At 40.8% G+C, this 144,179-nt stretch overlaps 2 protein-coding genes across 7 annotated transcripts; one reads left to right on the plus strand and one right to left on the minus strand.

Annotated features, from left to right (window-relative positions):
- Window positions 1-33,819: 33,819 nt before the first annotated feature.
- UBE2V1 (ubiquitin conjugating enzyme E2 V1) lies at window positions 33,820-97,724 on the minus strand. Of its 6 annotated transcripts, XM_070941739.1 has the most exons (8): window positions 97,340-97,724; window positions 89,231-89,350; window positions 77,190-77,281; window positions 74,834-74,978; window positions 73,720-73,932; window positions 42,286-42,434; window positions 38,974-39,099; window positions 33,820-35,898 (listed from the first exon to the last, which is right to left on the minus strand). In XM_070941739.1, exons 1-8 carry the CDS (start codon window positions 97,701-97,703, stop codon window positions 35,752-35,754), a joined length of 1,356 nt encoding a protein of 451 aa, XP_070797840.1. In that variant the 5' UTR covers window positions 97,704-97,724; the 3' UTR covers window positions 33,820-35,751. The 6 variants fall into 6 exon arrangements, with proteins under 6 accessions (XP_070797840.1, XP_070797838.1, XP_070797839.1 ...); XM_070941733.1 differs by lacking the exons at window positions 33,820-35,898; window positions 38,974-39,099; window positions 42,286-42,434 and adding an exon at window positions 69,666-72,979; XM_070941737.1 differs by lacking the exons at window positions 73,720-73,932; window positions 74,834-74,978; window positions 77,190-77,281; window positions 89,231-89,350; window positions 97,340-97,724 and adding exons at window positions 53,990-54,065; window positions 62,142-62,196.
- A 42,383-nt stretch (window positions 97,725-140,107) lies between these two features.
- Window positions 140,108-142,571, plus strand: CEBPB (CCAAT enhancer binding protein beta). Its single transcript, XM_070941740.1, has one exon. The coding sequence runs from the start codon at window positions 140,615-140,617 to the stop codon at window positions 141,713-141,715; it is 1,101 nt and encodes a 366-aa protein (XP_070797841.1). The 5' UTR covers window positions 140,108-140,614; the 3' UTR covers window positions 141,716-142,571.
- Window positions 142,572-144,179: the final 1,608 nt, after the last annotated feature.

The raw sequence follows: 144,179 nt of genomic DNA on the forward strand, positions 1-144,179 counted from the left end.
TTTCTATTACTTTCAATTATTTTTTTTAAAAAAAAGGTTTCTCACCACCACACCACCCTCCATGGAAGTCTTAGCCATCTATCAGCTGAAAAGTATACTTTTACTTTGCCCAAAGAGATAAAAACAGTCATCCAAACCTTTGCTTGAGATGGATTTTGCGGTTAAAGTACACACATCATAGAATAAAAATGTGAATGAGGAGATGGGTCAAATGCTTTTCTTTTGTGCTCCAGTTGATCAGTGTGGGTCACGATGCTCTCAGGATTTTGAAGGCCAGCAGCTGGTTGGCTTCAGACTGCTTTTGAAAGCTGGGAGCAGTGGAGAAGTGCTTTGAGTCTGATAAGATGGTAAATTGACTTGAGATATCATGAATATAATCCTGACCAGACAATTTAGCCAAAGCAGAACTGACTGACAGTAGGCTAGTATCTATCATAGATATCTGAGCCAGTTGTAATAATATCAGCAAATGTCTCAAATGCCTCTTAAGAAGTGCAAAGACAATTGCCCAACTAGAAAGTATTATTTGGTCAATCTTGTTGATCTAAACAGAATTGGGTCTGTATATCACCTGCTTATGAAGCCATTAGGCAATCCCAGAAGAATAAGCTACACCAAAGTTTCTCTACCTCAGCAAGTTTGAGATGTATGGACTTCATTTCCCAGAATTCTCCCGCCAACTATGCTGCCTGCAAAATTTGTCAAGTTAAAGTCCACACATCTTAAAGTTGCTGAGGTTAAGAAAACTAAGCAAGACATTCCAGAAAAAGAAATGGCAATCCACTATTGGAAAAGGCAATGGCATCCCACATTTGCATTGTTACCAAGAAAACATCATGGATGCGTATGTGATGTTATTAGACGTCAAGTTCAACTCAAACGAGAATTTATCTATAGTGGAAGAAGATGATTCCAACCATCTTAAGATATTTCATCTTGAATAAGTCCTATGGAGATCACCGCACTGTTATGACTCAGCTGTGCAATAGGGATTTGGTTCCACCTCCAAGCCATCAGTTTGCATCTAGTCTCACCTTGGTTTTGGTTAATGAATCTTGGGGTGCTATGAAAAGGCAAAGATACTGAAAGCTGGAAGTTTACCCATTGCTGGATTAATGAGATTTCCCAGGATGTGTTTTAGCTTCTCTGATAAGAGTTCCAGAATGTGTGATGGAGGCTGTAAGTCAGGAATGTCAAACTCACGGCCTGGATGCATCACGCGCTGGCCATGCCCACCCCTGGTTTAGGGAAGGGGGAAAAAGTCACGATACGTCATGTGACGACAACGTGATGCTGCACGTTTGACACTCCTGCTCTGGTAATGCTGAAACCATGTGTTTGATCATTCAAAGCTGTAATTTGAAGGAATCTTTTCCAGATGGAAGAAGTGTTAAGAAAAGGTGGGAGGCTCCATGGAATTTCCCAAAATAAATTAAGAAGATGCAGAACTAAAGCTTTGGAACTCTGGGTAAGCAGCAGACAAGCAGGTGAATCTTTAGATTTTCTCTTGAAATGGAGACTAACATTGATAAAGGGACAATTTGTCCAAGTAATTCCAGGCATATTGAAATAAGGTAACCATTGTTACTTTTTGAAAGCTTTATTGTGTTTTGAGGAAGGCCAGATCAAGAGATAGACATCACTGGGATACCAGGAATGCGACATTGCCTCTTTTTAAAGAAAAACAGTAACAGTAACAGAGTTGGAAGGGATCTTGGAGGTCATCTAGTCCAACCCCCTGCTCAGGCAGGAGACCTGTACTAGGGATTCGAACTGCCAACTTTTCTGATCAACAAGCTCAGTGTCTTAGCCACTGAGCCACCTAGTCAGGCTAAAATTAACTAAAGATTAAGCAAGGCCTGATCTGAGTTTTTTTCTCACATTTTCTTTTTTTTTTTAATTTTTATTTATTTCTTTATAACAAAATATTTATTCGCACTATTTCCCCAGGGCTGAGCAACCATTTCACCTTAGCCATCTCTTCCACAAGGCCAGAGCGAAATTCCTCTACAGTGTGAGAAATTGGCTTGGATTCCTACATCAGACCAGTCATCAGAGGCAACGTTCAGGGATTACAGAAATACAGATAGTCCTTGACTTACAATAGTTCAAAGTTACAATGGCCCTCAAAAAAGTGACTTACAATTGTTTTTTCACACTTAAGACCACTGCAGCATCCCCAAGGTCAAATAATCTACATTCAGATGCTTGATAGCTGGTTCATATTTACGACGGTTTCAGGGACCTGGGGTTATGTGATCTTTTTTTACAACCTTCTGACAAGCAAAGTCAGAAGGTTGTAAAAGAGGATCACATAACCCCCAGATCACTGCAACCATTGTAAAGCAAAGTCAACGGGAAAGCCAGATTCACTTAACAACTGGGTTACTAACTTAACAATTGCCATGCTTCACTTAACAAATGTTACAAGAAAGGTCATAAAAGGGGGCAAAACTCACTTAACAAATGTCTCACTTAGCAACAGAAATTTTGGGCTCAATTGTGTTCGTAAATTGAGTTATACTACTTTAAACAATCTAGAAGTTATGATTAAGCCATATTTTAATTATATTGAATCATTCAATCTTTACAAACGTACATGTCAAGCTTAATCAGAGTGGCAGGTTTTGTATACTATTTAGTGTAATGCATTTCAGAGCATTGCAATGGTGAAATCCAATTATTTTTACTACCAGTTCTGTGGGTGTGGCAGGGGAAGGATACTGCAAAATCCCTATTCCCTCCCCACTCCTGGGGGAAGGATATTGCAAAAACTCCATTCCCACCCCACTCTGGGGCCAGCTAGGACATGGTATTTGCCCGTTCTCCAAACTACTCAAAATTTCTGCTACCAGTTCTCCAGAACCTGTCAGAACCTGCTGGATTTCACCCCTGGAGCAGTGGTATCATACATGCTATCTATGGAACACTGCTAAAACCGAGGAGCACACAATTTATATAAAGCAGGGAAAATCAAGTCCAGATTTTCCAATCAGTGTTGCGAAATGTACTGTAGGGTTACGAAATCTGGCTAGCTCAGGTTTTCTGCTAAAATTAGAGAAATGGACTAGAGTATGTAGAAAACATCCCTGGAGGGAGGGAGGAAGGAAGGAAGGAAGAAATTTTTCAAAGTGCAGACATGCAGGGATGATGTCTTGAATATGTACTAACTTGCTGGCAACACATTTGGATTAAAATATATCAAAAATAGTAGCAAGCAGAGTTGCAAGGGGCTATTGATTACCCCAAACATGTAGTTTTTCATGTATCTCTTCCAACTTCTGCAAATACAGAATGTATTACCGTTGTTCATTTTTGAAGCACTGCTGAGCATCATCTGCCTTTTGGGAAAATGTATCAAGAAATGTGAATAATATTTATGAAATATTTAAAATGAAAATAATATTTATTGTTTTTCTAATATTATAAATATTATTTATTATTTTCCACCTACTAGTAAATCTTGTCTAGTACATCCAGAAATTCAATTTCTTCTGAGGTATTAATTTATCTGGGATTCCCTGGGATTCATGATAATTTTCTTTTGTTCTGTAGGAAGTTAGCACCCATCCCTCTCCTAGGAAAATGAGATATTTTAGGAAATATTAAAAGGGCAGAATATTTCCCCTAAAAGGGAGGCAGAAACTCATCCCCCTCCCACTTTTGTCAATGAGCCATTAAGGCCTGGGCCAGTCTATTCAACATAACAAAGATCTACCTCCTTTAGGCAGAGCCATAGTAGGAATTGCCCAACGCCCTTTCATTACATCATCACCCAGCAAGATTCAACCAAACTTAACACACAGGCAACCTAAAAAGCTAGCTATGACCTCTGAGAGCAACCAATCAGGATATTCTTCCTGTGCCCCAGGAAGTTCAAAGCCAGAGAGGGTATAAATAAAACCCAAGGACTCTAAACATCTCTTTCCTGTTTTGCCCAGGACCTCAAAACCATGTGATTCTGTCCTCCATTAAAAAACATCTTTCCAATCAGCCACCATGTTTCCAGTGTCTTTCTCCCCACTTGGAACGCAACCCAGATGAACATTTCTTCCAACAATTTGATACAGGAAGAATTCATTATTATTTTTCTTTTCAGCTGGAGCACCTTCTTGTCTTCCTCATAAAGGTGACTGAAATATGCTTGGTGGAAGGAAGGACCAGCTATTGAAGTTGATGTGGAGGATACACGACGATCTTTCTAGTGGCCTCAGAGGGAAACCTCAGCAGCTGGAAGAAAACAAATCCTTGCTATCCCTCTAAATTCCGTCCTGGAGGAGAGGGAAGGGTTACTTTTTCTCAGTTTTCACAGTCAAAATAAAATCTGCATCTCACTTTGAATCAGGGAGGAAACCAACTCAGTAAGAGAACTGATAAAACTGATAAGCTTGGGAAAAGGAATTAAAGGCCTGTATTTTTTCCCCGTTTTTACTTTTTTAAAAATAACTTTAAAAGAAGTGGTTTAACTTTCCTCTTCAGAATCAGATTGCCAGTAGCTCTAGCTCGCCTGGTGTGTTGCTCTGCCGTTAGCTTTGTAGAAATTGCTTGATGTTTTTCCCATGTATAAATGCAATCATCTGCCAATCCCTGCAGATTATAGTATAGGCAGTCCTCAATTTACAACCACAATTGGGATCAAAATCCCGTTTCCCCAGTGACTTTGCTTGCCAGAAAATATGGCCGAGAAGGTTGGAAACGGTGATCATGTTACCCCGTGACATCACAACCAGTGGTGAAATCTAAAATTTGTTACTACTGGTTCTGTGGGCGTGACTTGGTGGTGGTGGGATAATGTGACTGGGTGGGTGTGGCCAATTTTTTTTTTTTACTTTTAAAACCATTTTTTCTGCAACCTCTTTGGCGAAGAGGTTGTAAAAAAATGCTTTCAAAAGGCTCTGACGATCCCAGCTGAGTTGCCTGATCAGCAGAGGCTTTTTTTCTTTTAAATGCCTCTGACAATCCAAGCTGAGTTGCCTGATCGTCAGAGGCATTTAAAAGAAAAAAAGGGTTTTTTCTTCTAAAAGCCTTTGACGATCCCAGCTGAGCCGCACGATCATCAGAGGCTTTTTTTTTTTTAACTTTTAAAAGCATTTTTTAGGCCGAAGAGGTTGTAGAAAAAATGCTTTTAAAAGTAAAAAAAAAGCCTCTGATGATTGTGTGGCTTAGCTGGGCATTGGGGGGGGGCAGGGATTTTTGCTACCGGTTCTCCGAACCACCTGCCTCCATCGCTACCGGATCAGGCGATCTAGTCCAAACCGGGAGCATTTCACCCCTGATCAGAACCAACATAAGTACAGTTGCCAAGTGGGCCTGGTGGCTCAGCAGACTGAAAGCACTGTGATTAACACCAGCTGTCTGCAATTACTATAAGTTCGAATCTCACCAGGTTCAAGGTTGACTCAGCCTTCCATCCTTTCTAAGGTAGGTAAATTGAGGACCCAGTTTGTGGGGGCAATAAGCTGACTTTGTATAAATATACAAAAAGTATGAAGGCTATTGCTTAACGCATTGTAAGCTGCCCTGAGTCTCCAGAGAAGGGCGGCATATAAATCAAATTTAAAAAAAAAAAAAGTTCCTGTATTTTGATCACATGACCATAAGGATGCTGCAACTGTTGTAAGTGCAAGAACTAGTTCTAAGGCACTTTTTTTAGTGCTATCGTAAGTTTCAACAGTCACTAAGCAAATGATTGATTGTAAGTTAAGGACTATCTGTAATGTTTAAAAATTTGAAATTTGCAAAGCTGGATTTTAAAACATGTCAGCTTGAAGCATTGATATGAAGAAAGGAGACCCTATATTTTGAATTTCAACCATTCTATAATCTGCAGTCTGATGAGATCACACAAACCTAAATCCTGAGTGATGGAAATTCTTATGATCAGTACAAGACGGATAGAGAAAATAAATTCAGCATATACAGCATAATATGCATAAGGTATCCACTGATGTACTATGGAAATATTTTAGGAAATATTGAAAGGGGCAGAATATTATGTTTCCCTGGATGAGGAATGGAGAAACATGTTTTAAAGACAAAGCAGCTTCCTGCCTCCCCCCCCCCACTTTGTCAATGGGCCAGAGGCAGAAACCCAATCCCCCCCCCCCTTTGTCAATGGACCATCATTTGCAACACAATAGGACAGGGGTGGGCAAATGTGGCCCTTTTACAACCTGTGGACTTCAACTCCCAGGAGTGGGGAGGGAATGGGGATTTTGCAGTATCCTTCCCCTGCCACGCCCACCAACCCACCAAGCCACACGACGCCCACCAAACGACGCCCACAGAACCGGTAGTAAAAAACTTTGGATTTCACCACTGCTTCAAAGATTATTCCAACCTTGCTGTCAAATCATATTTTTAACGAGACAAAGAAAAAAACTGTGGAGTAATTTATTAACTGTATTTAATAAGACTGAATTTAAATTAAATCAAAGTTAGGTTATGTTCTATCCTGGCCCGTCTCTCTGGAGATACATCTTCTTTCAAGGTGTTACTAAAAAGCAAAAGGCAAAACTGAGGTCCACACAGACGCCTGTTTTGTCTAAACAGGAGGAAGGTGCCTGAGGAGACAAATACCTGCACTCAACATTGACCCATTTTAAAAACAAACAAACGTGTGTTCAAACCCAGTACAGGTAGTCCTTGATTTACAACAGTTCATTCAGTGACAATTTGAAGTTACAACGGCACTGAAATAAGTAACTTATAACCATTTTTCACACTTACAACCATTGCAGCATCTTCATGGGCACGTGCAGTGGTGAGTTGCTCCCGGTTCGCACCGGTTCGCAAGAACCGGTAGTAAAAATTTGTAGTAGTTCGGAGAACCGGTAATAATATTGGCTGGCCATGCCCCCGAACTGGTCCCCAGCCCGGTTGCCGCTCGCTTACCTCACCTCATCAGAGGCTTTTTTTTTTTTAACTTTTAAAAGCATTTTTTCTACAGAGAACCAGTTGTTGTTAAATTACTTGAATCCCACCACTGAGGACAGGTGTTTGTTTTTTTTTAAATCAATCAAGAATGTGGTCAAAAGATGATAGATTCACATATTCCGCAGGACGTTAAACTATGATTTACAATCCACAATGGCTTTATTTACACTATTTTCGAAAACACAGCCAAACCGCATTAGCTCACCGCTTTGTGAGAATCCAGTGTAAGTGAGTTTGGAGGCGGGAAAGTGACAAGGCTTTTGAGTTGATTCATCATCATCAAATCTGCAAGTTGAGCAGCATCATGAAGCTGTGGGAACTGAAAGGACACCATAGTTGAAACCTTTGGTAAAGAACATGGATATGTTTATATTTCCTGCAACCTACTGCTTCTTTGGGAGGATTTCTTTCCAGTGAAATCATGACTGAAATGTCATCCTTGCAGAGCATAAATTCAGCTCGATAATTCAGTGGCGGTTTTCCAGGTCTGGGATCACAATGCAATCTCTTAAAAAAAAAAAGGGACATGACTCCTTTTTTACCGAGTCTGGAATTCCCCCAGAATATGATTGAACTGTTGAACCTTCAGACAGGTCCAGACATTGGTCAATGCGGTAACCAAAAAAATCTTCTTCTATTTGCAATATGTACATTCCATTCAATCTCAGTTCTGCTGACTAACATGCTGATGCGTGCACTTTTCCCCCTATGTTAATAAACATAGAGCAGCTTCCTTCATTTGGTACCAACCAGCTCCTGGGCCCTGCGTCAGCTGTTTGTAGAACGGAGCCTGATTTCAGATTCTTGATTTGAAGGCTGGGCAAATACAACAGTTGGGAACTTGCATGTACTATGTTAGTGGAAAACTTTATCCTTTCTTAGGGTGCAGGTAATACAGGTAGTGTTTGATTTATGATCACAATTGAGTCCAACATTCCTGTTCCTAAGCAAGACAGTTTTTAAATGAATTTTGCCCCATTTTATGACCTTACTTGCCACATTTGTTAAGTGAATCACAGTATTGTGGTCCGCCGGCGGCCTGTGGAGCTGGAAGCACAGTCGGACAGTGAGGAGGTTGGGGAGGAACATGGGCCAGTCCTGGAGTCATGGGGAAGGCTTGGATGAGGGCTCTGCATTGGAAGCAGAGAGGAGGCCAGGGCCATCTGGGAGCTATGTGCAGACTCCGGAGCCTCCAGAGTCGGACATCAGCGAGGCAGAGGAACAGGGGGAGCCAGTTCCCAGTGCGCGCTTGCGCAGAACTGCCAGAAGGCAAGAACAGTTAAGAGAAAAGGGACAACTTGGGAGTAGGGCTTGGAGATGATTGGCCCCTCCCATAAGACATAAAGGAGGAGCAAAGGCATGTGAGCCTTTGCAGGAAGCAACTTTGTTCATGCTGGTTGGTTTAAATTCTGAAGCTCCGTTTTGACTCTGTGCTCCATGTGGCCTTGCAAAGCTAATTGCCAATTAGGTCTTTCGCAGCATGTCAAGGGAGATAAAGGTGGGTGCTTATCAGCCTTCTCCCGAAGGACTGTGGCAGACTTCTGTCGGACTCTTTACAAACTATTTGTGACTCATTACGGGCTGTGAATGAACAGAATTTACAGCCGTTGAAATAAAAAGAGGGTTTTGGGGACTAATTGTGTGCTTTTTACTCTCTCAGGAAGCCTAGGTCAGAACACATTGCAGTTGTTACCTTAGTAACACGGTTGTTAGGTGAATTTGGCTTCCTTGTTGAGTTTGCTTGTCAGAAGGTCACAAAAGGGGATCACATGACCCCAGGACTATCATAAATATGAGTCAGTTGCCAAGCGTCTGAATTTTGATCACATGACCATAGGGACACTGCAATGGTTGTAAGTGTGGAAAACAGCCATAAGTTACTTTTTCGATGCCATTGTAAACTTCGAACGGTCACTAAATGAAGTGTTGTAAGTTGAGGACTACCTGTGTTGTGCCCTAAGGATAAATTTGTAAGGCATCTTCAAGGATACTCTATCTATGGGTATGGATCAGGGGTGAAATGCTCCCGGTTCGGACCGGATCGCCCGATCCGGTAGCAATGGCGGATGGTGGTTCGGAAAACCAGTAGCAAAAATCCCTGCCCCCCCCATGCCCAGCTGAGCCGCGTGATTATCAGAGGCTTTTTTTCTTTTAAATGCCTCTGACGATCCAAGCTGAGTTGCCTGATTGTCAGAGGCATTTAAAAGAAAAAAAGCCTCTGCCGATCAGGCGACTCAGCTGGGATCATCAGACCTTTTTGAAAGCATTTTTTTACAACCTCTTCGCCGAAGAGGTTGTAGAAAAAATGGTTTTAAAAGTAAAAAAAAAAAATTGGCCCCACACCCACCCAGTCACATTACCCCCCCACCAAGCCACGCCCACAGAACCGGTAGTAACAAATTTTAGATTTCACCACTGGTATGGATGTGTTACAGAATGGTGCAAAACATCCAGATGTCTTAGTTGTGCTGTGCCTTGACTAGGCTGGCAAATCTGTGTCGCATATGACCTACACCAGTTGCTGCTCTAACTCTGGGCAACCAAAGGGTTGATGGTGACTCTTTCGGATAGTTTGACTTAAAGCTTTTCCCCATTTTTTTCAGCAAATAGGTGACAAAAGGGTTTTTTTTTTCCCTACGCAGAGTTGAAATCTGGCCAGAAAGGAAGGGTGTGTGTGTGCGTTGTGTGTGCTTGTGCAACAGGAACGTAATCGCTAGGAGGATGCAGCGATGCACCCTCACCAAACACACTTATCTCCCCGAGGGTCACACAGGGACTTGGTTGCTGGCACAGTGACCTCAGACTGTCATTCCATCTCAGGGCCGCCCCCCATCTCTCATTCCCCACATTAGCCTGTTAACTCTCAGTTAACTCTCTAGCTCTGCTGACAGACAAGACAGCGATTAAGTGCTTGCTGCAAAAGCTCACTTGAGAGTGTCTACATTTCAAACGGTTTGAAGAGTGGCGTCTATTTAGTTAGCTTTCTGCCTTTCGCACGGTGGGTTTTGGCTTGAGCAGCCTTAACTGATTAGAAGAGAAACAGGCTGCCCAAGACAAAGCAGCCAATATTCATCCTGGCATTCTGAGAGCCTCTCATAAGGTAAAGTAAGGGTAAAGGTTCCCCTCGCACATATGTGCTAGTCGTTCTCGACTCTAGGGGGCAGTGCTCATCTCTGTTTCAAAGCCTTGGTAGTACAGGGGTTTAAGGCACCCTGTTATTAAAAGCTGGTTATTAAGACCAGCTGCCTGCAATTACTGCAGGGTTCGAATCTCGCCAAGGCTCAAGGTTGACTCAGCCTTCCATCCTTTCTAAGGTAAGTGAAATGAGGACCCAGTTTGTGGGGGCAATAAGCTGACTTTGTATAAATATACAAAAGGATGAAGGCTATTGCTGAGCACATTGTAAGCCGCCCTGAGTCTTCGGAGAAGGGCGGCATATAAATCAAATTTAAAAAAAAAAAAAAAGCCGAAGAGCCAGCACTCTCCGAAGACGTCTCCGTGGTCATGTGGCCAGCATGAATAAATGCCAAAGGCCTACTTGCATTTTTTACATGCTTTCGAACTGCTAGGTTGGCCTCTCATACCATTGTTAAATTCAATCAATCAGAATAGAGCTGGAAGGGACCTTGGAGGTCTTCTAGTCCAGCCCCCTGCTCAAGCAGGAGATCCGATACCATTTCAGACAAGTGACTGTCCATTCTCTTCTTAAAAGCCTCCAGTGATGGAGCACCCACAATTTCTGAAGGCAAGCTGTTCCACTGGTTAATTGTCCTCACTGTTAGGAAGTTTCTCCTTAATTCCAGGTTGCTTCTCCCCTTGATTAGTTTCCATCCATTGTTTCTTGTCCTGCATTGTTTCTTGTTCTGCCCTCTAGTACATAGGTTTCTAGTCCGTATGTCTGGAGGAAAAAAAGGTGAATGCGGGACAGAACCTTAAAGTGGCCTCTGACTAAGGAAATGTGTCACTAATTAAAAGAATGGTAACTTGCACAAAATGTCCATGCGCCAGAAGGACATTGAGAAAGCATTGTTATAATTTAAACAGAATGCAATTAAGTTTGCCACAGAAGGGAATGATGACTGTCCCTTATCCTTGCTTTTCGGTTTGCACATATTCATCTTGTGTAATCCATCTCTCTCTCTCTCTTTTTTTTTTAACTTTCTTTTTATCTCACCTCTGGTTGCTCTAATTTTAAACCTCTTGGGGCAGAAACCCAGAGCTTGGGTCAGTGGTGAAATCCAATTTTTTTTATTACATGGGCGTGGCTTGGTGGGCATGGTGTGGCTTGGTGGGCGTGGCTTGGAGGTGTGAAAGGGGAAGGATACTGCAAAATTTCCATTCCCTCCCCACTCCAGGGGAAGGATACTGCAAAATCCCCATTCCCACTCCACTCCAGGGGAAGGATACTGCAAAATTTCCATTCCCTCCCCACTCCAGGGGAAGGATACTGCAAAATCCCCATTCCCAATCCACTCCAGGGGAAGGATATTGCAAAATCCCCATTCCCATCCCACTCTGGGGCCAGCCAGAGGTGGTATTTGCCGGTTCTCCAAACTACTGAAAATTTCCGCCACCGGTTCTCCAGAGACTGTCAGAACCTGCTGGATTTCACGCCTGGCTTGGGTTCTTTCTTCTTTGTTTTCGTTTTGCTTTTGTCATAAAACAGTCCACGAACACTGAGGATAACAAACCCTTACGCTTCAAGGAAAAAGTATGATTCTGGCATTGCAGAACTATACCACCTGTGCAATTAATACAGACAATTAATGCGAGTTTTCAGGCCACAATGCATTGCTAGGATTCGAAGGTGCCACAAAAGGAAAAAGGGGAAAATGGGCTCTTTGTTGGCTCTGCTGCTGCAGGAGAGGACTCCAACTCATGAAAAGTGCACAATTGATGGTTTATGCTGCATCGGAGAAGTTGTGGGAAGCCATTGTGGCTTGGGGATATCTATGGAGCTGCTAAAACGGGACAATGATCCTTTTAAAGAGGCCCACAAGCTGCATGACATTCACAAGATCGAACTGAGCATTTCCTTTGATATCTGAACAGCCCTCACAAAGGAACTGAACATTATTTTCATCAACCACCTCCTCTTTTTCAAAAGAACTACAGCTAATCGTGGGATCTGAATAAAAGGCATGTTGTCCTTTAATTTCCTGGAAGGTCTGTGACCCTTATGCTGGCACAGTAGGCAGTCCAGAGCTTGGCTCCTGCTGACCAGACTTATCACATTGTTTAAAAGTAGTTTGCCAAAAATAAAAGTCGTCTCACAGCATGGAAGCAATCTGTTCATGCTGGTAGATTCACAGGACCAGAGATCAGTTTGGCTGAAGATGCATTACCTTCCATACTCATGGCATCTCCTTCTTCCACCCCATTCCATATCCCTCAAACTGGACTTAAAGGTAATGTCTAAATGCCAGCTTCTCTAGAAGGCATACTGCAAAAGTCAAAGTAAGAAAGATACATATCTCCTATATCTCTCAACAACTAAATTGTCCCCCAACACTATGCTGGAAGCGACTTGTAACAGTAAAGAAATATTCTTTTAACACTTTTTGTGCCAGGGTTCCAAGTAACACCCACAACGAAATAACACTCCGAGGCTTGATGTTCCTCAATGTTCCATTTTATTAGAGATGTCACATTGGCACATCTGGGAAAACCCGAATCTGAAAGTTTCCAAGTTTTCCCCACCCAAAGGAAAGTCCAAGATCCTACCCCTGCACCCACATGTCCATCACATGGTCCAATCAGGGCTCTATCCCAACTGGAAATGCCTCCCAGTTCCAGCCTTCCAGATGCAGGACAAGATGTCCTTGACTCTCTGAGAAAGGAATGTTATTATGACTAGATATATCACCCTTGCTCCACACAATTCCCCCCCTCCCAGTTTCCCACGGTAGTAAATGTAGCAGGCCTGAAGATCCAACGAAAAAGAAGGCTTACAGGCCTGACATTTTGTACAATGTACACCTGAGAAATCGGAAGTATATTATCCAATGTTCTCTTTTGAATAGTATTCAGATTCTGGAATTAACCTGGGCTGATCTTCCTCTAACATCCTCTAAAATAGCTTTCTTTGTCCCGGTGTCCTCTTGTTTTGGACTACATCTCCCATTATGCCCAACCAGCCTGTTCATTAACCTCACTGACTAGAGATAATGGGAATTGCAATATGAAACCTCTGGAAAGAGGTCAGGGAAAGCTCCTCTTTGTTATTTGGAAACATCTTTGCCTTCAGCTGGACTTCTGAGGAAAAATGAACTAATCTAAGCAGCCAGAATTTCTGGATTTCTGCTGAAATTGGTTGCTGAAGCACCCAACTGGGAATTACTGTTATGATCAAAAACTAATTCTGGAAACAAAGCCATGCATTGTGTGTGAAGGACTTCATTTTTGGATCATGACCATTTCGATAGAAGAACGTCCACTCGCATGCAGTTCCCAGGAACAGGGTAAAACATAGGTTCTGTATTGGCTAAATAAAGTCCCGGTGTTTTGTCCAAAGACAGCTGGGGATTTTAGCTTCACAATGAAGTTAGACTTTTGGAGGACTTTGCAGATGTAATTGATTCCTTGGAAATCAGAAATCAGAGATATAATTATGTCATCTTGCATTTGATGTCATGTTACTACAGCTATTAGTCACTTAACAATCACAACTGGGACCAATAACTCCATCGTTAAGTGACATAGTAGTTAAGTGAAATATCATGTGACTCTGTTGGACTTAGTTTTTATTCGTTTTATTTATTTATCCAATTTATATAGCCTCCCAAACCACGAGCAAGTGATTCTGAGCAGCATACAGCAAAACTAAAATATCCATCATTACAAATATTAAAACCTTTCAAAAATAGGTAAGAAAAGTATAATGGACAAAAATGTTAATAGTAATGGTAATAATAGCTAAAATTATTGTCATTACAGATATTAAAAAACTTGTGAAAACAGCTAAAACAAGAATAGATAAAGTAATGTTAATGGTAGTAATGGAGCAAAGCAGTATTCTCCAAACTTGGCAACTTTAAGATTTGTGAACTTCATCTCCCAGAATCCTCAGCCACCCATGCTGGTTGGTGAATTCTGGGAGTTGAAGTCCATAAGTTGCCAAATTTGGAGACCGCTGGAGCAAAGTCAACGGGGAAGCTGGCAGGCTGTTGCAAATGGTGATCAAGTGACCACAGCATGCTATGACCACATAGGGTTCACCTAACATTGGCAACTGGAACTGCCAGAAATCCACATGTCACATGATGTTGTACCAGGGGTGAAATTCAGCAGGTTCTGACAGGCTCTGGAGAACCGGTAGTGGAAATTTTGAGCAGTTCGGAGAACTGGTAGCGGAAATTTTGAGCAGTTCGGAGAACTGGTAGCGGAAATTTTGAGTAGTTCGGCGAACCGGCAAATACCACCTCTGGCTGGCCCCAGAGTGGGGTGGGAATGGAGATTTTGCAATATCCTTCCCCCAGGAGTGGGGAGGGAATGGAGATTTTGCAGTATCCTTCCCCTGGAGTGGGGTGGGAATGGAGATTTTGCAGTATCCTTCACCTGTCACATCCACCAAGCAACACCATGCCCACCAAGCCACGCCCACAGAACCGGTAGTAAAAACAATTGGATTTCACCACTGTGTTGTACCATATGACTGCGTACCTTACTGATGGAATTCCCAGTCCCATTTAGCATCAGTAAGTGAAGACTACCTGAAATGGTAAAATAATAATGTATATTAGGCTACAGCTAGAAGAGAGAAAACATAAAAGGCAAGAGAATTAGAAGCAATACGCTAAATACAGGTAAAGGCTCCTAGGTCATTTCCACGAAGAAATCTCTAGAGCAGGGGTGTCAAATTCGCCACGTCATCTTGATGTCATGTGACAAATCATGACCTTCTTTGCCTTTGCAGAGATGGAGTTGGCGTGGCCTGTGCGTGACACATACGGTCCGTGGACCACTAGTTTGACACCCCTGCAAGTCTAGAGTCATCCAACTATTACTACGGTATACCATGGTAACATGGATAAGCTTGATAGTTAGGTGATGCCAGAATGACATTATCATAGGGAAAGGACATTTTAGTTTTGCTTTTATATTCCATGACACATATTCAAGAATCGTCAGATGTTCCTCAGTCAGATCAGCAATGATATGCATACTTTATAGAAACACTTTTTTCCCCTTACTACCACTCTTGCATTCTATAGTGGTCTTAGTGAATATAACCATACATTCAATAAGCGTGTGCAGTTCCCACCTCCAACTGAATGTGTCCTAAAACACTATTCAGAAATCTCAATATACACATATTTTTGGCATGCCAAGTCAGAGTAGGACACAGATTTCCGGAGCTGAGGAATTCTGGGAATTGAAATCTGCATACCATATTTTTCGAAGTATAAGACACACTGGAGTATAAGACGCACCTTAGTTTTTGGGGAGGAAAATAAGAAAAAAGCTGATTGGCAGGTGGATCGGCCTCCCGGAATACCCCCTATCAGCTGTTCCCAGAGGTGAATTTTAGAAACAGGTTCCTTGGTTGTGAGTTCTGTGCCTTGCTTTTTGCTTTTTTGCTTTTTTTTCTGCCTCTGAAAGCCTCCAAAACAGAGCTTCAGAAAAAAAGCCTCTGAAGCTCCATTTGGGGGCTTCTTTTCTGAAGCTTCTTTTCTGATGCTTTTTTCAGCCTCTGAAACCTCTGTTTGAGAAGCTGGGCAGGGCTACATTCGGAGTATAAGACGCACCCAGATTTTCACTCTCTTTTTTTGGAGAAAAAGTGTCTTATACTCCGAAAAATATGGTATCTTAATATTGCCAAGATTGAGAAACATTGAACTACAGCCATGTTTCTCAATCCTTAGCAGCTTAAAGATGTGTGGCTCTCAACTCCCAGAATTCTCCAGCCAGTAAAGCTTTGCATTCAATCAAGATCGGTTTTAAGCAAAGCTGGCTGGAGAATTCTGGGAGTTGAAGTCCACACATCTTCAAGTTGCCAGGGTTGAGAAATACTGATCTACAGGATTGGGGAAGTAACAATAACAACAATCATGGAGGTTGCTACTCTACCAATGTTCAGGAATACTTTCTTCCAGGCATCCTTCAAAACATATTTACAGGTAGTCCTCGACTTACAACCACAACTGAGCCCAAATATTCTGCTAAGTAAGATATTTGTTAAATGAATTTTGTCCCATTTTATGACTTTCCTTGCCTTAGTTGTTAAGTGAATCAATGCAATTGGTAAATTAGTAACCCAGTTGTTAAGTGAATCTGGCTTCTCCATTAACTTTGCTTGCCAAGTCGCAAAAGGAGATCACATGATCTTGGGACACAAAAATTATTATTATAAAATATATTATTTCTACAAAAATAATGATATGTGGTGCTGGTGGGATACCTAGTCTTCTCCAGCTACAGATAGTCCTCAATGTACAACCACAATTCAGCCCAAAATTTATGTTGTTAAGTGAAAAACTTGTTAAATGACTCTTGCCCCATTTACAACTTTTCTTACCACATTTGTTAAGTGAATCACTAAAGTTGTTAAATTAGTAACACGGTTGTTAAGTGAATCTCATTTCCCCATTGACTCTGCTTGTCAGAAGGCTGCAAAAGGGAATCACATGATCCCGGGATACTGCAACCGTCATAAAACATGAATCAGTTGTCAAGCATCCAAATATAAATGATTTGACCACAGGGATGCTACAACAGTCGCAAGTGTGAAAAATGGTCATAAGTCACTACCTGTAGTCCTCTCCAACGAATGCATATTCAGACAGTCCAGGGCAAGTGCAGATTTTTTTTTTTTTGCCACTTATCCTCGTTTTATGCCAAAGGAAGAGTCTGAAGAGGCAGCAAGCAAAGTGGGAAGGAATTGCAGAAGAAACTTCTGTCCAAAAGGATCTTTTCCTAACTTTCTGCTCCAGTTGGGTCGCAGGGTGTCTTAAAACAAACAGGGACGCTTCTAGCTGCTGCCAGGACAGCGCCCTTTATCTACCACTTGGGTGAACTTTTGCTCGGTGGGCCGGGAAGATCAAGCGCAGAGGCGGAGTGCCGCAGGAGTCGCGGAAGGCCGGAGAAAGGGCGAGCCTAAGTCGGGCACGGCCTCCGCCAGCAGCTGGCGGTGAGGGAGATGCTGCCGGCTTTTCAGGCAAACTCTACTGACCGCTCTGTTCCTCTTTTCTCCCTTCCTAGCTTGAGAAAACAGTGGAAGAACAAATAGGCCCGCATTTCTCAACCTTGGCAACTTTATGATGTGTGGACTTCAATTCCCAGAATTCCCCAGCCTGCATTTCAAGTGTGTGTGTATGTATGTGTGTGTGTGTGTGTGTTGAGGGGGGGGACATCATCTAGGTGTGTGTTGTGTCAGCCTTGAAGAACCCCATTTCATAGGTTCGCCTGGGGCTCAGAGAGCTTCTCTTACACCTCCACAGATGCTCCTCCTTTGCTGTGATGTCCCTGCTCCCTGGTCTGTAGCCATTCATAGGAAACCCTGAGATGCATCCATTCCCCACTATCCTGTTAGAGCTGAAGAAGTTTCTTGAATGAGAAGTGAAATGTCTTCAAAAAAAAAAACCAAGAAAGTCCAGTTGCCTCCTGAAAAAAGGGCACCTTTGGGCAGTGGTGGGATTCAAATAATTTAACAACCGGTTCTCTGCCCTAATGACCAGCTGGGTAGGCTTGGCTTAGTGGTCATGTGACTGTGTGGGCGTGGCCAATTCAACATCACTCACGTCGATGGATGCTTCGACTTAGCTGTTTACACTGTAGTAAGGGTTAACCAGAGAGGCAGTTTCTGTAAGCAGGGCAATAAAGATTAGGCTAGAAACAACACCAGAATGTTTCCTTCCTGCCTTCCTTACAGGATTAGCCCTGTAAAGTGGAAAAAAACAAAAGATTTCTTCCAACAACCGGTTTTCCTTAGAACTGCTTAAAGGTTAACAACTGGTTCTCCTGAATAGGTGCGAACTGGCTGAATCCCACCACTGCCTTTGGGACAACCTGAGATGCAATGAAACAATTTCAATTCCCCCTCCCCCTTTTTAATAATAAAACAGCAAATCCTTCTAATGCCAGGGAAACCTGATGAAGGACTAGCTCTTGCTCCAGAAACAAATATTATTTGGGTATTATCACTGTGAAAACATGCAAGATAAACAGCAGTTCATAGATTTGGCCTACTGCCAACTTCTCAAGACAAAAATCTCCTTTATGTGCTATCAACTTTTTTGTCTTCCAGCCCCGGATCCAAGGGAAGTCTAAATAAGAAGCAGGTTGGTAGATTGAGAACAGAATATTATTGGCTTGACTAAGTGGAACACTTAAAAGTGACTGCATGAGGAAATGAATAGGAGGGGTATACAGGTAGTCCTTGACTTAACCATAATTGGGACCAGAATTTCCATCGCTAATCACACAACCATGAGAATACTGTGACAGTCGTAAGTGTGAGGATTGTCATAAATCACTTTTTTCAGTGTCATTGTAAATTCAAACAGTCACTAAATGAATGGATTGCAAGTCGAGGACTACCTGCACTGATTTCAGAATGGATTTATCCGAAAGGTATGTCTATCTGTCTGTCTGTCAGTTTTATTTGATGTCTACCTTTAACTATATAGTTTCAGCCACCATCTTGCCTTTTTTGTTCCCTTCCTTGGAAATCTGTGGCAGCTATTTTGTGACATTTGTGCAATGTTCATAGCAGCCATTTGCAACAACACACAGGCAGCTTGCTTCTATAATTAAAAATTCACCAATTAACCCTCCAGATTTGATGGGCTAAGCCTTTATTGGTAATAGTAATAGTTCAGCAGGATTTCTACATTCAGAATAAGTCTTGTCTGCAAAACACCAGCAACGATTGCCAGGATTAAGTCTGTGTTAATTTCATCATTCTCTACAATTGTCCCAATATATTCAGAAAATAAAAACCAGATTTCCTTAACCTGATGGCCTCCAGATGGGTTGTATTTCAGTTTCCTAATTCCTAGCCTCCATGATCAATGACCATTATGGATGTTGAAATCCAACATCTATAGAGAGCACCAGGATGAAGAAGAAGCTGATGAAACAATTTAAGATTTTTTTAAAAGTTCAGTTTTTCAAGAGTTTAAGTCTCAACTTCTGATGTTTCAACCGCTTAACGGAATTAATGAGATGTTTCTATGATTGTATTAGGGCATCCAGAGAATATGTTTTCAGTGCTAATGAACCAAGTATTTATTTTATTAATTAGATTGCTACCCCACCATTCCATCAATGTCAAGGTGGCTTACATAGAGAATTTTCTTCATTTCATCCCCACAACACCGCCCTGTTAGGAAGGATGGGGTATGAGAGAGTGAGTGATCCAAACTCAGTGGGTTTCCATAATTGGGAGTAGTCTTGAATCTTGATTTCCTGGCTTGTAGTTCTCAACTGATGATGACAATTGAGTCCAACATTTATATTGCTAAGTGAGAAATTTGTTAATTGAGTTTTGCCCCACTTTATGACTTGTCTTGTCACATTTGTTAAGTGAATCACTGCAGTTCTTAAATTAGTAACATGGTTATTAAGTGAATCTGGTTTCCCATTGACTTTGCTGGTCAGAAGTTTGCAAAAGGGGATCATGAGACCCCACAACACTGCACCCGTCATAAATGTGAGTCAGTTTCCTGCCTAAGCAGGGGGTTGGACTAGAAGACCTCCAAGGTCCCTTCCAACTCTGTCAAACATCTGAATATAAATCACATGACCAGGGGGATGCTGCGATGGTCACAAGTGTGAAAAAGGGTAATAAGCAGGGGTGAAATGCTCCTGGTTTGGACTGGGTTGCCCAATCCGGTAGCGATGGAGGCGGGTGGTTTGGAGAACTGGTAGCAAAAATCCCTGCCCCCCCCCCAATACCATGCCCAGCTGAGCCGCGCAATCATCAGAGGTTTTTTTTTTTACTTTTAAAAGCATTTTTTCTACAACCTCTTCGGCCGAAAAAATGCTTTTAAAAGTAAAAAAAAAGCCTCTGATGATCGCGCGGCTCAGCTGGGATCGTCAAAGGCTTTTAAAAGCATTTTTTTCTACAACCTCTTCAGAGGTTGTAGAAAAAATGCTTTCAAAAGGCTCTGACGATCCCAGCTGAGTTGCCTGATCTGCAGAGGCTTTTTTTCTTTTAAATGCCTCTGACGATCCAAACTGAGTTGCCTGATTGGCAGAGGCTTTTTTTCTTTTAAAAGCCTCTGATGATCCAAGCTGAGTTGCCTGATCAGCAGAGGCATTTAAAAGAAAAAAAGCCTCTGCTGATCAGGCAACTCAGCTTGGATCATCAGAGCCTTTTGAAGGCATTTTTTTTACAACCTCTTCACTGAAGAGGTTATAGAAAAAATGGTTTTAAAAGTAAAAAAAAAAATGACCACGCCCACCTAGTCACATTAACTCCACCACCACCACCAAGCCACGCCCACAGAACCGGTAGTAACAAATTTTAGATTTCACCACTGGTCATAAGTCATTTTTTAAAGTGCCGTTTTAACTTCAAACTGTCACTGAACGAACTGTTGTAAGTCGAGGACTACCTGTAACAACACCTGAACCATTATAGTATCCTGGTACTAAATGTCCTGCTCACAAAATATTCCCTAATGCTTTTCCAAATGGGACAACAGATACAGCCAGTTTTTTTATGTTATGAAGATTCAGTGGAATTTCAAGCAACACATCAAGAATAGCTTTCCAAGTAAGCTTTCATGTTTGTTTGTTTTCCCATCTTTGCAGGAGAGCAATTTCATGATGTGCAGGGCGGTTTAATCAACATAAGGGAAATGTGAAATCATACAGAAATGCTTGCGGGGTAATATAAAAGAATGAAGCTTAAACATTCCTTTGTATAACTGCCATCAATTAGTGCATTTATTAACCCTAGGAACTACAGGAACTGAATCTTAGCTCTTGTAGCTAGATACGTGCTGATCCTGGTATGAAATGGCTGGAAGTCTTTTCTGTATGGAAAAAAAGGGTTTTCTCTGAAAAAGGAGACAGACATCTTTTCTTCTTCTTTTTCACCACCAGATCTTGAAATAAGTTACTCTTGAGTGGGGACACTAACTCAGATCAATTTCAGGCCTATAGTTGAATGATCCAATGTTATCATGATAATTCTTAATTAAGTCTATTCATTTCCTTTTCTCCTTGTGCCTCCAATGTATTCTTCCTCTCCAAAGAGACTTAAGCTATGGTGGCAAGAATCTCAGCTCCATGTTTTCTTTAAAGTGGCATTCTGAATACAGTGAGAGCATTTAACCATTCATTCATTCATTCATTCATTCATTCACTCACTCACTCACTCACTCACTCACTCACTCACTCATTCATTCAAAGGAGTCTTTCTCATGTAGCTTTGGAACAATCAGGTTACTGGGATGGGAGACACAGTACAACATAATTGGAGGTCATCAAGCTAGAGATGATTATCTGAGAATATTTTATATTGTACACATCTTAGAAACCATCAGCTGTAGTCCATCCTCCTTGCCAACTGCAGAAATCCACTAGTAAAGCATCCCAGAAAGTGGTAATTCAGCCTCTCTGTAAACAACAGTGAGTCCACATTTTCCGAGGCAGTCTGCTCCTTTGTTATGGGTAGACGTTTTTTGATGTCCAACAAAAATCTATTTAAAATGTAAAAATATTGTTTCTTCTTTTGTCTTCTGAACAGTATTACCCCATTTTCAGAAAGTTGAAGACAGCTATCAAGTCCCTCTGCAGTCTTCTTTTCCCAGAACACTTTATAATAATAATAATAACTTTATTTATTGTCATTGTACACGTATACACAATATACCCATACAACGAAATTCACTTAACACTCAAAGACCAGGTCCAGCACACATAAAAATCCCCAAACACACTCCCACCCACCACAATTCCCTACCCCTAAACCACCCAAACATCCACACAACAGACCAAGTAATGCTGTCCAACAGCTCACTGATGGTGGCCCTTTAGTTCATTGTTGAGTGCAATTATAACTCTGGAATAAAAACTATTTAAAAATGTGTGGTCTGAGTTTTAATTGTTTGATGAGTTTAGAAGATAGGCTTAAAATGGGTCTATGATAATTCACCACGGCCAATTTGTCATGGCCAACTCACCACGGCCAGCTCAATGTGGGACAAGAGTTACATTAATACAGGGGTGAAATCTAATTTTTTTTGCTACCAGTTCTGTGGGCGTGGCTTAATTAGTGGGTGGGGCTTAGTGGTAAGGTGACTGGGTGGGCGTGGCCAAGTCAATGTCACTTCTTTGCCCTTTTTTAACCTACAAAACACAACACAACACAACTGGCTCACCCACAATGTAAAAGCAGCTGTGCTAGACTCAAAATGGCCCTGCAACAAGCAGGAACCTCACACAGCCACAAAAAGCCCCAAAAAACAACTTTCACACTTTACACACACAAAATTCCACATACAGCTTTGTGAGATTTTGTGTGTTTGTGTAGTTAGAGTGAAACATTACAGAAACACACTAAATCTCAGAAAGCTTCACAAATATTATTTTATTTTATTTTTATTTTTATATAAAAGCAGCTAAATTTAAAACTTCCTAAACTTTAAATGGCTAGGTCTAAAAAAAGAACAACTAAAAAAAACCCCAATTAACTATTTTTTTTAAAGCTCCCAAAGGAGAAAAAAACTTACCCAATAGAACAGGAGTCTCCAACCTTGGCAACTTTAAGACTTGTGGACTTCAGCTCCCAGAATTCCTCAGCCAGCTTTGCTGGGAGTTGAAGTCCACAAGTCTAGGCAGGAAGGCAGGCAGGCAGAAAGAGCTGCTCACCGATGAGCTTGATTGCAGGCAGGGAGATTCAGTTGCTTGCTGATGCATGGATTGTGATCGTCATGTGATCAGCAGTTAAGGTAAGCAAACTGGAGGCTGGGAGAGGGGGTGGGGGAGAAAAAAAGAAACTTTTTTTCTTTTACATGGCTCTGGCGATCCAAGCTGAGTTGCCTGATTAGCAGGCAACTCAGCTGGGATGTCAGAGCTTGGCTGGTCAGAGCCATTTAAAAGGAAAAAAAGGCTCTGATGATCGCAGAGCTCAGCTGGGCATGGGGGGCGGGGGCAGGGATTTTTGCTACCGGTTCTCCGAACTGTCCGCCGCCATCGCTACCTACTTGCCTGAGCCAGTCCGAACCGAGAGCATTTCACCCCTGCATTAATATCAAAGAAATAGTGGAATAGAATCATTTAAAAAATGATGCAAAAATGAATGAAATGAATGGCAAATGAATGGCAAAAATTAAAATAACTTTTTATTTATTTTAACTAATAAAATAGAATTGTTAAATTGTCCCATGGTGAGTTGTCCCACGGCGAATTGGCCGTGGTAACTTGGCTGCGGCAAGTTGGCCATGGTGAGTTGGATGTTGCAAGTTGTCCTCAGCGAGTTGGATGTGGAAAATTGTCCCATTCCTGCTCAAGATCCAGATGGATCTCGAAAGACTTGAACGCTGGTCCCTATCTAACAAAATGAAATTTGATGTAGAGAAAAGTAAAGTCTTACACTTAGGCAAGAAAAATCAAATATACAGATACACATTAGGTGAAACCTGGCTCAATAGCGGTAACTGTGAGACGGATCTTGGAGTCCTAGTGGACAATCATTTAAAAGTGAGCCAGTAGTGTGTGGCAGCTTTTTGTATGGAGGCTTTTAAGAAAAGACTGGATCGCCATTTGTCTGAAAGGCATAGGGTCTCCTGCTTGAGCAGGGGGTTGGACTAGAAGACCTCCAAGGTCCCTTCCAACTCAGTTATCCTCTCTGCAGTCTTCTTTTCCCAGGCCAAACCCACTCAATTGTTGCAATCATCCAATCATTCTTCAGACCTTCTATTATCTAGGTCTCTCTCCTCTTGACATGCTCGTTTGTCAGTGGCTTTCTTAAAATGAGGTGCCCAGCATTAGGGACAATAGTCTAAATCCAGTTTGATCAGTGCAAGGTCAACTTGACACTGTATTTCTGTTCATGCAGCCTAGAAATGCATTTGCTGCTTTTCTTCTATGGCATTATTCACTATACAGATAAACCCTATCAGCGAAAAAAGAGGTCATGAGATCACAAGTCCTATACAATAACAAATTGATTATTAATTTTCCCCTTTGGCCTCCTAGAAGAAGTTTGTTCACAGAGATACCCGTTTTTGACCCCTGCAGACTTCTGAACAGAATGACAACCTGGCCCTTTTTCTAAAAAAAAAGAAAAAGAGAGAAAGAAAATATTTGTAAGGGCAAATCAGGAACACGCAGAAAGCAAAATGAGTTAATGAAAGCTTAGTGTGCAAATGCTCTCTGTTCTGTATACAAAAGATTTAAGTAAAGCCTTCATTTGCTAGCCTTCCAATTCATAAAGTATGGCTCCATTTCATAATCCCACAACAGACAGGAAGGAATTCTATATTATTTACTTCATTTCAGAAATATCACTAAAGCACATGTTTTTTTTTTTTCCAAATAGTGGTGCTTCCTTCCCCACCTCACCCCTGTTGTCAGCATATAAACAGAGGACATTTGTTCCAATGCAGTTTTTTAAATTATCAGAGTGAGCTGTTGAAAATGGACCTGAAGAATTATTTTGTCTTAAAGCTCCTTGCCCACCCCACCAGTATTTACATTTTAACAGGAAATGTTCACCCATGTAAAAATGTCACAAGGCTATCAAGCTGATGGATTCAATCTGTAGATCAAGCACAGACTTTGTAAACAAGCGTTTAAAAAATCCCATAGCAACATGTAAGACACTAACTTAGGCCTGAAACAGGTATAATAAAAACGGAGTCCACTTAACAGCAAACTGAAGAGCTATCTGAGAAAGGCTGATTTCATATAATCAACATTATCTTTTCATACTCTTGCATCAAAATGTTTAAATCAGTGTTTTGCAAAATTGACAACTTTTAAGATGTGTGGACTTTAACTCCCCTGGCAGAGGAATTCTGGGAAGTGAAGTCCACACATCTGAAAAGTTGTTAAGTTTGAAAAAACACTGGTTTAAAAGAAGCGAAAGACACACTCATACTGTATACGTCATGTGGCATCTTGCTACTGTTCTGTTTGTGGTACATTGCTTTCATTGCTCCTTGCAATCCACCTGGCAGAGAATGAAGCTAGCAGCCAAGTCTAAAGATAGCAGATTTAGCAATAAATGTAGCAGTGTTTCTCAACCTCAGAGAGTTTACAATGTGTGGACTTCAACTCCCAAAATTCCCCAGCCAGAATGACACAAGTGCATGCATGTAGTTGTGTACTCCACCACGATAAAACTTTACACTGAAGGACATGGAGTTAACATGGCATCCCACCCCGCTTTTCCTGTTCTTTTTCAGAGGAGTTAGTAGTACTCCCTATTTCCTTATTAGTCACTTTATCTTAAGTGAAAGGTAGTTCTTGTCTTACCACTACAATGGAGCCCAAAATTTCCATGGCTAAGCAAGTTAGTTGTTAAATGAATTTTGCCTCATTTTACGAACTTTCTTGCTGCACTTGTTAAGTGAATCACTGCAGTGGATAAGTTAGCAACAGTTGTTCAATGAATCTGGCTTCCCCATTGACTTTGCTTGTCAGAAGGGGATCTCATAATCTTGGGGCACAACAACCGTCATAAATACATGCCAGTTGTCAAGCATCAGAATTTTCAACATGTGACCATGGGGCTGCTGCAACGATCTTATGTGTGGAAAATGGCATAAGTCACTTTTTTTCAGTGCCTTTGTAACTTTGAATGGCCATGAAACAAATGGTTGTAAACCAAGGACTATCTGTATACATTTTCACATACAGTGTCTGTCAGGTCTCCTTGATTTTCACCTCAGAAAAGAATCTCTTTTGTGGAAGTCCATAATTAGGGACAAAGAAAAGATGGGGATCCCCAGAGAAGCCTCACTGTGTACAGATGGTCCTCGACTTATGACCACAATTGACCCCAAAATTTCTGTTGTTAAGTGAATGTTGCCTCATTTTACGATCGTCCTTGCCCTGGTTGTTAAGTGAAACACTGTGGTTGTTAAAGATAGTAACATGGTTGTTAAACAAATCTGGCTTCCCCATTGATTTTGCTTGTCAGAAGGTCGCCAAAGGTAGTCACGTGACCCCGGGACACTGCAGCCATCATAAATATGACTCAGTTGCCAAGCATCTGAATTTTGGCCATGTGACCATGGGGATACTGCAAGGTTCATAAGCAGCGATGAAATTCAGCTGGTTCTATCCGGCTTGGGCGAACTGTTAGCGGTGGCGGCGGGAGGCTCCGCCCACCCGCCTGGACATCATGACGTCCTGTTTTTGACCCTGCGCATGCACAGAGGCTCTGCGCATGCGCAGAGTTGGCGCGCGGGCTCACATTTGCGAACCGGTAGCGAAGGTAAGTAAATTTCACCCCTGGTCATAAGTGTGAAAAATGGGCATAAGTCACTTTTCCCAGTGCCTTTGTGATTTCAAACAGTCATTAAATGAACTCTTGTAAGTTAAGGACTACCTGTATCACAATTTGAGCGTACATAAAATTAGCTTTGGCACATACATGAGGACTTTCTTTCTCTCTCCCTCCTATAAGTGCATTTTGTGGTATTTCTCATGGGGGGGTTGTAGGGAAGGAGACGACGATTCTGTGACTCTGCTTTCTGGGAAGCCTGATGGCATCCAGTGAACAAGGAGAGTGCTCTAAGCCTTCTGGCCTGAATTATCTGCTAACACAAATAATCAAATTCCAGCGACCACACGGCTCTGGCGCCACTAAACCAAGGGGGAGGCTTGGCCCCGGCATTACATTAGCAGGTGGCAGCTCCAGCTTGAACCACACAAGATATTCTGGGGCAGTAGAATTCTGGATGGGTCTCTAAGGGAGCCGGCATCCCCACACAGTATCGTGGGAAGTTTTTAATGGCTCGCTTAAGGTTAGGCCTCTACAATGTTTATATTAATACTTGCTCGCTGGATAGCCACTCATTTCGGTCTCAGCTGGAAATCTATCCAGCAGCTGAAAAACATCTGGTCATTAACCCTAGACAACATCTAATCTGGTAGCCCAGGATTGGAGATTTCTGGAGAGGGAGTAAAAATATGAGGGGATTTTTTTTTTTAATTTGAGGGGAATAAGGAGACAAATCTCTGTTAGGAAAAACCAATTGCAGTTGTCAAGTGTTTCGTTTGCTGCCTTTGGAGTAAGGATGGAACACACATGCACACACCCACACCCATACATAGACACACACACACACATACGTACACATGATGTAGAAAGAATAAAGGAACAGGAGTCAGCAGTTTCCCCTCAGCTTTGAAATCTATTGGATTTCAAAGATTACCATTCTTTAATTACCATCTTTCAATCTTATCTACATCACAGAATTGTGGGAAGCTATAAAGGATAAGAGGAAGAATCATATATATCAGGGGTATTCAACCTTGGCAATTTTAGGGCTGGTGGACTTCAACTCCCAGAATTCCCCAGCCAGCATTGAATTATCCCATTCAATTCTGGGAGTTGAAGTCCACCAGCCCTAAAATTGCCAAGGTTGGCCACCCCTGATATATAGAATCCTGAGAAAACTATCCACAGAGAGTCTGGGGTTAACGACAGTAATTGGAACCAGAATTTCCTTCGCTAAGTAACACAATTGTAAAACACAATCCCACATGAATACATAATTGCTTGGTGAAGGCAAACCCAGCACTCCCCATTGCTATTGTTAAGGGTGGATCATTAGTTGTTAAGCAATTCTCAGGTGGCTCAGGTGGCAAGTAGGCCACTATTTTATTTATTATTAAATTTATATACCAACCGTCTCGCTGCCAGTAGGCAGGTAAGTGGCTACCTACACACAAGGTAAGTAAACACACTGCACCACAAATTAGTTCACCATGTTTTAGCCTATCATGTTAATGTGAACCCAACCTTGTGCTTAGTTTATTGCTCAGCCTACTGATGTTACCGCATCCTACAACATATTCTGAATCTCTCCATTCTCTGCCATATTGCTAACTTAGGAGTTAGCAACATGGCATCTACATGGACTACAACTCACTATAAAATAATAGATGGCCAAAACTATCTTGACTATTGATATGTCTGCTGAAACCTCAAGCAAGATTTTGGAAGGATCACATTTCAAAATACTAAGACAAACTCTTGTAAGAGATTTATTTTCCACAAAGTCTCATGAAATGTCAATAATTTATTTTTAATTTGGGAGTAGCACCTCTTGGGGATCCAGTTCATACTGCACGTATCATGTTAGTTTTGCCCCCGGTAGCAGATATTTTTGTTCTAACTTGATATAATCAAGACACCAAATTGAGAATGTAGCATTTACTGGAAAACATTCCCCCTCCCAGTGCCAAGTTCATAATACTAGTTGTCTTATGACCAGTATCTTTAATAATACATTATTGTCTCACAACTATTATAAGTAGATTACAATTATTGTTATAATCCGTTTTAATGCATAAGACCAATTGGCTAAGAATCTTTTTCTTATCGACTGAATAAAATAATGTGTACTATTCAAAATCAAGTGTACTTTGTTTTTGTGACAATTCAATCAAAAGATGAAATCTTCAAGTTTTGTAGAGGAGTATAGTTTATAAATGAGTTACAATTTCTGCATTTCTGTTAGGAGTTCTAAGTGTGACAGGATGGCGAGTGGTGCTCACCTTCTCTATTCTTATCATAACCACTGAAATCCATTCACCGGATATTGCTGGTTTGAAACTCAAGATTCAAATTTCACAGCCGAAGGAAGGCTTTGTGTTTTGTTGGAAAAACAAGAACATTTTTTTTTAAAAAAAATGTGTCTATATTTTAAAGAACAAAACATGTAAGCTCAGAGCGGGAAAAAATTGCATACACACGTAGAAATCTGTTGAGTTAGATTCAAGTGTAAAATCTCCAACCTCATCAGTACCCGCACCTCCCATAGCTTCACGTCTTGGCATGAATGAATGGCATAACTGTGCCAATCTTCCAATTCAGAGATTATGTAGATTAAAGAAAAATAAGAAATAAAAGCAATGATGTAATGTACAGTGTTCAGATGCATTACTTAGGCAGCATCGTTGACCAAGACTGCTGAATTCACAAATTTTCAAAGGAGCCGGAGAAGATCTGCTTTTTCCTCTTCGCAGAGGTAATACCTCCTGCTCAGAAATGTTGCTGGGTTTAGGAGCTTGCTTTTCCAGAGATAGTCTTTAGAAGGTGAGAAATTCACTGCCGGAGATGTGCCAACACCCAGATCTCTCTGAGAATTCAATGCAGACACCATGGCACATTATTCAGTGTCAGGTGTGGCTGCCAGAGACAGATGTATCTACTTTAGTATTTCCAGAGGAAATTCTAGGCCCAGAGATCTCTAGCAGATAATTGCAATTTCATTTCACAAACACGTCAGCAACTTTTTGCTCCTTCAACTTACAACTGGCTTGTAAAAGTGTTCTTGAGACTTGATCAAGTTCTTTGCTGACTGAAGTGGCAGGAATATGTTCTTTTCACCATTTATCATAGGCCATCAATTGGACTCAATGTTGTGTGTGGCCAAATTTGTTGTGATATTTCTTGTATTTGTACATTAGTGCAACGGCCCCCAACTTTTAGGACACCAGGGACCAATTCTGTAGAGAAAGGTTTTTCCATGGATCGGAGGGGGCATGGTTTCATGTGCTGCCTATATCCTGTGGATGGGGCTTCGTTTGTTTGCATGGCCCCGTTTCTGGCATGCCATGGCCCGGTGCCAGTCCACAGAGAGGGGGTTGGGGACTCTTGCATTAGTGCATCCACTAAAATAAAGAAATTGTCAGTAGTATTCAGAAAATCCCAAAGTAATCATCATAGTAACCATGAATACCAAAGTAACATTGTTATGAAAAAGCACCACAACTGCTATCGAGATTCAATTCTTTCTTTGGATCAGGAATGTATGAATGGGCATTGCTGGGAAAGGGCTGCTCTGCAAGATGATCAGACTTTATATAGATCAGCTATAAAAAAAGGTGATCTCCAAAAACATCTTGTCCTTGATTTTTAGTTCTGAATTTTAATTTTCAAACATTTTGAAGTCAAAAAATATTAGCTGGACACAACAGGAGTTACACTCCAACATTTCTAGAGGTTTTCCATTTCAAAAACGTGGATACAAAAAGATATCCAAACCCCAGATGAACCATTTCAGGCAAAAACTAACCACAACTAGGCAGTGATGGGGACAAGAAGGTTGTACAGCTAAGAAAGTGAAAACTAGAGTCAAGCATGCTCCCAAAGCCGCTTTGCAAAACAACACAAATCTCTTACTTGTAAAAGGCAACCAGTGCTGCTTTCTTGCTTCATTTCATCTGCCTTGACCAGCACTTGCAAGAGCTGAGACAGGATTTCAAATCAGGGAGTCAGAAAAATCTTTACTGCCCTACCAACTTTGCCAACACTGATGGAGCCAAGCAAAGCAACATAAAGTGCTGGTTGAGGCAAATTGTAGGGCTTAAAAAAAGACGATCGTGGTGCAAAGCTCTTTGTCAAGGTGAATCCAAAGTGCTTTGTACAGGGCTAGTAAGCGCAACTGTGGCTATTTTGACTAGCATTGCCCAAAGCAGCAATTCTTTGCATGAGATAAAGGCCTTGCAGGTCATCTGGAAGGAGTGGGAAAAACAATACCAGAAGTTGAAAGAAAATTGTTGGGTGGGGATTCAAATCCTTCTGCTTAAAAGTCCCACTGAATTTGCTGAATTGCTTATTACAACAGAGAAAAATGACAATGTACAGCAACAGCTGGTGTTTTGTTTTGTTTTTTGCTGGAAAGTTTGCTAGCACCCCCTACTGGTATGTTACAGAAATTGCAGGTTTCTTTAGTCGTTTCACCCAATCTTTCCATTCCCCACAAATTCATAGAACTGAAGAAATTTCTAGGATGAGAAATGAATGTTTTCAAAGAAAAAACAACCACCAAAGTCCATTTGCCTTTTGGGAAAAAAAAATCACTTTTGGGACAACAGTGACTGGATGATTGATAATCTCCATAGACATCCAATCTTTAGTCTTACACTATGAAATGCTACCACTGTAGTTGAAACCAAGATCAGGAACCTTTGTCAAACAATGTATTTCCTAGTTGTAACTGCTACAATAAATGGGAAATCAAATCAAATTTGCAATCAAATTTCTTCTTGCATGCCAATGATAAAAATATTTTTGGCATATTCCAGTACATTGTTGTTGTTAGTTGCGAAGTCATGTCCGACCCATCGCGACCCCATGGACAATGTTCCTCCGGGCCTTCCTATCCTCTACCATCTTCTAGAGTCCATTTAAGCTCATCCAGTACATTACTAAGGCTATTATACCGCTGCCAATACAGTAACATATTTGGGTTGGGTTGGTAGGCATATCAAAGGAATTTGCATAATCTCCGTTTGGGAAGAGGCTACATTTGTTAGTTTTATGTTAGTTGGGTTATGGGTTAGTTAGTTTTTTTTTTTTTTTTTTTTTTTTTTTAAAAAAAAGTCCTGTGAACAGGCAAAGATGTTTGAAAACACACAGGACACATTTTTGTTCATCTCTTGTATCCAAGGAGGGACAAGACTTCCCAAGAGGGGAAGTCAAGATAGCAGCACAACTGATACAGGTAATCCTCATTCAGTGACCACTTGTTCAGCAACTGTTTGAGGTTATGACAGTGCTGAACAAGAGGGCTTACCATTCCTTGTAGTTCCAGCTGTTGTAGCATCCCCACGGTCACAATTTGGATGCTTTACAACCAGCTTGCAATTATGACGGTGATAGTATTCTGCAGACAAGTGTTCTGCAGTGTTGTGTTATGTGGTTGCCATTTGCAATCTTCACTGCTGATTTTCAACCAGCAAAGCCAATGGGGAGGTCATAAATGACCACAGGACACTACCATTGTGTGGGATTTGCCCAACAACAGCTAGGACTACTGAAACAGTTGTCCTAAGCCAGTGTGATGTCACATTGTACTTTAAGACTTTACTTAGCAACTGAGTTGCTGGTCCCAATTACCATAAGTGAGGACTACCTGTAGAGTCAGAACTTCAACTGCAACTGTCCCCTTGCCTTTTTTTGATGCGCACACATACCTTACACTGCAGATGGCCCCAACTCTTGAAATAGGATTTCCAGGTCTTCACAGATCTCCCCATGGCTCCTTCTGAACAGCATACAATGCAAATTGCAGTATCATGTGCAACCTAGTAACCCTCAAAACAAAATTATATTTTAAAACATTTCTGTGACAATTGCTCTCCATTATTTAGGACACTGGTATATATGTGTGTGTGTGTACTCGTAGATATCTAGGACATTTACAACTTCTGTTGTTTAATGTGTTAAAACTGACAACTAATTAAATGTTGTACATGACAACTAAATAAATCCCTACATGGATTTATTGGCAGAGGCCTATCCCAAGACTTCATATTTGGAATAAAATACCTATAGGAAGGTATACGTGACATTAATCACTGGCAGATTTAATTTCAGATAATCCTCGACTTACGACCACAATCAAGGCCAGAATTTGTTGCCAAGTGAGAATTTTTTTAAGTGAGTTTTGCCCCGTTTTACGTCTCTTCTTGCCACATTTGTGAAGTGAATAATTGCAAATGTTAAATTAATAATAAAGTTGTTAAGTGAATCTCCATTCCCTTCCCAATCCAAGGGAAGTTACTGCAAATTCCCCATTTCCTCCCGATCAGTTGGGACTCGGGAGGCAGAGAATAGATGGGGACGGGGCCAGTCAGAATTTTTACTACAGGTTCTCTGAACTACTCAAAATTTCCGCTACCGGTTCTCCAGAACTGGTCAGAACCTGCTGAAACCCACCTCTGAATCACGTGACCATGGGGATGCTGCAAAGGTTGTGTGAAAAATGGTCATAAGTCACTTTTTTCAGTGCCGTAGTAACTTTCACTAAATGAACTGTTGCAAGTGGAGGACTACCTGTACTGGAGTGAAGTTGTTTTGATTCGATTCAACCATGTGATTACAACTTTCTTGGAACGTTTTTTATCACACTTGTGATGAGCTGGAAAATGTGCCATACAGAATTGTGTTAGAGCCATGTAAAGATTTTTAAGGACTGCTTCAATATTTCAGGTGACCCCCTTTGCCCATCTCTTCTGTAAAGTGCTAGACACCACTTTGGAACCTATTCTTGCAGAACCAGCAACAGAGAGAGGATTCTGAAATATTTTGTACAGAAGCCTCATCCAATTACTGAATGTAATTGTGCCCAAATGAATGTTGTTCCCCAATCTTTCTGGCTTTGGGGGGGGGGGGGTAAGAGTATAGTTCTGCACAAGCAATGGGCTCCCATATCTGCTGCTCATGCAAATGGAGCACGCACATACATGCTTGCTTGTTGCTTCCACAAGCGGGGATGCGTCCATGCGCCCATCACTTCTGTTGCCTGGTTCTGAACAGCTCAAGGCTCGGTAAAGGGCCGCAGCCTGGGGGTTGGGGACCCCTGTTATAAAGTCTCCTGAGATAACTTTACATTTGTAGTTGTACAATCCCCATGTCAAATCAAACTGCAGCCACTTCACATTTGTCTATGATAATCCTAATTCCAACAATTTTACAGAACAATCCCAAATTACACCTAAATAACAGATCACAGTATCAAAGTATTTTCTGAACGCTATAGCAACATTTAATAGCAGCAACAATAAATCAAAATGAATCGGGCGAGTTCCAGTAACATCCATGATAGTTGCCTAAGCATTTTTGGTGTCCTCTAAAGATCAGGGTAATCATTTCAATGGGACAGTCACACTGTGTGTCTTCCCCTCTGCCCCAACTCTGAGAAGATCTCCACTCTAAACATAAATACAATTACAGCACAGTAATATTAATGCACACTTTTTATTATATTAAAATCAGGCAATGGTCTGATACAATAAAAAGGCTGCTCATGGAATACTGTTAATTTTTTTTTAATTACAGAGGATGTTAAATCCTTACAACTAATATGCTCCTTAAAAGAGTTAATGGAAACATCAATTATTCATTGACTTGATACTTCTGCTTTTAAACGGTGACTTTTGCTTTTTGTTTTTATATGAACACTGCGTTTTTAAGTTTCGTTAAGAGGATACATTGGATTGTTTGCATTTAAGCTTTGCATCCACGTTTCAGCAGTCAGTGGTCCAAAACAAGGAGTCTGAAAAAGAAGTGATTTGCCAAGAAGCCTCACCCACCATGCATGGCAGCGCCATCTGATTCTTTAGGAAAGAAAAGCATCTCCCTCTCTGCAGAACACAATCTCCTCTTCACAAAGTGGATTTGTCTTTATGCCGGCAGGCTGCTACGGAGCCTCAAAGTTACGCATGCCGATGAGCAGTTAACATGGCATTCAAGCAGAGGTAGTGACCTTCAGCTCAGAAAGCTGGAGTGTTTGTTTCAAACATCCGTGTAGAGATCTTTCCGGAATATTTAGCCATTCTTAACAGACTTAAGACGCTCCTGGTAAATTACTGCTCTTTCATTGTATCAAAACCCTGTTTAATATGTCAGCCATGGCTAGCTTTCTGGTATGGAAGCTGCCACAGGATAGGAAGGGAAGGCTGTTTGTGAGCAAAACCAGACATTCTTGTTTTCTCAGCTGGTGAAGATTAATTTATAGACCCTACCCATGCCCCACCCCAAAATTGACAAGCATGAAGCAATAATAATAATAATAACAATAATAATAACAATAATAACAATAAAATCAGGCAGTTTGCCAGCCACTTACCTCTTTTGGCCAAATGTAAAGCGTCATGGAAGGGGCAAAAAGAAAGCAGCACCCCAACCATGACAGGAAAGACAGAGGGGAAAGTCTGAAAAGATCCCCCAGATCTGTCATCCCAAGGCCCTCATTCCGGGGGGGGGGGGGAGAGATATACAATCTATGCCTTAGCAAAGGTTTTGGGAGAAAGAAGAACCTGCCCCAAATGGCTGTGTAAGCATTCATTAAAAGCAGAAAAATAAAAACCAACCCTAGAGACATTCAGCGTTTTACTAGAGCTTGCACAAAGGGAGGGATGACCGAAGATACCAAAAACATCCCATTAGTAGTCCATACAACCCAGACACAGCTGGTAATTGAAACCTTATGGCACAATCTTTTGGGAACATTGTCTTGGGCAAGCCCCGTTGGATCAAAAGAGAACTGCGCAAGAATCAAGGATATTCTGGCTCAGACTCTGCTCTTTTCAAAAGGGCTTGGGCAAGATCACGATCTGCGGATTGTGCTCTCCATGTCTACTCTAATAAATAGCCCTGAGCATCAACTCTATTGCAAACACACAAAAAGAAAGGGAGAGAGAGAGAGGATGTGGGAGAGGGAAAGGGAGAGGGAGAAAAAGAGAGAGAGAGAGAAAGAGTGTGTGTGTGTGTGAGAGAGAGAGAGACGGGAGAAAAGATATAAACCCAGGCCAAACACACAGCAATGTGATTGTGTGATGTATGCTTTTTATGCTTTTTCACAGTCGAGTTCAATGTGACACACTGGTCTTTGACAGTAATAAATTTAAATAGACTTTTCTTGATACCAGAAGTTCAACTATGTGGACAGTGGTTACACAGGACAGCATTATTTGTTATAGCACAACTTATTTTCAAATGGAAAAAAAAAATTAGTATCATTTACAGTATCTCAAGATAAACTTTCCTTTGCAATGGGAACTTCCTTTCCAGTACTTGGAGATCTACAAGATGCATCTAGAAAATTTACTACTGTGGAAAATGAAGAGAGCTTAAATTGAATGATGGGGCATGATTTTTCTTTTTGTTTTTCATTAATTACTGTAACATTGTCCTTCAGGTGGTTGAGGAAGTTTCATATTTTCTTTAGACATCATTAGACGCCGGAGCTCTTGCAGAACAACTTTGATACTATAAGAATTCTGCCATTTTGCTAGGACTGATATGGCTCTTGGATCAACCTGGTGGAAAACAATGAACAAACTTAGGTCTCAAACAGCTTCACGTCCCTTATTTCAACAACTAAAACAGTCAGGCCTAGGATTAAAGAGCTACAAAATTTCACAAACGCAAAAGGGCCCTGACTTGTATTACTTGAATACAACTAGATACCCCCAATCTAGTTGATGTATCACACTGTAAAAATGAGACAGTTCTTAAATACAGGTAGCCCTTGACTTAAAACTATTCTTTTAGTGACCATTTGAAGTTACAATGGCACTGAAAAAAGTTACTTATGACTTCTTTTTTTTTATACTTATGGCCATTGCAGCATCCCTATCAGGGGTATCAAACCCGCTCGCATCGCAGGCAGTATCATATCGCAATGTTTCTTGCCTTTGCGGAGCTTTGGCCTGCGCAGGGCCGCCAATTTGACAGGCATGGGTTACATGATCAAGTGTCACACATTTGTCAACTAACTCATATTTATGATGGTTGCAGGATCCTGGGGTCATGTGATTTACCTTTTGTGACTTTCTGACAAACAAAATCAATGGGGGAAGCCAGATTCACTTTACAACCATGTTACTAACTTCAGTGATTCACTTAACAACTGTGGCAAGAAAGGTCATAAAAATGGGGCACAATTCCCTTAACAATTGTCTTAGCGGCAGAAATGTTGGGCTCAACTGTGGTCATATGTCGAGGACTACCTGTAATATGAATGCCTGTGTCATGAATATTCAAGTATTAAGGAAGCTGATACCAGTTCTTTAGATTTCATACATTGGCTACAATGTTTAATACAATCTTTAAAAGCAGTAGACAGTTATTGAATCAATCAACTGAGGCCAATTCAAATTTGTAGAAAATGGGCTTTTAAGGCTTATTTGTTTACTCTGCACACAGTCTGTTGGTTTTGGAGAGCAGAGTTGTATGAAAGTAGGAGGCAAAAAAAATCAAAGATGCCTTTTTCTTCTATCAATAGTTTTTATTAGTTATATTCTGAAACTCATATTCCCTTTAATACCTAGAATATAAATGAAAAGTCTTTCTTTCTATTATTTCATTATTTCTTGAATTGGTATATTCACAACTTCTGGTGATGTATAAGATCAACAAAATAAAGATAAGAATCTTTTTTAAAAATCAGTTGAAAACATGTACATCGTAACAGTATAAATAAAAAGTAAATTTCTATTAAAATTATTACTGGAAATAGAATTTGAGCAATAGCAGTAACCAGCAGCATTTAGCAATAATTCGCACAGCATTTTAGTTACCTACCCTGTTTTCCCCAAAATAAGACATCCCCTGATAATAAGCCCAATCAAGCTTTTAAGTGCATGGCAATAAAGCCAAGTGTTTATTTCAGGGTTCAAAAAAAATTATAAAACAGGGTCTTATTTTTGGGAAAACATGGTATATTTTCATCAAAATAAGGAAATGATACAAGAATAATCTACCTTTACCTGTTTTGTTGGATTTATTACAGATTTTAACTCAGAATATAGGAAGAATTAAAAACTGTCAAGAGTTTAATATAGAAACAGAGCATTATGTAATTAATATGTTTGCAAATGATATGCTTATTTTTCTTAGGCAGCTAAATAGAGGAGTAATTATTATAAAGGATTAACAAATTAAAAAATAACTCAATATTTAATAAATATGACCTCTTCTGCACCAAACTGAAACAAATTTAAGACATGGGATAGGTTTTATTATCACTGGTTAATAAAAGAGTTGTGGTCAAAGTAATTATATATCGTAAAATAATGTTTTTGTTTTAACATTCTCAATCCCATTGCCCATTACTTAGCTTTGTGTATGGAAAGTATTTTTTTTCATTACTTACACATAACCTATATTAAAAAATTATAGTTAGACAAACAATGCAGTATACTGAAAACTTTATACTCCTTGATGATCTCTAAGGCTTCAAATAGATGTTCAATAGGATAGAGAGTATAGGCCCCTGCCAGATCCCTAACTGCCACAAGGGTCAGAAAGCTTCCTAAAACCACTATAGGGAGCCAACTACAGAGATAGGAGAGGAACCCCCCCAAAAAAACAGGACCTCCAATTTCTGATCCAGATGGTCAACTCAGAAGGATTCCATGTTTAATTGCATCCTCCTGCCTTTTCTCTGGAGAAGGTCATCTGTCAGAACTATCAAGCCATCTATGGAATGGAACTAGACTGGAATAGGGCTAGATAATCCAGATCCAGATTCTCTAGAACAGGTGTGTCAAACTCAACTTCATTGAGGGCTGCATCAGGGTTGTATTTGACCTCAGGGGGCTGGAGTGGGCGTGGCCAGCATGACATCACTCATGTCGGGGAAGCCTGTGGTAGCCCGAGTGCTCTGCCAGCAAAAATATGGGCCCCATTTTCGGCCGCAACAGCCTCCTGCAGCCCTCTGCCAGCAAAAATGAAGCTCAGGCAACCCCCTCATAGCATACCGTGGTTTTTCCTTTCTGGCTCAGACTTGACAAAGCCATAGCTAATCTCAAGCGGAGGATTTGGGACCTAGAACTAGCATTTCCTATTTGCCTTATAGCTCAACAATCATACTGTTTTGGTCTGTTCTCAGATAATGGGCAGATTCACCAGCATTTTCTATGAAAACCATATTTGTATCCTATAATGCAGTAATACAAGCCTATAGCTCATGTAATGTTAGCGTGGTGATACTAACTAAATGAAGGGCAATCTTACACCACTAATTGTTAGGTTGCCAAATTTCTAACAACAGCCATGGCTCATAGAAATGAACAGGTTCTCATTCATTATTAATTATCTCAGGCTTTCCAGTACAAGTTCTTTTATTGTTTTATATTTGATATACTGTTGTATTGTTATGTTTTTAAAAACTGATCTCAAGATTTAAAATATTGAATCAATTAAAAAACTATAATGCCTTCATCAATAAATTTGTAAAATATGTAGTTTCTCAAATGTTTACGACAGAAAAATTGCAAAACAGAATAATAAATAACTAGCTGCATGTTTACAGAAATGTGCTGCTTTCCTATTCTGCTTAAAAAGCTGACAGGATGTTACTGTTAGGATAGAAATAGTGAAAAACTTACCACTCCATTAGAACTATTTACTCCATTCATATTAATTTTCGTTACAAATCTTACAAATGGGGGTGCTTCAGGATATTTAGGGCCACATTCTATTTTAAGGCTATATATTCTGTTTTCATAAATAGTCTGTGGGGGAAAAAAGAAATATTTCTGTCAAGTAATCCATAACTGAAGGACCATCGCATATAAGATCAGTTTCAAATTAGCTATTTTCTTTCTTTTCCCCCACCCTCCAAATGAACATAATTTGCATGCACATTTCATAATACAGTAAAAAAAAATGGTAACTACAGATGGACAAGTACATCTAAAAAATACAAAGATGTAGTCTAATTCTTTTTTCTTTTTTTACTAATTATTTATCTGACATGCGCAATTCCATGTGTTTCTCAACAAGTGGTTGTCTTTTTAAATTAACAGGATGTACCTGCTACTGGAGGGAGAGAACCTACAATTTGGCACTTTACTAAATCACTGCTTGGATGTAAATATTCTATTTTGCAACCAGAAGGAATTTCATTTGCATTCATCCTTGGTTACTTGCATGGCCTGTAGTCTTTTCCTCTGAACTAAAAACCACTGTGTTAGAAGTTCTTTCTGTTATTCAATATCTGATTTTGGAGGATATGGAGAACTGATGAAAAACTGTATGTTTTCTGCTTACCTTGGGGTATTGGGGCCATTTTCCAATTATGTTTATGTTTATGTTATATTTATGTTTATTAGATTTCTATACTGCCCTTCTCCCGGAGGACTCAGGGCAGTGTACAGCCATATTAAAACACATATAAATTTACAAAATTTAAAACAATTTAAAATCGAATATATAAAAATTTGGCCCATAGATTAAAACAGACATACACCCATTCTAAAATTCGTATTATGCCAGGCCAGCTTGTTGAAACAAAAGGGTCTTCAAGATGCGGCGAACGGTGCGCAGGTCAGGGATGAGACGAATCTCAAGGGGCAGCTCATTCCAGAGGGCTGGTGCCCCCACAGAGAAGGCTCTCCCCCTGGGTATCGCCAGTCGGCATTGTTTGGCCGACAGCATGCTGAGGAGCCCCTCTTTTTGGGAGCGTATTGGCTGGTGGGAGGCTGTTGCTGACAGAAGGTGGTCTCGTATATACCTCGGTCATTAAATAACTATGTTTATACTAGGCTTCTCCAAGAACTACAAAAGGCAAAATATGTACAAAATATCTTCCATCAGATGCATTCTAAGATCCTCAGTATAAATTATTGACTTGTAAATTCCATTTGTTATCAATATGCTCTTATTTTTTCTCCAAAGAACATTCTGGCTTATAAATGGATATATTACAAGTCTAGCATGACAGTAATTAGGATACAATTTGAATTGTAATTTATTTTGATAAAAAATAATAGATACTTCTCAAAACTAGTAACCACATAAAGATGAACACTAGTTCCAAACACAGAAAAAATTAAGTATACCCATAATAGGTATACATGATGATATTTTAAAAATGTGGCATTGTTTCCAGACTAAACGCATTTAAATCAATTGGCTCAATAATCAATAAAAATCAATATAAGTGTCTAAACAATTATAAAAAAATTGTCATAAGTCATAATCAGCAGCAAAAAAGCATATTAATCTAGATCAGGTGGAAATGTGTTAACTTTCAAAATGTCCTAGGATAAGCATACTTAAGCATCTAAATAAATAATTGAACATATAGAGAAATACTTATATCTACCATTTCATATTATAAACTTTGTTTCAAGATGAGTTCAATTCATAGTGTTTTTATGACATGTCCGTGCATTCCTGAGGAAAATTTAAAATACTTAACATGGTTTTCAGCTTTAGAGAAAAATTAGAAAAGTTAAGCAAACTTCTGAAGAGAAATGACATATTCTCATTTTCTGATTGGCTGCTCTATTTGTGATGTTATCCTAGAATTTCATTTGGTTGCTACTTCCTTGGATGTTCATTGGGTGGTTTTACCTCCTGGGGCTTCCTAATTCAAACTAATGTTATTTTAATGGTTGTTAAATCAAAAACGGAATGTCTTGGAGTCTATGCTTCCTAATTAAATTTCTGATATCCTGATGCTCCAAACAATAAATCAAGACATAAATCTATCCATCCAAATGTCCTGCTCTTGACATTCTACAAATGGCCCTTGAGCTTGTTTGGAAGTTCAAGCAGGGTAGCACATTGTATATTGTATGCCCTGATTTAGGCATAGTGTACTTTTATCTGGGATAGTAATTCTCTTTCATGGAGAAGCAGTTTTGGGAGAGAGACACATGGAGCACTGAGAGAGGAAGAGGACACACCCCTAGTGAGCCAGATCAAACCTGGTGATCAATGGGGCGGCCACCAATCAGATTTCCTCACATCTACGTTTTTGATATAAAAATCACCTTAAGAAACTAAAGCTAAACTGAACAGCTCTTCTATAATTTAATCACAAAATTTGCTTCTATACAGCATAATGCTTTGTTATAATGTAGTTATTTTATAGGTAAGAATATTTAAACAACATCAATGAAAATTATTCCTGACATTATTTATATCTTTTAGGTATTATGCTCTATATTCCTTCATGGTCAGATGGGGGTGCTATAAGCAAATATAAAAATTCAGAGTTTTAAGTTGTCAATTTTAATTATGAGGAATTGTACTATCTTTACTTCTTTACTTCTTCAGATTTCAAAGTAACATGGCATATGATTTACTATCTAACTTTCTTTCGGCCTGTTCATTACTTTTATTTTTGCAGCTTTTCATCTTTCATCTGAAGAGACTGAGAAATCCTACATGAATTCTTTAAAGCAGTTTTGTTCAGAGTTGAGTCCTCAAAACAAGATGAATAGATCCATTTAAAGTAAATTTGCTTCAAAGTTCCATTTATGAAAGACATCCACAATTTATGCAGAGCATATGGCATTCAAAAGTATGTTCATATCCTACTTTCTCATCTATTATTGTAAAGCTGAACTTTTCCCCACTGAGTTTTGCCTTAGTAATTTTTGATTCATTATGTGCAAAAAAGAAATTGTGATTAAATTACCCAGTTAGTCAAATAATCAGTTGAACAACAATTAATTTAATGCTATACTTTAAAAACACAGAAACTGAAATGGAATCTCCATATCATTTAAAAAGGCAAAGAAAAGAAGTTAAGCATGGGATTTACCATTATATAACCCTCTCATACAATGAACTGCTACTATATATTACAAAATCAATCACAAAAAACAATGTATCCTATTACAATACTAGAAATCAGATTTTTAAAAAACAAAGCAATAGTTTTATATCTTTAAACTGATGCTTACCCTTGGGGGCCCAATAATCATGCCTGTCCATCTTGTAAGTGTCATATCTTCATCATCTTCAAGACCCCAGCTAACTGTTCCATCTCCTACTCCTTTCTGGCCTTCTTCTAGCTCTTCCAGCAGTCGAAAATTACGAGGAACTTTTACTCCTGGAAATAAATCAGATTGGACTTTTGAGATTAGAATGGTTGTTGGAAAAATAATATTGAGTATGGACTGACGTGTCTGATTAGTGTGCTAAACATTTAAACAGAATAACAGAGTTGGAAGAGAACTTGAAAGTCTTCTGGTCCAACCCTATGCTCAAACAGGAAACCCTATACATTTCAGACAAATGGTTGTCCAATCTCTTAAAAACTTCCAGTGTTGGAGCATTCACAACTTCTGGAAGCAAGTTGTTCTACTGATTAATTGTTTTCACTGTTAGGACATTTCTCCTTAGTTCTAGGTTGTTTCTCTCCTTAATCAGTTTCCATCCATTGCTTCTTGTCCTGCATTCAGGTGCTTTGGAGAATAGATTGACTCCCTCTTCTTTGTGGCAGCCTCTTAGATATTGGAACACTGCTAGTCCATGTCACTTCTAGTTAATAATTAACAATATAACTCAATATAATACAAATTAAATCCCACTATATCCAAAGGACTTGCTTCTGTGTATATGAGTAGTTAGAAAATAAGGCTGCAGCTAAAAGAAGCTATTAGTTTAAGCACCAAAGCAGATATTAATAAATAATTAGCAGCAATTATGTTTATAATTAGTTTGATAACAATCTGCATCCAAGATTATTCTCAATGGAAGATGCCTATTTGATTTTACATAGAAGTTACAAGACCTTAGAAAAGAATTAAAGAACAATTGGACTAGTGATTTCATCTACAACTCATTTTACGTGGCAAATTAACCATGCCATGGGGCGGAAAACTATTATGTCATTGCAAGATGTTATAAAATAGAACAAGTATCTCTTGCGTTAAAGCTGTAAATAAACACAGAAAAATAAATATGATTGTCATTATACACACACACACACACACACAAACACACACACACACACACACACAGCAAATGACAAAAAAAAAAACAAAAAAACCCAGCTTCTTTCAATAGATTACTCTGCTAGTTTGCTCATTACTATACACTGCTGCACAAAATGGAACAACACTTCACCAACTTCCACAATGTGTTTACCAGATGTGTGGCATAACAAGGGCTGTACTGGCTAGAATTGGGAAAATGTGGCAAGATATTTTAAAAGCACCAAATGGGAAATGCTGTTATGGATATGACATATTGGATATGAATGATCCTTAAAAGTTATCATCAACATTATGTTGGCATGCATATCTAATAAGCCTTTAAGCTGCTTATTTCATAAGTCTAATGGAACAGGAAAAAGAAAATCCCAACAGAGAGAATTCCCCCCCCAATAAGCCTGCTGGACTCTTCCTTAAAACAGAACAAGTAATAACCATTCTATATTATTGCTAAGAAAAGTACATGGATATGGCCATAGGATCCCCAGGAGCTGATCTTGGCTGAAGGAAAAAAAATATATAGATAGGTTGGGAGCTTTAAATGTATTTGACTATTTTTTTTTCTCTAACGCATTCATTCACAGGCATAAACAAAATTAAGCATTTGACAACCATAAAGTCGATATACTATTGCTAAACATAGTTTGTTTCCAATTACACCTGAAGTACCATCTGCTCCCTTTCTAGAAAAACAAGAACTTAATAAACATTATTTTGTTCCTTGGTAACATCAGCATCAACAACTGTAACCTAAGATCAATGAGTTTAAACTCGAGCGAGTCTTTGGGAACTGCAGCTAGTATTTCACATCTACTATACTGAGAAGTCCCTATCTATTTAAATGCAATGCTTTATCCCATTCATTTTATGTACAGAAATACCTGCAGTTAGGACCATTAGGGACAAAGGGTTTGCTGATACAATGCAGACTTGATGTACTGATCGAATAGAGCTGAAGAAGCTTCTTGGATGAGAAGCAAAAGGTCTTCAAAGAAAAACCAGAAAATCCAGTTGCCTCTTGAAAAAGCACCTTTGGGACTACTGATGGAATAATTAGCAAGGAAGAGTCTGCACATATCTCCAGGAGCAGGAAGTTGCAAGAAGCTAAAATTGTCTGAAAGAAATTCTGCTGGGTAACTCATACCCATGAACCTCATGAAGGGTGGGACGGGGACTTTCAACACGCCCTCTTTTGAAGACGAAAGTGCAGATTCAATCCTGGCAAGGCACAGCTTGACATATTCCAATGCTGTGTGGTTTAGGTTTTTAAAGGTAATGACTAGCAATTTGAATTTGACTAGAAAGCCTTAGCACTAGTTGCTTGGGAGCTGTTCACATAGCTTTTAACTCCGACTCTGCTGTTGTTTTTCTCACTTAATGTGGCAGTTGCCAAAGAGCCAGAAACAAATCTCCTATAATCCAGAATTCTGGCTCAGCTGCTGCTTTCCATATTGCAAAACTGGTATCAGTAGTGGCTAAGATGCTTCTTTGTTTCCTCTAGTGACTATCCATGATGTTGACCCCCATCTGCTTAGCTCACCCTCCACCAGCGCACACATTGCTGTCAAAGGGTATTGTTCTTTTTCAGTAATTTTCTGGCAGGGTAGTCAAAGCCAATACCAGCATCATCTGTGGAAAACTTCACACAATCAACCACCTCTCCAATTTCACATTCTCTTCATTTATAAAGCTTCTTTCCCACCTTTGATTCTATTCAATTACCACTCTTTCTAACTCTTCCACCTTCCACTCCAGCAAGTTTCATTTCTCTGCACTTAAATCCAGAAGAAATTACACTTTAAAGTAAAATTTTGCATTAAAATTGACAATTACTGCATTAAAACTGACTAAAATAGATATTTACCTTGAAGCCATCTTTCAAAATACATTTTAATTAACACACACACACGAAAACATTTTGAACTGTCCTAATATCTCTCAAAGATGCTGAGATCTTATTTTGGGCTAAGCTCTTCTAAGCAGGCCTCAGATTCCATTTAACTGTCATTCTTGTCCTCAGTTAAGTGGCTTCTTCTGGTAACTTCTATTTGTTATTTTAATGCACACAGCATTAAATTTTGCTGCTTTTAAAAAAGGATATAATTTTATGATTGTATTGACTTTAAGCCATCCCTGCATGAGCATTACTCATTAATGAATGGTTCCTGAGCGATACGCAAGCATAAAAAAATAGGAGATCAGTAATGCCTAAAGTGAGGATGTAGAACTTATGGCTGTCCAGATGTGGCAAACTACTGGAGCAGGGTGAAACATTGGGGAGGTGAGGGTACTTATGAAGTGACAAAACTATTGAGGTGCCATGACTTTTCAGAGACTTGTCACAGCTATTTTGAGGGTCTTTTTTATGTCTTCTGAATATTTTCGGAAGATACTTGGATACACTGCTATTGAAATAACTCAAGGTGGTGAGCATATCCAACACACCTTCCTCCTATTTTCTACCACCACCACAACACTGTGAATTATATTAATATAGGGGGAAAAATACACATGACTAATGCCAGTTCCTCAAATTGGAACTTAAAGGTTTCATAAGCAAGACAAATCGCTACAATATATTCTTGAAGACTGCCAAGTGTACACCTATTGGTTTCTCTGCTAACAACATCTGAATGGTTTATTATTACCCAGAACTCAAGATCTTCACAATAAAGATATCCAGGAAGCCCAAATATATTAAACTGGCATTGATTTAGCAACAGGAAGATATTTTATACTATTGTTTCATCTGGGTGGAAATCCCTCTCAGTGGAGATTCTACTCTTTGCCTATCTGAATTGCCATAGGAAGACCAGCCTTTTGCATGCAAAATGTACTACTGAGCTGTATAGCCCCTCTAATTTTATTCTAGTTTATCTGGTATGAATGTATGGTCCTTAATGTAGATACAAGCAGCCATTTCAAAATCTCTCTGCAAGTGACTACTTCAGAATTTACCTGAATTCACTTAAATAGTTCACTAGACACAAGAGAAAGATGAAAAAGAATAATGGAGGGATAACAGAGTGAGTGAGAAAACTTACTTGCTAAATTATAGCTCCATAACTTATTCCCAGGAACACTCTCTCTTGAATAATTGCAGCTTTTAAATACCTTGGCATAATTTTTCAAGCTCTGGAGCTTGGGGCGAACAAATTAGAACCATTTCTGCCAGCCAGAGTTAACAACAGTGCAAGCATCCTCCATAGTTAACAACATTGCCAAGGCCATTCTTTTTTCATTCCAAAGAGGGCAGATGTGCATTTGCTACCATCAAGCTATTTAAAGCTAAAACTGTATTCCAAATGCTGTATGATATACAATATGCACCTATGATAATCTGAAACCCTTAGACCCTTAGACCAGGGGTGTCAAACACAAGGCCCGCGGGCCACATCCAGCCCACGATGTGGTCAGATCCAGCCCGTGAGGCCGTCCTGAAAAATGTAAGGGGCCGGCCCACGTTGCTTCGGCCCGTCTACCCAATGCAAAGAGGAAACATTGGGCCAGCGTGGCTTTGGCCCAGTCTACCCAGTGCAAAAAGGAAATGTGCCAGCAGTTTGGGCAGTGGAGCCAAGTTGGCCACACCCACCCAGTCAGCCACGCCCAGTAAGTGGCATCAAGCTGGCCACACCCACCCAGTTGACCACATCCACCCAGTTGGCCAACACCCGCCTGGCCCCCCGAGGTCAACCACAGCCCTGATGCGGCCTTCAAAGAAATTGAGTTTGACACCCCTGCCTTAGACACTCTTCGATTTGTTTTTTTGCACGTGCTCTTCCCCGTCCCGAGCTGTGTCCAAATGTTTTACACTGCATGGAAAGTGATATGATTTCAACGGAGGCAACACATTTGTCAGCCAGGCTAATTTACTCCTGTTTTCCAGTGGGTCACTGGTTTTGTTAACTCTCCTTGATGGTCTCTCATCAAAGTGGAGAAGAAAAATCTCAGCTGACCTGTGTCAAATGGACCTGTCTCCTGCCCCTAGGTTTAGACAATGCTAAAGCCACAATCTGTTGAATCCAATGGATTTGGGTTTGGTGTAGCCGTTAAGGCGCTGGTCTAGAAACCAGGAGATTGTGACTTCTAGTCCTGCATCAGCTATAAAAGCTGCCTGGGTGACCTTGGACCAGTCAATCTACTGAGAGATGGTGTCCTTGTGGTCTGAATGAACCTGAGACTTTATTACATGTATTTTTCTGCTGCTTTCTAAGTTAATTTACATGCAGGCATATCTTTATCTCCTGCTAACAAAAACTGAATCTGTTTGAGGGAGAGGGGAGGTCTGTGGGAAAGCAGATCAGAAGCCTATAGTCTAAGTAGCATGCTAAGTATCTATCTGCAGTGATTTCCATAAAGCCTAAAATGTCCTAATCTTGGAAGTTATGACATTATGATCTTTCTTTTTTGTTTTCATTTTATTCTTTTTTATTTCTATTTATGTTAATTAATAGGTTTTTTTTTCTTCTTAGCCTTTTCCGGTAAGTGCAGGCTGTGCTTTTTTTCAGATCAACCCAGTACTGATCCATTGGTTGTGACAGAAATTGATCGAGCGGCTTGTAAACCCAAACCTGATGTCATGGCCTGAGAGTGAGTGACTGGCCCAAAGTAACCCAGCCAACTTTCATGCCTAAGGCAGGACTAGAACTCACAGTCACCTGGTTTCTAGGCCAGCACCTTAACCAGAACACCAAACTGCCTCTTTTAATTAATCCGTGTTATTGCTATTAAATATGTATTATAATAAGAACATTTTATTGTAACTTGTTTAATTTTTTCCCTTTCTCCAGGTAATTTTTTAGATTTTATATAAGTGTTACACACTGCTTTCTGGTACAGCTGGTCCGCAACTTACGACCACAATTGAGTCCAAAATTTATGTTGCTAAGTGAGAAATTTGTTAACTGAGTTTTGTCCCATTTTACGACTTATTGCCACATTTGTTAAGTGAATCACTGCAGCTGTTAAATAAGTAACATGGTTGTTAAGTGAGTCTGGGTTCCCAGACTCACTTTGCTCGTCAGAAGGTAGTAACATGACCTGGGGACCCTGCAACCGTCATAAATATGAACCAGTTGTCGGCATACAAATATAAATCACATGACCATAGGGATGCTACAATGGTCATAAGTGTGAAAAATGGTCATAAGTCATTTTTTTCAGTGCCGTTGTAACTTTAAATGGTTACTAAACAAACTGTTGTAAGTCAAGGACTACCTGTATTTGGTCATTCCTTTTATATATTTTTTAAATTTGTATTTCACTGACTGTAATTTAGTATATTTGAATGACAGTTCTTGACAAACATATTTCCTACATCTTATCTAATGACTGAATTCATAGATGCAGCTAGTTCAGAGTCATTTCTAAAAGTGATAAAGATCACTTTTAGCCTTGACAATAAGTGTGATGCACGGGTGGGTTCTAAAATTTTTTACTACTGGTTATGTGGGCGTGGCTTGATGGTCATGTGACTCTTTAGGATTTAGCAGAAGTACTGGTCTACCAGGCTTTTAACTGCTTGCAGAACTGTACCAGTCTACTCATTTGTTTTTGAAGGCACTGGTCTACCCATTTGTTTTTGCAGGCACTGGTCTATCCATTTGTTTTTGGAGGCACCGGTCTACCACCACACTGCCTTTTAACACTGATCAGCTGTAGGGCAGCCCTTTGAAGCCCCGCAGCAAGAATTTAAACAGTATTTTTCCTTATAACCCGTCAGCTGGGACTCAGGAGGCAGCAATAGATTGGGGGTGGGGCCAAATAAAAGGTAAGAATAACACGGGGGAGGGGGCGGGGGGGCAGAACCAGTTCGGTGATGTCATATCGTCACCGCTACCGGCTCAGCGGAACCGGGAGGAACCCACCACCGGTGTGATGCCTTGAAGGCCATCTGCAGGGAGACCAGAAGGCTTCCTTGTGCACTTGATTCACCACTATAAAAACATAGATCAGGATTAGATACATTAGAAATCTCATCCAGCAATGCTCTTTTATGTCCTTACTGCTAATAGGCCTGGCCCCAGAAGAGTGTAGTGTGGGGGGGAGGGGGGAGAGGAACCTTTCACACAATGTAATGATAAATTGTTTCTCAAGTACCTTAAAGTCCTATCCAGCGGTGACTGCTACCCTTGTAACAACCGGTTTGGCCGAACTGAAAATGTGAGCACGTGCACATGGCATCGAAAAACCGGCAATTATATAGGACGTGATAGTGCCAGGACCGATGGGCGAGGCCAGCCCTGGTTGGAACTACTGGTTTGCCCGAACTGGTAGCAACCCACCACTGATTCTATCCTAATTACAGAGATAAGGTCTTGGTTCTAGGTGAGTGCAAAACATCTCATTTTGAAGGATTTCTGGCACAAAATATCAGAAAACACCTCATTTTGAGTGCAAAACTGCTGTCTTGAATGTGGATCACTTCCAAACGCTTGAAACAGTTAATTTCATACACAAAAATGGTAGTTTTAAAACCCTTGAAATCCTTGAACCCTTGAAAAGGGTTCTGCAAAATTTCAGATTTAAAATGGTTCAATACAAAGTATTTCTGCATGCCTTTCTTCTTTTCCCAGCTTCATAGTGATATGAATATTAGGGATAAGTTCTAGGAAGGCTTGATACAAAATTTGGGAGATCTCTTCTTTGTGGGACCTGGAACAAAAGCCAACTCTTATCCTTTAAAAGCAACAGAAAGTCATGTCTGCTAAAAACATGACTACACATGAAAAGTGACAAAGCCCAAATTAAGTCAGAAGACATATCCTTGAAAATAACCAGAGAAAATGGCCTGCCTCAACATTAAAAAGAGCTATTATACTGCCCAAGGGCTGAACGATCTTGAAGTTGACTTGCAGAAGATATAATGTGTATATTAATGCTTTACTGGAACAGTTTAATAGGAACAGAGTATAACTTGGCAAGATTGTTATTTCAACAAAAAGGTGAAAATTTACATTTTGGTAGTGTCATGGCTGTTTGAATTATAGGCCTAGCTACAACATAAAAAGCCTACAAAGCAGTTAAGCATTTAATATTTAATTGCTCACTGTCCAAAGTTGGACTAAAACATTATTCTGCTCTACTAACCAATATAAATGTTAAGTTGGCAATAAAATTCAATCCTTTGGGTATTTCTTTGCAAGGTTTGCTGATCTAAATAAACATTTTCAGAATAGTAGTTCTTCACCTATTATCTGTGTATAAGGCGTTTTCCAATGCTAGTCAACACAAATCATATTTATGCCTTGGTTTCCAAGTTGAAGAGGCAAATTTCTCATTCAGTTTAAATCAAGTTAGGCTTTCTTTTAAAGCACTGAATTAGAGCAGAATAAAATCTGGTGGGCACCGAACACTCCCTGTGGTTCTTAATTTTCCTCCATTATTTCTCAGACAAACAGAGCAAAGCTTTTAAAACAAAGCAATGATTCCTAGCCTTTCAAAGCTACAAACAGGTGATTCGAGATCTACAATTTTGGCCACTCTTACTGTCCATTTTTCCTTAGCAAGTATACAAATGGAGGCTAGGATGCCTGAAGATGCTTAACATTTAGCTTAACTTCCTTGTTTGCATGTGCGTGTCATGTGCATGCTCGCTTTGCTTGCACGCGGCGCTTCTGCGCATGCACAGAGCATCCGTGATGACGTCCAGGTGGGTGGGTGGAGCCTCCCGCAGCTGCCGCTACTGATTTGCGCAAACTGGTAGAAACCCACCACTGGTTTACTTCCACTTTTTAAAGGATCATATCAAGAAGTGAAGTTGATGTTGTTACTGATACAATCCATTAAGAGCATACTGCAGTAAAGTGCTGATTAATAGGGCTATGTAGCACTTCAGCTACAAAGGCAAAAAAGTCTTTCGGAATGTGCCAAGGGCATGAAGTTCCCTATACCAGGGGTCCCCAACTTCGCTGGCTGAGGAGCTCTGGGAATTGAAGTTCACAAGTCTGAAAGTTGCCAAGGTTGGAGACCCCTGCCCTATACAATACGTGGTTTTCTCCCCCTGCAATCATGCAGCAGCTGTGGACAGAGCTATGGTGGTCCCTGGAAAAAGCATGGCTGCTTTAAGTAGCTGTGGACAGGTGCAAAAAAAGCATCCCAGTGTGATTATATATAATCAAAACATAATTTAAATGAAAAATTTACTAGAATATTTTTGGAACCTACTGATTTAGCATCTGCCGATTCAGAAAACCACTTAATTTACTTCCATAATCTACATTTTAAAAAAATCTATATAACATTTGTAATATTTTCATATAATACAATTTTACAAACTTATGACAAAACATTTCCTGTCTATTTTATCATCAAATGTTCATTTTTCGACTTCTAATTGCCATTGCCAGATTCAGAGAACTGGAGAACTGGAAGGATTCTAATTTGTATAATTAATTTAGAAGATACACATCAGGTACACATTTCCAAGTATGGACTGAACCAAATCATCAAGCATTCTTAATGTTATAATTATATCTTCTATTAAGTTTAATCCTGAATGTAATTCAGTGGACAGAATATGTTTTTCTCTCCCCCTACCTTCCACAATATTACAGAATAATTTATAATGTGCATTTCCTCCTGTTGACAGCAATGATCAATCAATATATTTTTTTGTTGCATAAATCAATTATCTTACCTATTTTTAGGAAGACTTGGGTATTTTTCATAACTCTACCACAATTTAAATCTAAATAGAGAACAGAGACTTGAAAATATATGAAGCTGAATTATCATTACAGGATTTACAATACATGTCCAGCACAAACTGGTGCATATCAACTCAGAAGTAACTGCCACTCACTTCTGTTGGGTTTACTCAGCCAGAGGAGTAAACAGAGGAGTCCATTACTTTGGATACCTTTGCAACAGTGGTGAAATTCAAATTTTTTTACTACTGATTCTGTGGGCGTGGCAGGGGAAGGATACTGCAAAATCTCCATTTTCACCCCACTCTGGGACCAGCCAGAGGTGGTATTCACCGGTTCTCCAAACTACTCAAAATTTCCGCTACTGGTTCTCCAGAACCTGTCAGAACCTGCTGGATTTCACCCCTGCTTTGCAAACTCTTTTTAATTTTAATGGTAGATATGCATAGTTGTTTTCTCACTGTTATGAAATGGTTTGATCTGTAGTGCATGTCTCATCTAAAATTAGCATAAAATCCACAGTTATCTGCATAAGAAAGCAGCACTCTAGTAGAGTTCTCCAGCCCACTATATGAAATGATTCTAAATTCTGTTCTTTACTAACCCTACATCAGCAATACTTTACTATGTGGTTTCAGAGTAAACAAACCAGCTGAAAAATGTCAGTGATTTGACCATAGATCTATTGCTGCTACAATGATTGACATTTGCTGTTCCAACAGAGACAGCAAAAGAAACAAAAGGGGACTTTACATTACACCTGTCCTGATCTTTGTATAACCCAGAAAGGAGGAAAAGCAAAACAAAATGAAATTATGACAATGGATAATAGAGCACCCGCATCTTAGTCTGAGTGATCGTCAGAAACCCACAATTAACTTGTGGCAATTAATTCTAAATCTATAAGCCTGCTCCTTATTATTTATTTTCTAACTGAGAGTAGAATAAGTAAGTATCCACATCATCGTAGAAATTATTCATTTATGGGGAAAAAACCCCCTGAAAAGAATGCATCCCTATTTTTACCATCACAAAAACATTGTAAGGAAACAAAATGTGGGCAAACAATATCATCTGACAATTTTTTTAAAAAAAAATACTTACGAAATCGCCTTCTGCTACCGATAGCCTCCCACCGGCCAATACGCTCCCACAGAGAGGGACTCCTCAATGTGCCGTCGGTCAAACAATGTCGACTGGCGACCCCCATGGGGAGAGCCTTCTCTGTGTGGGCATCCGCCCTCTGGAATGAATTGCCCCCGGAGATACGGATGATCCCTGACCTATGCACCTTTCGCCGTGCCCTCAAGACGTTATTGTTCCAACAAGCTGGGCTGGCCTAAATGTTAATTTTGATGGGTTGTTTTTATTTTTTAATGATGTCGGGGCCAAATTATTTAATATGTTTTTAATTGCTTTTAAATTTTATATATGTGTTTGTTTTATTTTTGGGGCTGTGCACCACCCTGAGTCCTTCAGGAGAAGGGCGGTATAAAAATTAGATTAAATAAAATAAAATAAATAAATAAATAAAATATGAAAATAATAAATTAAAAAGAAATTTTAAAAGGTTTGATGGACCATTATGTATTTTTTTTCCTGCAATCAGTTTTCTATGTTTCTAATATAACCAGAGAAACTAGCAGGCATATGTGCTCTACAACTCCCTACCGATGCCATTATAATGTACAGTGGCTGACATGGCAAGATAGATGTTTCTTTGAAAAATGTTGGTGTCTATAGCTCCTCTCAACACAGGCTCTTAAAGCAATTCTTAAATGGAACGGGAGATAATCCTTGTTTAGCAACTGCTTTGGATAGTGACTGCGGTTACAAAAGGGATGAAAAAGTAACTTTATGACCAAGCCTGGCCTTCACGGCCTTCACAAGTCACTAATGCGAAGCTGAAGTAAGATCAGAAGCACAGTCACAGTTTCACCTAGTGACTGCTCTGTTCCTTTACAACCAAGTTGCTGGTCCCAGTTGTGACTAAACAAGGGCTATGTGTATTAATAATTTACCTTATTGTTCCAGTCAACTTGAAACTGCAAATCAGCAGCTGAAATAATTATAGATGTACTGAATTGGCTTAGCAACCTGAAATGAAGCAGAATGACTTCTCAATTTCATAACTCCGGTTATTTTTCTCATAGCTAACATGATTGTCAACAACCAAAATGATGTATTTATGCATGGACATCACCAGATGGAGTACACAGAAATCAAACAGTAGAGTAGGGTAGGGTAGGGTAGGGTAGGGTAGGGTAGGGTAGGGTAGGGTAGAGTAGAGTAGAGTAGAACAGAACAACAGTTGGAAGGGACCTTGGAGGTCTTCTAGTCCAACCCCCTGCTCAGGCAGGAAACCATTTCAAACAAATGGTTGGCCAGTCTCTTCTTAAAAACTATTATTACTAAAGGAGCTCATTTATAGCATCAAAGACATTAGCCAGGTACTGACTGTGGAACAGATCATTACCTTGTCATATGGTAGTTCCAGTTAAGTTAAAGAAGAAAGCTAACCAGTTTCCACAACGTGATCTTGAACATATACTTACCATTTTCAAAAAGACCACCAGGAAGCACTTTGAAGTCTTGAATGTCATTAGTAGAGAATCACAGGAACAGAGGAATGAACTTAAAGAAGTTGTTAAAGATTAATATGGAAATAAGAGTGTCCAAAACCCAAAAGCAGAAGAAAATAAACTGGGTATCAGAGTAAAGTATGGAAATTGCCAAGAGAAGAAAAGACATGAAAGACAAAAATCTCAAAAAGGAACTGAACAAAGTTTCAGAAAGCTGTGACAAAATATAAGACTCAAGTACATTATTGCAACAAAATCTGTTAAGACACTGAAAATGGAAACAGACATGGAAAAACAAAGAAAATCTTCTGAAAGAGCTCTGAATTCAGGAGATTCCATCTTTGAATTGGTATGGACACCAATGGACAGAGTATCTAACTCAAAACAGATCAAAGATGGATAGAATGTACTGAAATACTGTAAAGATGTCAACATCCAAAATACCTTAAAACATATTCCCTACTTACAAGAAATTCTAATACTAGAAGATAAAATTAGATCAGCACTCTGATTATTAGCAAGTTAGAAGGCTACAGGAACTGATGGAATACCCACAGAAATGTAGCAAGCAATAGAAGAAGAGTCAATAAAGGTCCTAACCAAGTTATGTGAGCAAAAATGTAGAATAATACATTGGCCAGCCAATTGGAAAAGGTCAAGTTACATTCCAGTACCGCAAAAAAGGAGACTTTTAATAGAATGTGCAAACTATCATAAAATATCCTTAATTTCACATGCTGGCAAAATAATGCTTAGGAACATCCAACACACATTAGAACCCCATATGGAAAAAGTGAAACCAGGCATTTAATCTGATTTTAGAAAAGACCAAGGAACATGAAACATTATTGCTGATACACCCTGGATAATTGAAAATGCCAAGAATACAAAAAATAAGTCAAGTAAATGATTCATTGATTATAGAAAGGCTTTGCATTGTGTTGATGATGTCAAACTGTGGAATGTCTTTTAGAAAAATTGGAATTCAAAATATTTCCCTGTTCTCATGCAAAACGTATGTGCAGGTCAGGAATCTATAGTATAGACAGAGCATGACAAAACAGATTAGCTCTGGGATGGCACAAGAGTGGGACAAGGCCATGTGTTCTCCTCTTATTTATTCCAGCTATAAGCTGAATATGTATTAAGGGAAGTAGAATCGGAAAAATATATAGATAGTCCTCAACTTATGATTACAATTAGGACCAGAATTCCTGTTGCTAAGCAAGGCTGTTAAGTTAATCATGCCTGATTTTACAACTTTTTTGCCATGGTTGTTAAGTGAATCATGGCAGTTAAGTAAAGCAACATAGTTGTTGACTGAATCCAGCTTCCACCATTGACTTGGTCTGTCGAAGCTGGCTAGGAAGGTGGCAAATGGAGATCACATGACCCTGGGAAGCTGCAACTGTCACAAATGCATGCTGGTTGCCAAGTGCCTGAACGCTGATCATGTCACACAGGGGGAATGCTGCAATAGTCCTAAGTAAAAGGATCTATTGCAATGTTTCTCAACCTTTGCAACTTTCAGATGTGTGGACTTCAACTCCCAGAATTCCCCAGCCAGCCATGCTGCCTGGGGAATTTTAGGAATTGAAGTCTGCACATCTGAAAACTGCTTAGGTTGAAAAACACTGATCTGCTGTAAGTCACTTTTTTCAATGCCACTCTAACTTCGAAACAGTCGCTAAATGAATGGTTGTAACTTTTATGAATATTTTATGAACAGGCCAAACTTAACTCTTTCTGCATCACAAATCAATATCCAAGTTAGTGTATAAACCACTGCTATAATGCACTGCCACATCTTAATCGTTTTAGGCCAGTACTGCAAAGTTTTTGTATCAAGAACAAAGTCCAATATGCTGATACAAAGGTCGAAAATAAAGATCTCAGCGATTCAAATGTAGCTGCTGAAACAGTAGATCTGTAAGAAGACATTTCCAAAATACAACCTCCAAACAGGACATTTGACCAGAACAATGAAACTACTTCCAAACTGCTAAAATGAATGCTGACACTAAAAACTGTAGTATTATGAGTTAACTTAAGAGTTTTCATTTCCTCATGCAAAAATTGTTGCTATTGCTGCTATGTATTTTTGTTGAACAGAATTATTTGCTCAGATAGGGATACCTAAGAAACAGTGTGATACAGTGGTTAAAATACCGGATCTGAATTAAAGAAACAGCATATCTTTGGCCATTAACAATATCTCCTCTTACCTTACATGAATTATAAGGAGAGAAAAAATTAAATCCATGAAAAGAAGATGCAAATGTAATAAATATTTATCTGATCATGTAACTTTATTATAATTACTATGATTATTATAATTAGGTATATTTTATACCTTTTTGAAAAATATCCTCAAAGCAGTTTACAAAATAAAAGTATAGAATACAACAAATTAAAAATGTGATACAAATAAAAATAAAAATTAAGTCCATTAAAATATAACAGAGAAAACAGTGGAATAAAACCTTCAAAGATTAAGAACCCAATTAAGAAATAGTAATAGGGGAAGGCAGATCCTGTCTTTTGTCCCTACTCATCTGACAGATCTAATTGGCAGGCACATGACAGAGGGCTTCCATAGCTAATCTTAGCATTCAGACAAGTTCATACAGGTTTAGGATGGTCCGCTACTTCCTTTGTCAGTGGGGTTTTGGATTATCAAAACAGTGTGCAAATACAACTTCAGAGCAGGGCACAAGCCAAAGAAGGATTTGGGCATGCTATTCTTGTGAACTCTGAAGAATAGTACTTTATTGTAAAAACCAAAGGACAGTCATTTTGGTTGTGTTCAGGAATACATTCAATAGTATAACAAAATGATTTTGAAATGAATTATAAACTTCATGCATTTGGATAACATACATCCTAAGCATGGTTTATCAGATAGGAGCAATGCAAAGACAGCTATATCAAATCAGTAGGTCAGCTTCAATCAGACATATTACATTTAAACCAAACCATGGACAGCTATTTTCTGGCTGGGTTGTTGGGGACAAGGTAAGCCAATAGTTGGAAGCAGGAATGTTCACTGATATCCAGATCGGTCTTTGCTGTATTGTTCAACAGGTCCACTATAAATACAATCAAATAATAAAGATGTCAGGCATCACCCCATTGTCACTATCAAAATACAGGATGCGACAATTCTTGATTTCCTTCATGTCAAGGGGAAAAGCAACTCTAAAGTGGCCCAAGATTGCTTTGACAACAAAGTTGTTAAATCAGCATTAAATGCAATGTACTTATCTTTTGATTTTTATTTAAAATTGTCAATAAATAGACTATAAAGAAGAGTTTTATAAACCAAAATAATCGCCAGTTACACTTAATTTCTTCTATATAAATTTCAAACTGGAAACTAAAATGTGACAAAGAGAATAACTTCTTATGAGCTCAAGTGAAAGATTTGTTACTTGTTCTACTAGGTACATGAATATTACCGTATTAACAAATGTGACCTAGACAGAAATTCTTTCTCTTCCAATTTATGTAATGTGTTCCAGTCTATGACCAAGCATTTCCTCCAAACTAAGGACCACGAAATAGTTTCTTCCTCTAAAGATACAGTACATCAGATTCCTACCCTAAAAGATGCTTCCTTCCTGTTCTGCCCCAGCACGGGCAAGCTACTGGATAAACTAAAGCTTGGTGATTTGCCACATTTCTTGTATAAGAGAGGATTCCAGCTGGATCAGATAGTAAATAAATGCTTTAGACTCTAAGAACAATCAACTAAATACTGTTCCTAGTTTTAACCTAAATGGACAAGTACAGTAGTCTAATCTCATAGAAGTCAGTTATCTATAGTAATATGGAGGAATAAAGGATGTCCTTATTAGGCTGGAGTCCTTGTGAACTTTCAGAAAAATAATTCTCAATAAATAGGATTTATGAGCCAACATTCATAGGACTGCATATCAGTGCTGAAATCCAAATTTTTTTACTACCAGTTCTGTGGGTGTAGCTTGGTGGGCGTGATGTGATTGGTGAGTATGGCTTGGTGGGCGTGGCAGGGGAAGGATACTGCAAAAACTCCATTCCCTCCCCACTCCTGGGAGAAGAATATTGCAAAATATTCATTCCAACCTCACTCTGGGGCCAGCCAGAGGTGGTATTTGCTGGTTCTGCTCAAAATTCCCGCTACCGGTTCTCCAGAACCTGTCAGAACCTGCTGGATTTCACCCCTGCTGTATATGTTAGCATTTCTTATCACTTCACCTATATAGACATCAGGACAAAGATGCTGGGTTGCCGCAGAATGCTTTTTTACTGAAAAATGTCTGCTTTAGAAATATCATATTTATCCTTTACTCTCTCATTTGAAACAATCCTCTCCACAGAACGATCTCAACACCCAAGCCTTTTTGATCACTTTTTCAACGGAACACAAGAAAATTCCATTTTAGGGATGGAAGCTTTTAATTTGCCAAAAAGCATTTTTGTTACTCACTCTTATATGAAGTATTATGTAGAACAGGTTTTTCAACATTTTATTTGGCATCAGCCCTTTCTGAACCCATTATTAACTCATTAAGACCCTATCAAGAATTATTGAATTATAATATCATGTGATCTATATCAGTGCTGTCCAAGTCTGATTCTCCAGACATACTGGACAATTTCCTCCATTTATTTGTCTAATATCCTTTTAAGCCATCACTACAACTTCTGGCAATAACGTTTACTACTTTGTACTGTAGACAAAGACGTAGGCTTCCTGGAAAATGTTGAATCAATTGGAAAAATCTTCTACACAAATTTGTTACCAGCAGTATCTACCCACCTGAGCAATTACTTTCCCCAGAGACAACCCTTTCTTAATTAAGCTAAGAACCGTCCCACTATGTGGTTATAGGCAAAAAATATCAGGTAGCTACTTCTTCTTTTTCTCTACATTTTCTCTATAATAAACAGGGACAGGAAAAGCTGTGGGGAAGTCACAAGTTATAACTGGAATGTAAGGTTATGTGAATACTCATCAAATTCAGTGAATGGTAATAAGCAGTTGTAGAACAGAAATCTTGTATGGAAACACCTCCAGATTGTCCTCAAAATCTCTGTTGCTTACAACAAGGCAGCAAAGACTGCAGTGTCATCTTAAAACCAACTGAAACCACTAGTAGTATTTAAAAACTTGGCTTGAATCCAGATAACCAAGGATAAAATCAGGGTAGATAAAAATCAATGCTTTTTAAAAAAAATAAATTTAAAAAATCAGATTTTTAAAAAATTTAAACCAGATTTTTTAAACTTTTTATCTAGTTTATTTTAATAAAATGCTTTTGGAGTAAAAATCTATCTAAATATAGTTTTCTATTTAAGATATATTAATAATTTAGTTTATTCAGCATGAAATCGAGCTTAGTTATGTAGCATGAGGCTGTATAATCTGCAATATTTACATTTTTGGTAAACTCATTCAACGAATCCAAGCTCTGCAAGATCAGATAACATGCACTGCATTGATGCATTCACACAATTTCACAGTAACCATGAGATAAATCATAAAATAAAGTTCAGGAATATTCCTTTATTCCATTGTTTTGCAAATCTATGTGCACCACAAACTGTATGATTGTTTGAAGAGAAATGCATCTGTACCACTAGGCTCTAAGTGTGAGGAAGGGCAAGCAGTAAAAAATGAAAGTGAAACCTTCTAAGCAGCTTATAAATATAATATTAGGGTACCTGGCATTTCAGATCCATCATGGCAGTGCCTGTTAGCGGGCATCCACTCACCTGCTGCCTGCCATGTCCCTCACCTTGTTGTGTCACTGCTGCATTACCAGCCGCCCCATTAAAGTGAATGGGACTGGTGGTGAGTCAACAGCGGGTCAGAGGAGGAGCCGCTGCGGGACAGAGATGACAGTTGCTCTTTAAAAATTATGATTTAAATCGAGTTGATTTAAATCAAATCCACCCTGGATGAAATCCTATCCAGCTACAAGATTCTCTCAGCAAACATATCTTCAATTACCAAACAAATAACATTTATAATTCATGTCTAAAATATTGTTTTAGGATTATAACTTTTGCAGAATACAGAATAAGAGATTTGGAAGGGACCTTGGAGGTCTTCTAATCCAACCCTCTGCTTAAGCAGGAGACCCTATATCATTTTAGACAAATGGTTGTCTAGTCCCTTCTTAAAAGCCTCCAGTGTTGGAGCATTCAAAAATTCTGAAGGCAAGCTGTTCCACTAGTTGATTATTCTTACTGTCAGGATATTTCTCCTTAGTTCTTTTTCCTTTATTCACTTTTCAACCATTGGTTCTTCTGATGCTTTGGAAAATTGGTTGACCCCGCTCTTCTTTATGGCAGCCCCTCAAATACTGGATCACTGCTATTATGTCACCCCTAGTTCTTTCCATTTTTTACCCAATTCCTGCAACCATTCTTCATATGTTTTAGCCTCCAGCCTCCAATCATCTTTGACATAGTTCAGGATTTATTTATTCATAAAATTAATTGACTGCCCATCTTACCTCAGGGTAACTGAGACTCTATAATGCTGGGAACAACAGACAGAGTATATTAGCCTCAAGATAAAAAGTAACTTCCTATTAGTGGACCCTACAAGGATCTTACTAAAAAATCTACCTAAACCGAGGTTCTTACATTCAATTAGGACTTGAAATGCCAAAAACCATTCAAACAGTGGCAGTGGAGAATATAATGCAATTCAGGGTTCAATGATCAAAAGGCACAGAAAAGGCAAAGTGCCCTCTGGCACTTACTCTCCACCCTTCAAGACTCACTGCTTCTGAACATGGAAGTGCCAAAAAGCGGCCAGAGTTTACATACATCTCCTCCTGCATCCCAATCATCTGCTTTTTTTCTGATTTCTGGTGCAATCCAAACGGGACAGCTCCAACTCCCATCACCCGTACAGCAGGGGATGATGGGAGCTGAAACCCACCAGCTCTACAACTAAAGGAAGCGGTCAGTCTCTTAGAAGATTTCCTTAGACCAGGGGTGGGCAACTATGACCCTTTTATGACTTGTGGACTTCAATTCCCAGAATTCCTGAGCTAACATGGCTGGCTCAGGAATTTTGGGAGTTGAAGTCCACAAGTCTTAAAGCTGCCAAGTTTGAAGACCTCTCTCCACCACCAGAACCTCTTCCTTTCCATCCTCTCCCCACGCCCTACATAGGCTCCCCACTGCCCCTCTCCCCCAGCCTCAGCCTCGACCAAGTCGCCCCTTCACCAGTTCCTGCGGGATACCAACTCCCAGGCCACCGCCCCTCGCTCCGACTCCCACGCCTGGGCTGTCAAAACACGGCCGGCCACTAGATGGAGATAAAGACTAAAGCCTTTCACGTCTCTCCTTGCCAGAACCCTGCCGGTCGCCTAGATGGGTTCCAGCCCATATACGGTAGCATGACCCTCGGGCCCCAGACACACCCAGCCGGCGAGCCCGTCTGGTTGGGAGCCCGCGGGGACGCCTTCTGAGCCCCCCTCCCAGGAGAAGCGACCCCCCGCTAGAGTCGCCAACCCCCTTCCTCCCTCCCCGCCGAGGAGCGCCTTCCTCTCACGGCCCAAACTGGCCTGGGCTACCGGTCCCCGCTCACCCGAGCCCGTGGTGGCCGCCATCTTGCGCCGCTGTCGCTCCAAGCCCGCCCTCCCCAACCGCCCACGTCACTTCAACGCGGGAAGTGAATTGCTGCTGCGGCTAAGGCAAGTGGCTGCGGCAGCCGGAGAGCGGGCGGGCGCAAGACAAGGGGGGGTGGGGGGGTGAAAGGCGACCGCCGCAGGCCACCCAGATCAAAGCCTCTCTCTCCCCACTTCTGGGTCGGCGTTTGTTTTTCTGGTGCAGATATACCGTTTGGGAAACGAGCACATCCGGGAGGGCAAGTTTCAATCTCTAATGAGGCGTTGTGAGGGGGTTAAAATTTGGGAGCAGCCGTAGAAGGTTGTTGGTTTTTTTTTTTTGGAGGGGTTTTTCTTTTTTGGAAAAAAAAAGATTGGTGGAAAAGACTGCTGCCGGGGTAAATCTGTAGCTTGAATGGAGATTAACGGAGATGTAGAGCCCGCGCTGACAGAACAAATCAGGAAGCGACCTAATAGCCGATTTAAGAGTTTCCTTCCTGAAAGCCTAATTTCCAACTGGTTTGCATAATAGCTGGTTTCATGCGAATTGTCTGTCCTATTATTGCACAGAAATTAGCCCATCTCCTCAACGCTGCTTTTACACTGGATTTGTCTGCACACACACACAAAGAAAACGCATTTCCTTCTCTAGAATGCTGCAGTTTTCCCCAAGAACACAAAATTCAAGCTGGGCGGATAGGACCTCCTAGAGTGACGACCCTCACTCTGTCAAGGACCTAGGAATACTCATCTCAAATGATCTAAGTGCCAGAGCTCACTATAACAATATCGCCAAAAAGGCTCTTAAGAGTTGCTAATCTAATCTTGTGTAGCTTCTTCTCTGGTAATATTGTACGGCTAACCAGAGGATACAAAACTTTTGCTAGACCAATTCTTGAATACAGCTCATCTGTCTGGAACCTGCACTGCATATCAGACATTAATGCAATTGAGCAAGTCCAGAGATACTTCATGAGAAGAGTCCTCCACTCCTCTGCTCGCAAGAGAATACCTTATGCCACCAGGCTTGAAATTTTGGGCTTAGATAATTTAGAACTTTGCCGCCTTGGGTCCAACCTAAACGTAGTACATAAAATTATCTGCTACAATGTCCTACTTGTCAATGACTACTTCAGCTTCAACCGCAACAATACAGGAGTATACAATAGACACAAATTTAAGGTAAACTGCTCCAAACTTGATCGCAAAAAATACGACTTCAGCAACAGAGTGGTCAATGCCTGAAATGCACTACCTGACTCTGTGGTTTCTTCCCCAACCCCCAAAATTTTAACCTTAAGACTGTCTACTGTTGACCTCACCCCATTCCTAAGAGGTCTGTAAGAGGCATGCATAAGTGCAACAGTGTGCTTACCGTCCCTGTCCTAATGTCTCCATTTATTCATATCCATTTCATGTATTCATAATCATGTTTATACTTATATCTATTATCTAATACATGCGTGATGAAAATAAATAAAAAATAAATAAATGTGGTCTTAGTTTGACTGGATAATAAGGAAGGGGGTCCATTGCATTTGAAGGACATGAAGTTTGGATTTCAAGTGAAACAATGGCTTCAAACTTCCCAGATTTGAGAAATCCATATGTAGAATTCTGGGAGTTGAAGCTTACACATCTTAAAGGCTCTGAGATTGAGAAATACAGATAGTCCTTGATTTACAACAGTTTGTTTAGTGACCATTCAAAGTTACAATAGCACTGAAAAAAGTGATTCATGACCATTTTTCACACTTATGACCTGTAGGAAGTTAGCACCCACCCCTTTCCTAGAAGAATGAAATATTTTAGGAAATATTAAAAAGGCAGAATATTATGTTTCCCTGGATGAGAAATGGTGGACCATCGTCTGCAACACAATAGGACCCATCTAGCAACAGAAACACACCACATGGCACCTGGTAGATTACGTCAGCCAGCAAAGCTAGCTAAGACCCCCACCCCCTGGGAGTCTGACAACAAATCAGGATACTCTTTCTGGGCCCCAGGAAGTTCAAAGCCAGAGAGGGCATAAAACCCGTGGACTTGCTGCATCTCGCCCCTTTTCTGTTCAGGAACTCAAACCATGTGATCCTGTCCATCATTAAACCATCTTTCCAAGCAGTCTCCATGTTTCCAGTGTCTTTTTCCCCACTTGGAGCTGAACCCAGAAGGATATTTCTTCCTACAATTTGGCATTGCAACATCCCATGGTCACGTAATCAAAATTCAGATGCTTGGCAATCGACTCATATTGATGACAGTTGCATGGTCCCAGGATCATGTGATCACATTTGGAACTTTTTGACCGTCAAACCCCATCTGGTTCGCCATACCTGGGGGGAAAGGGAGGATGGTGTGTTGTGTGGGTGGTGACACCGGATGGTGGTTGTGTGGATGGGCCGGAGGGGTGTGGCCTTCCTATCGCCTCCCAGCCCTGACTTCACACCGAACTGCTACTGTTTCATACTCATTTTGTGCCAGGCCTCAGGCCTGAATAAACCCTGATTCTTGATTCCAGAGTGTGTTTGCTTCTGCATTGCCAGGCCAGGGGAACTGGACATTTGAGATTGACAAGCAAAGTCAATGGAGAAACCAGATTCACTCAACAACTGTGTTATTAATTTAACAACTTCAGTGACCCACTTACAAATGTGGCAAGACAAGTCGTAAAATGGGGCAAAACTCATTTAACAAATTTCTCACTTTGCAACATAAATTTTGCATTCAATTGTGGTCGTAAGTTGAGGACTACCTATACAGATTTAAACCTTTTGAATCTAGATTTATGTAACGTGGGCTTGGCTTGGATGGATATAACTAGTTGCATTGCAGAGAGAAGGCAGTGGGACTCATTCCTTCGAAATAATTTTGTGCCTTCTTGACTGCTGGTGACTACATGGACAAATCTTCAGTTTTCTTCAAACTTTTTAAAGTGGTTTGCCTTTGCCTTCTTTTTCCTCCTAGGGCTGAGAGAGCACGACTGGCCCAAGGCCATTCAGCCAGCTTTGGGCCTAAGGTAGGATTAGAACTCATCATCTCTGGGTTTCTGGCTGGATGTCTTGATTAAACACTGTTCCAACTCTCCATTCAAAACCTAATCACCTGGATTAAAATTAATAGTTTTCTGTATTCAGTAAAACTGAGCCACTAAAACAGAAGTTCAGAAGTTATTTCAGGTTTCTCCACATACTTCCATGATGGGTGCACTGACTTAAATGAAGCCCTACCCTTTCTCAAAATTGCTATGTTGTAGATGGGAAGGTTCTCTGAGGGATGCTGTGCCAACTGATCTTGGCTAATCTCCAAATTGCGGGCGGGGGAGCCCTAAGTAAATCAGAACTCTAGTTTGAAAACTAGTTAGCTAGAAAATCTACATGGATAAGTTTTAGACTAGGTTAGAAAAACATTCTGAAGGACAGCAAACCACTTTCATGCTGTTGCTACCAAAATTACATGGCTGTGTCCATGTTATTACCAGGAGTTGACCTCAACTGAAGAGTCTTTTTAGATCAGAAGAACGGAGCAGGGGAGTTCAAATAAACATGGCACTACTCAGAATCTTAAAAAGCTCTGGAAATATGTATTTTACAACATTGGGCCAAAATAGCCAAGGGAAGAGAGCTCCAAGACCACCTCAATAAAAACTGCTAATGGTATATACCTGTGTTTCTCAGCCTCGGCAGCTTGAAGATATCTGGACTTCAGTTGAAATCCACACATCTGCAAGATTCCATGGTTGAAAAAAAATGGCGTACGCAAAGAAAAGATGCTGCTAGATTCCTATGGAAACTGGCCACTTTCCCAGGGAAGGCAGTTCCCGCCCATTAATACAAATTAGACTGGGGTTGTATATTCTAGCAGAAATAATGGAACTCCAAAGGGTGTTTGTTGAAGTCCTGCTATGGCAGGGGTGTCAAACGTCGTCACGGTGGCGTCATGTAATGTATCGGGACTTTTTCCCCCTTCGCTAAACTGGGTGTGGGGATAGCCAGCGTGTGACGCATCTGGCCCGCGGGCTGCAAGTTTGACAGCCCTGTGCTATGGTCTCAGTGTAAAACTGGGAGGGAGGTTGAAAGATTTCTGATCATATTTCTTTATCTTTGGGCTATTTGGCTCTTCCGTAATATCACTGGTATAGTTACACTTGTGTTATAACCTCAGTGGGAGAGCTAGAATTTTGACCTCCTGTTTTCCTCAGGAATTCTAATTAAAATATCCCTGACCAGTGGCGGGATTCAAGTAATTTAACAACCGGTTCTCTACCCTAATGATTTCTTTCAACAACCAGTTTGTCAAACTGCTCAGAAAGTTAACAACCGGTTCTCCCGAAGTGGTGCGAACTGGCTGAATCCCATCACTGTCCCTGAGATTATTGATTGGCATCTGCTTCCCCACATCTAATGAAGAAGAGACCAATTCCACTTCTATAAATGATTGATTCCATTGCTAGCTGCTCTTCCTGTTAAGGAAGTTTTTAACGTACATTTAGCTGGAATCTGCCTTACCAAAATCTAAATCCCTTTTGTACTGCTTTCTAGATCTAGAAGAAATAAGATTGGTTCCCATCTTGATATTTTTCCAGAAAACCTTGAAAACGTCAGCAGATCTGGAGAGCCCAGATTTATATGGAGCTGATCAAGTGGCTGCAATGAGAGGTTGAGGATATTAGAAGTTTTATACTGTTGAATTTTTAACATTGTAAGCTGCCTGGAGTCAATGTGTGTGAACTGGACAAGCATATAAATTTCTTTAGTAAATAGATAAATTCAGGAATGATAGAAAATAGATGTTCCCATTCTTCTGTGTGACTTCATTTCAGATATTTGAAGAACACTATCAGATTCCTGCTCTCATTTTTTCCCAAGACAAAATATATCCAGCTCCTTCAATGCTTCTTCACTAGATTTAGTTTCATTCTCTTGTCTTTCTTTTAAACTACTTCAACTGCTCTTACTCCTTAGAGTTAGGTGCCCAGAATGCATACAGTACTCAAAGTGAGGTGATCAATACAAAGTATAGAGGAACTGTTCCTTTCTGTGCTTTGTAAAGTTTATTCTTGTGGATGCATTCTAAAATTACGTTTGCCTTCAAGGATATGTGTGTATGAGTATGAAAAAAGTTAAAAATGGTAAGCTACACCTGTGTGATTGAACAGCAATCTTTTTTTGTATATGATATGCACAGCAATACATGTAAGTGGTGGGGTTTCAATCACGTGATCCCAGTCGCCATCTTAACTGTTTTGTCTTCCCCGTGGATGCTTCATTTGCCTTTTTTGCCTGGCTGCATCATGATCTGATTTGAGTTCAGCTTGTGATCACCTGCAGTTTTATTTATACAGAATCAGATATTCATAATTATATACTTATGAATTTAATTTCTATTTTTTTGAGTTACTACTGTAGGGACTGTATTTCTTCAATAGTTGATTGATAAGACAATTTCTTTTAAAATTAAGGAATCTTTCTAAGAGTTACTTATTATGCAGTATCATCAGGAACAAATAGCAAATAGCATAATATTCAAGCCCTTTAAAAGAATATCTTTATAACCCCATGTTTTTTAATGTTTTTATGGTTGCAATATCTATCTTTCACCAGCAGATGTCTTCAACCACCTAAAAATGATGCTGTGGCAAAGTTGAGAAACTGAAAAGGTGAATTTAAAAGTGCAGAATTCCCTTTTTAGTTTTTTTTTTATTGAGGTTAAATTAATAAAAGCAAAGACAATTACATATGAAAATAATGCTTTCTGAAAAGTCACTGATCCTTTAGAAATTGGAAGGTAAAAACAAATAGGTAGCAAATTTGCAAATACAATCCCTGTTTATCAGATTTCATGTTTTCATAATTATGTAGGCAATTTTATATTTGATTAGCTCTTAATTTGAAATTCTATGCCTTTTGTAGCATTATTTTTCCATATCAAGACAAATGAAGTTAAGTTTCTGCATATTATGAGGTAGCTAGTAGTAAAAAACAAAGCACTGGGAGCAGTTGACTAAATAGGCTCTGAAGAAATATTGCTAGATTTACCCCTCACATTAAGCCATGGTTTATTTTAACCATGGTTAAGGGAGCCTTCATGACAGAATGCATACATCATGCAAAACTACAACCCATGATAGATAAATTGCTAATTTGCATAACACCCTAACATTAGACCGGCTCAAGGTTGACTCAGCCTTCCCTCCTTCCGAGGTCAGTAAAATGAGGACCCAGATTGTTGTGGCCAAGAAAGATTAACTCGGTCTCCAAGCAGTGAAGAGAGTATTATCCATTCCGGGATGATCTTCCCCGACACAATGGCGAGATGCTGACTCTATAAACCGTTTAGAGAAGGCTGTAAAAGCACTATGAAGCAGTATATGTTATTGCTATTAGATAAATTGCATTATGGCTAAGCACAACACAGCCATTCCAGCCTCTAACATACAAAAGGGTTGGATTTCAATTGTGTCATTTTGGTCACCAAACCACACAATTTAAAAAATTGTTCTGGGGATGCTGCTGCAGATCCACATAATGTCCATCTTAAAAACTGATGCAAAAGTCAGTACAATTTAAAGGAAGATTTTTTTTCTACACCAACTTTCAAATGTTAGTAAGTAATAGGTGCCTTGGGTGCAATCCCAAAACAACTGGAGCACCACTTAAACACCATCAACATTATCAACATTACTATCCGTCAATTGCGAAAAGGCAGCTTTGCTCAGAACAGCTTACATCCTGCAACTATACCTTTTAAGATCATCAAGCATCTGCCCATTTGCCTATCCCAGGTCCTTAATAGGTGGACTCAATAGGTGGACAAAACTGCCAAATCTAGCCTGAATATCTCACTGACTATGCAACAAACTTTAATACTATATAATACAATCTATTGGAGACTTTCAGTAAAGACAGGGAGAACTGTATTAGTCTGTTCATTCACCAGTATGGAATTCCTTAAGATTTCTGTTTTTCATTCCTGGCTCAATATGGCTACCAAGCTAGAAAAGGGATTTCATTACAGTCCGACTTACAATTCTTGGTTTCTCATTCCCCAATATTTTGGCAAAATTGTATACTAGTGATTCTGAATTTGAAATATTCCAAATCTTTGGAATATAAGCAGCATCATAGGGAAAAAAAAAACCACCATAAACTTGAAGCTGATGTCCAAGCATGAACAGAAAACATCTAAGTTTTGTAGAAAAATGTCTGTGGAGATTCTCAATCATTCAGGTCATGGTGCCTTTTTTCAAGAGGCAACTGGACTTCCTTGTTTTTTCCCCCTTAAAAACGTTTACTTCTCATCCTAAAAGCTGAACTGAGGAAGCTTCTTGGATAAGAAGTGAAATGTTTTCAAGGAAGGAAAAAAACGAAGTCCAGTTGCCTTTTGAAAAGCACCTTTGGGACGATTTCGTAGATAAATCTTCAGCAGAATTAGTTTAACAAATTATTTAAGCAAAGTAATAATTTCTAAAACAAACAAATGAAACATAAAACATCCACCAGACCTTTCAAACATTTTAATACATTTATTGTGGCAGGTAAAACTTAGGAACATAATTAAAAGAGTCAGAATAGAAAAATTAAAAAAAAAATGTTATCAATTAAAAAGTGTGAATGATTTATTGGTTTTTGTTCAACTAGATCTGGAGATATGTCAGTTTAGAGTTCTGGCTAGTATGAAGTTTATTTGGTAATTATGGGAACTATTTGTTTCCCTTAGTATAACATCAGAAAGTGTAGATTTGGAAAAAAAAAGGTGGGGGAAATAAATGATGAGACTTTCCTTCGGGGTGGAGGAGTGTATGTCCAAGCAAGGAGTAGGCAGTTGTAGACTTTTCCTTAATCTTGCACTCAAAATGAGCCCTCTGTAAAGTCAATGGTTTGTGCAAGCATTGATATAAATCACAGTATGGTAAGAGTCACGAGAAGGGCATTGGGCTTTAGTGCTTCTTTCCTTGTATAGTCAGCACTTCCAGAGCAACGTAGTTGACTGGCTGCCTTCAGTGCCTTTGGTCCAAGTGACTTATCAGCTAGAATAACTAATGTGATTTTTTGTGTCAGCTATTCAGTTCAAAACTTTTATTACTTACTGTAATGCGCCAAAATAAAATCTGATACTTAATAAAGCTTTTCCCACGTAAGCAAACTTGACGCTGCAGATGGTCATGGGGATCTTCTCACACCAGAGTGGTGTTCCTTGTGCTGTTGTGGAGCAAAATTTTGCCACAGAAGAGGTGACTTTTAAGGTTTCTTTCAGTTGTCAGGTAGCTAATATAAAACATTTCAGTACAACCAGAAATATTTTTAAATACTGGTTGGAGAAGTCATCGTCTAACATTGGAGGAAAAAAGGCTCAGTGCAGAAAAACTTGGGATCTCACTGGGCCTGATCCAGATAGGCTTCCAGGAATTTGCCTTCCAGCTAAGGGAGAATGTCTACTATGTACCCAATTTCTTATTCTTCCCTGTAATCGGACACTCATTTATACTGCTCTGAATTTCTGGGCCATGGAACAAAATAGTAGCAAAAGGCAAAGTTCCAGAGTTTGCAGGCATGAATTGCTGTTAGCTAATAAGACAGAAAATGACATCTGAGATATGGGAAAGGAGAAAGCAGAAAGAAAAGGCTCAAAATTACCATGCTGTGATTTGGATGGTAGTAAGGGGCAGCAGAAAGGAATTTGGACAGGTTTTTCAAATTCTATTACACCCTACTACAACTTTCCCCTCCACTTTTAAGATGTATGGACTTCAATTCCTCCCCTGCCAGCTTGCGTGTGCACACACGGGCACACACAGTATGAGAGAGATAATTCAAAGCCACAGTTTAAAAGCTGTGTTTCAGCAGAACAGCAGAAACTCAAATGCTTCATTGATGATGGTTGTTGTTATGGCATCAGGCTAGAAACTGGGAGACTGAATTCTAGTCTCACCTTAAAACACAAAGCCAGCTGGATGACCTTAAGCCAATCACTTTCTCTCTTAACCCTAAGAAGGAGGCAAGGGAAAACCACTTCCAAAAATCCTTCCCAAGAAAACTGCAAGCACTACTCCAGGCAGTCAAAAGGAATCATCAACACTGACCAGAAGGAAAAAATATCCCCCAAAACAAAAATGGACTGTCCCACGTAAGAAACACACTAAACTTGCCCAAGGTTTAAAACCTTAATCAGAAACCTGCTATCACAGTAAAAGCTGAGATACTGTCTGTGATACTTGCCTTTTCTATGGATTGTTCTTTAGAAGTGGTACATGTAACTCTTGTTTGCCTTCAGCTATTTTTTAATTATATCTCTTAGTTTCCATTTTTTAACATTAGTGTTCTCTGTTGAAATTTTAGAATGCCAAAGACAAAATGCTACGAAGATAAGACATATCAGAGTCATGGTATGAAGTTAAGAATTTGTTCTTAAATAGAAAAATCTCAAACATACAAGGAAGAGGGAGAATGTGCAAGCTTTTTCTTAAATTAAAAAAATACAGAAAGTTGCATTTCGGACACAGATTAGCCATCTAATCTCCCTAGAAAGGCACAGAAGTCTATCGCAAAAATAAAAAGTGTTTTTTGTAGGACACTCTTGTATACAAAACAGAAAACCCACTCATTTTGCTTGCATATGCTGTTTAAAAAACCCCTGGAGATGCAATTTTACCCTTCCCCTCAAAAATGGCCACAAGACTTAACAAATGCAATTAGTATAATTGAACTGCTTTGTTATAAATTATATACATTCAGACCACATTAAAATTATTATTCCATGTTACACCAAAGTAGTAGTTAAGGCTTTATGATATTTACATGAAATGAGCAAGCACCTTAATCACACACACCATTAACTTATTCCTTCTAACATTCAAATTTGACAATGACCAATTTTCTATAGCTATTTTAAACATTTTGGAAGAGGAATCATACTGAATAAAATCAATCACTGAACGCTACATGATCTAATGGAAGTAATTTAAGTCTGACACTTGTGCAGAACACAAACTCTGTCCACCTTCACTTCCATCCCAAACTGCTACCAAGTTAGCTGTAGGCTGATACAGCAATGGCCTGCTCAAATATCAAGGAATGGAACACTTATTTTAGGAGACAGTCAGCTTTAAGTAACCCTAATGAACTAGGATGAGACTCCCAAATATTCTATTGCACGCCACATGGACAATGTTTTGATATGATAGCAAGATGAAGCAACTGGAAGGATGCACCAAACACTAAGTGCATTAAAGTGATGACAATACCTTTCCCTCCAATTCTCATATAGCAATTCTGAATTTGTTCTTTAAAAACCCGGGAGCTGGCTTGCTATCTTTGCCATTCCATATGGCCTTAAATCATTTTCAGAGTGGGAATTCATGTTGATACAACACATTACCGTGCCAATGACAAATGTTACTAGGAAGGTACACTGCCTTCTCCAACTAATGGCTTTGGAGTGTCAAGGATGACAGTGTTCAATTATCAGCAAATGTGGCTAACAGAAGGTGCTCAGTAACAAACGAGAAGAATCCATTTGCATTTTCAAGTATTGTTTTGAGGAGTGAGTCTTTTAACTGTAGTCTGTTAGCACTTTTAAAAAAGCTTTGTGCTTTAGTCCATTATCTTTCTGCAAGTCTTTTAATTTGGCTGATGGCTTTTTTTTCTTTTAAAAAAAATTGGCAACAGGTTTTCACAACAGCAGAAGCCTGGCAAGGGTTATTTTATTTTCTGGGCCCATTTCATGTCATCTGCTCTGGGTTTTTCTCCTGTTAGTCCTTCAATGATATTCTCCAGGAATCTCCAAAATCTGATTTTTTCCAGTGGGTAATTCAGCCAGCCTGGAAAGATTACAGAAGAAGAGCAATATGAGTGTAAATTGGCAAGCAGCAATTTTTGGGAACTGAATTGTTTTACGATACTAGTGCATAAAATGAATGTAAGAAATAAAGAGGTCAATTTAACAGAAGAAAGGTGCAATTTTCACATTAAGTGGAATTGTTTTGAACTTATTCCTCTGACTACTGAAACCCATCCAAGAGCATTCTATAAAGCCATTTAGAATGGCAGCCTTTTAATGATAAACTTCACACATTAAAATAACCCCTGGTTTATCTAAGATCTGTTAAACTCAGACTCTGAATGAGTTCAGTCAAACACATCAAGCCACACTAAGTTTTGTTTTGGGTTAAAATGTGAAAAACCATCCATAAGCTATGATTCATAGCTTAGCAGACTGTGCATACCAGACTGACACATTTAATAAACCATGACTTACAATGAATGTGAACCAATCTGAAAATTGCAGTTCAATTTAATAGGTATAGCCTTCTTTTTAGTCAATTCTTATTTTCCATTATTTATTTTCTCCTGTCTTTCATCTCTGTGTAGCCAGAGTCCAGAGAAGGACATGAAACAGAACAGGAAAACACTAAGTAAGCAACAACAGGAATACTCAGCCGTTGTTTTTTTTTTTTTCTTTTTTCTTTTCAGAACCTTACACAGATCCACCAGTTCTGTGTGTCTTAAAAAGGCTATTTAGCTAGACAAAAATTTTATAATGAGTTTCACTTCATTTTACCTGTAGTAATACAGAAATATGTCTCATGTGGAGACACATGGTGGATCCGGTGGTGTTTCCGTGGCAGAATAATGTGCCAGTCCTGCAGAAAAATTACCCAGCGAGGAAGACCAAAGTAGGTATGAGACCACTTGTGAATCTGGTTGGTCAAGGTTGCAAATACAGACAGGGCAAAGACATAGCACTCCCAAGGACATGATTGGTGTAACACTTCTAAAAATAAAGAGAATATAGAATTTATTGTACTGTCACTGAACAACAGCTAAACCGTGTGTTACAATACAGTTGCTTAATAAGTTCATGCACTGTACTCCGATTTGCACGACAGACATACAGAACTGTCTACTCTATTTGTTGTTTGCCCTTACACTTTTATTTACTCCATATACAAGGTGAAAAACTTCATTAACCTTTTATTCTGCCCCAGCTACAGACCGCAAAAACGCAGCACACACAAAGTCTGTACAATTCTTAGTTTACTAAATTAAATCAGTCTTTTTCAAACAAAGGCTGTTAATTAACTTTCTTAACAGCCTACAAGAATCCAAAAAATAAATAATCGTAATCTTACTATGGTTGGCAGAAAGACCAGAAGCAATTTGCAGAGATCTAAGATCAAGATGCAAAGGAGAGTGAACGAAGTTGTTCCCTGCAAATTGCCTCAGTCGTCATGCTTCCTTAAATAGGCTAAGGGAGTGGCCAATTAGCCCCAAGCCTTACTCTCGAGGAGACCTCCTCCTGAGGAGCCACTCCTGCCTTTTGGCAGTTCTGTGCGCCCGTGCATCGAGAAGAGGCTCCTCCTTTTCTTCCTCTTCACTTATGGGAGCTTCTGGAGGTTCTGAAGGCCCTGGCTGAATCCCCGCCTCTGGCACAACATCTTCTCCAGCCTCCTCATTGTCCAACTCAAGTGCCAGCTGCACAGGCTGCTGACGCAGCACCACACCTGCCTCCTCGCTGTCGGAATCAGCTACTAGCTGCACAGGCCGCTCACAGGCCACAATACCTTTTTTCGGAAATATGCATAGAATTAACTCTATTGTCTTCAAAGGCCTGTTTACTATTCTTTAGAAGGCTATGTCTAGTTTCCTCATGGATCTGTCAGGCTCCCACTTACCTGGTGATAAAGAAGCTAATTTATAGGCCATGTTTGCCAGCGGAACTACTGTCAACATGCAGTTATCGCCATTGGTTTCTATGAAGTCATGCCTGGTAATTGCTGTTGGATCAATGTGATGTTCTCTGAAAGGCCTAATAAAAGCCTGAAAGTAGTAAAAAGCAGAAAGATAAAACTTTTGTTTTTAGCTCAGATTAAGTCTTAGCACCTACAGATTTTATTGATCTACTCATGCACATACCTAGATAGATAATTTGGGTTGGTATTTGCAGGGGAATGTCCAAAAAAATCAAGATGAGAGGGACAGTTAAAGCCCTCACTCTTTGTATGTGACCCCAGTGGGACATCAGAACTGCCAACTTGACCCCAGCTAGATTTGTGGATTAGAGAAGAACCATCATCCCGTCCTTATCAGGATTTTGACCATAGACAAGCCAGCATATATTAAACAGTTATCTAAAGCAACATAGGAAATTAAAAGCAGCACTGGAGTGAGTAAAATGATTTTATATTAACTATCACTTTATTGCAAGTACTACATTATTAGCCCAAGTCTGTAATCTTTTTACCTCCTCAGTGAGAGTACCATGCAAGCAAATAAATGGAATATTAAAAGCTAGCCATAAAGCATATTTTATAGACAGCTCTTTGGTTTTTCTTATTTATCCATCTAGAATGTTTAATTCAATACTGTTTGTATGTGGGCTTTAATATAGTAAACCAAGTTTATTAAAATTGGAATAAGAGGTGGGGAGGGGGGTAATGATCTGAAAAATAAGGCACTGGCATTAGCCGTAATTAAGATTAAAATCTGCAATATCATAAACGAGTCAGCAGACTGGGAAATACACCCAAAATGTAATCTGCTATTATTCTTAAGTCATAAACTGTGGACAAGCTAAACACTTAAATAAACAACACTTAAATAAAATGCTTCAATATAAACTAGCATAGTTTAAATTCACAAAAATCGGTGAGGCAAAATATGGTTTGTTAGTTTGTGACTATGTTATGCAAAGACAAGCAATGTTGTTTTGTTATGTTGATTCAACTGTTACTTATTTACTAAACTAGCTATGCTAACCAGGGCTGAATGTTATGTGGAAACAGCCAAAAAGTGACAATTCAGGTTTGGCTTAACTTTAAAATATCATAAAAGCAACCTGTTTAATCGATGATGGATTGGTTCACATATCACAACGAAACATTAATGAAGTGTTAGTGAATGTACACTTGCTTTCCTTCTCTTTGTGCTTGCATTTCCATCCTTGACTTACAAGTTTGCTATGACATTTGAATAAGGGATTAGTTATAAATCATCATTACTGTATTTTTCGGAGTATAAGATGCACTTCTCCCCCCCTAAAAGGGGGTGAAAATGTAGGTACTTCTTATACACCAAATGTAGCCCCGCCCACCCACTGGCCCCCACCCTTTGGCCTCTGCCTTGCAGCAGTTATCTCCTTGCAAGCAAACAGCAAGAAAAAACAGCTCCTTTCAGCTTCAGCACAGCCTAATTAGCACAAGTTGATTGGATCAGCCTCCCGACTCAGCTGATTTGCTCTCAGCTGTTTTACTCAGGGCTCTACTGCTTGCTGCAAAGAAGTAGTAAATTGCTGAAGCAGATTTTTTTTTCCTTCTGCTAATCAAGCTATGCTGAAAGTGAAAATTAAAGTAAAGCAGGCTATTTGCTGTAACGAGGCAAAATTGCTCACAGGCAGAGGGAGATTTCTTTTTCTTCTTTTCCTCACCAAAAAAGGTAGATGCGTCTTATACTCCAAAAAATATGGTAATCTCCAAGACCATGGTTTGCTTAACTTTGGTTAACTCAGGGGTGAAATCCAGCAGGTTCTGACAGGCTCTGGAGAACCGGTAGCGGAACTTTTGAGCAGTTTGGAGAACCGGCAAATACCACCTCTGGCTGGCCCCAGAGTGGGGTGGGAAAGGAGATTTTGCAATATCCTTCCCCCAGGAGTGGAGAGGGAATGGGGATTTTGCAATATCCTTCCCCTGCCATGCCCACCAAGCCACACCATGCCCACCAAGCCATGCCCACATAACTGGTAGTAAAAAAATTTGGATTTCACCACTGGGTTAACTCAATAAGATGCAATTATCTAGTTTCACTACAACATGCTATGTCACAAGCTGCAGTTTATGTCAATTATAGTTTAGCACGATTTATCTAGTCTAAGGCACATTATGATTTAGCACAGTATGTGAACTCCAGTAGAGAATTTTCATCAACTATTATTTATATTGAGTATATTGAACTAATAAGCTCAACTAGTAAGTTCAACACACATAACACACACACACACACACACACACACACAAGAAAAAAAAAAAGTCAGACCTTTCCAACTATTGGCAGATCTACCGATCCCCAAGTATCTGCTCCCCAGTGCACTAAACCGGATACGAAGTCAGCAGTAATGACTCCTGCAACTTTAAGAGACAAAGGGAGGGAGGGATAGAGAGAAAGAAAGGTGAATTATTAGACATTTGGAACAATACAAAGATGGTGATTTTGAAAGAATATCAATAGAAGACAGGTACTGTTTTGACAGATGTGTAACAGTCAGTAGTGGTGATGCTTTTCCAAAATAGCTTCACAATAAGCCATTCAAACAGCTAGCAGCACCTGGACAACTGTACCGCATAGGCTTAGAAGCGTAGCAAGGGTGGGTCTAATCAGTAGTTATAGGGGAGATCACCAAGGATTACCAGGATAACGGACTAGACTGAAAAGCTAGAACAATATCCTAGACCACGGGTGTCAAACTCGCAGCCCGCGGGCCAGATGCGTCACACGCTGGCCACGCCCATGCCAGGTTTAGCAAAGGGGGGGGAAGTCACGATAAATCACATGACGACGATGTGAGTTTGACACCCCCGTCCTAGAAGATGACAATGCCAAGGCCCTTCTATATTGTCAAGAAAAACCACATGTCTATAAGGTCCCCAACAATCAAACTAGAATCAAAGAACAACTTAATTTTGATCACTACAAACCATGTGCCTTTTCAAAGTCCAAAGGTAGTCAATTAAAATACTGCAGCCTATTTTGTAAATGCGCAACTAAGCTTTTGGAAGATGTTATTTCCCAACTTCATAGCCACTCCTAAGTATAAATAAGCATTTCCAAAATGCAACACACTTACATGCTTATTTTTCATAGTCCTTACAGTACACTATATATTAAAGTCTCTTCTGAGCTGGGATCTTGGTGACTTCATAGACACCTTGTCATTTTTGTGGCAACAACATTGAAGCAATCTCCCATTGTTTTTTTCTGGGATATTTTTCTTATTTCTACCTATTCAGGTTCTAGGACCGTGATGGCGAACCTATGGCACACATGCCACAGGTGGCACACAGAGCCATATCTGCAGGCATGCGAGCCGTTGCCCTACCTCAGCTCCCCAGCTGGCCTGACCCACACCGTCCCTCCCCTCCCAGGGTCTCGAGGCAGCCTGTTTTGGATGCCAGATAAGTACAGGGCTCGCACGAAGGCTCTGGGAGGGCCTTTTTGGCCTCTGGAGGGCCTCCAGGGGGGTGGGGGAGGTGGTTTTCATCCTCCCCAGGCTCCAAGAAAGCTTCTGGAGCCTGGGGAGGGCCAAAAATGGGCCTACCAGGTCTACCAGAAGTCTGGAAATGGGCTGTTTCCAGCCTCTGGAGGCTTCAGGGAGGTCTGCTAGGCTCAAAACGCGGTGCGGGGGGGGGGGTGTTGTGTGTGCATGCACGGGGGATTGGGGCACAGGGGGCATTGAACTATGGGTGTGGGCACACACGCGCACGACCCCTCTGCGCTCCCCCCGCTTTTGGCACACAACGGCAAAAAGGTTAGCCATCCCTGTTCTAGGATGTATTTTGAATTGGTTCATACTTCCTTCACAGGCAATGATAAATAACTGGTTTGATCTTGCTAGGAGTGACAGACTTTTGGCAAACAATGCAACAATAAAAAAAAGATTCATTAAATCAATGACTAAATAATTTTGGTATGACTAAAACACATGGTTTGTTGAGAAAGCTTACTGTGCAGGAAATAAATCACTGAGCTATTGGGAGGTACTGAGAGCTTATGCACCAAAGACAAATTCCTTGTGTGTCCAGTCACACTTGGCCAATAAAGAATTCTATCTATCTTCTATCTAAATGTGATTTTAATTGAATCTGGCCACCCATTATCAAACAAGAGGATTAACAATTGCTAGGTTTCTCTCAAGGTTTATCTTAAAAACTTTTAAAAGCACTTGTCCTGCCCTTAGAATAATGTATGTATACATTATACAGAACCTCTTCCCAATGAAAGCTTGCAAACATCTTCAAGAACAAAGCAGCACTGTGTTCATTTTGAACTGTGCAGCAGTGTTTCACCATCTTGGCAACCTGAAGATGAGTGGACTTTAATTTCCAGAATTCCCCAGCGACCAGAGCAGTCCCTATGACCAGAGGGCTGGAGCTCATGTTATTTCCCCAAGCAGCTGATTCACTCTGTGATCTAGCCCAAGTACTCTATAATAGTAATGTAACTCTTCGCTTATAAGGACAATTAGTCAGATTTTGATCAGAGAATAGCAACCAGAATAGTCTCGAGGTTTAAACAGATCGCTTGACTCAAAATAGGATTTATTAAACAGCCCTAGCAGAAAAAATTAAAATAAAGCAATGTGGAAAGGAATTGTTTCAGCTGGAAATTTCCTTGTAGGCTAACAGATCCATAGCAATGGGTAGATTTTCAAATTTTGCTACTCGGAGAAAATATAATTTTCTGCTTTCGCATAATTAAACGTCCATTTAGTTTGGTCCTAATACAGCAGTTATGAAGGCTCTAGATTTTTTTTCTTCATTTTCAGAAATGAAAAAAGTCCAAACATAGCTTTTGAAGAAAAAATTCTCTTCCATTTAGGCTACTTAACTGGGACATAGGAAAGATGATTATTAGCAAAAGTTCAGATCAGGGAAAGAGGCAAGGAGACAAGAGGTTACTTATAGCTATGTGCAGTATTTACTTTAGCTATCTGCAGAAATGAATAATACAAATTGGACTGTTTTCTTATAAAGTCCCCCCTCCCATTTAAGGGGGCCACTGCATCTAAAGCAGAACTTATGAACCAAACTTTTGCAGGTCCTCTGATCCCCATCAAAACAAGGGGATGCACAAATACAAATCTATACAAAATAATTTCCTTGCAGAATTATATCAGGCAAGTAAGATGTCTGAATATTTTTTTCTCACTCTAAAATGTTTCTGAAGGACAAAGCACAGAATTGTTTTGAATGCACTGAGTAAAAGTAAAACATGAAGTCTAAACATGGGTTCCAGAATCAGGATTGGAGCCCAAGGGAAAGAGTTAAACATGCTTGAAAAAGAAGTCATATGATATTGGCTGCAAATATGATTTTATCAGAGCAGATTCCCCCCCACCCTCGACTGTAATGCCAAATACTTCTTTTGTCAAGTTTTGATTTATGGTTTCATGTGTCACTATTTGTTGGTGCCTTGCATGTAGTAAGTGATGTAAAAATGGAAAGAGATTACAAAATCTCGCAATCCACTCTAATAAGTTTTCTGCAGAGCAGTTCAGGTAATTATGAAATCCTGCAATCAGATGTTAGCAAACATAAACAAACAAGAGTCAACAGAACCCATGATGATACGAGGCAATTATGACACAATTTGGTTAGGACAGAGTCATACTCTCTTCTGGGAACTACACTTGAAGTATAGGGCTCTAGATCAGGGGTGAAATCCAAAAAATTTTCCTACCAGTTCTGTGGGAGTGGCTTGGTGGGCAAGGGATATTGGATATTGCAAAATCTCCATTCCCACCCCACTCCACGGGAAGGATACTGCAAAATCTCCATTCTCTCCCCTCCTGGGGGAAGAATATTGTAAAATCTCCATTCCCACTCTGGGGCCAGCCAGAGATGGTATTTGCCGGTTCTCCGAACTATTCAAAATTTCCGCTACCGGTTCTCCAGAACCTGTTAGAACCTACTGGATTTCATCCCTGCTCTAGATTCATGTTGCCTGCTAACCCTGGTGGAAATGTTTAAGTGCTAAATTAGAAAAACATTCCAGAAATATCCCAAAGCTACCATCAATCTTTGAAGGGAGATAGGAAAATAAAGTTGGGGATTGCTGGAGTTATAGTCCAATTTATTTCGGCAGCACTTGGCTGGGAAAGGTTGCACCCAAAACTGGGAAGAGACAGGTGACATGTTTATCTTACAGAACTGGAAATGGTATCAGCTATGTTATCAGGCAGTAGCTAAGTCAGGAATGAGGCCACCACAGTCATAAAAGCTTAGCAGGGGACAAAGTTACAGGAACACACCTTGTTCTAAACAAGGCACCTCCTGCTTTCTAAATCCTCTTCCAGATTAAGTCTGTGCTTTTAGTCTCGCTTGCCTGGAACATGTTGCAACATCATGGGTCTCTAGGCAAGCTAACTACAGAGCATCACATGCTAAATTCTGAAGATGTCACAAATGCTTCACCTTTGCTGTGGAGGAACAGAAAGAAATGGAGTTCTTTGAGTGCTGATCTGGCATGGCACATCAGAAAGCATCTGGATACCAAAGCATCTGCACTGTTCTCAAAAGGTAATGCTTGAAATTTGACCAAGTCCTCAATGTATGACCACAATTGAGCCCAAACTTTATTTTGTTAAGGGAGACGTTTGTTCAGTGAATTTTGCCCCATTTTACAACCTCTCTTGCCTCAGTTGTTAAGTGAATCGCTGCAGTTGATAAAGTTTGTAACGAGTCAAATGCTCCCGAATTGGATCGGATCGCTTGATCCGGTAGCGATTTTCCCCTGTCGTTCGGTGATCCGGTAGCGATCGCCGCCTGGGTGTCATTACTTCCTGGTTATAACCAGGAAGTAATTTTTTTTACATGCGCAGAAGGTGTGCGCGCGCCCGTGACATGTGCATGCGCTTCTGAACCAGTAAGGAAGGTAAATAGATTTCACCCCTGGTTTGTAACCCAGTTGTTAAGTGAACCTGGCTTCCCCATTGACTTTGTTTTTCGGAAGATCGCAAAAGGCGATCACATGATCTTGGGACACAGCAATGGTCATAAATATGAGCCAGTTGCCAAGCATCTGAATTTTGATCACATGATCATGGGGGTGTTGGAGAAAAGTCGTAACTGTGAAAAATGGTCTTAAGTCACTTTTTTCAGAGCTATTGTAACTTTGGTCACTAAACAAACTGTTGTAAGTAAGGACTACCTGTATCAACCCTACATCTTTTTACAATGGAAAATCCAATCTAGCAAGATTTCTAGAAGAACAGTTATCACCAGCTTTCACCCTTACCTCCATCGTTCTTCTACTGCGCAAGTTCTCTGCCAAAAACCCTGACAGACTCTCGTTTATGCTCGAAAAAGAATATGAATGGGAGGCAGTTTCTCCCACGGATGCTTTCCCTCTCCAAGGATTTGCGTTTCCTAGCTGTCCACTGTTCTTGCATGAGTCAAAAAGAAACAGAGACGCGGCCAAGAAACATGCCAAGATGAGCCCTGAATGGGAGTCACAAGCCCTATTTGGAACCAACTATTCCCCAAACGTTTACTGTATGGGGCAAAATAAGTCAGAATCTGAGATACGACTGTGTTACTGATGATGAATTTGTGTTTTAAGGTTTTGATGAACAGGATAGATTATAGAAAGAAAAGTGATATGTAACTTTTAGAAAGAGGTGAAAATATATTTGTACTTGAAACCACTTCTTTTATATCTTCTTTTCTATTTTTCTTCAACTTTTTTCTTTTCTTGCACTTTTTTTGCTTTTTCTTTGATTTCTTTCATTTTCTTTCCTCTTCCTTACTATGTATTTATGTTTTTATTTTCTTGTTTAGATTTTTTCTTAGTAAAAGTTATATAGAAAAAGAACCAAATATTCCCATGAAGATCAGCACAGGATTCGCATTGCCTTTTCTGTTAACGCAATATACTTTTTAAAAAGACGGATTTTTTGGGGGGGGGTCAAAATATTCATACATAGCCACCGACCATGGTAATACATTTATTGTTGTGCACAAAAATAAGGAAGCACTGCTTGAATTTCCCAGGGTGGCATTATGGGAATATTCCATAAAAATTCTAGAGCCTCCTGAAATTAACATTCCAGGATTCATATCAAAAACTAGTATACTGCATGCTCGTATCCCAACCTGGTCACCTCCAGATGTGTTAAGATCAAAACTCACCTATGCTGCCTCGGAATTACACAAGTACAATTTAAAGCAGATGTTCAGCCTTTCCTCAGCTCTCTGAATGAGTTCCACAAAGGAAAATTTCACTCTTCACACAAACTCTCAAACTTTTTAAAGTTTTCATAGAACATCAGTCCAAAATACAGCTTGATTTAAGCTGCAGAACAGAAAAGAAAGCCTTGAGGAATATTACAAGCAAAAGGGGGAGGTGGACTTTGACCCATAAGATATTTGGATGTCAACCCTAGGTAATAAGCCAACATTATAGGTCAGTGATGGCTAACCTTTTTGCCATCGCGTGCGAGGAAGGGGGGCGGGGGAGGTTTGCGTGCATGCATGCCCACACCCATAATTCTATATGCCCCGTCCCACGCATGTGTGCATGATCCCCCTCCACCCCCCACTCCTGGCACGCGATGGCCCGTTTTTCTTTCTCACCTGGCTCCAGATCCTCTCTATGCATATGGGGAGGGTGAAAACAGCCTTTCCCACCCCGTCGGAGGCCCTCCGGAAACCCGAAACGGCCCATTTCCCAACTTCCAGTTGGACAGGAAGTTACTTTTTTGCTGTCCCCAGCCTCCAGAGACTCCTAGGCTGGATACAGCAAAAAAGTCACTTCCTGTCCAACTGGAAGTTGGGAAATGGGCCATTTCGGGCCTCCGGAGGGCCTCCAAGGGGGTGGGGAAGGCTGTTTTCACCCTCCCCAGATACATAGAGAGGATCTGGAGCCAGGTGAAAAAGAAAAACGGGCCTTCCCCACCCCACCCCCAGGGCCTCCGGAGGCAGGAAACAGCCAGCTTCTGGTGGCCCAGAAGTCCCGAAAATCAGCCGCAGCTGAGCTGGCGTGCCAGGCGACATGGCTCGGCGTGCCACCTGTGGCATGCATGCCATAGGTTCGCCATCAAGGTTATAGGTCATCAACACCGTCCGGAGGCTATGCTGATGTTATCGTCATATACAGTTTATTTAAAACTTTCCCAATCTGGTGCGCTCCAAACATATTGGGACAAGAATTCTTAAAATCAATTGGAAAAGCTGGAAAAACTATGCTTAACACAGTACTGTTTGGGAATTATGGAGAATGATTTCTCAACCTTCTGGAAGTGACCAGGTTGGAGAGAACTGCTATAGAGAGGCAACAAAGCTATGAAAAACGATAGCATTGGAACAAAAAAACCTGAACAGATATTGCGCTGTTGGATACTTTACATTAGAAATCAATAGTCCACAGTTAACTTCACTGTGCCGAGACAGCAGGAATTTGTAACATTTTATAAGCATGAAAGATTTCATCCTATTGCCTTTAAGTGTTGCTAGAAAATTGTCTGGCAATTTATGAATTTATAAAAATTGATTCCATGGCTCTTACTTGTCCTAGGCACAGATTCAGTACAACAGCTAAAATATATGCCCCACTTGAGTTGAAGACTTTGTAATTGAGTGCATGAAGACTTTAATTATATATTTTCTCAAAATCAATGAAGTATTGAAAATGAACGTAGATATAACATTTTAATATAAGAACTGGAACACACAAACCTATCAATTGATCTCTTCCTTAAATTATGGTTCCTCTGAAGCATTTACAATTTATTAATACTTGTACAAGGAAAATATAATTCTGCCATTACAATGTCTACTACTGCATCAGGTTTTTAAGTACATAGATAATCTTAGCTTCTAGGAACAGAATGAACAGGGACAATTAAAAGGAAATACCTGGAAGTTATATTCTTACTCTTTTGGTACAATGTAGTCGAAAATTAGGGAATTTGAAAAAGCATCCTGCCATTGTGCTGAAGGGGGAGGTGGATGGAGATGGGTTTTTTCTGCTTCTGCTCAGGAATTAGGGAAGGGAACCATCTTCAGAGACTGGATGGACTCGTTCCCAGCTGCTTTTCATCTGGTCAGAGGGGCTGGGATTGGGAAACCGAGAGAATTACCATATTTTTCGGAGTATAAGATGCTCCAGAGTATAAGATGCACTTTATAGAGGAAAATAAGAAAAAAAATTCTGCTTGAGAGGCTCTGTTTGAGAGGCTGCGTTTGCAGCCTCCAAAAGCTCCAAAAGCATGGGGCCCAGCGAGTGGGCTGGGCTACATTTGGTGTACAAGATGCACCCAAATTTTCACCTCTTTTGGGGGGAAAAAGGTGCGTCTTATATTCTGAAAAATACGGTACTTTGTGCTTTGCATGGGAACTTCAGATTCCGCCTGACTTCATCCAATTTCTCTCAGTAAAAGTTATTTTCATTCAACTCAATGGATTCAAGGCTTTTGCTTTCCTGAGGGGGCTGACTGGGGCAGGTCTGACATACAGGTAGTCCACAATTGAGACCAAAATGTATGTTGCTAAATGAGACATTTGTTAAATGAATTTTGCCCCATTTTGCAACCTTTTTTTTGCCATAGTTGTTTAGTGAATCATTGCAGTTGTTAAGTTAGTAATATGGTTGTTAAGTGAATCTGGTTGCCCCACTGACTTTCCTTGTCAGAAGATTACATAACCATTGCAACCGTCATAAGTATGAGTCAGTTGACGAGGGTCTGAATTCTGATCAGACTGCAACAGTCATAAGTGCGAAAAATGGTTGTAAGTCACTTTTTTCAGTGCTGTTGTAACTTCAAATGTTCGCTAAATGAACTGTTTTGAATCTAGGACTACCTGTACTACACTGAGTTTCAGCACAGTTTAATAGTCTGGGTGAATGAGCCTGTATTAAGTTATTAATAAAGTGAATAGTTTATTGAGTCCCCAGGAGTGAGAAATTAAGCGAACGAGATGAGGAACAGCCTGTCTCAAGAGCACATGCTCAGCAGGCAGGTGCATTTTTACTACAGTTTCATTTCAATATAACCTTTGAAATGCAAGTGGTGACCTCTTTGAAGTTGTTAATTTTATTACAACTATGGTAGATGAGGATAATTTCTCTTTCTTAATTTTAAATCTGGCTAATTCTAGCTAACAAATTCTTTCACTTTTTCCATTAATAAATCTATTCCCTCCAAGGGATTTTCAACTACTAAAACCAAACCCTCTACAAATGCTCTAAAGTTATGATCTCTTTTTTCACTTTTATCCAATAAATTTTTTATCTCATCTTACATTTCTAGTAAGGACTTCCAAAGTCAAAATGAACAACAATGTAAAAGTGGGAAATCTTGTCTTGTTCCTTTTTATACTTCATAAGGTTTAATCAATTCTCCATTGTCCATTATTTGTCCTGTTTGTGAGAGCTCTCTCTCTCTCCCATTTGAAGAAATAAAGAGAAAACTAAAACATTAGCAAAAGTATGAGAATGGAAGATCAAAATGAACTGAAGCAAAAGCCTGATTTTCAAACTGAGGAAAAAATAAAATGTGTCCATATCTAATATAACCTTTATGTTATTTCAGAACACTTGTAGAATGAAATTAAGAGAGATTTATTAAATTGGGAAATGTTGCAAATAACGTTGTTTGATAAATCTAAAACTCCCAGGATGCAAAAGAAAGAGAAGGGTTAGGACAGCCTAATCTTAAATTGCCCTTTTCAAGCCTGTTGTTTGATTTGGATGAAGCAATGGGTTCTGTTTGCGAAATAATAGAATGATAGAATAACTTGAGGTTTAGAATGACATGGGTTTAATGAGAAATTAAAATGAAGTCAAGAAAACAATTGACTGCAGAAGCATATAATTGTAAGTGGTTTTCATATATAGTTTAAGGAAAGGTTCAATATGAATAAAAAAAAAACAATTAGAATTGAAAAATATAAAATGGAATTGGAATTGGAATTATGTACCAATGATAAATACCGGTAGGTAATAGCAAAATGTATAAACTTTTGTAAGTTTTGAAAAAAAAAAAAAAAAAAAAAGAACAGGTTTTAAAGATAGCATGACAAAAACGGCTGCTAAATTTGGAAATAAAATAGAGATGCATACTTGAGGCAGAATGTAGGTAATGGCTATTAAATTTAAACTGTGTCATAATTTAAGAGAAAATTTCTATAAAATAATATATCATTGGTAAATGATACCAAGAAAATTATCAAAAACGTATAAAACGTATTTCAAACCAATGTTGGAAACATGAAAAGCATGAGGGTGATATTGTATCATGCATGATGGAATTGTGAAAAAGCTAAGAAATTCTGGGTATAAATTCACATAATGATACAAAGGATTTTAAGGATTAAAATTGCTCTAAAACTAGAATTCTTCTTACTGAGACTTATGGATAATGAATATGAAAAGATTTGTGGTAAATTAATACCGTATATCGTATCTGCACTAAGATTAATTTATGTACAACAATGAAAAAATAATGAAATTCCCATAGTGCAGGAATGAATTATGAAAATGTTAAAATCTGCAAAAATGGAAAACTGATCTGTTTGTTCAGAGAACAAATAATACAAACTTTTTTTTGAAAAAGTGGCAAAAGGTTATATGGACTTTTTGCTGAAAGAAGAAGAAAAAAAATAATTAATTGATTAAATAAAGAGGCAAAAAGCGTTGGAAAATACCTACAAAGGGAAAAGGAACAATAAGAATGTAATTATCTGTTGAAAAGAAGCTCAGATATAATCTGTACATTTCTTAAATTTGGTCTTTTTCTGTTTTTTTTTTTCTATAAGAAAAATGTCAGTATATATTTAAAACAGTAATTTCTCTTTCCTGCTTCCCACACTATACTAGCAGGTATTCACGTTTTTAAAACTATGCATGTTTAATTTAGCAATCATTTGGACTTCTGAGCAATTAAGTAATTTATAAGTCCTTTAACATGTGAGTTCCAAAACTCATCTCAACAAAAATACTCTTTTTATTGTTTATGTTTGAGGTAGACAGAGAATCAGATAATCTAAAGCAGTGGTCCCCAACCCCCGGTCCGCGGACCGGTGCCGGGCCGTGGAGTACCTGGCACCGGGCCGCGCAGCGGCCGGGGGACATGAACGCTGCAGCGCAAAGGCTCCTGGGCCGTGCGCAATAGGCCATGCGCAAAAGCTCCTGGGCCGTGCCCCCACCCCTGCGCGCGCTCAGCGGGCCGCGGCGATAAAAAGGTTGGGGAACACTGATCTAAAGAACCACTTTAAGGCAGACAAGACCAGATACCAAGTGCTGCTCCTAGGTGACTTGATTTGAGATGGACTGTATGTATATAAGCAAATGATCTGCCATTGACCTGAGCTGGTGTGACATTTCTCTGAAAGTAAATGTTCCATCTTGGATGACATCATAATCAATAGTTTGATCAGATAGAACAGAAATAAGGTAATGATAAACAAGGTCTGTAAAGCGTTCAGATACAGAAGTTTTATATTTTAAAATAAAGCAAGTTTTTTTCATATTTCCTTGTTCAACTTATTCAACTTTAATATATATAAATAATTAAAGTTATCTGTAAATAAAAATCAGATCACAGAAGACTAGACTTTCTTAAACTTGAATATCCTTCTCAAAACTACTCTTGACTTTGGCAAATTATAACTTGGAAGAAGCTTCCCGTCAATTTTAAAGCAAACTGCATTATCTTTGTTTTTTTGATAAGAATTGTGTTGTTTCTGTAGTACAAAGCTCTTAGTTGGAGCAAATCTAGATCTCCTTGCCTAGATCGATGGAACAACCCATTTGTCTTCACCTTAGTTTCAGGCTAAAGAGAAAGGCCAAGGCCCCCTTCATTCCATTCAAAAGGAAAAAAATAATCCACTTTGAGTAACAAATAGACTTGAGGTCTCAACTTACATACATACATTTATGAGCAGTTGCCAGTGATTGTAAGATATTTTAAAAAGTTTAATAAATTACTCTGAAGATATAATTGAAGGGTATGGAATAAATACTGTATATTAGATGAACAAATCTTCATCTTCTATTTTTCATTTCTTTATGTAGGACAACACACATAGCTTTAACGTGTCATTTCTCCTAGAAATACTCTGGGGGCAAAATCCAATGTCCTGGATCATATTGCTTTTACTTTATGTTTTTAACCATCATGCCTTTTCTAATTAGGGCACTTTTGATTACGTTTTTATTCATTTTTACCCTGCTGCTTATATCAAGAGAAAGGAAACATCATAAATACAAGCACAATTCAGAATATAAATTGATAAAAGAATCACATAGAGATAAGCATAGAAATTACTCTCCAACCTGCATAAAAACTAATGCATACTTACATATACCAACAATAATTGAGAAGGCATGCTCCAGTCTCAGGCAAAAGAGAAGTCTGTAGAAGTTGAAAGACATCAAGGAGAAACATAAGATGACACTAATCCATTCCTGTAGCCTTTTCCCTGTTTAAAAAAATAATAATAATTTAAAGCATGGTGCTTTTTGCTCTGCTCGTATTAAAACAGCGACATATTAACCAACACTTAATATGAAAGTCTTGGAGGAACAGATAACAGGTAGTCCTCAATATAAGCCATGAGGATTGCTAAGGGAGGCAAGACCACAATCACTTTGCTTATTCACCTTTATCTCCTCTATGGCTACATGCCCTCCTTGCTTGTGAGCTGCAGAGCTCTTCCAAAGATAAGTATGTGATAGGTGAGAGGGGCTGGGAGGTGTGGGACCCAGTGGAGTGGAGAGCAAGCCCAACGCCTGTGGGGAGCCGGTGAAGAGGGCAGGTAGGGGAGATGGGATAGGCAGGGGGCCTATCCTACGCAGTACTGCAGTGACTGCAACTTTGAAACTGGATGATATGTAGCTTTAGGGGGAATCTGTCATAAGGTCTCCTGGTTGCTAAATGACCAGTTGTACATCAAGGATTACCTGTACACCTCTTGCTGCTTAAAAAGGGATGAGCAAGACTTCGCCCTAATTTTTGGCAGAAGGAGCTGGCAGGCACTTTTTCATGTAAGGTATCTGCCATTAAGAGTTGTAGATGGTAGATAAAATTCGCCCTCTTAGTATTTTATTTCTGAAAAAACCCATTTTGGATTTATATGAATATTTTATTGCATCCATTTTTGAAATATTATACTTGGCACATTATGTTTTACTTGAATAGTTGAAAAATACCCATTTTTAAAAGTTGGGTTAATGAAATGGAGGAATTCAGTTTGGCTTCTGTGTGATCAAAATATTTTATCAAGCACTCCCATAATTCTGAATTTTCCTTGCATAGTGGCAAGGAAACCATAAAAAGACAACTCCTCCAGGAAGCATAAATGCTAGCCTTATCCCAGGGAGAGGTACACACAGTTCTTCTACCTACATCCTGCAGTATGTTGACTATGTTGTCTCAAATGGAAAAAGGAAATTCAAAAGTAGTGATTTTGTGGAAGCAGGTTTTGGAACCCACATAGCTCTCATATGTAGGACAAAGCATAGATTATTAGCTTGACAATATGTTTTTTTAAAGTATATGTGAAATTATTATTATTATTATTATTATTATTATTATTATTATTATTATTATTATTATTATTATTATTATTCTAATTCAGTATTCATGACATCAAAGTTAACATTCTGCAGAGAAGCAATCACACCCTAAACAGAAGACTTTAAATGTTAAAGTCCACAAGGAACAATTAAGATGTTCAAAACATCAGGGCACTTACATTTTACCTCCCAAAGGAAACTATGCTCAATCTCCTTGTGAAAGTAACCCTGCCATTTCAAGTCAAACACTAGTTCAGTACATATTAAGCAAGCATTGATTAAACTATAATTTACTGAATAAATCAACAGGGCTTATATAACACACTAAGTCTTAAATCATGAAATGCACAATGAACAGTCATATAATATTCTAAACCAGAATCAATTAAATCATTTACATCTTAAAGTGAAACCAAAGGTTCAGAATTGTTTATATATAAGAATGAGGGAAGAATGAAGTTAACTGGAAAGTGCCTAGATTAACATACTTCATAGCTAGTAACATGATTTGATTTTTTGTTAGCAAATTGTGAAAACGCAGCCACTGGTATACGCAACCCATTGCTTATGACTTAGCACACTTTTTATACACCAGCTGTTGTGAATATGGCTCATCAAACTGTGCCTTTTTGTTTTGTCTGAATCTAGTTAGTGAGTGCTATTTATTATTTATTTATTTAATATCCTAGCTTTATTATTTTTATATACCCATAAGTAACTCAAAGCAGAAATATATCTAATACAGTACTCTTCCTTTTATTTTACCCACAATAAGAGCCCTGTGAGGTAGGCTGGACTGAGAACATACTTTGGAAGTTGTATGGATTTTCTAAAGGGATCCTGTTAAGAATAAGAAACAGAACAGAAGGCAGCAGTTATATTGATCAAGAGGCTAGAAACAGTGCTTCTCAATCTTAATAATTTTAAGATATGAGGTCTACAATTTCCAGAATTCCCCAGCCCACTGGAGAATAATGATCTAGATTCTAGAACGAAGTTTTGTATGTGGAAAGATTACATTTTGGATTCAGATATTTAAAAAATACTAATAAAGTAGGACATGACAAAGGCATACAGAATGATATATAGCCGTGATGGCGAACCTATGGCACATGTGCCACAGGTGGCATGCATAGCCATATCAGTGGGCACGCCAGCTGAGCTCTGGCGCGCATGCGCGCACCGGCCAGCTGATTTTCGGGCCTTCTGGGCCCACCAGAAGTAGGGAAACAGGCTGTTTCCTGCCTCCGGAGGGGCTGGGGATGGGTGAGGAAGGCCCGTTTTTCTTTCTTACCTGGCTCCAGATCCTCTCTATGCATCTGCAGAGGGCAAAAACAGCCTTTCCCACTCCCTCGCAGGCCCTCCAAAGGCCTGAAACGGCCCATTTCCCAACTCCTGGTGGGACAGGAAGTGATGTTTTTTGCTGTCCCCAGCCTCCAGAGACTCCTAGAGAGGCTGGGGACAGCAAAAAAGTCACTTCCTGTCCCACCGGGAGTTGGGAAATGGGCCGTTTCAGGCCTTTGGAGGGCCTCTAAGAGAGTGGGAAAGGCTGTTTTCACCCTTCCCAGATAAATAGAGAGGATCTGGAACCAGGTAAGAAGGAAAAACGGGCCTACCAGGCCATTGTGTGCCAGAAGCGGGGAGGAGGGTTGAGCGCACATGCGCAGGGCAGGGCGCATAGAATTATCGGTGTGGGCATGTGCGCGCGACCCTCCCCCGCCCCTCCCTCTCCTGGCACGCGATGGCAAAAAGGTTAGCCATCACTGATATATGGTATGGAAAGTAAGTCAATATTTCCTCTTTGGAATTCCTGGTGCCGAGTTTGGTTGTTTCCTTGCAGACATTTCATTACCTAATTGGTGGGAGTGCTGTTTTCTTCATGATAATCAAAAAGCTAAAAAGAAAACAAAACAGATCAGAACACCTCCCCATCAGCAATCAACACTCAAACGGGGACTACTAATACCAGACCAACAATCAAACAGTAAACAATATCCCAGTGAAGGAACTACCACCACAAACAATCAAACAGTAAATAGTTTAATCAAGGAACTACTAAGAAGAAAACAACACTCCCACCAACACTGATACAAAAAGCCACTGTATATAAACAGAGCAAACCCAACTCCCTTCTAGCACTGAAGATGTTACCTAGTTGTGTAATGAAACATTTGCAAAAAAAAACCCAAGGACAGAAAGCACCAAGGATTCCACAGTAGAACACTGAACTACAAATAGTTTATTCTGTTAGTACCAATATTTCTCTTTCACACTGTAATGTTAGAACCTGAGAATTGTCAATGAATTGTCAGCTCTAAACTAATGGTAGTTAGTTAGCTGTTAGTTGTTTTAACAGTTAGCTGTTAAAATGAAATATATTTCAAACCTTCCAAAATGTCCCACTGCCAATGATTCCTTCACACATCTGTCTTTGGATTTGCAAGAGGCCAAGCAGTAATAAGAGGAGATTTGACACATGATCATTGTTATGTGAAGCTTTAAATTAAGAGAACAAAAACTCTTTGTATAAAAAACAAAAATGTTCCAGTGGATATTTTTGATAAAGCAGTTTAGTGAATCCTCAATTAACTGTAAAATATGTTATCTTTTTAAGCAGAGCTGTTGGTGGAGCAATCAAAAACACCAGACACACCCACTGTAGCTTCTCAACCTAGCATTTTCTGTATCTGTTAAGACTATCACTCTTATAATCTTAAACTACTGGGACAATGCTGGATTATGGAATTGAATTTTAAACTTTTTAAGAATGTCAAATTGACATGAATGGCTATGTCAAGAGTTAAGTATGTGATTCTGCTCTAAACATGTTTATTCCAAAGCATATTTTATGACTGGGCAGCTCTGCAATATTTTACGTCTAGCCACGTGGCCAATACATCGAACAGCTTCTATGGTGTTTCCGAATTGAATAAACTGCAAACAGGTAAAGTTATTTTATACACTGAAATTAAGTTCAAAATTGAAATATTGCTTCTTAGACACTGAACATTTACCAGGTAAGACAAGCAATGGATAAACCAGATTAAATCAAGCAGTTCAGCTGATTCTTTGCATATATAAGCCTCATTCATTGGTACCTAGGGTGACTGGGGTGTTACCTTTCAAAGCAGAGAGAAAAGTGACTCAAAAATCACACACACACACATGTACACTATGAAACTGTAGCTACAAAAGGAAACACATGCTATATCTTGAATGAAGGAGACAGCCAACATTTTTACAGTATTAGGTGTCAGGTCAAGTGTCAAATGAAAAGACTTAAGGTCTAAGGGCCACATTTTATAATCTACTATTACAGTACTTGTAGTACAAGATTCATAATCCTTGCTTGATTTCAATCTCATCCACCAATCTGATCTTTGTTTTCGGCTTTCTATTTTTAAACCTTGTACAGAACAGAAATGGCTATCTCTTAAGTTTTCCAGATTTCTATCTTACAAGCCTGCCAAACCTTCATTATCTTAAAATGTTTATTCAAGCCCTTGAAAAGGATAAAAGGAAGAAATCAACCTTTGAATAGATCTAAGCAGGATTTTGAGCATGTAAGTTTATTATTATTATTAGCTACTACTAGCCCACTATATATTATGCCACTTATTGATAGCTCCCGAAAAGGTTAATTTTTCTGATCCAGTTATATAATCTGAATCAAGGACAACTCTGGACAACGTCACCCCAGAGATTTACCCTGCTTCTACTTTAGCCTTCTTCAAACAGGTCCTTGAAACCTGGCATTTATCCCAGACACTGACTTAGATTGGATGGATGGCTCCTTGGGGGAATGATGTATGATTGAGATGTTGGTTTGATTTTTTCTGAGTGTTTACTATTTTTTTCCTTTATTGTTGTTACTTTGTTTTAATATTATGTGCTACAGCACATTAAGAGTTGCTGTGGAATTGGATGATCTAGATTTTCTGTATCTCAATTTCAACTATTACTTTATATAGACTGGCCCTATTGAGGACTGTAATTCAAAACATCTGGAGGACACTCACTCCAATTAACGATCATTCATTAGATTTTTATCATTTTTTGTTAACACAAGGTGGCGTATACACAGCTACCTCCTAGTTTCTTCACATCAACTCTGTGAGGCGGGCAAGGCTGAGAAAAATTGACTGTCATGAAGTCATCCAGTTGGCTTTCATGTCTGAAGCATCACTAGAACCTAATTACAGCTGCACATTTAAACTGGCTCTGAAACTGGTAAGAATTTTCCATTAGAATCAACACTCAGGTTTATGAGAAAAAGCATCCAGTCTGGCGCAATGATTGTGGTCAGATTATTTATCAAATTGCATATATAGTCCACCTTTCCTTAAGAGAGTAGAGTTGTGAATGTTTAGATAAATAAAACATTTTATTCATTTATTCATAAATTTTATAAACACCACTTTAGGAACTTATAAAAATGTTCAGATTCTATTGCTTTGCGGTCTTTAAAAAAGGCAACCCAAGTATTCATAATACTTAAAATCAAGGATTTAAAAAGATGAGAAGGCCATACTGACAAAGAAAGCTGAACTAAAAATACTATTTTAGTCTGTACCCAGTGAGGAGCAGTTCAACTTAAATATATATCCCAAACACATACAGCCAAAAGGCCTTTCTTTAATTTTAAGCTCTGTTTGAGCACATCCCCAATATATTTTTTATTTCATTCCCTCATCCAGAACTTCCACTGCCGTTTTGTTTCAACAAGGAAATGATTAAGATTGTTGTGCTGACGAAGAGAATTTTAAACCAGTAATTTTTCAGAAGGAAGACAACCCATGTGCTCCTGTCTTTCTCATGCTAAACCGATACCAAGTATGTATAAATGTACTTTATATAACCCAGAAGAATTATATAAAAGAGCCAGTTGGCCTAATGGTTAAAGATACTGATTTAAAACAAGAGGGTAGCTTAAAAATAATTCAATGATTTTGAGTTATTTTCTCTCAACCTTAGAAAGAAGACACCAGCAAATCACTTTCAAAATTTTATCTATCTGTCCACGTTAGTCATCAGGAGTCAAAATAGTAATAAATAAAATCCCACAGTATACAGCACAGATTATAGTATCAATTCTGCCACAATCATTAAGGAAAAGTTTTTTGGGAGAGGAGAAAGAAGAAAAATATATTTTATTTACTTAAGAGATTTTCCCCCCATCATGTCTGTTTCTTGGAGACTGCCTAGACAAGTCCCTGTAGGTTGCTTGGCATGGTTTTTCGGAAGCGGTTTGCCATTGTTTCCTTTCTAGGTTTGAACAAGATTAACCAAGGTCACCCCCACTGGCTTTGTGCCTAAAGTGGAGCTAGAACTCACAATCTCCTGGTTTCTAGCCTGATGCCTCAACTGCTCACCAAAAGAGAAATGATTGAGTTACTCAATTAACCTTGAAAGGCATAATGTACTATACAAAGGCTAAAATTGAATAAAAACTGCATAACATTTGAATATAAATACATATCATTTGAATATAAATGGCATAAAGTTTGAATACAATTTGCAGCTTGCTGTAACCAACAAAAGCTGTTTGAAATAAAGCCAATACTCTACAACAGGAGTGTCAAATTCGCGGCCTATGGACAGGATGCATCATGCGCTGGCCACACCCACACCCAGTTTAGGGAAGGAGAAAGTCACGATACGTCACGTGACAACATGATGATGTGACTTTGACATCCCTGCTCTACAAACTATAACGCCCTAGATTTTGGACAAACCTTCAGCGAATCTACAAACAAAAACAGAGGGTCTTCCATGACAACTATCTCATAACATATAACATGTCCTGATTTGCACTAGGCCATGATTTCCAAATAAACCCCAACTGACGACAAACTAAGACAATCATAAGAGGATATCATAAAGTAGTGTTTGCTTTTCCATTAGCAAGATGGATGAATCTGTAGTGCATGAATTAGCATGGCCATTTTGCTAGAAAAGTCATTTTGCCAATGTGAGCATCTACACTACTGATTATACTGCTTTAGGACTTAGAGTGAAAACTTCATTAAAGAGTTTTTGACTCCTAGTCAAATCATGAAGTTTTCTTGACAACAGCATGAAGGCGGACTTCCACTTTAATCTTGTGGTATGGTTTTGACTAATCCCTTGAAATTTCCCACAATTTCCATTCCAGGTAGTAACAGAGCCCAACCCTACTTAATGTTTCACTTAGTACATTCATAACGGGAAACCCAGGGTGCATTAAGCATACCTCTAAATAGGAAGCTGAAGGCAACTAAATATTTTTACATGAGTTTTCTTTATAAGGACCATCTCAGGTGCACACCCATTACTGACTACAAAAAAAGAAAAAAAATACTATCTGTACATCCTTTAACCAAATATCTGAACAAAAGGGTTAAAACAAGAAGACACCAACTGTAGATGAGGCCCAGACCTTATTTTATGTCCCATACCCTCTTCCGTCTCTTTTAGAGACTGGATTCAGTGCTTGGACCAGGGCGGTAGACAGCTTGCGGCTAAAAGGCAGCATTAACCGAATCAAAAAGATCCCACTCTTCAGATTTACTAAATCTGATCCGGAAACGTGGAAGGGGATCCCAAGCGCCACTTTTTTTAAAAAAGCATGGGAAGCCCGTCCCACCGCTTTAAAACCTAAACCCCAACTTGCAGGTTCAGACGGATCACCCTAGAGAAGGCTCCTTCCGACGACCTGCCCGGGGCAACGTGCTTCAAGGAGCCGCTCAAGTGCGCAATAATCCCGGGAGAGGCAGAAAAGGATGAGCGAGATGGACGAAGCGGGCCACTTTCGTTACTATCCGGCATCACAATCCAGGGCCCGCCGGGACGGCCGACAGACCCTTTGAAAGTCTCCCCCGTCCCCTCCCCCGAAATCCCGCATCCCTCCTTACCGGGGGAATACAGTTCAGCCAGTTCCCGGGCTCCCGCGTGCTGGGCTCCCCACCGGGGCCAGGAGTCTTCGGCGGCGGCGGCGGCTGCTATTGCTTCTTCTTCTTCTTCCTGGGCAGTTGACGCAGCGGCCTCCGCCTCGGACGACGCCCTGGCCGGTTCGGAGCCGGCTCCAGCCGTCCGGAGCGGGGCGCACTCGGGCATAGTTCCGGCGCGGCCTCGCTCCCCTTCTTCGTCGGGCGGCTCTCGGTGAGCAGCCTCCCCTTGGAGCTCCGGCCCGGCCGCTCGCATCCCAAGGCCAGGGGAGCCGCCTGCCGCCCGCCCGCAGGGCAAGGACGAGGGCGGCGGCGGCGGCGAGAGCAACATCGCGACACAACCCGCCCCGCGGCCAGCCAGCCGGCACTCGCCCCTCGCCGCCACTCCGCCCGGCCGAACGAGGCGTCAGGAACAGCCACGCCCCTCCGGCAAGGAGCCGGCCAATCCGCGCGCGTTCGCCTCAGCCAATAGCGTCCCGGCCTTACGGAGGCGAACGCCCGAACCGGAGCCCATCGGCTCCGCCCACCTGGCTGGCGAGGGTACAAGGGGGGAGGGGTTGCTCCTCCCCGGTTTCTCCGCGACGTAGGACCCGGGCCCGGCCGTGGGGCTCCGTGTGGGCGGCTCGTGAGCGGCGGCGAACCCGTTAGACCCTGCGCGTCTGCCGAGCTTCAGGGCGAGGCCGTGGCAAAGCCGGGATGGAAAAATCTGAAGGCGTTGCCCGGGTAGCCGTGCCTTCCATTTCGTTTTGCACGGAGGTGAAGGGGGAAAAAACCAACCCTGCAATCGTTACTTCTGAGGTGTGTTCGCCTTCCCTGGGGATAAATGAAGTTTATTTTTTACCTCTCTATTCAATAGATGTCTGTGGCCGCCGATCTTATACGCAAACTCACGGCGGCAGTAAAATCCAGCACGGCACCTGTAAAATAATAAAACGAAAAAAATTGAGTATTGTATTGAGTAAAATACAATAATTATGCATTGGTAAGTTTATATAAAAATGGAAACTCTATTCGAATTTTCCTCCTTTCCCTTTTTGAGGTCAAGGTTGTTCCAGTAATTTGCCCCAAATTAATTCCATCCTTATAACCCTCAGGGTGCAATGAGTCTCCGCTTGACGAGTGATCTTTACAATTTAGGTGGGATTTGAACTCTGAACACAAAAGGTTCATCAGTTTACGGCAGAGGGGACTGCCTTGTGATGATTAGGGGCCACATTTGACTTCGGAGAAGATGGCTAAAAGTAGCCTGGATTGAGCTGGTGGTGATCTCTGGTGATCTCAGGATACATCGAGATAATCTTTTTGTCAGTGGTAAGGAAGTGCTGGGATTTCCTGGTGGCCTCCAGTCCAGTTCTAATCTTAACTGAAATCAGCCATGATCAACCAGGTGCTTTTGAAATTAGACTGGGAAGCAAAAAACAGTAATTATTTCTGGATTTTATTTATTCAATTTCTATAGCCACCCAACCCAAAGGTAGTCAAGACAATTTTTTCAGTGACTGTAGTTACAACACTGAAAAAAGTGGCTTATGACCATTTTTCACACTTACGACTGTTGCAGCATCCCCATGGCCACATGATCAACATTGAGATGCTTTGCAACTGACTCATGTTTATGATCTTTGCAGTGTCTTGGGGTCATGTGATCACCTTTTGTGAGCTTCCAACTAGCAAAGTCAATGGGGAAGCCAGATTCACTTTACAACCGTGTAATTTAACAACATCTCGGATTCACTTAACAACTGTGGCAAGAAAGGTCGTAAAATGGCACAAAACTCAGTTAACGAATGTCACACTTAGCAACAGAAATTTTGGGCTCAATTGGGCTCAAGATGTTTGCAAAAGGTTATCATGTGACCAAGGCACACTGCAATGATCATAAATATGAGTCAGTTGCCAAGCATCTGAATCATGATCACATGACAATGGGGATGCTGCATCGGTGGTGTGAAAAATGATCCTAAGTCACTTTTTTTCAGTGCCATTGTAACTTCAAACATTTACTAAGTGAACTGTTGTAAGTTGAGGACTTACCTGTATAAACAATGATTTATATGTAGTCCCAGTGGTCAAATTCAGGCACTAAGCCAAAACCAAATGTGCACAGCGTAAAACCAGTCTGACCACAATTGCAAGGAAGATCTTTTCATTTTTCAGATTGTTCCTGCTTTTAAAATATAAGCTGCCAAAAGTTGTGCGGAGTGAGGTGGCTTCTAAATTGTATTGGAACACATTAGTACATAAATAAATATAGCCTATATTTAATCCATTTTCTTTGGCCAAACACTTCATTCGACAGCCAGATTTTTGACAAGAAGCACTAAATCTTCATTCTCAAACAACTGCGGCAAATAACAGGAAAACACAATTTTTTCCATATTATTAGTAATTCTGGATAATGCTGCTTTTTCTATCTATTGCTTTCAAGAGGCACGGTATTTCATTAATCCCCAGCTGGGAAATACAGATAGTTCTTGGTTAACTAGGGTAATTGAGGCGGACAACTCCAACATTAAGGATACTGTCATAAAGCATGATGTCACATGACTGCATTGACTTTAATATCACTTGCGGCAGTTCCAGTTTCCGTTGTTAAATGAGTCCTACACTGTTAAGCATAGTGTCATATGATCACCTCTTGCAATTTCCTACTGGCTTCCCCATTCACTTGGCTTGTCAAAAGGCAACTAAGGTGTCAAATGACTGGGGGACACTTGGTTGGGATTACATGCAAATTGCCAAGTTCTTGAATTGTGATCATGTGACTGTGGAATGCTATGACAGTCACAACTATGAGGATGGATCATAAATTTCATCCTGCACTGTCAGAACTTTGAAGAGTTGCTGAAGACATGGTTGTTAAATGAGGACTACCCGTAAGAGGAAATGAAGTCCAACACAATCAGAGGGCAGTGACCTGAAAAAAGACTGATTGAGTTACCACGGCTAATAAATTTATCCTTTCCAATATCTTCTCATTCAGTCATGGCAATATCCTTACTGTCTTCTGAGCATTGTGAGTTTTGCAGCCCAGATATGGTAGCCCTAATTAAGCTGTACCTGAAGGCACATTTAATATAATTTAGGTGTGGATTATTTGGTTGATGCATATTATTAAACAATGACGTAGTTCTGTTAGTCTATGGTGGTAAAAATAGGAGGATATATCTGGCTTTTAATAAAGCTTGTTAGAAAAGATTTCTGATCGTACACAATTTCTGACTTTTATTTAATGATCTACATGTCACGCAGAGAGTTGTAACAATACTTTGTTTGCCTCTTTTTATCACTTGCCTCTATTGCATAAAAAAGCAAGCCGCCTCACTCTTTTTAATCTTATGCACACCGCCCACTCTCATCCTCTCTCCTTCTTACATGACTGGCTTAATGAGCACTTGGAAGAATTATGAAAACTGATCTGAAAAAGTTAGCAGAAGTGATATTTAACTCTTAGCAAGAGGAAAATGGATTATTATGAGCAAGGTATTCTGTTCATTATGCTTTACAGGTAATATACCACAATTGGGACCCACATTTCCAATACTAAGCAAGGCAGCTGCTATGTGAGTCACACCAGATTTTATTATCTTTTTTTGCCAAGGTTGTTAAGTGAATTGCTGTTAGATGCCTCATGTGATCATTAAATGAAGCCAGCTGGGAAGATTGCAAATGGTTATCACATGACCCCAGGATGCTGCAACCAATGTTAATACATGCCAGTTGCCAAGTGCCTAAATGTTGATCTTGTGACTGTTGGAATGCTGCAAATCAGGGGTGAAATGCTACCAGTTCGCACTGGTTCGGGCAAACCAGTAGCAGCGGTGGTGGGTAGTTCGGAGGACCAGTAGCGGCGGCAGCACGAGGCTCCGCCCATCCGCCCGGATGTCATTACTTCCTGGTTTTAACCAGGAAGTAGCCTGCTTTTGACCCTCGTGCATGCACAGAGGGTCCAAAATTGCACATGATGCACACGCAGCATGTGCACTTCCGAACCGGTAGGGAAGGTAAGTAGATTTCACCTCTGCTGCAAATGATTGTAAGTGGGAGGACTAGTTATAAGTAAAATGTTCCAGTGTTGTAACTTGAACTGGTTGCTAAACAAATAGTTGCAGGTTGACAACTAACTGTGATATTCCCCCACTGCTTTCCATGCAGTGGAGCAGTGGGGCAGTGAGAAAGAGAACAGAGGAGGAAGTAGAGCTAAGTAAACCATGGCTAATCATGACCAAGCATTTGTGTGCACACACAGCTTTAAAAGAAGGAAGTCAGTTTTAGAAATAAGAATTCAGCTGTCGAATGTGTAGAAGGAAATTATGAAGAAAAAAAAGGCAGACTGCCAGGCGAACTCTGAGAATTGTAAATTTGCACAATGACGCTCTGAAATTTATTAGATCCTGCAGTCAACTTCTCAGTAGACTCAAGTAACACTAGAGGCCATAGAAGAATATCAAGGAAGTGGTGATATTGGTTTCCCCAGGGTGGGTTTAAACAAAATTCTCAGTAATTTGGCCTGAGGCTTGAACAGAAAGTTTCTTGGTTTTTTGGGTTGCGTTTGAACTACTCACTTTACCAGGACAAAATCAGAAATGATACTTACATGATGTTTCAATCTAATGATGAGGACAGTTAAGAACAGCAGGTTTCTGTAACAATTGCTTGGGGAGAGTGGTAGCTCAGTAGTTTGGGAGGTAGAATAAATGCTTTTATCTAGAGCAGGGGTGGGAACGATGGCCCTTTTATGACTTGTGGACTTCAATTCCCAGAATTTCTGAGCCAGCTGCTCAGGAATTCTGGGAGTTAAAGTCCACAAGTCATAAAGTGGCCATGGTTCCCCAACCCTGATCTAGAGTTTCTGTTGCTTGCATGTTTAAGTTAGTTCCTCTCAAATCAGGGAGAGAATTATGTTTTCAATCATGCATCTGGAGCAGGGGTGGGTTCTAAAATTTTTCACTACCAGTTCTTTGGGTGTGGCTTATTTTCTGGGTGTGGCTTGATGGTCATGTGACAATTCTTTAGGATTTAGCAGAAGTACTGGTCTACCAGGCTTTTAACTGCTTGCAGGGCTCCACTGGTCTACTCATTTGTTGTTGAAGGCACCGGTTTACTCATTTGTTTTTGGAGGCACCGGTCTACCCATTTGTTTTTGGAGGCACCGGTCTACTCATTTGTTTTTGCAGGCACCGGTCTACCACCACACTGCCTTTTAACACTGATCAGCTGTAGGGCGGCCCTTTGAAGCCCCATGGCAAGAGTTTAAACAGATTTTTTCCTTCTAGCCAATCAGCTGGGACTCAGGAGGCAGCATAGATTGGGGGTGGGGCCAAATAAAAGGTAAGAATAACACTGGCGGGCGGGGGGGGAGAACTGGTTCGGTGATGTCATATTGTTTCCACTACCAGCTCGGCGGAACCGGGAGGAACCCACCACTGATCTGGAGCATATAAAGAGCTTTTTGTTACAGTTGAGGTTTTGTGTGCTTCTGGTTGCTCTGTTTCTCTTCTGACATCCACTGTGGTTGAAACAGCATACGCAGATTGCTAGTCTCTATTAACGGGGAACTTCCTATGTAGGTGGCCATGCCTTCCTGCCAAATTTGCTGGTGTCTTAGCAGACAAGGCTTAAATAAACTATTATACTTGTGTCCCGCTTTACCCCTAAAGTGTTAGAATTTGATGTTATCTCATATACTCTGATACTTGGTTTCTGTATTCACAAATCAGGTGAATTTACTTCTAAGGACATTGCATACAACTCAGGGGTGAGTTCTACTTACCTTTACTACCGGTTTGCAACGGGGCCATGCGCGCACACGTGCTTCACTTGCGCAGAAGCTTCTGCGCATGCGCAGAAGTGTTCTGATGACATCAGGGTCAGTGGGCGGAGCCTCCTGCCGGTTTTACTACCGGTTCTATAGAACCAGTGCGAACTGGGGGCAACCCACCACTGATACAACTATAGAGTTAATGCTAACATTTTGCCCGGCATCCTGGAAATATTTCATACATGGCAGTCTTCCCTCCACAAACTGGAGGAGCCCATCTGCTGAATGCATGTCTAATGAATGGAACTATGACTTAAGGAAGTCCAGGGTTGAGTCCACAGAAAATAATTGCACGTATTTAAGCCGATTGTTCTCAATCCAAACTCTCTCATTGTGAAAGAAAAACAACAACAACGAGAGGCATGTTTCATACACTGTCTTGAGCTTCTGCAGGTAAAATGGAATATAAATTTAATTTAATACAAAAATTGAATAACAATTATTTTCAGTATATTTGGAAACACAGAATATGGAAACTAAGGCCAAGTAGAGCAACTTGTTTGATTGTTTAATGAATTCATATGGCTGCCCATTCATGATTGGTGTCATTTTTTAATTTTATCAAGAATATGCTGTTGCATGCCAACATTGGAATCAGATTTCACTGAGCTCTAAAGGCAGAGTGAAAACCTCTTGCTAATACTTGAATATCTGGAGAACATTTGAAGTATATTAAGTATCTCCTACTTCTATTGCCTTGCCCTAATGCTTGTGGAGTCATTGAGACACTTTCTAAATGATTCATTTCTCATTCTGCTAGCCACAAGGAGCCTTGGCTATCAAAGCTCTTCTGCTTAAGATGCCTGTGGGTGAAAGTGATGTATTCTATAACCAAGAAGTGCTTTTATCCACAGAGAAGTAGAAATTCATTTTGAAAATGATGGAGAGGAGTTGCCTAGTACCCTGACCAATCAGGTGAGACAGGCTTTGCAGCTCCATGTATTTCATAGTAATTATTTCTGCAGCCCATACAAGTAGTCTTAGAATTATAGCAATAGCATTTAGATTTATATACTGCTTCATAGTGCTTTACAGCCCTCTCTAAGCAGTTTACAGAGTCAGCATATTGCCCCCAACAATGGGAGTCCTCATTTTACCAACGTCGGAAGGATGCAAGGTCGAGTCAACCTTGAACCGGTCAGAATCGAACTGCTGGCAGTGAGCAATGAATTAGCCTGTAATTCTAATCACTGCGCCACCACGGGTCATTGGGACTGGAGTGTCTATCATTAAACGTTGTTAAATGAGTCATGTCTGACTGTACAAGGTTTTTTTTGCTGCATTTGTTAAGCAAATCATTTAGTCCTTAAGTGAATCTGGCTTCCCCCGTTAACCTTGTTTGATGAAAGTCTCTGGGAAGGTTGGAAATAGTGATCACATAACCCCAAAATCCTACAACTATCATAAATACAGTTGCTAAGTGCCCTAATTTTTATCATATGATCACAGGGACATTGCAATGGTCATAAATGTGAGGACTGGTCAAAAGTAACTTTTTTAAGCACCATTGTAACTTTGAACGATCATTAAATGAATGGTGATATATTGAACACTGCCTGTAATCTACACAATGCAAATTCCCATTTCCTAGCTCTCCAGGTGAACGAAATTCAAAAACATCAGCACTTTTCCAAATACGTATATTTAATAGGTTGCCTTGCCAATCTTCATGGGGGAAAAAAACCCCTATCTATGTGGTTGCTAGAGTTGACTTGATGATGCATCATTTAAAACAATGTTGTGATTCTGATGACTTAATGGAAGAATCAACAGGCACTAAAGGGAGAAAAATCTGTCCCTTCCCTGTAGAATTCATTGAAGCAGACAGCTCAAACAGACACAACAAAAGGCTCATTCAGACACATTTTTTTTATCACTGTGGGCTTTCTTTCAGAAGAAGAGAATCACGTGGTCATAAACTTGAAGATTTTGGCTTGTAAAATCACGCCACCGTTTTTGGTACGACTGGTCCCTGCTGTATGGAATGGAGAGCAAAAACAAATCTTTTGACAAGACAAAGCAGCTGCAAGATTTTTTTTTTTTAATTTGATTTATATGCCGCCCTTCTCCGGAGACTCAGGGCGGCTTACAATGCGTTAAGCAATAGCCTTCATTCTTTTGTATATTTTATACAAAGTCAGCTTATTGCCCCCACAAACTGGGTCCTCATTTCACCTACCTTAGAAAGGATGGAAGGCTGAGTCAACCTTGAGCCTTGGAGAGATTCGAACCAGCAGAAATTGCAGGCAGCTGTGTTAATAACAGGGTGCACTAAACCACTGTACTATCAAGGCTCTTTTAAAGCCTCTTTTTTTTTTTATTCCTACCTCTATTATTTTTATAAATAACATAAGATGGTGAATATACTTAATGCTCTTTCTTCCTCCTATTTTCCCCACAACAAGAAACTTGTGAGGTGAATTGGGCTGAGGGACAGTGACTGGGCCAAAGTCACCCAGCTGGATAAGCCCAACCTAATTCAGGATGGTTTCTAAATAAATTATTGTCCGGGGCATTGTCTATCTTGCTTTGTGGAGGATTATGTTTATCTAATATGTGAAGGCATAGTCTTGTAACTAGGGTTCAGTAAACATACCATAGGGACTGACTTGTACATAATACAAAACCATAATTATTGTTTAAAACCATATTAGCTGAGGTAATACCATTTTGAACTGCAATCTAATAGGACACATTTTGAAATAGGTTGCTTTTACTTAGAAAGCCAAACTATCATGCACCTGGCTATTTTGTGGCTAATTATATAATATAAAGTCAAGGCGGTTACTCTATGATGCAGTACGGACTCAGACAATTGTATTAATTCATCAAGGTAAAGGTAAAGGTTCCCCTCGCACATACGTGCTAGTCGTTCCCGACTCTAGGGGACAGTGCTCATCTCTGTTTCAAAGCCGAAGAGCCAGCGCTGTCTGAAGACGTCTCCGTGGTCATGTGACCGGCATGACTTAAACGCCAAAGGCGCACGGAACGCTGTTACCTTCCCACCAAAGGTGGTCCCTATTTTTCTACTTGCATTTTTTTACATGCTTTTGAACTGCTAGATTGGCAGAAGCTGGGACAAGTAACGGGAGCTCACTCCGTTACACTGCACTGGGGATTCGAACTGCCAAACTGCCGACCTTTCTGATCGACAAGCTCAACATCTTAGCCAGTGAGCCACCGTGTCCCCTTTAATTCATCAAATCATGGCTCAAATGAATAAAGGCTCAAGATGTCTATGGAGAGTCTCAATTAACCAGGTCATGGTTATCCCAAAGGTGCTTTTTCCAAAAGGCAACTGGACTTTCTTGGGGTTTTTTTTTTTCCTGAAAAACGTCAGATCTCCTGCTAGAACTGAAGAAGGCTCAGGATATTGCACAAACACAGCCATGGGGATCTTCAGAAGCATATCTGAATCACTTTGGTCCCAATGTTCCACTCCTGAGCCTTTTTTGACCCAGCTGAAGGGTATTTGAAATTGCAGTAACACCTCTGTCTGTGTGTGTTGTTTTTAAAATGCTGTCGCTCTATAGGGCTTTGGGCAGAGGTGGGTTTCACATATTTTTACCACCAGTTAGCTGCGCATGTACCTTCTGCGCATGCACCTGCCCTTCCGCGCATGCGCTGTGCTTGCGCGGGCCCTGGGGTGGGTTCTACTTACCTTTACTACTGGTTCGCAATGGGATGCCGAGCTTCTGCACATGCGCAGAAGCTTTTGCGCATGCGCAGATTACCTATGATGACATCCAGGGTGGTGGGCGGAGCCTCCTGCCAGTTTTACTACCAGTTCTTGTGAACCGGTCTGAACCGAGGGCAACCCACTACTGGCATGCGCCTTCTGCACATGCACCAGGCCTCGAAAACATGGCTAAATTGGAAGTCATAGCGCCTGAGTGGATGGGCACCCGCCATCTCCACTACTGGTTTGCCCGAACCGGTCCAAACCGGCTGAATACCACCACTGGCTTTGGGGCTGTTCATTTCCACATTTGCAGTAACTCCTCCACCACAGCTCTTCTGGCCTTCAGATCCTTAAAAGAGATGGCTGCCTTGATATTTTTGCATTCCCCCCTCCAAGAACCTCTATGGCCCTTTTTGTGTACCTGAGGAACTGTCTTTTTCCAAGAGTCTCTACCCATCCAATTCGATCCAGAATAACAGAATACTAGACTTGAAAGGAACCTTGGAGGTCATCTAGTCCAATCCCCTGCTGAGGCAGGAAACTATGCCATGTCAGACAAATGGTTATCCAACATCTTAAAAACGTCCAGTGTTAGAGCATCCACAACTTCTGGGGTGCAAGTCATTCCACTGATCAATTGTTCTAACTATCAGGAAATTTCTCCTTAATTCTAGGTGGCTTCACTCCTTGATTAGTTTCCATTCATTGCTTCTTATCCTGCTTTGAGGTGCTTTGGAGAATAGTTTGACTCCCTCTTCTTTGTGGCAACCTATGAGATACTGGAACACTGCTATCATGTCTCCCCTAGTCCTTCTTTTCAATAAACTAGACATAACCCAATTCCAGTAAGCATTCTATATAAAAGTGGTGGGTTGCCCCCGGTTCGGACCAGTTCGCAAGAACCGGTAGTAAAACCAGCGGGAGGCTCTGCCCACCGCCCCAGATATTGTCATAGGTGATCTGCACGTGCGCAGAAGCTTGGCACGTATGTGCATGAAGCAAGGGCACACGTGCGATCCCGTTGCGAACCGGTAGTAAAGGGAAGTAGAACCCATCCCTGCTTTATATGTTTTAGCCTCCAGTCCAGTGGTGAAATGTAAAATTTGTTACTATTGGTTCTGTGGGCGTGCCTTGGTGGAGGGGGGGTAATGTGATGGTGGGCGTAGCCAACTTTTTTTTTTTTTTTACTTTTAAAAGCATTTTTTAAACCTTAAGAGGGTGCAGGAAAAAAATGCTTTTAAAAGCCTCTGACAATCAGGCAACTCAGCTGGGATCGTCAGAGGCTTTTAAAGGCATTTTTTTTCGTACAACCTCTTCGGCCTAGCTGAGCCGCATGATCATCAGAGGCTTTTTTTTTTTTACTTTTAAAAGCATTTTTTCGGCTGAAGAGGTTGTAGAAAAAATGCTTTTAAAAGTAAAAAAAAAAAAGTCTCTGATGATCACATGGCTCAGCTGGGCATGGGGGGGGCAGGGATTTTTGCTATCGGTTCTCTGAACCACCCGCTGCCATCGCTACCGGATCGGGCGATCTGGTCCAAACCAGGCGCATTTCACCCCTCCTCCAGTCCCCTAATCATCTCTGTTGCTCTTCTCTGTGCTCTTTACTCTTTCTAGAGATCCAGGAGATTGGGCATGTTGCAGACCCATCAGCAATTGGTGGGAATTAAAAGGCCTTCTTTGTTGTAGTTCCTGCTTTGTGGAATATTCTCTCTCTTGGAAAAAAAAACTTTTTCCTTTAAAAACTTGCTTTAAAAGTTTGCTTGCAGGTCTGGGCTTGTGTTAAGAGCTCTGTTTCTTGGCTTTACTCCTACTTGGTTAAGTATCTTGGCTGCTGTATGTTTTAATTTTTTAAAGTTTTTATTATTTTTAATTGTTTTAACTAGTTTATAGTTTTTGAAGCGTAAGCCACCCAGAGTTATTTGGCTGAGGTGGGCAGCTATAGAAAGGTAATAAATAAATGTGCACACAACATGGAGCAAGGCCATGGATGGGATGTAATTGAGAAGAGTCCAGGGGTGAAATCCAGCAGGTTCTGACAGGCTCTGGACAACCGGTAGCGGAAATTTCGAGTAGTTCGGAGAACCGGCAAATACCACCTCTGGCTGGCCCCAGAGTGGGGTGGGAATGGAGATTTTGCAATATCCTTCCCCCCAGGAGTGGGGAGGGAATGGAGATTTTGCAATATCCCTGCCCTGCCACTCCCACCAAGCCACGCCCACAGAACCGGTAGTAAAAAAATTTGGATTTCACCACTGGAAGAGCCATAGTTGTAGAGCAGACCCTGCATAGAAAAGATTCCAGGCGTAGGTCTATATTTTCTCACCGAAGAAAATCTCAGCAAATGAGATTAATTCAAGTAGAGCTTCTTTGTTGCTGGAGAGGCTGACACAGGCCAATTAATTTCAATTCAAGGTAAACCTCACAAGTCAGAAAGGAAACATTGATAAATTTATTTATTTATTTATTGGTTCGATTTACATGCTGCCCTTCTCCAGAGGCTCAGGGCGGCTTACAATGTGTTAAGCAATAGCCTTCATACTTTTGTATATATCTGCTTAGTAGGGCTTTCGGCCCCCCCTAAGTAGTGTTCTTTTTTATACAAAGTCAGCTTATTGCCCCCACAATCCGGGTCCTCATTTTACCTACCTCGAAAGGATGGAAGGCTGAGTCAACCTTGAGCCTGGTGAGATTTGAACTTGCAGTAATTGCAGGCAGCTGACAGCTAAGTACTACTTAATAGCACTTTAGTCCACTGCGCCACCAAGGCAGTTGCCCTGAGAACATCTTGAACAATAAGTCTCCTTCAAGTCAGGCTTCCTTCTGAATGAGCTCATGGTCAGAATATGGAAGTAGTTTGTGATTGTTTTGAATTTTTCATTCTGGCTTTCCAGTTCAACCTCTGCAGGTTCCTGCTGCATCAATAAGCAAGTCAGCTTGGGTAGGCAGATTAGTTAACAGTTTTAACCACACAGTCTAGTAATATAGTAGAGAAATTAAGTGCTTGTCTCAATTTATTATGCTTATGCTGCTGTTAGAAGAAATATCCTTCTGGGTTCAGCTCCAAGTGGGGAAAAAGACACTGGAAACATGGAAACTGCTTGGAAAGATGGTTTAATGGTGGACAGGATCACATGGTTTGAGTTCCTGAACAGAAAAGGGCCGAGATACAGCAAGTCCCTGGGTTTTATGCCCTCTCTGGCTTTGAACTTCCTGGGGCCCAGAAAGAGTATCCTGATTGGTTGTCAGACTCCCAGGGGGTGGGGGTCTTAGCTAGCCTTGCTGGCTGATGTAATCTTCCCAGGTGCCATGTGGTGAGTTTCTGTGGCTAAATGGGTCCTATTGTGTTAGTTTCTGTTGCTAGATGGGTCCTATTGTGTTGCAGATGATGGTCCATTGACAAAGATGGGAGGGAATTGAGTTTCTGCCTCTGGCCCATTGACAAAGGGGGGGGGGCAAAAAGGTGGGAACTGCTTCGTCTTTAAAACATGCTTCTCCATTTCTCATCCAGGGAAACATAATATTCTGCCTTTTTTATATTTCCTAAAATATTTCATTCTTCTAGGAAAGGGGTGGGTGCTAACTTCCTACACTGCAAAGATTCTAAGGAAACAAGAAATATAGGTTAAGAAATCAATTTTAAAATGAGAAAAGGTAGTCTAGGAAAAAAAAGGGAACTGGGCAAAAGGTGAGGTGACAGATAAAACATGGGGAAGTTCATGAAGAGGGGAAGAGGCGTTTCGAGAAGATTGTGACTCTGTAGTCTTTGTCAAAAGGGGCTGCAGGGGAGGGATTTGTGCTTTGGGTTGAGGGAATAAAAAGTAGGTGAAATCTATTCCTGGGTGTGCCCACATTAGCTGGCCACCTGCTCTTGCAAGAACTTATTTTATAATACAGTGTTTGCTGCTTCACTTCATGACTCTGTCAAATTTCTGACTGGCGAGTCTGTTTCTCCATTACTGCATTCTTTCCATAGACTGAATATGGGCATTTTTGGCCTCCTGAACCCTCCCAGGTCCCCAGAATCACTCTGCAGTGCTTCTCACGGCCCGTTTTCACCAAAAGCGGGCCCATTTTTGGCCTCCCAAGCCCTTCGCGCAGGGGTGGGTTTCAGCAGGTTCTAACCAGTTCTGGAGAACCGGTTGCGGAAATTTTGAGTAGTTCGGAGAACCAGTAGTAAAAATTCTGACTGGCCCCGCCCCCATCTATTCTCTGCCTCCTGAGTCCTAGCTGATGAGGGCTGACTCTCCTCCCCTGGTAAGAGCAATCACTCGATACCTTAAAAGGTTGACGGCAATACGAGCCAGTTATATCAAGGAAAATTTTATCGATTGTAAGAAAGATGAGCTCAGTTAGAGAGGAGCTATCCTATTTGGGTTATCTAGTCTTCTAGTCTTGGCAACTTAGCTATTGAAATTCGATATGGTTAAATTTTAATGTCATCTATCATATATATTTAGATTGCTATTTTTGTAACTGTTTTATCTTTTTCCCTTTTTCTCTTCTGTTTTGTTTGAAAAGGCCTTCGGGCTATTCAATAAACTATAGGAGGAAATGGGGATTTTGCAGTAACCTTCCCCTGGATAGGGGAGGGAATGGAGATTTTACAGCATCCTTCCCCTGTCACGCCCACCAAGCCAAGCCACACCCACCAAGCCACACCCACAGAACTGGTAGTAAAAAAATTTGAAACCCACCACTGCCTTTGCGCGTCACATTTTTGCCCTCCCCAGGCCCCAGAAGCACTCTATAGGCCTAAATAGGCATGTTTTTGGCAAAAATTGTGACTTTTGGTGAAAACGGGCCATGCGGAGCACTGCAGAGTGCTTCTGGGGGCCTGGGAGGGCGAAAAACTGATGTGCGGAAGCCAAAAACCATTTTTTCTATTTTTCCTCCTGTAAATTTAGGTGCGTCTTATAGTCCGAAAAATATGGTACATGATCATGGGGATGCTGCAAAGGTCATAGCTCTAAAAAAGGGTCATCAATCACTTTTTTCAATGCCGTTGTAACTTTGAACTGTCACTAACTGAACTGTTGTAAGTCGAGGCCTACCTTATATTGCTTCACAGTGCTTTACAGCCCTCTCTAAGCGGTTTACAGAGTCAGCATATTGCCCCCAACAATGTGGGTCCTCATTTTACCGACCTCTGCTCTGAATGACGGAAAGCTGAATCAACTTTGAGCCAGTGAGAATTGAACTGCTGACAGTCGGCAGAATTAGCCTGCAATACTGCATTCTAACCACTGCGCCACCATGGCTCTAATTATGATAGGTGTAAGTTGATCTATTAAGGATTGCTTCAGCAGGCGTTCAAGATTCTGTGTTTTACCTAGGAGCAATAAAGATCTTTTCAGAAATCCAAGTGATTCATTTTTTGTACGTTTGCTTACCTCAAAGAGCTTGACACTCCCATTCCATTACTAACTTAGTCCCAACCCTGTTCAACTTCAGCATACAGGCAGGGCTAGTCAAGTACTGCCACCTTCTGGCTATTAAAGGGTACATTAATTGTAATTCTACCCTCTACCCCTGTGTAAGAATAGTTTACAGATGGGCACAAATCAGAGGTGGGTTTCAGCAGGTTCTGACCAGTTCTGGAGAACCAATAGCGGAAATTTTGAGTAGTTCACAGAACCGGTAGTAAAAATTCTGACTTGCCCCGCCCCCATCTATTCTCTGCCTCCCATGTCCCAGCTGATTGGGAGGAAATGGAGATGTTGCAGTAACCTTCCCCTGCCACTCCCGTCAAGCCATGCCCACCAAGCCATGCCACGCCCACCAAGCCACACCCACAGAACCGGTAGTAAAAATTTTTTGAAACCCACCACTGGCACAAATGCATTGCAAAAACCCAGAACACAGCAAAAGCAAATGGGCTACCAATCTTTCAACAAAATTGATACCCATGCAATCTTATCTGAACATGTCTGACTACTCAACTCACTGCAGTACAACCAATACAAGATGTGAAAAAAACACTGCCATACATCCCAAATGTGTTTTTTTTTTTTCAAGAGGCAACTGGACATTCTGGTTTTTCTTTAAAGAGCTTCTCATCCAAGCTCTTCTTAACATAACAACAACATTACTAAGGGAATGCAGGCATGAATTAAAAAGATCAGTTTAACAGAAGAATGCTTATAGAATAGAATAGAATGGATTTTTTTATTGGCCAAGTGTGATTGGACACACAAGGAATTTGTCTTTGGTGCATATGCTCTCAGTGTACATAAAAGAAAAGATACGTTCGTCAAGAATCATAAGGTACAACACTTAATGATAGTCATAGGGTACAAATAAGCAATCGAATCATACTAGGAAACAATCAATATAAATCGTAAGGATACAGCAACGAAGTTACAGTCATACAGTCATAAGTGGAAGGAGTTGGGTGATGGGAACGATGAGAAGATTAATAGTAATGCAGACTTAGTGAATAGTTTGACAGTGTTGAGGGAATTATTTGTTTAGCAGAGTGATGGCATTTGGGAAAAAACTGTTCTTGTGTCTAGTTATTCCGGTGTGCAGTGTTCTATAGCGTCATTTTGAGGGTAGGAGTTGAAACAGTTTATGTCCAGGATGCGAGGGGTCTGTAAATATTTTCACAGCCCTCTTTTTGACTCGTGCAGTATACAGGTCCTCAATGGAAGGCAGGTTGTTAGCAATTATTTTTTCCGCAGTTCTAATTATCCTCGGAAGTCTGTGTCTGTCTTGTTGGGTTGCAGAACCAAACCAGACAGTTATAGAGGTGCAGATGACAGACTCAATCATTCCTCTGTAGAACTGGATCAGTAGCTTATATAGTAAATATACTATATAGATATACTATAAGTACATCACTAAAAAGAGCAATACAATTTAAGAAAGACAACAATTAGAAGGTTCTTTTGCAACGAGCCACACCATTTCTTACGTCAGTTGCTGAAAATCCTCCAAGTCCTTGGAGCTGGAATTATATCTATAAATACTTTGGGGGTGACATTTTACAACTTCAAAAAGAAAGCCAGGAATATTTTGGCCCGCTTAAAAGCATGGCCAGCCTGAATATTGAAAGTGTGTGTGTGTGTAAGAGTGAGCAAGCGGGCAAGGAACACTCATGTGCCTATAAATAAATATTTGTTAAGCAGGGAGTGTCTCACTGACAAGCTCTAACCAAGTTTATCCTTAATGGCTAGAATGTCTGCAAAGGAAGAACAGTTTGTGCCAACTCTGTCCAACGATGGCCGGTCAGAGGCCTACAGATCAATCTTCCCCACCTACTTTTGAAGTATACTGGTACCATGGGGTAGGAAGAAATATCCTTCTGGGTTCAGCTCCAAGTGGGGAAAAAGACCCTGGAAACATGGAGACTGCTTGGAAAGATGGTTTAATGGTGGACAGGATCACATGGCTTGAGTTCCTGAACAGAAAAAGGGCGAGACGCAGCGAGTCCCCAGGTTTTATGCCCTCTCTGGCTTTGAACTTCCTGGGGCCCCGAAAGAGTATCCTGATTTGTCAGACTCCCAGGGGGTGGGGGTCTTAGCTAGCCTTGCTGGCTGATGTAATCTTCCCAGGTGCCATGCGGTGAGTTTCTGCTGCTAGATGGATCCTATTGTGTTGCAGATGATGGTCCATTGACAAAGATTGAGATTCTGCCTCTGGCCCATTGACAAAGGGTGGGAGCAGGAAGATGGGAGCTGCTTCGTCTTTAAAACATGCTTCTCCATTTCTCACCCAGGAAAACATAATATTCTGCCTTTTTAATATTTCCCAAAATATTTCATTCCTCTAGGAAAGGGGTGGGTGCTAACTTCCTACAATGGTACCCATAATTCACAGTCCGATGGAATTTTGCCACATGCCAACCTCTTGGGGACACAATCTATCACCTACAGATAACAAACCAGGTCTGCTGACCATACATGGTGCTGTTATCTGCCCCAGGTTGCAATCCATGAGTATGAAGTGAGGATGGTCTCCTCTGCTGAGTTGAGAGAAAAACAAAAGATTTCAGCTGCAGATTTGCTGTGTTGCCCTTCCAGAGTGTCTAAAGGTTGAATCGTAGCAACTGGACCAAACTTTCTTTCGTTGCTCATCCAAGCAACTTCATCGCTCAGAGCAAAATTCCACAGTATTAAAAAGAAGGCGACCTCTAAATCTAATGCATTCAAAATAAATAATTAAGTATATCAGGAAGTGAGGACTAAAAGGGAAATGAATTAATTGGAAAGGGGTGGGATTCAGCCGGTTCGGATCAGTTCGCCCAAACCGGTAGCGGAAATCGTCCCCCTCCCCCCCCACTCTGGCTCTATGCCATCCTATTTAGAGAGGTGAAATCCAGCAGGTTCTGACAGGTTCTGGAGAACTGGTAGCGGAAATTTTGAGTAGTTCAGAGAACCGGCAAATGCCACCTCTGGCTGGCCCCAGAGTGGGGTGGGAATGGAGATTTTGCAATATCCTTCCCCCAGGAGTGGGGAGGGAATGAGGATTTTGCAGTATCCTTCCCTTGCCATGCCCACCAAGCCACACCCACAGAACCGGTAGTAAAAAAATTGGATTTCACCACTGCCTATGATGCCAGGCGCATGCACGAAAGGTCTGTGTGTGAGCAAAGCACATACGTGAAAGGCCGGGCGCATGCATGGAAGGCAGGCACGTGTGTGAACGGGGTGCGCACGAGCACGAATTGAGCGTGCATGCACACGGCGAACGGTAGTAACATAATCTGAAACCCACCACTGGTGGAATAGGGTGAAGAGCTCAAAGAAGCAAGTTAGCCGGTGTCCTCTCTGTCATTGCATGTTTTAACAAACAAAAGCAGCAGGCCTCAGTCTCAGTGTAACAGTTGGCTGCCATCTAGTGACTAAGCTACATCATAGCAGGGGGTGGTATATGGCAGCTACATCCTAGCGCTGCATAGACATGTTGGGATTAACTCCTAAAAATTCTGGCCAATGTGTACTGTATTCCTAATTCACTTGGAGAGCACCAAGTTGGGGAAGGTGCATCATTCTCTCCGTTAGTGGAAAGCTCCAGGCAGGGAGGATGGGTGGATGGGGGAGTCAGCTGGGGTTAGGAAAGACAAATTCCGGCTGTTTCTCATCTCTCTCCTCTTTGCTACCGGTATGTAAGAGTAGACGTTTCTTCAATCAAAAAAAAAAAAAAAAAGCATGGGAAATGGCACCAGAGATTGATGAGTATAAATTTCTCTCCATCTCCTTCTAAGAACAGCCTCTGATGAACTGAAGCGGTCTCCAATTTCCTTAATTGACAAAAATTTTATGAATTTACATATTTTGTAAATACTAACCAAGATTTTTTTGCTATGGCACTCAGTGTGCAAATAACCACTGGAACCATCATGGCCATTCTTCTTATCGGGTGTTCCATTTCCACAATTCTTCTGCATCTCTTCCGACTCTTCATCCCTGAATATTTTATTTCTGGTAATGAATTTCCTTTGATCTGCTAAATGTCTATGGAGATTCTCAGCCATCCAGGTCGTGGTTGTCCTAAAGGTGCTTTTTTCAAGAGGCAACTGGACCTTCTGGTTTTTCTTTGAAGACATTTTGCTTCTCATTCAAGAGCTGAAGAAGCTTCTTGGATGAGAAGTGAAACGTCTTCAAAGAAAAACCAGAAAATCCAGTTGCCTCTTGAAAAAAGCACTTTTGGGACTTTAATTGTTGTTGAATAATATTTGAATCTAGATAAATTATTTTCCACAGTTCAAGCATTCATTTTAAGTATCACCACGGTGTGGGTTCTGATTTATAATAGGAGTCCATAATGATGCAATATTCAAACACATTATAAACTTTTGTCTTTCCTGTACTTATTGTCCTTCCAGTAAGCCTACAGGGCTAAGCCCTGGTTGCCTAACCATAGCTCCTGAATCCTGTTGTCAATAGATGTCCAGAAACTCTAACCAGTGGTGAAATTCAGCTGGTTCTATCCGGCTCAGACAAACTGGTAGTGCTGGTGGCGGGAGGCTCCACCCACCTGCCCGGACGTCATCACGTCCTGTTTTTGACCCTCTGCACATGCGCAGAAGGCTCTGCGCATGTGTGAAGGAGGAACGTGTGCTCACTTTTGCAAACCGGTAGCGAAGGTAAGTGGATTTCACCCATGACTCTAGCAATAGCAATAGCACTTAGACTTATATAGCACTTCACAGTGCTTTACAGCCCTCTCTAAGCGGTTTACAGAACCTGGTATTGCCCCCAACAATCTGGGTCCTCATTTTACCCACCTCGGAAGGATGGAAGGCTGAGTCAAACTTGAGCTTGGTGAGATTTGAACTGCCAAATTGCAGGCAGCCAGCAGTCAGCAGAAGTAGCCTGCAGTACTGCACTCTAACCACTGCGCCACCATGGCTCTAATATCTGACACAGTCCCTGGTGACCCGAGAGACGAATGATCTAGTACAGGGGTTTGGACCGGATCGCCCGATCTGGTAGTGAGGGCGGCGGGTGGTTCAGAGAACTGGTAGCAAAAATCCCTGCCCCCCCCATGCCCAGCTGAGCCACGCGATCATCAGAGGCTTTTTTTTTATTTTTAAAAGCATTTTTTCTACAACCTCTTTGGCCGAAAAAAATGCTTTTAAAAGTAAAAAAAAAAAAAAGCCTCTGACGATCAGGGAACTCAGCTGGGATCGTCAGAGGCTTTTAAAAGCATTTTTTCTACAATCTCTTCGGCCAAAGAGGTTGTGGAAAAAATGTTTTTAAAAGAAAAAAAAGCCTCTGACGATCAGGGAACTCAGCTGGGATCGTCAGAGGCTTTTAAAAGCATTTTTTAACAACTTTGGCCGAAGAGGTTGTAGAAAAAATGGTTTTAAAAGTAAAAAAAAAAAAAAGTTGGCCACGCCCACTCAGTCACATTATCCCCCCCACCAAGCCATGCCCACAGAACCAGTAGTAACAAATTTTACATTTCACCACTGATCCAGTATATTTGTTTTCTAACTATACTAAATGAGTTGATACACTTAACTTGGCTCTTCTGCTAAGACCTGTGTGGCATGAGTCTGAGTCACTCTTCTGGTAGAATATACTACACCAGCTTTAGCTCTCAACTTCATTAGAGCATTACAAACTTCTCCTCCAGAACAAGAGGACATCCACGGAGGGGCCTTCATTATTATCTGATGAAGGCCAACAAATTGATGAAACGGAAATCCTCATCTTGGGTGGAATCATACGGAAGAATAATATTTCATCGTGACACAGCTGTTTTGAGATAGGCTTTCATTTTTATTTGAATTTGCTAACAAGATCCTCACTTTCGTACATTTTGTTATTGCAAGGGAGCATAAAGTTCAGCAAAATGTATTTATTTGTGCCAAATGTCCATCCGTTCATCCATCCATCCATCCATCCATCCATCCATCCATCCATCCATCTAATAAAATTAGTTTTTTCAGAGCAGTCATCCTGTCTTCACTCAGATCATATTCCTGCAATATGTATCATCTGGCTATTGAATTTAAACATTTTCTGGTCTTGCAAGATATACTGAACCATAAGTAATCCGATGGGCAAGATCATACTCTAACTAAGCTTTCAAATTAGGTAGATGCAGATTCTGGATATATAGCTGCTTCATTATGTTATGTAAACACAGCCTTTTCTACAGTGAATGTAGACAGGGTTATTGCCAATGATCTGCATTTTCCAGAGCTTATCTGGCAACATATTTGTTTTTTCAACAAGAGTTGGATAACACTAATGCAATGCTGGCCTATATAATTTGGGTGACTTTTTTTGACCTTCAAAGCTTGACTATGATAATATGTAATGGTTGGAATCCACATGGAGATGAGATAGTCTGAGCCAAGAGAACCATTGTCCCCTCCTTATAGTTCCCAGGGAATCTGTTTAGTAGACTATGGGGAGCTTGATAGTGATGGAACCATCCTACTAGACCCAGCTCTTGGGAAGAGGCTTGGGACCACATGAAAATCCAATGCAATGGAAGTTCTGGAGAAATCTATTCTAAAATGTAGCTCACACCTGATAGAAGTCTTAGTTGGAAGAGGAAATCGTAAAGGGGCCAGTGATAGCTTGGGCTAAAAATGTGGGACATAATATTGAGTTAGAAGATTGGAAAAAAAATTGGAAGAAAAATTATACATTAACAAAATCCGCCACATATAAAGAAAATCAGTATAAAATGTTTTATTGGTGGAACTTAGCCCCAACAAGACATGCAAAAATGTACTCCAATCTAAACCCTAACTGCTGGAAATGTAAAAAAGCATAAGGTACCTTTTTTCATGTATGGTGGCTTTGTCCAGAAATCAACAAAATACTGGATTAAAATACAAAAATGGTTAAATGAAATTACACATTGCCAAATAGAATTGAAGCCTGAACTGTTTCTTCTGGGGATCATTAAGGGAAAATATCCTAAAAAGATTAAACATTTGATCATTCATATTATTACAGCAGCAAGAATTGTACTTGCACAAGCCTGGAAAGTGTCCACTACACTGACAGATTGTGTAATAATCCGGAAAATTTTTGAGTGTGCAGAAATGGACAAACTTACTATAGAATTAAATAACAAGGAAGACTCGGAATATTACTCAACCTGGGAAAACTGGTATCAATGGATACAAAATAAAAATAGGAAATATATAGAACAAAATAAGACATAAATTGTGTTTACATATATTTGATCAGGAAGGAATATCTGAGAATATATGAATAGAGTTAAGATTTGTGTACTGTTGGAATGACGTTGAATTGTACAACTATCATGGATGTATTTTTGTTACAGATATATTTGTATTAGTATTTTCATATTTTACATTTTAATAAAGGTTTTTTGAAAATTAAAAAAAAAAGCCTTAGTTGGGTGATGCTGGGTTACACTGCGACCTCAGAAGCCTGCCAAACTTTTGAACATGTGAAAATTTGACCAAAGCTATTAATACTTAGGCACACCATGGCCACCATGGAAGCCTTTGTATTTAGTTAGCTATAAAGTAGGGGTTGCTCTTTGGAGATCCAAATTTAGTGGCACTGACTGCAGCAGCAACTGATGACCTACTGACCACAAGAGAGTGGTAGAGTGCAAATACTACAGCTGGTCCTCAGTTAACGACCACTTGTTCAGCAATCATTCAAATTTACAACCAGGCTAAATGAGTGGTACTTACAGCCTTGATGTTTTGGTCATCACACTCCCTCCACCTTTCTGGTCACATGATTGCAATCTGGGCGCCCAGCATCCAGCTTGGATTACTGACCATAGGAAGGAGGAGAACAGCTTTGATCCCCAGAATAATTATTACGTAAGTGGCTTTCCCCCATTGCCTTCCGCTTCTTATGCTTTGTTGCCAGGGTTGGAAATGTAGTAAATATTTTTTATTGCCAGCATACTTTAAAACCAGCTCCTTACTAGATAACAGCATTTTAGTGCTGCCATTTAAGAAGAGCCATAAATAAAAATAATATTCAACTATAAGATTTTCTATTCTTTATTTCTCCACCAGAGGGCAGCAAACGCTCACAATCCTCTCCAAGGATAAATCAAGTTCTTAAATCGCCTAGCTACAATCTGGAGAAGGCAAAATGACTCTTGACAGGCGATCATTTGGGGAATATGTTGAAAAGTCATTGGCTGATCCACCACCCAAATAGTGTTAAGTCTTCAGATGCAGGAGGATGGACACTGTTTTTTTTTTTCTTCTGTTTAATTGTGCAGTCACGATTGGCTGAAACTAAGAGAACTGAGAAAACTGCTAAAGATAACTGTGACTTCCTGACATTTCTGTCCTACAACTATTCTAGTGGTCATCCTCCTGGGAGAAGTATCCCTGCCTGGATACTGACTTGCTTTTCACTTGGTGTTTATGTCAATTATTCTGTGGTCATATGTTGATATTCCAGTAAATATTTACTTAGCTTTCCCTCTCTTGATGTCCTCTAGCTCTGCTGGCTAGGGACCATGAGAGTTGAAGTTCAAACCACTGGAATGTACCAGAATATAAAAGGTTGATTTATACTAAGAGGATAAGCCCACAAAATCAGTCATAACTACATCCCAGTTAAAACAATGGAATGAAATAATACAGTGTTCTCTTACGCATGTATATTTGGAATGTTCAGTTTTAATATATATATATGTGTGTGTGTGTGTGTATGTAATATTATATACATATACATATACATATACATATACATATACATATACATATACATATACATATACATATACATATACATATACATATACATATACATACATACATACATACATACATATATGTAAGAAGTAAGAAAATTGATACTGTACCTTTACAGGGAGGATACATAAGATATGGGTGTGGCCTACTGATGACAGCTAACGAGCTAGAAATGGATCTATTTAGGTCTCCTACCTAGCAGTTAGAGCTTGCTAGGTGTTAGAAAGGAAAAAAGCCCAGAACCGAGTAGATGTGATTCTACTGAGCTGGAGCTACAAAAAAACCTTGGCTACGTAGGGAAAACCTGGCTAGAAGAAAAACACACACACACACACACACACACACACACACACACATTTTTATATATATATATATACATACATACATACATACATACATACATACATACATACATATATATATATGGGCTTTGTACATAGGGGATATTGTTAAAACAAATGTGTCTATAGCCAAAATGCAAATCCCAACATGTAGAACTCAATGGCATCAAGTTGTGACTTTACAAGTGATATCTGCCAAACATTTTGGACTTCCAAGTCCCATGGCTTCTAGCAGCATGACCAAAGACAAGCAATTGTAGGAGTTATAATCCAAATTTTCTAGAAGACGTCAAGATGTTATCTGATTCTGTTCAATCAAGTTTTTTCTTGGGATGCACTTAAATGGGATGAATTCAGATTTGTGCCCCATTTTTCACTAGTGTCTCCAAAGCACTTCTTTTGTAGCTGAAAGGAGCCATTAGTTGTAAAAACCCACTTAAAAACATCAGTTGAACCCATGTTCACACATATTACACACTTTGCTCGTGTACTAGTTTGGTCTAGCAGTTAAGGCCCCAGGCTAGAAACCGGGAGACTCTGAGTTCTAATTCTGTTTTAGGCATGAAAACAAGCTGGGTGACTTTGGGCAAGTTGTTCTCTCTCAGCCCATGAAATCAGATTTGGGCGACAAGGCGGTCAGTCAATTCTTGATGCAATCAATAAATAAATTCTTGGTTGATATGAAAAAAATGGACCTTGCCCTTGCAGGAAAATGCAAGGAAATTATCATCATCATATGTAAATCTGGGGAAAATCACACTGAACTCAATGGGTAACTTTACACAACATGCGGAGATAGAAGGTGGTTGATAGAATGGTGTGTGAATGGTGTAAAATCCAGGTAATTGTAGTTTCTTTCAGAAACTAAGGATAAGAGACTGTGGTTTAGTGCATTACGCAAACCCCATCAATGATATTTACTTTTATTTTTCCGGTGGTGATGTCAACGGGTTTGGAACTAGAGAACGGAGCTCCGTTCTTGAAATTCCAAATATTCCCAACCAGGAAGCCTTTTTGGCGCTATTGATCCCGGAGAGATCAATAGAAAAAGAGGATTCTTCGAGGACCTTGGGGGGAAAGGCAATCACCCCGAAGGTTCAGGAGAAACCTCTTAATTCCGGAGGGGAAAAAACCAGCCATCTTGGCTGGTCTGAATCGTTGACAGCCAAAGAGTAGGAAGCGGAGATTGAATTAAGTAAATCGCAACGGTACGTGAACCGAAGGAGGAAAAGCATAACGAGTGAGGTACAGTTATACAGTTACTTTTAAATAGTCATAAACAGATTTCAGTGTTAGAAAAAAATCACAGTGGTTTCTATAACGTTATCTTTAGTTAAACTGAATTTTAAATTATTTTCAAACTCTGGGATGATATACACGGCTGCTCTCTGAAATTCCATTCTTATATTTAATAAATTGGGAAATTTGAAGAGTTTTGATAGCGCCTGTAAATTGGGAAATCTTCATCAGAACCAGTCTCTGATTTGTTCTGAACCTGGAATTTTCAAAAAATAACCAGTTAAGACTTAGTGGAGGTATTGTAAAATCTTTGATTGCAATGCAGTTTGCTAGACTAAGTGCTACTGAACTAAATAGAAAGTATTCCCTAAGTAGATATTGAAAGATTTTCGTTTTTATTTGCTGTTGATATACAAAACATAGAAGGACGTATATTTCTGCATGCAAAATAAACAGAAAGCTAAAATTAAAATAAAGCATTTGTTGGTAGGGGCATGATTAATTAGCAAGTGTTATTTTGTTTTTGTTTGGAATATGTTAACTTTTTTTTTTTAATTTGATTTATATGCTGCCCTTCTCCGGAGACTCAGGGCGGCTTACAATGCATTAAGCAATAGCCTTCATACTTTTGTATATTTATACAAAGTCAGCTTATTGCCCCCACAACTGGGTCCTCAATTTACCTACCTTAGAAAGGATGGAAGGCTGAGTCAACCTTGAGCCTGGGGAGATTCGAACTTGCAGTAATTGCAGGCAGCTGAATGTTAATAACAGGCTATTAGCCAGCTGCGCCACCAGGCCCCTTCATCTTTAAATACTTAAAACATGGCATAGGTCTCCTGTTAGAGCAGCGGGTTGGACAAGAAAACCTCCAACTCTGTTATTCTGTTATTTCCACAGCTTCCTTACTGAAATCTTACACTCTGTGGGAGGATGTTCCATATATATCATTCTTTTTCTCAAGCTGGACTCAACAGAGTTAAGTTTTTGTTTTGTGAATCTCGCTTCACATCTGGGCAATGTGTTGGGCTAGATTAGATCCTGACTCACTGAGAGTGAATTGGACTTTTTCCAAAGAACTGAACCTCAAATCAAACCAGACAACCTTTGTGTACCAATACTGTAAACTATTAATGCAAAAAAACTCATGTTCTGAAATTGTTCTACCAGCACTACAATTGTTAAATGGGGGAGGATTAAAGTGAAATGGGGATGGATGGGAAATGTTGCTTTTGGACATGGACTGATTACTAAGGGTCTCGTGCAATATTCTACCTTATCAACAACGGTGAAATTGTGCATTGTTGGTTCAAACAAATCTCTGTTGGGTGTTGTAGCCGTCTGGCACTTTTGGGAGACCTTGGGACTACAGCTCCATGAATTCCCAACCAGTGAAGTGCCGACTATAGAGTGACGATAATGGGCCATAAAGACAATTCTACAGAGATGAATGTTCCCCTTAGATCAGGATGGGCAATTATGACTCCTTTATGACCTGTGGACTTCAACTCCCAGAATTCCTGAGCCAGCCATGCTGGCTCAAGAATTCTGGGAGTTGAAGTCAATTGGACATAAAGGGGTCATAATTGCCTACCCCTGCCTTAGATGGGAACACTTTCAATCTGGTATCTATTTTCTGTGAATGACAGAAATGAATTCCTAATGGGGCTCATGTTTGTGTAATCAATCAATTCACCGAAGAGTACATGAGAATGCACCCAATGTGGGTAAACATCAATAACACTATGGCAAAGTTTGCACATTATGCTAGGCTAGGCTGAAATGGAATTGGATCATGTGTGGTTCACTGAAGGAGAGATTCTAGCTGCGTGTCATGTGAACCAGGCCATCGCATTAGGCCATAATGTGGTTTGTTTGGAGATCAGCCGTCTGTACACATGCCAACAATGTTTAATTAATCTGGGTTTAAGATTAATCTGTCAGCCCAGTCAGTCATTTGGGTTGGGTTTAAAGAACAGTGACTGAAATCAGTGGTAGTTTAATTAGTCATTAATGCATCATGATGATTTCAATGAATGTCCTCACATAACATGCTGAACCTGATTCCTAATCTAACCCATTTACTGGGGCGGCACAACATATTGAACCATAAACCTTCAGATGGCTTAGATTCACAGATGTAGCTAAGCCATAACCCACTCCCCTGGCAAACAAATCCATAGCTTAACATGTTACGTACGTGCAACCTCTAATACCTCACTAGCCTCGTTAAACATGTTATATAGCTGTGATGGCGAACCTATGGCACACATGCTACAGGTGGCACGTGTAGCCATATCGATGGGCACGCAAGCTCAGCTCTGGCGTGCATCCGTATGCTGGCCAGATAATTTTCGGGCCTTTTCTCATTTTTCTCTCTCTCCAGCCTCCAGAGTCTTCCTAGGAGTCTGGAAAGGGCAAAAACGGCCTTCCCTACCCCCCTAGAGGGCAGAAATGGCCCGTTTGCTAACCCTCCCCAGACTCCTAGAAAGGCTCTGGAGGTTGGGGACAGCAAAAAATGGGTCTTCCGGTCCCACCGGAAGTTGGCAAGTGGGCCGTTTCTGGCCTCCGGAGGGTCTCTGGGGGGATGGGGAAGGCCATTTTCGCCCGCCCCAGACTCCTAGAAAGGCTCTGGAGGCTGGGGAGAGCAAAAAACGGGCCTACTGTGCCATCACATGCCAGGAGCAGAGGGAGCGGGGGGCGCATGCGTGAGTGCAGGGTGCATAGAATTATGGGTGTGGGCACGCATGTGCGTGACCCCCACTCCCTCTCCTGGCATGTGATGGCAAAAAGGTTAGCCATCACTGTTATATAGATACAGGGCATGTGTGAATCCAACTCGGAATGTAATGGGAAACTCAGTCTGACCATTCCCAGAAGACCTTTAGAGGTGCTGTAAAGTAGACGTCAGTTGTCTATGGAGATTCTCACTCATCCAGGTCATGATTGTCCCAAAGGTGCTTTTTTGGGCAACTGGACTTCCTTGTTTTTCTTTGAGGACGTTTCGCTTCTCATTCAAGAAGCTGAAGTAGCAAATTGCTGAATATTAAATTTACAGTAGATAATGTTGAATTAGCATTATGTGATCTAAAGCCATGGCTATCCATAGGACCAGATGGACTATGTGCTTTTTTCCTGAGAAAGCTTGCTACCGTCCTAACTGAACCTTTGTGTACAATTTTTGAAGTATCTTTTCGAACTAGTTCCTTGCCTGATCTATGGTCATCAGCTATAGTTATACCAATTTTTAAAAAGGGTGACTCCAGTTCGGTGGGAAATTATAGACCAATTTCTTTGTGTTGTGTTACATGCAAAGTTATGGAATCGATTATCCATCCTTCACCACTTAAGAGACAAATAATTTGCTATCCGACAAACAGTTTGGCTTTAGGAAAAACTCCTGTAATTTACAACTTTTGTACTGTAAAAACATCTGGACTACGTGTCTTGATCAAGGTAAAGCTGTTGATACAATTTACATAGATTTTTGTAAGGCTTTTGATACAGCAGTACATGATAAACTGCTGTTGAAATTAAACTCTTACGGCATTTCTGGATCTTTGCACAAGTGGATTCCTGCTTTCCTGTCTAATAGACTGCAGAAAGTCAAAATAGGGAACTCGCTGTCTAATCCTGCATCAGTTAACAGTGGTGTTCCGCAAGGCAGCATTTTAGGTCCTGCACTTTTTTGGCTCTATATCAACGATTTATGTGATCAACTTAAAAGCAATGGCCTTCTTTTTGCCGATGATGTAAAATTATTCAATTCTACAGATGAGTCTGTTGCTTTGCAAAGTGATCTCGACTATGTGTCTCAATCAGAGGTGGGTTTCAGCAGGTTCTGACCAGTTCTGGAGAACTAGTAGCGGAAATTTTGAGTAGTTCGGAGAACCGGTAATAAAAATTCTGACTGGCCCCGCCCACATCTATTCTCTGCCTCCCAAGTCCCAGCTGATTGGGAGGAAATGGGGATTTTGCAGTATCCTTCCCCTGGATTGGGGTGGGAATGGAGATTTTACAGTATCCTTCCCCTGCCACGCCCACCAAGCCACGCCCACAGAACCGGTAGTAAAAAAATTTGAAACCCATCACTGGTCTGAATGGTCATCTATTTGGCAACTTCAAATTTCGATTAATAAATGCTTTGTCTTACATATTGGTAAACGTAATCAGAACATCAAGTATAAGCTAGAGGTGGCCTTGATCTAGCAGATGACCCCCACTTTGTTAAGGACTAGGTGTCCTTATTATCTCTGACGATTTATGCTCCAAAGTTCACTGTAACAGCTTTGCTAAAAATGCATTAAGAGTTGTAAACTTAATTTTGCGAAGCTTTTTGTCTGGAAACATTGTATTGCTGAGTCTCCGGAGAAGGGCGGCATATAAATCAAAAATAAAATAAAAAAATAAAATAAAATTGCTAATTAGAGCTTATAAAACTTATGCTAGACCAATTTTAGAGTATTGTTCAACTGTTTGGCATCCCTACCATATAACCCAGTGGTGGGTTTCAAAAATTTTTACTACCGGTTCTGTGGGTGTGGCTTGGTGGGCGTGTCATGGCTTGGTGGGCATGGCTTGGTTGGTGTGGCAGGGGAAGGATACTGTAAAATCTCCATTCCCTCCCCAATCCAGGGGAAGGATACTGCAAAATCCCCATTTCCTCCCAATGAGCTGGGACTTGGGAGGCAGAGAATTGATGGGGGCGGGGGCCGGTCAGAATTTTTACTACCGGTTCTCCGAACTATTCAAAATTTCTGCTACCGGTTCTCCAGAACTGGTCAGAACCTGCTGAAACCCACCCCTGCATATATCTGACATCAGTACAATCGAGCGGGTTCAGAAGTATTTGACGAGAAAAGTTTTGCACTCTTCTGTACACAATAGAATTCCTTATGCTACTAGGCTCAAAATTCTCGGTTTGAATAACTTAGAACTGCGTCGCTTGCGGTCAGACCTAAGTATTGCATACAAAATTATATGTAGCAATGCTTTACCTGTAAATGACTTTTTCTGTTTTAATCGCAATAATGCGCGCACAAACAACTGCTTTAAATTCAATGTAAATCAATCTAAACCTGACTGTAAAAAAAAAAAAAATGGTGTCTGTAATAGAGTTGTCAAAGTCTGGAATGCCCTACCTGATTCAGTTGTCTCAGCTACAAATTTTCACCATTTCACAGTCACAAATGGACTTCCCTGGACCTTACTTCATACTTAAGTGGTCAGTAGAGGGGGCGTGCATAAGTGCACTAACGGGCCTATCATCCCTGTTGCTGTATTTTTATTCTCTTTTATTCTTCTTCTCATTTTTGTTTGACAAATTTAAACAAACAAACAAACAAACATCCTTGAGATAGACATCAGTTGGTGATTCTTAATGTGAGAGGAGGAGAAAATTATTAAACAGTAAACATACTCACCTCTCATTTTTGTCCTGGTCCTGACCACTTTAGGGATCAAACCAGTGGTGAAATCTAAAATTTGTTACTACCGGTTCTGTGGACGTGGCTTGGTGGTGGTGGGGTAATGTGACTGGGTGGGTGTGGCCAATTTTTTTTCTTTTACTTTTAAAACCATTTTTTCTACCACCTCTTCGGCGAAGAGGTTGTAAAAAAATGCTTTCAAAAGCCTCTGACGATCCCAGCTGAGTTGCCTGATCGGCAGAGGCTTTTTTTCTTTTAAATGCCTCTGACGATCCAAGCTGAGTTGCTTGATCGTCAGAGGCATTTAAAAGAAAAAAAGGATTTTTTCTTTTAAAAGCCTTTGAGGATCCCAGCTGAGCCACGCGATCATCAGAGACTTTTTTTTTTAAGTTTTAAAAGCATTTTTAGGCCGAAAAGGTTGTAGAAAAAATGCTTTTAAAAGTAAAAAAAAAAAAAGCCTCTGATGATTGCGCGGCTCAGCTGGGCAATGGGGGGGGGCAGGGATTTTTGCTACTGGTTCTCTGAACCACCCGCCTCCATCGCTACCAGATCGGGGATCTGGTCCGAACCGGGAGCATTTCACCCCTGGATCAAACTCTTACCTGATCACTCAGAGGGCTCCAAAAAACTATGCACTCATGATCTAGCTATAATGACAGGTAGTCCTTAACTTGCAATCACAATTGGGATAGGAACTTCCAATGGTAAGCAACACAGTTTTTAAGTGAGTTTGTGTTCAATTCTGCAGTCTTTTTTTTTAAAATCATGGTCGTTCAGCAGTCACATGGACATTAAGCAAATCATGTGGTCATTGAAGTGAATCTGGCTTTCCTCATTGACTTTGCTTGTTGGACATCCCTGGGAAATTTGGAAATAGTGATCCCAGGATCCCAGGACACTGCAGCCATCATAAATACATGCCAGTTGCCAAGTGCCCAAATTTTGATTACCTGACCACATGGAAGCTACAAGGATCATAAGTGTGATCCTTTTTCAGCAGCGCTATAATTTTGAACAGTCATTAAGCAAATGGCCATTAGTTGAGGACTACCTGTCATGATAAAATAAGGCCACACTAACTAAAGTTATTTGGGGGAATAAGTCCTTAGGGAGTGCATGTGCATGCAACAGATTATACCAAGACATAGGTGTGTAACAGGTTTATTGTTTTATAAATACGCATACCATGAATTCAATGCTCAAAACCGAAGCAACATGTCCCAGAACTGCTCAAAAATTCCATCCTGCTTACGCAGAAAAGGGGTGGTGGAACAAGCTGGTTCTTCCTATCATTTCCTCCCCAAAGTTCTGCATTTAGCTGCTCCTTTGACCTGCCTGCAGCCCTGGAAAAATTTTTTTTAACAAGTTGAGGAAGGCATTCTGGTCATTCTGTCCCAGAGGCAACAGACAGGAGCAGCCTATCACCCGCCAGGTGACGTCTCTTGGTGAGCTCTGCAGGGCAAAGAGCATTGTTGGCCAGATAAGGTTGAAATTGTGCAATCCCACGTGTATGTGTGTCGCAAAGGTTGGGAGTGCCTGGTCAGAGGTGAACATCGGAGAGGATAAGTTTAAAGGACAGCATCACATCACCCAAGTCAGTATCCCTTGAGCCAGGAGAAGTGAGAGATAGGCCCCTTCTTCAAAAACCTATGCCTGTTTACTTTTTCTAAGCCGTATGCTCCCGGTTCGGACCGGATCGCCCGATCCGGTACCGTTTGCAGCGGATGGTTCGGAGAACCGGTAGCAAAAATCTCTGTGCCCCCCCGCATGCCCAGCTGATCATCAGAGGCTTTTTAAAAAATACTTTTAAAAGCATTTTTTCTACAACCTCTTCCGCCGAAAAAATGCTTTTAAAAGTTTTTTTTAAAAAAAAGCCTCTGATGATCACGCAGCTCAGCTGGGATCGTCAAAGGCTTTTCAAAGCATTTTTTTCTGCAACCTCTTCGGCCAAAGAAGTGGTAAAAAAAATGCTTTGAAAAGCCTCTGACGATCCCAGCTGAGTTGCCTGATCGGCAGAGGCTTTTCAAAAGCATTTTTTTGCAACCTCTTCAGCCGAAGAGGTTGTAGAAAAAAATGCTTTGAAAATTAAAAAAAAAAAAAAGTTGGCCATGCCCCCCCAGTCACATTAACACCACCACCACCAAGCCACGCCCACAGAACCGGTAGTAACAAATTTTACATTTCACCCCTGGTATACACCCTGGCCCATTCCTTTTCAGAGTTCAGTACGAAGCCCATTGCCATAGAACAGGCCCTCCCAATCTGGTAGCCTTCAGATGTGCCTGATGTAACACTGTGAACTCCGTGGGCTGGGTTTCCACCATGTCAGGGGAGGCACAAGCATCTCCCACCTTTCCAAACCACAGCAAACGATTTGAATTTTGAACTGACAGCGAGAACAATCAACCAGTGGAACAGAAGTTGCCTTTGGAAGTTGTGGGAGCTTCATCACTTGAGACTTTCAAGAAGAGACTGGACTGCCATTTGTCAGAAATTGTGTAGGGTCTCCTGCTTGAGCGGGGGGTTGGACTAGATGACCCATAAGGTCCCTTCCAACTCTGTTAATCTGTAAATCTGAATCCAAATCTCTTGGTTCACGGTAGCACCATCATCTCGTATAAATAGCTTGGAAGCGATTTGCAAAAGGAAGAGGGTCAGATTTAGCGATGCATCCCAAACAAACAGGGTACTTTTTTTCCTTGGAACTTTCATCCGTGGTTCAAGGTTTCAGATTTCAAACCCTTTTCCTTCGTGTGAAATTGAACAATTACAACAATGCTTGTGTTGAATCTCCTGGTTCCTTAAGGACTAACTGATTAACGGTGGTCTAAACTTTCCTCAATTAGAACCTGCTTCAAATGATGCCCTGAAGTAGATTCTAGACAGAGAGCAAACAAATTGAATGACTGTTTTCTTTTTAATGGCCCTATTGCATCTCTTTTGGCCAACCTGGTGCTAGTAACCAGTTACTTCGGGCTGTGCTCTCCCGTATGCTGTGGATTCTTCTTCTTCATTCCAAACGAGGCTACTTGTTAAATCAAATTTATGAGCGGACGTATCTGCATTTTATAAAAGGGCCATCATTTGCAAATCAGGGATCAGAAAGAGTCATGATGACTCACATGGGCCTAATGCTGATCTTGTTGTTATTGATTTAAAGAAAAAAGAAGGGATGTTGCGCAACATTAGGGAGCAAAGCAAACATTCCATGAATTTGCAATGAGCGGACATTTGTCACAGGCGTCCAATGCATTGCTTGCTTGCTTGCTTGCTTGCTTGCTTACTTACTTACTTATTTATACATTGTTGAAATAATAATTTAACCCAAGCACCAGGAACACTACATAGACATTGCATTTCTAGATTTGGGCCGCTATATTAAATTTGACTGCTGATGAATTTTTATAACCCTAATTTGTATAATTCCTTCAGCGAGTGTCAAACATCTTCGATGGACCTTTTCCCACCTGACCGGTGGAAGGCATGTTATTTCTGCAAGTCTCAGGGATAAGGATCATACCGGGCTGTAGTTTTGGCCATTTCCTCACTGCTAACTGCTCCACCGCCAAATTCTTCCTTTCTCCTTGGAAGCAGCCTTGAAGGGCCTGCAATAATTCTCCTGACAGGCGAACAAAACTGCATAATGCCGTCTCTTCCGAGCAATGCAATTGTGCAAATAAAGGCTGCCTGCAGCACCAAGTTCCCCTCACCCCACTGTTGTTTGGGAAGGTGGAAATGAGGAACAGCCACCATTTGCTGAAATATCCTGAAGCTGAGTGGGAGGGCCCTGAGGCCCCGTGACCCACTTGGCTGCTTATCTGCAGTAGGGAAGGAGGCAAACCAAGGAATTGGAGTGTAGCGTTCAAGGGACTTGTTTGAAGGCAGACAGCTGTCCTCCACTGAGCAGCATCAAGGTGAAGCACTCAAATTCTAAAGCAGATATCCTGCAATCAAGGAGAGAAGCAACCTAGAACTAAGGAGAAATTTCCAAACAGTTAGAACAATTAACCGGTGGAACGACTTGCCTCCAGAAGTTGTGGATGCTCCAACACTGGAGGTTTCTGAGAAGAGACCGGACAGCCACTTGTTTGGAATGGTGTAGGGCCGTGATGGCGAACCTATGGCACGCATGCCACAGGTGGCACGCAGAGCCCTCTCTGCGGACACGCGAGCCATCACCGCAGCCCAACTCCGCATGTGTGTGCACCTCTTGCTGGTCAGCTGGTTTTCGGGTCTCTGCTGTGCATGTGTGGGGGGCGGGGTGCACGTGGGGGTCATGTGAACATGCACGGGGGGAAGGCACACATGGGGGTGCACGCTCATGTGCGGGGTGCACACAGGGTGTCACACGTTCATGCATAGGGGGCATGGCCCACGGGGGGAGTCACATACAGATTGCATTATGGCGCACACGCTTTCAGCACTTGGTGGCCATCACTGGTGTAGGGTTTCCTGCCCGAGCGAGGAGTTGGATTAGGTCCCTTCAAACTCTGTTAATTTGGAGTAGAAATGGACGAAACATTGGTTTAGTTACTCAACGAAGATACCAGCAAGAGAGCATAGAGAATGCTGAACTGTGGGACAATGCTGTGGGACAATCTAACCTGGAAGGATCTTCAAAGGTTAAACCTTTTTATGTGGAAGAGATCTTGACTTTAGATCCTGGAAATTCCAGAGAGGGATGAAAAAGCTGCTTGGACGACTGCAGAATTGTTGAGCTAGATCAAACAGAAGTACAGGTAGTTCTCAACTTTTATGACCACCATTGCGCCCAGAATTTCCATCGCTAAGCAAGATAGATGTTAAGTCAGTGGCGCCCAGTTTTACAACTCTTTTTTGCCAAGGTTGCTAACTGAAACACTGCAGTTGTTAAGTGAATCACATCATTGTTAAGTGAATTCAGCATTTCACATTGCTTGACTTTGCTTGTTGGAAGCTGGCTGGGAAGATTGCAAATGGTGATCATATGATCCTGGGACTCTGCAACCATCAGGAATACACCTAAATTTTAATCATGTGACCATGGGGATGCTAGGATGGTCTAAGTGTGAAGACCAGTCATAAATCAATTTTTTCAGTGCCGTTGTAATTTCAACCAGTTACTAAACTAATGGTCGTCATTCTAGGACTCTCTGTGGAAACAGATTTCTGTTGACACCAAAAGACTAAATTGCTTAGTTTGCATAGCAAGCCAGACTAGGCTAAAAGAGGGTTAACTAAGTTGTAGTGCTTTAAATTTTGAGGATCACAAACCACAAGGACGCCACAATGACAATGCACACAGTGATATTATCATTCAAACGCTATTGTCGCTTTTTTTGGTGCAACATCTGACACAACGACGCAAGTCACAATGATATAGCTTGATGATATAGCCATGTGTATCGGGTCATCTCCCCACTCACCTGCCATTCTTTTTTTGGCCTCTCCCAAGGACGCAGGTGCTAAACTGCCTTCATCCAGGTTACAAAAGTATAGCTGGGAGCCATTATTGAAAGGCCAATAATTTCATTTTTTTTTTAAAATCGGAGAAGCTTAAGGAGATGCAGCTGCTTAAGATACCCATTTTACTTATTTCTTCCTGCTTGTTCCATTTTTGGAGTATAGCCTTGAACCAAGACAAATTCTGTGCTCCTCCTCTGAGCCATAAAATGGTTTGTTTGCATACAGCATTTGTATGAGCACGACAGCCAGGCTCAGTTCACCTGAATTTAGCTGGCTGCATGGACCCAGCAAATCAGAGCTCTAAGTGTTAAAAACTTGGCTGAAAAATATGGCCTTCCAGAAGAATCTGAGGGGATGTGGTGGCTCAGTGGCTAAGATGCTGAGCTTGTCAATCAAAAGGTTGGCAGTTCAGCAGTTCAAATCCTTAGTGCCATGTAATGGGGTGCACTCCCGTTACTTGTTCCAGCTTCTGCCAACCTAGCAGCTCGAAAGCACATAAAAATGCAAGTAGAAAAATAGGGAGCACCTTTGGTGGGAAGGTAACAGCGTTCCGTGCACCTTTGGTGTTTAGTCATATAACCACATAACCATGGAGACGTCTTCGGACAGCACTGGCTCTTCGGCTTTGAAACGGAGATGAGCACTGCCCCCTAGAGTCGGGAATGACTAGCACATATATAATAATAATAATAATAATAATAATAATAATAATAATAATAATAATAATAATAATAGTTATTATTATTATTATTATTATTATTATTATTATTATTATTATTATTATTATTATTATTATTTTATTTCTATACCGCCCTTCTCCCGAAGGACTCAGGGCAGTGTACAGCCTATTAAAAGCACAAAGACAGACATCAATTAAAAATAATTAAAATTATTAAATAATTTCAGCTCAGATTTAAAACCCCAAAAATTTAAAACACCCAATTTAAAATTATTACACTGATAGCCCGGCCTGGCAGAACAGCAGGGTCTTGAGGGCACAGCGAAATACACAGAGGTCAGAGATCTTACGCATTTCCGGGGGCAGTTTTCCACAGGGCAGTTCATTCCATATGTGCAAGGGGAACCTTTACCTTTTTAAGCATCTGAGTGCAATAAGAAGTGACTGCCGCAGTTTTTCTCAATCGCAGGAACTTTAAGATGTGTGGACTTCAATTCCCAGAATTCCCCAGCCAGCATGTCCACACTTCTTGAAGTTGGCAAGGTTGAGAAATTCTGGGCTAATGTAACAGGCTTTCTTTTAGAAGCCTTCCACTGCTGGGTACGTCCAGTGCACACTTCCCAGTCCCTGGGTATGGTATATTGGCAGAAATCCTTGGGCTTGAGAAGTATAATGACCCATTAAAAGATAGACTGTACTGTCAGATATATCCAGGATTCATACTATATAGTAAACCATAATGTGATTTGAAGCTATTTATCCTTACTCCTTAAACCTCGCAGTAGGGTTCATAAAATTTGTTTCTCCAATTCCCCCCCACCCCCAGGGCGACTCTACAAGATAATGATTTGTTCAAGGTCAGTAGGTGCAAGCTCCATCTCACTTGGGCAGCCCGGTAATTCTGATTTGCAAGCTATGGTTTATGAGTTAGCCTACTATTGTGACCTAGGGAAGCTTATTCAATAAATCATTGTTGCAAACTATGGCTTGGCAGGCTGTTTGAATGATTTAATGACATTTTAAAACATCTTTTGCAATGTAATTTTATATAGGCAAAAAGAACGTCCACACAACCACTAGATGGCAGCAAAGAGATACAAAAAAAGGGCCTCCATTTCTTGAAAGACTCTGTGCTGCCCTCTTAGGGCTTCAAGGAGATATGGTATGATAGCCCCATGCTAGGTCAGTTACTTCATAGAGGTTCATTTACACAACATGCTACAAAGAGAAAAACATTCTTTTCTGAGTCATAGGAGCCGAGAGTTGGACAGCATATAAATGTAATAAATTATTATGGATCAATGCAGAGTTAGCAAAGGTTTAGACTGATTTGGCTTTTTTTATCCATCCACTGAATCCTTCCACAAGAACCTGGAATTGGCAGATGTTATTTGATGGTGTTGTAGCAGGATGTAAGCAGTTCCAGGTAAAGCTGCCTTTTGCAATTGACTGATGGTGATTTTGTCAATGCCGATGATGTTCAAGTACTCAAGTCAACTCAAGCAACTATTTGAGTTGCCTGGACTGCAAGAGGAGGCAGAAAAGGATTGGAAACGCAAGCAACGGTTGGGTGGTATCATTACCTCCCTCCTCCCAAGTTTGGATCGAGCGGGATTCAAACTTCGATGGCTACACCAGCCAACACTTCTTGTTGTTGCTATCCATAAATTCCAGGGATCTTAACAAATAGTCCAGAGAAAGAAAGAAGGCAGAGGGGGTGCCAGGCAAAGCAGAAGATTAGGGAAGCTGGAAGAAAGGGGAAGTCTGAAACTAGATGCCCCTGATGAAAATTAGTTGGCACTCCAAGAGGACCGGAAAAAGTCTGCTCGTTACCCAATCTCCAAAGCCAACGTTTGGGAGGGCAGCTCTTTGCACCAGCTAAAAGGAAGAAGTGCATGCAGTCATAAAGAGTCATTATAACGTAAGAAAACTACATTTCACTCCAAGGGGAATTTTATTGGTAGCTGGGTTTCCATCTGAGTGGGAGACTCCAGTTTCTGTGACTCTACTCATCTGTACTTCGTGAGAAAGGAAATACCATGGGAATAAGGCCTTTTAACCCGAAGATAAAATCATCAGCATCTACAGAAAAACAAGAGTTTGGTCTGGTTCTCCTGGAGAGGTGCTGGGGAACATGGGCCACTAGCTCCTGAGGTGTGAAACAGATTTTTTCATTGAATTCGGAGAATTTAAGCCTGAATTTCTCCAGCAAAAGATCTGAGGTTTGAATAAAATCTGCCTGCTTGAAACTCCAATAGTTTAATGATGGAAGGAGGAGCTTTTAGGGAGGAAATAAAGGGAGATAGTAGGTATGTAGCAAGAATAATGGAAATCCTGCTCTTTAATATAGTTTCACAATTTTACCATCTAGAACACTGTTTCTCAATCTTGGCAGTTTCAAGATATGTAGATTTCAGCTTCCAGAATTCACCAGACAAATTAAGCTGGCTGGGGAATTCTGGGAGTTGAAGTCCACGCATGTTGACATTGCTAAAATTGAGCAACACTGATTTAAAACAACTTTTAACCTACAGCTGTATATATGTACAAGAAAAGGAAAGCTAATAATTACATTTTTTCTCGTGTTCAAGTGTTGAATGGCCTTTGTGAAGAAATGTGTTCCTCTTGAAATGTTTAATAGGATTGCATTTATTCAAAATAGCTTGTTTCATCTTTTATCCCAGCCTTCTTCAAGCTCTGAGTATGGCGGGGGGGGGGGGGGAGGGCAACAAATCTTGGAATGCTTAGCCAATGGCGTCATTGATCATATTATCTAGGAATGTTGGGAGTTGTAGTCTTACATTTGGAGGTCACTTCGATAAGGAAGGCTGCATTAACCACTAGAGTAACAGACACAATGTGGTTTTTTTTTTTCCTCCGCTTCTCTGCTTTTTGCATCATACCAAGCATCTGCCCAATGGTAATTTTGTTCAGTTTCCTTTTTCTGGTGAAACTGGAAGGCTGGAAAAAAGTCTCATCAACTTCAGCATGGCTCTCCATTAAAAAATTTGGAGAAAGCCTCGTCAATTTCACTCATTCCCTGTAAAAGAAATATCTGTACCTACACACACAAACACACAAATCACCAGAACTGCTGCTCTTGAGGTCTCTGCAGCTCTTGTATTTATTTATAGACTGCCTTTATTATATATTTTTTTGCAAATAAGGTAGTGAACATACACAACACACCTTCCTCCTTCTACTTTCCCCACACAATAACCCTGCGGAGGTGGATTGGACTGAGAGAATGTGACCAACCAGAGGTCACCCAGTGGCTTTCATGGCTAAGGCGGGACTTGAACTCACAGTCTCCTGCTTTCTAGCCTGGTGCCTTAACTATTAGGCCAAACTTGCTCTTTCTGCATGATTGTGGAGAAATAATATAATTTTGTTAATCAATGAAATTAATGTTGCTACGAAGTAAGAGTGAATAATACTAAATTCTACAAAGATCAAAACATATCAAAATTTAAGCCTGATTTGGATCACTATATACCAGTAGTGGGTTCCACTTACCTTCGCTACCAGTTCGGAACTGTGAGAGCGCGCACGGGGCGCTTCTACGCATACGTCTGTGATGAACCGGTAGAAACCCACCACTGCTATATACCCATTCCTCACCTTTTAAAAATACAATTATCTAAAGCTTTTATTTTGTTTTTAACCTATATAACCAGGAGAACGAGACACATGAATTTAAGATCATTTCATGCTTTATAAGTAAAGCCTCAATTCCTTTGGTTAAAAAAAGTATTCCAACCAATAAGATCAATTTGAAAAGAGAGCAAAAGGAATGCATGGCTATATACCCAATTTTTTAATCCTTCCTCTTTTTAAAATCTCTTGAGGTTTGGGCCTTCATCAAGAGTTGACTGCTGAATCGCATAATGCAATACCTGTTCCTCTGGCTTAACGTTGGTGTTCTCACACCACAGGATTGCTTCATATTATTCTTGAGATGCAATACCATTTGCTCCCCAGTGCTGGATTGTCCTTGCTAAGGCAAAAGGCACTCCTGCCTTCTTTAATTATACGTTTGGCTTCGATTGCTTCGTTTTTTGTCCTTTATTCTGGGAATGAGTCATGACTGTATGCAGGTAAATACGGGGACTCGGTGAGGGGAACCATGTATTTGGCTTCCGAGGTGGGCATCTTTTACCTAAACAGAGCCTCAAAGTTCATGACGTCTAAGCTTGCTGTGGTCCTTCAGAAGACAATGAGAGCTCAAACTTGCCAAGGAATGTCAGGGCCACTCCAAGGACGCCATTGAAAGCACACGGTTTTCATGCCAGACCAAATGACGACACTTACAGCTGCAAAAGATACATGCGGGGAAAGGATGGGGCGATCTTGGAGAGAAGACCAGTCGCTCCCCGATGCTCACGAGGAAGAGAGAAAACTCTCCATTCTGCTTTATCTCCGTGGGGCACTATGGGAATCCCTGCAGGAGGAGAGCTGTGTTAGTCAAGGCTAGGGTAACTCAAATTTCTTTTCAAACTACGAAACGTTAGCAAAAGGCACACACACACACACACACACGTCAGGGAACTTCATACACAGCAGCTGTGCATCTGCCGAAGTGAACTGTAGTTCATGAAACTTTCTGCTTTTTAATAACAATTGCTAGCCTGGAAAGGGGCTATCACGCAAATCCTTCCAAGAACAATCAAATACTGTCTTGCTTTCCATGGGAGAATCTCCTTTTGAAAGGGTTCTGGGTTCCGTGTCATCTCCTGATCTCTGGGTCCCAAGAAGAAATGGAAGTCCCAGTATTCCTGATGCCTTTTGCTGAAGGAGCGACACACTGATAAATTCTAACAACATCTATAGGCGTCTTTACTCAATCCTGCCTCTTTTCCATAGCAGAAGGCTAAACGAAGTGCCCAGGAGTGGGAGGTGATTGGATGGGGAGCATATTAATTCAGGGTTCTAGAGGGCAAAACTAGTTAATCTGAAGCCCCAGAAAAATCCTTCCTTCCTCTCTCTTTATTCCTTTTTTCTTTTTCTTTCTTTTTTGCAGTGGCTCTTCTTCCCCATTTGCTACATCCACGTTTCACGCAAAATTTATTTCTTACCTCATTTCTGCACTAACCGGCATAATCTTATGCTGGCTTGTTTTCAAATCTGCTGGTTATCAGAGGCATAACCGTAATTAGTCAAAAAAGCTATATATTCACACGACGACGGCCCCTGTATCCTAAAACCACCCAGCGAAATGTTAGCCTAAGATGTTGTGCAAAACCTCTGCCCACATAATTTATGGTTCAAGGTGTCAAGAACATTGGGTTATGTCATGCCCGATGTTAATCATGGACAACCATGTCACGCAAACCCCAGATCTTGGGTTTCAGCTGCTTGGAGTGGGGTATCTGTCCACCCTCTTTTAAGCCTGGCACACTCACTCTCGTTGAAAACTTCTCTCCACCCAGAAACGATCGCCGAGAGATCTACTTTTGTGACCGGAGCCGGAGCGCGGTTTGCTGCGCTCCACGGGACTTCCTTGCGCTATAAAGGTTATTTTAGACTAGGGCAATCCTATTCTAATGTAAACCTCGTTGGGTGCGCTTGGGACACCCAACGAGGTGAAGGGGCGCCCGCTTTCTTCACAGGAGCGCAAATAAGCCCAATTCACCAAATCTTTCTCTTCCCAAACCGGAGGTGCCAAAGAAACTTGGGAATGTGGAAGGCGGAGAGAATCTTCCGTCCGAGCCCGGATCACCCATTCTGGATTTGGGAAAACCCAGCTGGGGCTAAAGAGAAAGATCACACGCACGCCCAACTTTGCCCCGGCTGCAAAGACGCCCCTCCCCTCGTGGCGAGCCCGGGCCAACCAGCCCTGCTCCCACCTCCTCCTCCTCCTCCTCCTCGAATCGCGCCGTGGTGTCGCCTTGTTATGAATGGCCAAGGCTCCGGGAGGCACAGACGCTCCGCTTACTTTGAGGTTGGAGCAGCAAGCGAGCCCTCTCCCAGCGCCGGAGCGTACAAGCAGCAAGCAGGCAGCCAGGCAGGCGGGCGGCGAGTGACCTCTCTCTCTCTCTCTCTGCTTGCGCTGCTCCGCCCCTATAAATAACTGAGCGCAAAGGAACTTTCCCAAGTCAAGAGACTTGAAGGAGGAGAAGACTCGACACCTACCGCCAAATGGTCCGGAGGAACCAGCCGCGGCAAGAGCGCTCGACCGGCAGCGTCTAAGCAACCATTCGCGATTTTTACTTTTATTTTTAATTTTTTTGGGGGGGGGAAGAAGGGGGCTCTTCCCCCCATTTCGGACGGCAGTTCCAGGAGCCAGGAAGGCAGGCAGGCAGGCAGGCAAGAGGACTTGCCGGCGGTCTCCTCGGTCGGCGCTTGCAAACGTTCCCCGCCCTCTCGCTCTGGAGGCATTGGAGGGGGGTCTCCGGTGGCCGAGGTTCCCCTTCGCCCCCCCCGCTCCCTTCCTTTTGCTTTCATGCAACGCCTGGTAGCCTGGGATCAGGCATGCCACCCCCTTCAGCCCGCGGCCTTTAAATCCATGGAAGTGGCCAATTTCTATTACGAGGCGGACTGTCTGGCTGCTCTGAACAAGCTGCACCCTCGGGCGGCGGGGGCCCGCTCCATGACCGAGCTCACCGTGGGGGATCACGAGAGAGCCATCGACTTCAGCCCTTACCTGGACCCTTTAGCATCGCAGCAGCAACAGCCGCCGCCACAGCAGCAGCAGCAGCATCCGCCGCCTCCTTCCACGGCAGCAGGGGGCAACTTTGAGCCTGTTTGCGGCGGCGGCGGCGGCAGCGGCGGGAGCAGCGGCCAAGATTTCCTCTCCGATCTCTTCTCCGAGCAGGACTATAAAGGCGGCGGGAAGAAACACCCCGACTACGCTTACATCAGCCTAAGCAGACACAGCCACCACCCGGGCGTCGGACAGAACCATAAAGCCGGGCCGCTGCTGGGTTGTTTCCCGCCGCAGATGGTAGAGACCAAAGTGGAGCCGGTCTTCGAGCACTTGGATTCTTGCAAAGGGGCCCGCAAGGAAGAAGGCGGCGGCGGCGGCGGCGGCGGAGGAGGAGGAGGAGCAGGGCCCGGCCTGGGGGGAATGTCCTCGCCTTACGGCAGCACCGTCCGCTCCTATTTGGGCTACCAGTCCGTGCCGAGCGGGAGCAGCGGGAACCTCTCCACCTCTTCGTCTTCCAGCCCGCCCGGCACCCCGAACCCATCCGATTCCTCGAAATCCGCCTCGGTCGGAGGAGGAAGTGGCGGCGGCGTTTACCCGGCAGGCCCCGGAGGCGGCGGCGGCGGCGGCGGCAGCGGCAAGAACAAGTCCAAGAAGTCGGTGGACAAACACAGCGAGGAGTACAAGATCCGCCGCGAGAGGAACAACATCGCCGTGCGCAAGAGCCGCGACAAAGCCAAGATGCGCAACCTGGAGACGCAGCACAAAGTGTTGGAACTGACGGCCGAGAACGAGCGGCTCCAAAAGAAAGTCGAGCAGCTGTCCCGGGAACTCAGCACCCTCAGGAACTTGTTCAAACAGCTGCCCGAGCCGCTTTTGGCCTCCTCCGGACATTGCTAGCCTTTTCCCCCCCCTCCCCGTTGACCCCCCCCACCGAACAGCTGGACGCCGCTGGAAACAACTGCTGTGGTTTGGGAAGGCGGAGGGTTGGGGGGGGCTTCCGGGAAGGAACGAAGCGGGGTGTGCGCGTGTGTTGTGTGTGTGAAGGGGGGTTGAATCTGGTGGGTGCATCTGCCCGTCTTTTCAGGACTAGCACGGGTCGGAGGGGAGGGGTGGAAAGAGAAAGTCCCGAGAGGGTTTTGCATAAATATATATATATATAATATAAATTATATTTTTGGCCTTTAATTCGCGCTCTGATGATGGGAGAACCCTTCCGCCCTACGCTTCTTGCAGTACGACTCCTTCGGCTGGCGGAGGGAGTTCTCTGGTCGGTTTCTATTGATCTCTGCGCGATTTCATGGAGGAATCCATAGTTTTTCAACTTCATTATTTTTTTCTAAGAAAAAAAAAAAAGCCGATACCAAACTCAAGATAAGCCATTTAATATCCAATATGATTGTTCTTTGCAAAGGGTTTTTTTTTGGGGGGGGGGAGTTTGAGTGCTTAGTGTTATTTAAATTAAACAAATATATATAACTGTAAAGGAGAGAAGAAGAGTTCAGAATGATGCAATCTTTTAAACATGGCTGGGAACACCAGCTTATACATGATGCAACCTCATGTAACTGTCAGTCATGGATTGAGTAATCTGTTAAAGATGTTCCTACTGGTTTTGTTTTTTTTTTATTATAAAGAATGATCTATTTCTATAAGGAAAAAAAAGACGTATGTATATTTTGGGATCTATGCATTCTTGCTACATATGAAGCATTAATGAACAATTTTAATAAAACTTTATTGCTAGGATGGAAAATGAGTTTGTTATTTGTAAGGTGCTGACACATCCCTAATATTGTACCTGCTTTTCCTTTGCAGGAGTTGGGAGGGGGGAAATCTGGAGTCAGTAATATAAGTAGGAGTTATCCCATCAGTGTAAAGAAAGGGAGATTTCTTCCCAAGCCTTTGGTTTTGAGGGTGTTTTAATAAAATCAAATGAGATGGTTAGAAAAGAATTGGAGCAAAAACCGCTCTTAATTGCTCTGATTCTCTAATTATTAACTTGTTTATGGATCTGAGTGTCACTACAAATCGGGGTTAGATTGGAAAGCAGTATAAGTTTGTGATGCAAAAGATAATGTGCCTTCAACCTGTCATTTATCTATTGTGCCTGATGGAGAGAGAATACATTTCATCTGTGCAGTTTACTAAAAATGGGGGAATATTTAGGTAATTAGAATTTTAGAAAGCATACAAATATGTTTCATCTAATGCGAGTTTTTCTTTATAATAAATCTACATGCAAAAAAAAAAAAAATGGAAGAAACTTTTGTAGCTTCTAAGTTTTTCTAAAAAGTCCATAGCATAGGAATTTCAGAAAGCAGGTAGAATGTGGGATCGGATTAAGACTCACCGTTATTTTGTTTGAATAAATTCATTCTGCTTTATTCTCAGATCTTTCAGCTTTTAAAGAACAGATGTTATGCTTCTAGGGGTTCACGTAATTTGCTTATTAAAAGTCCTGAAAAACTGGAGTAATGCCCTTCCCTTTAGGATAAACTATCGCACAAAGATGTTGCAGCACAAATATGATCCATGTCTTCCAGCCTAGCATTTGCTGTTTGCTGTATTAAATCAGATGCAAATTGTGTTAATTGCAGCTACAAAGCAAAAGCAATTAACGTCACCCTTTGGCTCTTTCCAGATTTTCAATGTTGCCTTAACACACCTGTACTACTGCTGCTCCCTTTCCCATTATTATTTTATTGCTAATGGTTCATGGGTTCTACTGCAGTTAGTGTTGAGGAGATTGCATGTGTGAATGGAGGCTAGTGAATTTATGGTGAAGGCAATTGTGAATGTGCTCCTGATGATAGCTTGAAGGGTTTCGCTGGAATCTGGACATTCCTGGCCATCTGTAGTTTACATATTGCATTTATGTCACTTGTAAAATGTTAACAGAGCCTGGAATTCATTGTACGTGTATGTGTATCTTGGAGGCCTAGATAAAGAAGTTGAACTTACTTAGCATTTTCTCACATACTAAGTTTTTATAAGTACTTCTAGACTTTTCTTGGGAGAGCAAGTGGTTAAAACATCAGAATAGAAACGGGGAGACTGAATTCTAGTGTCGCTTGGGCACAAAATCAGTTGGGTGACCTTGGGCCAGTCCCTTTCTCTTAACCCTAGAAAGGAGGCAATGGCAAACTTCTTCCGAAAATCTTGCCAAGAAAACTGCAGGGACTTGTTCAAGCAGTCTCTGAAGAATCGTGCGGGACTAAGGGAAGAAAAAAGATTTGCAAACTCAAGTAGAGTGGACAGAAATCTTTTAACCTTTCTTTTTAAGCCCAATAGCCTTCTTGTAAAAAAGAGCACCTTTGAATACATTTCTTCCTGATACTACTATGTTTTAATTAGCAACAGG

This window comes from Pituophis catenifer, unplaced genomic scaffold (assembly GCF_029215685.1).
Source record: "Pituophis catenifer annectens isolate HBS135680 unplaced genomic scaffold, rPitCat1.0.hap2 SCAF_3, whole genome shotgun sequence".
NCBI lineage: Eukaryota > Metazoa > Chordata > Lepidosauria > Squamata > Colubridae > Pituophis > Pituophis catenifer.

Excerpts from the sequence above, each read along its gene's own strand:
- CEBPB (XM_070941740.1), top strand. The coding sequence starts at position 140,615 with ATGCAACGCCTGGTAGCCTGGGATCAGGCATGCCACCCCCTTCAGCCC.
- UBE2V1 (XM_070941739.1), bottom strand. The coding sequence starts at position 97,703 with ATGTTGCTCTCGCCGCCGCCGCCGCCCTCGTCCTTGCCCTGCGGGCGG. Across the intron at positions 89,351-97,339 it reads GGCTGAACTGTATTCCCCCG|GGAAAAGGCTACAGGAATGG; the intron begins GTAAGGAGGGAT and ends TTTTTTAAACAG. Across the intron at positions 74,979-77,189 it reads ATCTGCCAATAGTTGGAAAG|GCTTTTATTAGGCCTTTCAG; the intron begins GTCTGACTTTTT and ends TACTACTTTCAG.